Below are 144179 nucleotides of genomic sequence, written 5' to 3'. Positions count from 1 at the left end.
TTTGGATCCAGTTTCTTCCGCAACTCATCTGGCACATGAACATATGCAATACAACCAAACACTTTCAAGTGTGAGACATTAGGCTTCTTACCTATAAAACATTCTTCAGGGGTCATACCATGAACTGTAGTTGTGGGAGTTCTGTTCATAATAGAAACAGCAGTAGGAACAGCCTCAGACAAAAAATTCTTAGGTATATTCTTTTCAGCCACCATCAAGGCGCGTGCAACTTGTGCAATATGCATGTTTTTCCTTTCTGCAACCCCATTTTGCTGTGGGGTATACCTGCATGTGAACTCTCTTTATCCCATGAGACCTCAAAAAATCACCGAACTCATTCGAGAGGTACTCTCTCCCTCCATCTGACCTCAAGCACTTTACTTTCAAGCCTGTTTCTCTTTCAACTACAGCCTTGAAAGTTCTAAAGTGCTCAAACGCTTCACTCTTTTCCTTCATAAAATATACCCATAGCTTTCTAGAACAATCATCAATGAATGTGACAAAGTATGAACTGCCTCCAAGAGATACATTTTGTGTAGGCCCCCAGATATATGTATGCACAACATCAAGGATATTTCTGCTTACATCTCTGTCATGTGAAAAGGGTTCTCTTGCATGCTTACCAAACTGACATGCTTTGCATACCTTATGAAATTCTGTAATTCTAAATGTAGGAAAACCTGTAACCAACCCTTTGGACTGCATTAATTTCAACCTTTGTACATTTGCATGTCCAATGCGTTTGTGCCAAATTTCAATATCTGCAACAACGCCTTTTCCATTAGCATACATAGCAGCATTCATAGTAGGAATTCTAGCATCCAGAGTAAGCATATGTCCAACTCTAATTCCCTTTGCAACCAACCTGCACTTGTCATTGAGGTATTCTACAAAGCAACCCTTTGCATTAAATCTGACTTGCTACCCTTGCTCTACCATCTGACTGACTGACACCAAGTTCTTTGTAATAGATGGCACATGTAATACATCTAAAAGACTCTTTGTTTTACCATCATGCAAGGACAAGAAAACTTTTTCAATGTGTGAAATTGGGTGGCATGAATCATCACCCGTCTGCACATAACATGTATTTTGCAAATCATGCATCTCTCCAAACCATTCTACATGGCTGGTCATATGATTGGATGCATCTGAATCAACATACCAAACATCATCATGTGTTCCGTTTCCTGTAATAGCATTCAGCATATGTTGCATAATAAACAGACATTCATTTTTGTCTTCATTATGTCGTGAAGACGATGCATAGTTTCTGCAACTTACCACTACGAATATCATCTTTCTTAGCATAAGATTGGGTTGCAATATGACCTCTTTTGCCACAATAGTGACACACAATACCAGAGTTGTTAGAACCTCTGTTTTGCCATCCACCTCTTCCTCTAAAGCTCCCCCTGCTTCTAAAGTTACCACGACCTCCTGAAACCTGCATATCGCCAAATTGCTGATTCAATCTGTTTTGCTAGTTATCACTATCACGTCCTGTACCACGGCCTCTTGAAGAGGACCTGCCACGTCCCCTTCCTGAACTGGAGTAGAAAGCTTGAACCTGTTCACCACTTTTTTTAGATGTCTCACTTTGCATGTTGATCTCTTCAGTAATCATAAGGGAGACCAACTCATTGAAATCTAGAAATGGCTTTCTGACATATAGGGAAGTTACAAAAGACTTCTAAGCCTTTGCATTGTTAAGTCCACCCAAGGTAGACAACACCGAATCATCATCATTAGGCATTGCATCAATCCCTGCCAAGGCATCTGCAATGCTCCTTACCTTTAGTGCATACTCATTGATAGACATCTTCCCTTTCTTCAATGTATTAAACTCTTGCTTGAGTTGAATCTTTCGTGCCTTTATATTTACGGAAAACATACTTTCAAGTATGGTCCAAACTGCATATGAATTCTCTGCATTTCTAATATGTCCCATCATATTATTGTCAATTACTGCACACAGCCAATACATGACCTTTTTGTCTTTTGCATTCCATTCCTTCCATGCCTTTGTCTCTTCTGCAGTTGGAGGATCACTCACCTCCGGCTCCTTTTCTTTACTTGAAATAAACTTGTAGAGGCCTTTTCCAATAAGGAAGTTCATGACACAGAACTTCCATGAAGGGTAGTTGTTCTTATTGAGCTTCTCAATGATGGGGTTTCCACACTCTTCTCTAGCATTATCACAAAACTAATACCAAATAGCAAGCAAATCTTCTACAACCCTCAACTTGTAGTGCACAGCAATACACTAGACAACCTTTTTTACTGTCTGCTCAACAATATATGCAATCTGCAACCAGTTTGCAGATAAGCCTTGTGCTTATTCGTTGGTAAACACATTTGAACTTACAGATCTAAAATCTGTAACCTGTGCACCAGTATACGGCAGACACAGCTGAAATTGCAGGATACCTTGAACTGTTGTCCGCAACCTTGCAAGTCTAAAACGGGGCCTGAAATGACCTCTGATGGCCAAAATAGCTCTTCGCACTCTTCGTGCACACCAAATCTCACTGCAATCTGATGTTTTTGCTCTGCCTTGCTTCTAGTGCCTCCATAGGCACTGTCCAAGAGAAGAAGTAGAGAATGGAAGAGCTTCTTACCCATTGCTTGCTTGCTCGAATCCTTGGCTCCTCTCCTTCGCTTTAACCTTCAAAACCAGCCTCGATCAATGGTGCAACTCTAATACCATGTCACGAATCGCGTGGTGGGGGGACTTGCTCAAGATGCTGCGTCGAACACACGCAAAATGCACAAGGAGAAGCTCACTCAAGAGACAAGAAGAGAGATGGAGGCCAAAAAGTTTTCTTGCTAGTTTCTTCTTATTCTTCCACACACTTTACAATGTACATAAAGTATAGATAAGATACAACATAAAGGAAAGTGGCCTACTAAGTCAAGCAATGCATAATCGACTACACTAGTCGACTGGCGCTATAACTATGCCAGTTATAAATAGGTGTAACAATCTAAATATAATAAGTAATGAGTTAGTGGCTATGTGAGAGTCATAATGACCACCGACGTGCTAAGTGTTGACATGTGGACCCATCTAACTAGGCGGTCCATCATTAATGTCCCATGTGTTGAGCTTGTTATCTCAACAAGGGGGGTGCCGTGATTTGGCACCCCCCTTATGTTGTGAGCAGGTCTCTCTCCCCCCTCCCCACCCCCCCACCCCCTTGTGAGGGACGTGCACAACATGAGAGGGGCAGGAGCCCAAATCTCGAGGTTTCTCCCCTTGCATTGTGAAACCCCTCTCATTGTGTGGGTCCTTCTCCCCCTCTCCCTCTGCATTGTCTAGGTTCTTCACAAGGGGGAGATGAATAGCCCAAAAGATGACAAAAAAAAAAAAAACCAAAACAATAACAATAGTCCAAAAGAAAACACACTAAGGGTCTCACCTAAGGAGAGAAAGAGGACGGTCCTTCAATAGTAAGAGGGAGAGAAGAGGGCAGGTGATGCCAGGAGACATATTCCACGGTTATGATGCCAGTAGGCATATTCCATAGTGGATTCCATGATTTTTTTATTCCACCGTGGATTTGGTGAGGTTTTGTGATAGATTCCATAAAACTATATTTATTTGTTGAGGCTCGTACACAAGGTGGATTCCTTGTGCGAGAAGTTGATGGGGATGCCTGTCCTTTTTGGGTGTCATATTAATTTAATGTGCGCATGGGTGATTCCATAGCAGGTGATTCCACAAAATACATATTTAAACTAATGGATGTTTATGAGTTTAGAGTGCACTCATATTAAATTAAGGTTAGGACAGAGTTTGTACCTATTTATTTATTTTATAGCTAAAGATAGTTGAAGACTGCTAGGTATTCACTTTTTTCGGTTTAATTTTATAATTTTCTAACAATTGTGAATGTTTCAGTTGATGTGTAGAGCACGCAAAAGTGGTGTTGGGTGATAGCGTGTATTCAGATTACTTAGAAGAAATTATCATTTTTGATGGACGCACGCCTTATCATTAAAGGTGTGGCACTAATATTTATTTAGGCACACTTATTTATTGAAGTACTTATCAAATATTTATTATTTTGTATGTGCATGGGAGCATGGTTTAAATATTTGATTATTGGACATTGTATTTGGGCACAGTCCAACTTTTGGGCTGCCCAACCGCTTTATTCTTTATTTGGACAAAAGTAAACAAAAAAGCCAAAGCATGTTAATTGTAAAATTTTGACTATTTTTGAGCTTTGAGATGAATAAATTTATAAATATATGCCTTGTGAAGCGCTCACACAAGGCATGGGGGAATATTGTACCAAATTGGTCTCTTTTCTTCATGTTGTGAAAATCTTCCTTCTTGCTTTTTGAGCTTAAGTAGAGTTCTTTTGTTCTTGGGGACATTCCGACGCTCGCTATGTACGCATCTAGCATTTGATTTGCGCACTACTAGTATCAGAGCGAAGCTGAGATCAAGGGGGCTTCCAATCACTTACCATCTTGCGCAAAGGCAAAGCCCATGGAACGAATGAATCTACAGTCAATCTCATGACGAAGAGTCAATACTAGAGTATTCCTGGCGGTGAAGAACCCCTTGCTGTGCTATTGGATCAAGAAGGACCGACAGACCACATGACCACTTTCCAAGCTCTTGTATCAAGAAGTTTTTTTTTAAAGACACAAAGAAGAAAAACTTCATTAACATTATCTTTTAAGCTCAATAGAAGCTTAAGAAAGAGCTAAGCCCCAAAATTCAAACGTCCGTGGTGGTAGCATAAACTGACAGATACCAAATCCGCTGTTGACATCCTCTTGTCCTGGATGATTTCAAAAAATTTGTTAAGGTTTTTTAATAAAGCCTAAGGCTTTAAAGCTTACTTAAAGCTTACTAAAGCTTAAAGATTTCAATCTTTAAATTTCCTCCTTTGCGGGCATTCACAGTGAGTTCTTCTCTACCAAAATTAACCCTGAACCAATTTTGTAACTCTAGCAAGCCCATGTTTGTACCTGTACTCTAATAGAGACAATTTTCAGCAAGTAGATTATTATATGCAGTCTACACAGACAAAGTATTCATTGGAAGAAGGACTTCATCAATTACCGTACCCGCAAAAGAAGAAATATCACAAAAAGCCATATTTTTAAAAAAAGAAGCAAGCCTTGTAAACCCAAATTTGAGCTACACTCACCCCTCTAACAAGATTTCGAGTGTGTGAGGTTGATTGAGATTTTGCAGGATGTCCGATCAAACTATGGAAGGTTTTATGGCCGAACGTGATTTGCTGGAACCAACGATGGAGAAAAAATTGGACCTAATTATGATGCAGCTTCAAGAGGAACAAAGAGCATGCCAAACTTTGCAAGGTCAACTGGCTATTCTTCAATGATCCACTGTCAATCAAGATGGACTGCAACCCGAAGATGTTATATGACATATGATCGATATAACACTGGAAGCACAATCTACCATGAAAGAAACCAAGATAAGTAAAAGAAATTTCAAATTCTATACTTTTAATGGGCAACATGACGGAAAAACTGTTCTCTCTTTTACAAGTCAGTTTGATGATTATTTCCATGAAGAACAATATGTGAAAAAAGACAAACACAAGTGTGCCACTAACCATTTAGTGGACAGAGCATCGTTATGGTGGACTATTGTCCGCAAAAGTATTGATTGTCCTACTACTTGAGAGGCTTTTCAAAAGAAAATTTTGCAAAATTTTCTTCCACCTCAGTTCCATGAAAAAGCAATCAAACAGTGGGATCTTCTACAACAAAGAGATCATGAGCCTATTTCACAATACACTAAGCATTTCTGGAACGCCTTATTGCAACTTCAAATGCTTGAAGACATACGTGAGGCAATCCACAAGCGCAATTTTATGTCTGGTCTGCTTGGTTACTTCTATGCGGAGGTGAACATGTTCAAGCCAATGACTCTGGAGGATGCGATTTCTTTGGCCCATAATGTTGAAGACAAAATTCGTGGGGACGAGAGAAGTGACTGCAACAATTTCTAACTAATGATAACTTTAGCACAAAGCAATTCAATTCTAAATTTTGAAGATTCAATCAAAATTGCTTTGTTTCTTCTTCTTTCCATAAATCTTGGACACGACCCCTTGCTTTACCATCAAACACAAATTCAAATCCTAAGCCATCTTTCCAGCTAAATCCTAACATACCTAAACTTTCACCCATTACCAATAATGTTTCCAAAGCCAAGCCTATAATTTGCTACAAGTGCTATCAACTTGGACATCTAGCAGTGAATTATCAATCCAAAAAGCCAACTGTTCACATCAACTGCTTGGGAGTAACTGAAGATGAAGACCATGAAGAAATGCCAGATTTCACGGAAGAAGATGATGATATCGGTACTACTTCAAATATTTTACTAGGAATGCCAAATCCTCATTCATTATTAACGATGAAATGTCTTGTGCATGGTAAAGAAAAGATTGTTTTACATGATCATGGGAGCACACATGATTTTATTTCTGTAAAATTGGTCAAAGAATTGAATTTATGTACTGTTAGAACTCATTATCACATAAAAGATGCATTCTTAGGTACTAGATACAATGGCACACAAGAAGTTCATGATTTTGAAATTAAAATTGGTGATCATCTTGAGCATAGAAATTTATTGGTTATGCATTTGCAAGCTAGTGACATTATCTTAGGAATTCCTTGGCGTCATAAATACAATCTCGATATAGATTATTTCACACATTCAATAAAGATTCATTCTAATGGAAAACAAATCACATAACATGGTACACACATATTTGATAATTTTCCATTTCTCAGTCACACATAGGCTAAACATGCACTAAGAAAAGGTAGCAAATCATACTTAGTATGGGTGAATGAAATTGAAGCTAAGGAAAATTAGATGCATCCTAGGCACGCACAAATTTTTTTACAATTTAAAGATTGTTTTGCTACTGACTTACCACCTCATTTACCACCTACACGTCCTGAAGATCATAAAATAGACTTAATTCTAGATTCTCAACCACCATGTAAAGTACCTCATAGACACAATCAAATTGAATAGAAAGAAATCTAAGCACAAGTTGAAGAACTGTTAACACGAGGACTCATTAGGCCCAGTAGTTCTCCTTTTGGTGCACATGTCCTGTTAGTCAAGAAGAAAAATAATACATATAGGATGTGCATTGAATATCGTGCCCTAAACAAGATTAGTGTCAAGAATAGATATTCAATACCTAGGGTAGACGACCTCATGGATAAACTACAAGAAGCCACGATATTTAGCAAGATAGATCTCAAATTTGGATATCATCAAGTACGATTGGATACACCTGATATTTTCAAAACTCCATTTAGAACTCAATTTGGTCATTATGAATTTCTTGTTATGTCTTTTAGTTTAAGTAATGAACTAGCCACATTCAGTCGTATGATGAATCGCATATTTTTGAAGCATCAACATTGTGTAATTGTTTTCTTTGATGACATATTGGTTTTCAATCAGAATGAGAATGAGCATTATGAACATTTATCTTTGGTTTTCAAATTATTAAAAGAGAATCAATTATATGCTAACCTTGAAAGAGTGAATTTTTCCAAACCCAAATTGAATACTTATGACATTGTTTCATCTCATGGTATTAAAGTTGATCCTAAAAAGATAGAAGCAATTTCGAATTGGCCGATCCCTAAAAATGTGCATGAGTTACGTTCTTTCTTAGGTCTTGCTAGCTTTTATAGAAAATTTGTGAGAAATTTTTCATTGGTCTGATAATCAGCAAATTTTCTCATTGGTTTGATATATGATACCTATGAGAAGAAATTTTTCATTGGTCTGATATATAATACCTATGATAAGGAATTATTAGCTGTAGTACAGGCCTTATGTCAATGGAAACACTATTTAATGGGATTTGAATTCATGATCAAAACTTACTAACAAAGTATCAAACATCTCCTTAGTCAACCACAAATCTCTAATTGTCATATCAAATGGGGTGCTTTTATTCAAAGTTTTCATCCACTTATCCCAATATCAACCCGGAAAAGAGAATTTTGTTGCCGATGCCTTAAGTAGAAGACCAAGTATCCATAATATCTCCATTATATCTTTTGATTCCCTTATGCCTATGAAAGATACCTATGACCAAGACCTCATTTTTCAAGCTGATTGGAATAAATTAGTTGTTAATAACTGGATTTCAATAGATTCATTATCTTATTCTGAAGGATTTATGCTTTATGAGAAAAGGTTGTTTGTAACCGTTACATTTAGATAATTTGTGTTGCATAAAATTCATTGTCTCCCATATCAAGGCCATAGAGGTATTATTTCTACTGGTTGAAGATTTTTACTTGCCACATATGGAATATCATGTTTTTAACTTTTTATTTGAGTGTTCAATTTGTCAAAGAGTTAAGCGGCACCATGGTAAGCAATATGGTTTGTTAATGCCTTTACCAATTCTTGAACGACCATGGGAACATATTTCAATGGATTTTATAACTAGTTTGCCTAACACCCAAGCTAATCATGATATGATTTGGACTATTGTAGATTGATTTAGCAAACAAGCATATTTCATTCCATGCAAGAAAACATTAAATGCATGTCAAGCTGCACAATTGTTTTTGAAGACTATTTTCACTAACCATGGTTTGCCAAAAGTTATTATTTCTGATCGTGATTCTAGATTTTGCAATAATTTTTGGACTACTGTTTTTGCTAATTTAGGTACAAAGATTGATTTTTCATCTGCGTTTCAAAAGCCATGAGTTTCAAAGTTGATGATTATGTTTGGTTAGGCATTGAAAAGAGAAGATTACAAAGTGTTGAGAAACACCCTGTTGTTAAGTTAGCCCCCTTAGATTTTATGGACCTTTCAAGATCATTCACAAAATCAATAACAATGCATTTAAATTAGAACTACAACACTGGAAAATCCAAAATACTTTTTATATCACTTTGTTACGACATTTTAGAGGCCAATTAGCTATTCATCCTGTCTATGAAAACCCTCCTTTATTAGAATAAGAAACTGAAATCCTTAAACTTAAAACTATTCTAGACACTGATTTTATGACCACTAGAACTGGTTGTAGATACTTTAGATATTTGGTTAAGTTTAAAAATCATCCTATTGAAGAGACCTAATGGATGCACACATGTGACATAAGTGCTTACCCCTCACTGCTCACTCCACATTGAGCTAATAGCAATTGAGAACAATTGCTATCCCACCCTGAGCGCATGATGCCAATAGGCATATTCCACAGTTATGATGCCAGCATGCATATTTCACGGTGGATTCCATGAGTTTTTTATTCCACGGTGGATTCCGTGAGGTTTTACGATGGATTCCGCAAAACTATATTTATTTGCCGGGGCTCGTACACAAGGTGGATTCCTTGTGCGAGAAGTTGATGGGGAGGCTTGTCCTTTTCGGGCATCATATTAATTTAATGTGCACGTGGGTGATTCCATAGCGGGTGATTATGCAAAATACATATTTAAATTAATGGACCTTTCTGAGTTTAGAGTGTACTCGTATTAAATTAAGGTTAGGACAGAGTTCCAACCTATTTACTTACTTTGTAGCTGAAGATTGCTAGGTTTTCTCTTTTGTCACTTTAAGTTTATTATTTTCTAACAATTGTGAATGCTTCAGTTGATATGTAGAGCAGGCAGCAATGATGTTGGGAAGCACTGGGCAATATCGTGTATTCACATTACTTAGAAGAAATTATCATTTTTTATGGGCGCACACCTTATCATTAAATGCGTGGTGCTAATATTTATTTAGGTGCGCTTATTTATTGAAGTTCTTATCAAATATTTATTATTTTGTATGTGCATGGGCATGGTTTAAATATTTCATTATTGGACATTGTATTTGGGCACATCCCAACTTTTGGGCTGCCCAACCACTTTATTCTTTATTTAGACAAAAGCAAACACAAAAGCTAAAGTATGCTAATTGTAAAATTGAGCTATTTTTGAGCTTTGAGATGAATAAATTTATAAATACATGCCTTATAAATCACTCACACAAGGCATGGGGGAGATTGTACCCAATTCGTCTCTTTTCTTCATGTCGTGCAAATCTTCTTTCTTGCTATTTGAGCTTAAGTAGAGTTCTTTTGTTCTTGGGGACCTTCCGACACTTGCTATGTGTGCATCCAACATCCGATTTGTGCACCAGCAACAGGCCTTTGATAGTAAGAGGAAGAGAAGAGGACAGACATACAACATGAGAGAGAGAGAGAGAGAGAGAGAGAGAGAGAGAGAGAGAGAGAGAATTGGAGGATGGATGTGCCCCTCATTGAGGCCCTTATAGCCTTGGATATTGTACACGTGGTGGATACATACTCAATCATTTCCACAAGTACAAAGACACCTTGGTGGTGGACACATGGCACGCATGTGCATTATTAATCTTCACACATGTGGACAAATGCTTCTTATTCACATGGTATCAATTGACATTAGTACATGTAGTTGCCTTATAAGGCTGAATTTGAAGGTCAGTATCTCATTTCACAAGTTGCATGCCTCTCAGACCTCCATAGTAGCCTCATCCTAGACATTCTTGATGCTAGTCTACGATGAGTCTCTCTCACTAGTGAAGCCATGCACAATATGAGGGGCGCATTTCTATAGTGGTGGAAGCCACACAACACGAGGCTCGGGCCTTGAGATTTTGGGAACCTCCCTCCTTGCATTGTGTGGTCAACGAGAGGGGGAGGCTTCCTAATTTTTGAAACCCCCCATCATGTTGTGTGGCTCCCGTCGTCAAGGGAGGGGAATTAAACAATGTGAGAAGTTGATATCCAAAATTAGAAAGTCCCCCCCTTGCATGGTGCAATTCCTACTAGGAGGGGAGGGAATGAAAAACACAACGAGGGGGTATCGTAATTAGATTCAAAAGCCCCCTCCCTCACATTGTGTGGCTCATTTCCTGAGGGGAGAGGGGGGATCCGAACAATGGAAGGGGGGAGGCCTCTTAAATTTGGGACCCCCCTCACGTTTTCTGGCTTTTTCCAAGGGTGGGGGGAGAGGTGTACAATGCGACGGGCAACTTGGCGGAAGTCGCACAATGTGAAGGGGGTCCCTTTCCTTGCGTTGTAAAATTCCCCCCTCTTAACAGGAGCCACACAATGCGAAGGGGGCTTCCTAATTTTGGAAACCCCCCCCCCCCCCCCCCTCGTTATGTAGTCCCCGCCCTTCCCTTTGGCGGTGACCAGAGCCACATAACGTGGGGGTGCGACTCCTAATTCTGGAAACCCCCCTCGTGTTGTGCTACTTTGGCCTCTTCTATATTTCATTTTTCTAGTTTTTTTTCATTTTCTCCATTTGGACTTCTTATATTGTCCTTGTATATTTTTAGATATGACTAGAACAAAGTAGACTGTGAGGCATATATCTTCTAGAGACCTGCACATTGCACAATTGAGATCAATTGAGCATGCAACAAGAACCTAGTCCTAGGAAGAGCATACCTACATTGTAGGCCAAAACTCAACAAAAGTGATATCAACAGCATGCATCTCTCCTTGAGGAGCTAAGGATGATTATGAATGTCCATGAGCCTACCATTGCTAAGCTTCCATTCACACCAGGGTTGTAAAAGATTTATCACAAAGGAGGAATCCAAACTTATACAAGCATTCTTTGGCACTAGATTGCCTGCATGAAGCTATTGAAGAATTTTTGATTGAATTCCTCTAAGAAGCATACATGTTGGTAGCTCATGTGCACAAGGTCTCAATTATGGCAATGGAATTCACATCCCTTAGGCTTCTAAGGTTTAGATACAATAAAATTACTAAGTCGAGATAGCATCAATAAATTGATAGAAAAATGAGGGAAAATTTGGAGATCCCTCCCCTAAAAAAGAGCAAAAAGGTGAAAGTAACGAATGCCACAGGACCCTCACATCCCCACAATACAAGGCTAAATGCTCAGAGGGTAACCCAAGACCAAAGGGAGATGGGTGAGACAGAGGGCAGAGAGATAGAGTGAGGAAGATAGAGGCTTGAGAGATTAGAGAAAGGCATGCTAGTATGCATGAGGAGAATTGTGAGGACTGAGAGATGTTCGGCCCATGTTTTGATGTTGTGTTGCCTCTTAGACGGCCACACCGACAAAAAAACCACTCGTAAGAGCAACTTAATACCTTTCGCTTTAGCGAGGAGGGTATTGTTGTCCTTGTAAACCTTCACAAGGAGGTCAATGATTGTATGATGAACACTGTCTTAAGGTATATTGTGAAATCATAAACTTTAAAATTTTCACATGCTTTTCTTTTATAAGAAAATGGGCTTGAAACTTACTATTTATTTGCTTATTCAACTCAATTATCGTATATCTTCTTTGATAGGTTGCCGATCTGGATATATATCTACAAACATAAACAAACTTCAGCAATTTTCTAAAACATAAAACCAAGTTTGAAGGCTATTGAATTTTTTTGAACTTATAGTTTGGTCTAAGGCATAGCACGTTAATGGGTCAGTTTTGCAAGCATAGTTTTGAGTGCATATATGTATTTTGTATAAGCACCTCCTTGATTTTTTAATGTGATCCTTCAAGCTTGAAATCCTTGACTCACCCCTTGTAAGTTTTAATGAATTCATTTCAACATCTTCTCCTCTTCTTGGTTTGCAACATAACCCAAGTACCGACAAAGATGGTAGTAAGAATCCACCTATTGTTGTCAATATTGAAATTGTTATACATTGTTATTGCTCTGATAGAAGAGGAAGGACAGTGGGGACATGAAGATTCCATTGCTTAGATGGAAGAGGAAGGATATCGAGGTCCTGAAGCTTCCATTGACATAAAAGATGAATCAAAAGAAGACATTGAGTGAAAAGAGAGAATAGAAAATCATGTGCAAAAATAGAGGGATAATATGCACTTTGTGAAACTATTTGAGATTTTTGTGAAAAAGAGAGGGATAATACAATGTAGGGAAAATGTTTAGGTTTATTATTCAAGAACCTAGGGAGACTACACGACTAACAGTAAATGTCTCCATCTAGTGTCTTTAATTGTACCAACACCTCTTGTTCTTATGCCTTCATGAAATTGTTTTCCAAAAATACCCTTTTAAAAATTTTAAAAATATAAGAAAAAGAGATAAAAAAACTTTAAAATTGAAAACCCCCATTTTATCATAATGATATCACTCTCCTACTTCTTTTCTATTTTTGGCTCCAGTTCCAACGCCTTCTCCACCAAGTGAACCTGCACCTGTTTAGTGTTTTGCCCCCTTCCTATTGTGACGGTGACGCACTCATTGTCAGGGTCGTAAGACCTGAGAAACTCCACACACTTTGTATGGTCAAGTCCATGCGCAAATTTTTCCAGGTACTTGGTGAAGTTGCATGTTTCAACGACTCTCCTGGCCGCTTCCTCCTTGGCCACCAAACCTTCTACATTGTGAATGGTTTGGAACTTTAGCTGGTTGTAGCCGTAGCTCTCCAGAGTGATGCTGTACTGCACTCTTTTCTCTTCCGTGAATGGAAGTCGGTGGGCACGGTCTTGTTGCGACATCTTTTGTTCCTGTCATAAACCCCAGTTTCCATAAGTGCTTCCAAATTAACAATTCACAAAGACTCTAGGAGTTTATTGAATGAAAGCCTTAAAATCCTATCCAATGTGGAGCCTTTCCTTTCAGCTTTAACTTTTTGCATTTTATTTTAAAGTTTTCTTAACATTTTCCTACCTCTCTCATTGTCTACGTGCTTATGCGTTTTGCTTGATTTTCACTGGTTTTAATTGATCTCTAGATTCACCCCACTCCCCTTCCCTTCCCAGCTTGAGAAGAATCCTTACTGGGATTGAAGGTGTTGGAGGTTGAGGACCTTCGGTAATGGGTCTTAGGAGTCACTGGTGTAGGAACCAAGTGTAAAAATCGGGGATGTACTCTAACTGAGCTGCGCGATCGAGAACACAAGGGCGAGTGCCAACGTGTGTTATGTAAGTGAGAACATATGTTGAGAAGTCACATGAGGCACCACAGCTAGCAATGTGTAGCTCCTCCTCAGTCATCAGTAGGTGATCGAGGTAAGGGTGTCCCTTGATGTGCTCTTCCAGGGGGTGGTCGCGAAGAGTGGTTAACACTCTATACAAGGTTGGCACGATATAAGTGGAGTCGTACTCCGCTATTTTGATTGTGCAGCGCTACTCTGCATTCATGATGACTCGGCATCCCTCTACTTCCCATTGCAACCTAAGAGTGTACCAATGCCGCAAGAATGAGGATTCAGTCCCAGCAAGTTTGCGATAATTCTGCAATTTCTTGGTCGGTGATGGTAGAAGTGGTTCACTGATCGTATGACATTATGAGGCACTGTTTGAGGGCTTGCTCTTTAGAGACCTTGCTGTTGAGCAATGCAGCAGCGGAGTGTGCTACCTTTGCGAAGGCAAGTTCAAACGTTTCCCCAGAACAAGGCATCATGCAAATTTTGGTTGCAAAAGGCTCGGGCAACAAGCCTAAGTCCAAGCTGTCATAGCTCAGAGCTAGCTCTTTGAAGGTGGCATCAAGCCATCTAATGCAATCAACCACGTCATCCCCTGTATCTTTGGCTAGATCTGAGGCCAGTGTCAAAAATGACTTCTGCTCGTAGGAGGGTTTAAGAGGTGCTGGTGGTTGGGGTTTGATAGCAATAGAGCCTTTGACAGTGGATAGTTGTGGTTGCGGGTGTGCCTTAGGTTGCGGTTGGGCTTCCTAGCTTAGGGCTGGGGAAGCAGCAGCTACTTCTAATGGACTGCTGCCTTTAGAGTGGATCATTGTAGTTGGATGGGCTCTAGTGGGTGATGGGTCATGCAACGATGTCTGTCGTTTGGGCCGGTAGGCTTGTTCGAAGTTGCATTGCTTGACATACTTGTCAAACCATCTCTTGCGTCCTGCCTTCTCACATTTGAGTGCATGGGTGGCTAGAAGATGAGTCTTCAAGAGGCGTTCGAGCTCTACTAGGCATTGCGTCCATGCCTCCTTTCCTTCCCATCACTCCTGAAGTGCAATTCGTAGGCTAGGCACAAAGAATTCTACGAGGAGAATTGCTTCGGTTCCATAGGTCAACCTAAAGGGGGTCTGTCCAATGGCCATTTTGTAAGCTGTGCGGTAAGCCCACAAGGCCGCCATCAGCTTGTTATCCCAGTCGCTACGTGAGGCTGAGACTACCTTGGTTTGGACGTTGAAAAGAATCTTATTTGTGGATTCTGCCTGGTTGTTTGCTTGAGGGTAGTATGGAGAGGATTTCCGATGGATAATTAGGAAGGTGAATAGGAGATGAGTTATCACTTCATTGACGAAGTGTGTCCCCTGATCAGTGACTAGTTCGATGGGGCATCCGAATCGTGAGATCACCTGCTCCCACAAGAACTTGGCAGTCGTTTGAGCATCGTTCTTTCGGGTTGCTCTCGCCTCTTCCCACTTCATTAGGTAGTCCGTGGCCACAATGATATATTTGTCTTGAGAATACTGTGCAGTGGGGCTGATGGGTCCCATGAAGTCGATTCCCCATTTTTCGAAGGGTGGTCGTGCAATGATTGGGGTCAACTCCATTTGATCCTTGCGAATCGGGACCTTCATCCGCTGACATTCGTCACAATGCTTAACAAATCGTGTGGCATCACGAAACAACGTTGGCCACCATAGTTGAGACTGCAACACCTTGTGGGCCATTGTGTCTCCGCTAAAGTGTCCACCAGCAATCCCACTGTGTGCCTCCAAGAGCACGTCGTGCATCTCATGTTTGCACATGCACCTGCACAGCAATCCATCTTGCCCTAAGCGATATAGTTGACATGCTATCAAATTGATAGGGTTGGATTTTGAGAATAAGTTGCCTCAGACTTGCCTTCTCTATTGGTCATTCAAGCAGTTTGTGCTCAAGCACTTGGACTATGCCATCTGCCCAATATGGAGTTAGATCGGCCTTGAATAAATCCCTCTCGTTGGAGAGGTTAAAGAGGTGGGCGTCTGGCAGTTCATCATTGATGCCTTCTCTAGCGAATTCTCCTATGCGGATGCGTGACATATGATCAGCCATGTAGTGCTATTTTCCCTTCTGTACGACAACAGAGAAGTCAAACTCCAAAAGTAGAAGGAGCCACCAAGCTATGCGTCCTGTAGCTCAAGGTTTGTTCACTAGGTATAGCAAGGCTTGATGGTCTACAAAGAAGGTAAAGGGTGTAGTCAATAGATAATGCCAGAACTTCTTCACAACAAACACCATGTCCAAGGCCTCTCTTTTCGTTGTCAAGTAATTCATTTCCATCTCCGTGAGTTGTCTGCTAGCAAAGCTCACTGGATAATCTAGGTTGTGCTCGCTAGGTTGGCACAACAATATCCCCACAACAATTTTAGAAGCATCAATATGCACGTGGAAGGTTATGGTCCAATCCGGGGCTTGTAGAATTGGTGTTGTGGTTAGAGCCCTCTTTAACTCTTCATATGCTTGTTGGCATGCTTCAGTCCATTCAAAGACAATCAGTAGCTTGTATAAAGGTCTAGCTATCAATGTGTAATTCAACACAAACCGTCGATAGTATCCCGTATGGCCTAAGAAGCATTGAACTCCCTTGTAGTTGGTTGGGGGTGGAAAGTCGACAATAGTCCTGACCTTCGATAAGTCAATGGCAATGTCGTTCCTCGACACCACATGGCCGAGGATGCATCCATGCTTCACCCAAAACTGTCATTTCAAGGGGTTCAAGGAGAGATGATATAGACGACACCGGTCAAAGACTACTTGGAGTTTGTTCAAGTGTTCCATCCAGGTCGAGTGAAAGCAGAGGTCATCGACAAAGACTTCTAACTCCTTGCAAAGCATGTCTTTAAATATGGTGCAGATGAGATGTTGAAAGGTGGCAAGGGCATTAGTAAACCCGAAAGGCATGACTATGTACGCAAAGACGCCCCACTCGATGTCGAAGGCAATCTTATGCCTATCGACATGATGCACTTGCACCTGATTGTATCCTGAGAAGCCGTCCAGAAAATTGTAGGCTTCCTTGCCCACCACTCTTTCATGCATGTGTTCGGTGTATGGCAATGGATAATTATCCCTTTTAGTAGCACCGTTCACCTTCTTGTAATTGACGCACACTCTAATTTTTTCGTTTTTCTTCATCACAATGACTATGGGTGATATCCAATCCATGTGCTCAATTTTGTAAATGAATCCTACTTTCATCAGCTTATGAATTTCTTCCTTGACACCATGAGCGTGCTTAGGATTCATTGGGTATGGTCGCTACTTGACCGGCACTGCGTCTGGTGTCATGGGTATGCTATGAGTCATTACACTCAGATCTACCCCTTTAAGCTCTTCCAAGGACCATGCGAATACGTCTACGTACTCTCGCAAGAGAGCGACAAGACTCGCTTCCTCTTTCTTAGCCAAGTTATCGGCAATGAAGACTGGTCGGGGTGTCTCCCCTTCCTGAGCTAAGTTTACCTCTTTGACCCTGGCTGGTCCCTCGATCGGTTCGCTCATTTGCCCTTGCCATTTGGCACCCATCAAGATCACTACCCTATCTCCTTTCTTGAATTTTTTAAATCATTTTGGAAGGTCCCGTGGTTTTCGTTGTTCATCTGTTCGGGTGTCCCTGGGTTGGTTCGCCCTTCCTTGCTTCAATAGTCTATGCCTCAGGTGGATAGGTAAGTCCCCGCTTGTGCATTGGGTCTTGGGTGGCCTAGGTATTTCTGGGTCGCTATCCGAGCTCACCATCGACTCAGAGTCAAACTCACCGTCTTCGCTAGAAGAGGAGGTCTCCCCTAGTGGTCACAATTCAGATGGTGATTCTACCCTAAGTACTAGTGTCGCTCCTGGTTGGGCTACGCCTGCTTGCTCAAGGTCTATGGCTCCTACGTGCCATCATAATTTTTGTGCACGAGTCCTCGCTCTCTCTTGTAGTAGGCACTTCTTTTTTACGGCTTGGAATCCTCCCATATTTGTTCTATTTCATGTCCTCCATGTGGTATTCTATCGAATCCACCTCACCCTCACTTCCATCACTGAAGGGTTGGCATTCTTCGTACTCGTCGTCAGAGTTCTTTGCGCCAGACTGTTCATCATCCTGTAGGGCCTGCAATAGTAGACCCTACCCTTTCCTGGTTCGATTTCCTAATCCTATCCTATACTAAATGCAACGAGAATAGAAAGCAACAAACTGAAATGATTTCTCCCTATTTTTCAATCATCAAACAAACTAACTAACCCAAAATACTTACTTGTTTCGAAGATCAAAACACCCAACCTTCCTACCTACCTCAAGCTCCATTTCGGGGGAGAATCCCTTACTTCGATGCTTGATATGGGATGCACAAGCGCTCAAGCTTGAATCCGTTGGTCCCAGCAATGGAACCAAAATGCGGGAGCTTTCGCTCAACCACCAAGACCCACGGACCGCTTATTGTTTCAAGCGTTCCAAGCGAGCTCTAATGGCTACCTCTCACATAGCCGACACGCCATCGATCCTACGAGTGTAGTGAGCTTACCTTGATACCGATATGAGTTTCCTTCTCTCTTGCACACTCCGGTAGCTCCACGATCCTAGATGCTAGCTCAAGCATCCTCAAGCCTCCTCCATCTCCAAGCTCCATCCACCATAGCTGCACGCGCAAGAGAAGAAAAGAGAAGAGAAGAGAAGAGGAGATGGTGAAGAGCTTCACCCTCTTGATCCCTCACTCCAACTCACTCACTCCCTCACACTCACAATCACTCCCTCTCTCAATAGCACACACAAGTAAGGAGAGGAGAAGAAGAGAAGAGCTCTTGTTGGGCACACACCAAAGAATGAGCTTCCATTCACTTTTTGAACTTTATATATACAAACCCTAAACCCCCATGGGCACCCATCCCTTTTTACATAACCGGCCATTGTAGCAAGGTCCCTTTTTCTAATTCCCTCTTTTTGCTTCATGCCCTAGGCCTATATTCGACTATTCTTTTACAGGTGGCACAAGAGGGAGCCCGGCGCTCTTTTACAAGAGTTTTTGGAGTTTTTGAGGTGCCTTTTATTTAAAACTACGCTTTTGGCCTTGGCTTAGCTTTAGAGGCCGCCTGCGTAGATTTGCTCATTTTCCATCTTCTTTCCGCTTTTTCATTCATCCTTCCGCCTTCTCGGCTTGGGGTTAACAGAGGAGAAGCCATATGTGAGCCCGGACATTGATTTAGTCCTGATTTGTATGTCGGATGAGGTCCATGTGATCGGATGGAAAAAAAGGTGACCATTATGGGTCTAATCTTTGGGTTAGACACAGTAGTTAAATTGGTAGTAACTCGAGGCACATTGTATTGAGTTGCGAGGTAGAGAGTTATCAGCGGCCCTACCAATGGTAAGGGGAATATTCCCTAAAATATTCCATGGCCAACTAGTGGAGGTGGACATGGAAGGTCAACAGACATAGTTGCATATGGAAGGTCATCCATCATGACCCCCTTCACAAGCTATAAAAGCTAAACCCCTTCACAGCCATCCATTATCTATCTTTCACCCAATCAGAGTTGCTCTTCACCTATCTTCTGTCTAGATGATCATCTAAGCTTCACAATGGACTTCACAATGGAAGCGCACGGGTGGATAGAGCCATCTTTGTATTAGTTGTTTGGAGATAAAGAAATTTTGTTATTCTCCTCTTATCTATTGTGTACTCTCTATCTCTTTCTCAGATTCTGCACCGTGTAATTTTTTACAAGCTGCAAGTCCTTATCTTTCTCATAAAAGAATCCATAGTCTATCATTGTCTTGACATAATGCATAATTCTTCTCACTGCATCCAAATGGGTTTTCCTGTGCTTTTGTATAAACTAACTAATAAGCCCAAATGAGTAGCTAAGTTCAAGCCTAGTGATTGTCAACTAGATAAGGCTTCCCACCATTTTCATGTACATGGTAACATCTATCATTTCAGCTCCCGTGTCCACATCAACTTGGTATTCTGATCCAATAGAGTATCCAATGGTTTACAATCTGTCATACCATACTTCGTCAACATTTCCAATGCATACTATCTTTACATCAACCAAAGTCCATTGGCTAAATTGACCACTTCAATGCCTAAAAAGAAATTTAGCTCATCTAAATCTTTCATGTCAAACTCAATTTTTAGCATTGACATTGCAATCATGTATTCCAATGTCATCATCACCTATAATAATGAGGTTATCTGCATAGATGACTAGCACCATAAGGCCTGCCTCTATCGTTTTGGTAAAGAGACTGTGATCACTGACCTTGCCAACTATAAATCCAAGATAATGCAAGTAACTGCTAATACATGCATGCTAGGTTCTTGGAGCTTGTTTTAGCCTATAAAAATATTTTTTAGCTTGCAAACAAAATTTGGATACTGAGGATGTATATACCCCTTAGGATGATTCATAAATACTTCTTATTCCAAGTCACACATGCATTCTTCACATCCATTTTCTATAAATTTTAGCCCTTTTTTATAGCTAAATCAATCATAGTTCTGATAGTTTCTATATTAGCAATAGGGCTAAAATTCTCTTCATAGTCCAAGCCATATTGATGTGCATATCCTTTCACCACTAGGTTGTCCTTATACCTTTTAATGCTACCATCAGGCTTGCACTTTACTTTCTACACCCATTTACAACCAATCGACTTCTTGCCATCAAGCAATGCAACCAATTCCCAAGTCTTATTTTTAGCCAATGCATTCATTTTCTCATCCATTGCTTTGTACCCGATCTTATCCAAGACAGCTTCACCAAATGTAGTAGGCTCTTTGTGTTCCACGACCTTAGTCATATATACATAATGCTTGTATATTTTCCATTGTATTGAGTTTGTATTAAGTCTATACACTAGGTATCTCACTCTCAGTGAACCTCTCAACTATAGTGCATTACTAGATTCCCTTCTTTCATGAGGTAGTACATATCTTCTCTACATGACACTAGGAGTATACACAAATGGAGCTCCAAGCTCACTCTCCTAGCTACCCAAATCATAACCTACAAGATACAAGCCTCATACCAATGTTCAAAGCAACAAAAATTTTCACCAAAAAAATTACCCCCTTCATCGCTAAATATGTCAGTATTAGCAACGATATAGAATCATCGCTATCGGTATGGCTATTTGCATCATAAATAACGACACAAATAGCGATGCTTTGCGATGCAAACTGCAACGATAATAACGATGCGTGCAGTAAATTTGCGACACTAATAGCGACGGTTATAAATTAAAAAATTTTGTGGTATTTGAGCCACACAAAAGGGTTAGTATAAAGTGTACAATGGTTGTCAAAATGAAGGAAAAGTGTACTTGAATCCACAAGACTAATACATAAAATAAATACAAGATCGCTTAATGAAAGCACTCATGGAATCATGGCAAGATACAAAGGATGATAATAACATAGTGCATAGAAATTTCCTACATAAATCACAGGACCAAAAAAGAAGAGGATGTGTGCTCCACGGATCCAAGCGTAAGCTATAAATCCTCGCTATCCGAAAGCTTGTCCCGTCGCAAAGGAGCATCAAACAGACTCTGCAAAAAAAGAAACAACTACACATCAATCCACCATATAATAATACATTTTAATTAAAAGTAGTAACTACGGACAAGAAAGATGAGTGACTTACTGGGCCACTGCGCGTTGTCGAAGGGTTTTCGAAAGCAAAGTCGCAACCACAAAGGTTATTGAGCAATTCCAAGATAGAAGATCAAACAAGATCAGGCTATGCAGGATAATCTGTCCATTCTTTAAGCTCCAATATATCTACCAATATATCTACGAATATGATCGTACAGTTTGCTCTTCTCATCCAAGTTGCATATGAGCTGAAATAATTACAATCCACATGAAGACATTTTTCTGTTAAGTATATCAAAATATATATAGTGTTTTCAGCAAATTGTATGCAGGTTTTTCTTTTCTATACAACTCCGTATAGGACAAAATGCAATGCTAGAGAGACAATATGTCCTTGTGTTGGACCATGCAGTCCGTAGATTGCAATGCATAAGAGAGTTGTCCTTCTTGTCAGTGATTCCTGATAACATTTCCAAAGACTCCTTGTTTGAGAGGAGCACAAATATACCAACAGATACAGGCTTTTGGAGATCTTAATGGGATATTTTTAATGGTCAAGGGATGCCAGTTTGAAATAGCCTCCGAGTTTTGGAAGGCAATAGGGCTCTGCATCATCCTTGCATTCTGAGTAGTCAAAGTTCCTTTTTTTTAGAAGAATTAAAATTCTACACTTAATTTTCAAGGGTTGTGAACCGTGAATTTTTGTCTGCACTCTCCTCTTAATTCCAACAGGCTTCTCTGTTACTCGATTCTTTTTCTCTGATATTCGTCGCACTCTTTCACGGATGGCTGCACTAACAGAATTTGACATGCCCGCTGAATGGTCTTGTAGAGGGGCCACATTAATGTGGTCAAAGAATCTATGACTTTGATTAATGCGTGTTTGCATTGAACTTTGAGAAGTAAGTGGGATGCCATGAGCATTAGGACGATTCTGCAGAGAAAGGGATGGTCGATAAGCAGTTGACACCTGACTTGCTCCTCTTTCCTTCACCCTCCAATCCTCTGTTTCACACTTCCAAATTGCAGAGTTTCCCTTCTTCGCTCTTGTCTGCTTGTTGTCGATGATTATGAGTGTCTTCAGCACTTGGCTAGATTGATCGCTGGCATCGCACGTCTCCTTCTCTCGATCAGCTTTTGTGAAATTGAACTTTCTGGAATCAAATTGTTGAAGGACCTGATCTACACGGAACTCTGTAGGTCGTTTCTTAAGATGTCTCCCTTCATTCAGCTGTGAGTCCAGGAAAGCCACCCCCTTGTCATACTCCTCCGTCTTCCCCAGATTATCGAGCACTCCCCCAATTCTCTCTCGTCCATATCTGAAGTGTTAACAAAAGACTGTTTGGAGAAGTCCAGAGCAGCATGTGCTGCTGCCAAAGGTGAAAACCCCTGCAATTCATAGTCTTTCCAAAGACACAAATTAGCTTTGCAGTCCTCAAGAGAAGATGTCTGTAAACTCTTCACAAGCAGACTTTTTGACCTCCATCTCACCTGCGAGATGGAACTTCCACGATCCTTCAATCAGCACAATACCAGTTCCCTTTCCGTTCCGAACATTGACAATCGCTTTTCCTAGCAGCTAAAAGTCTGTACCAACAAACATGCTTTTCTCCCTCTCTATATGATCCCAGCACTCAGTCCCCGCTCAGCTTTTTCCCCAATTCTTCCATCTCCCAGATTAGCGTCCTCCTTTCCGAGATTCCCTGCGCGTCGACTCCCCTTTTTCTCCTCAAAATTCTACGCTGTATTATCCTCCTTCTCTCCCTCCAAAAACACTTTTCAAAAACAAAAGCTTCTCTTTTTCCCCCCCAAAAGCACGACTCCTTTTCCCTTTCAGCATCCGAGTATATATTAGACATACAGACATAAGCCACTGGATTCTTCTTATTCAATTGCAATGCATGTTCGAAGGCCTGCCTTCCGAGTTCCACCTTGCCCCACTTCTGACAAGCATCCAAAACAGTAAGCCACAACACAAGGTTAGCTGAATATGGCATCTTTTTTTTATAACTGCTACTGCCTCGCCTAATAGGCCTGCACGAACAAGGAGATCAACCATGCAAGTGAGGTGCTCCACCGTTGGAATGAGGCCATAGTCTTTACTCATGCTTTCAAAGTAGATTTGTGCCTAGATCTCGATAAGGAAGCATATCAAACACTGCTTGTACCTCTGCCAGCCAGCCACATTTAGCATACATATCAACTATCCTATCAATCTCAGCATGTATTTCTTGGCCCTTGTTTATAGCTCCAGCCATGCCACAAGCTTTTAAGGTGCAGACAAGTGTGATACTATCCAAAGAGATATCCTCCTCATGCATTTGTTTGAATAATTGTAATGTCTTGTCTCCTTGATCCTGTTCAACATAGACTGAAAGCAACCCTTCATACTCGCTACTATACTCATACGCAGAGAATAAATGTAATCACAACAACTAAGTATGTACAAAGTACCAAATCCCATGCACAACTTTTGGGTGGTTTACACACCTCGAATGCGCAGCAATACGACAGCGTGCATACAATCTATCGATCAATGTAGTGAGACCATGTGTCTTTGCATATGGAGTCTCTAGGCCGGCGCGATCGCACATTTGTAATGGAGCGGTGCAAAGAAAACAAAATACAACTGTTAAAAATACGATTGTCAGTACAAGCGATATTGCAAGAAAATAAGTGATAAGAACAAAATAAAAACTTACAAAGTTCTCCAGATTAGTCTTATGGCCGCCACTCCCAAGATGATGGACCACTCCTACCTCCAATCGTGCCCTCGCTGCCTCACATTACTGTCTCCAATATCCTGGAGAATCTGTAGCCTTCTCCCTGATTCGACGCCAGTCATCTACGTCTAGCCACTTGGGCTTTGAGGCCCCACTCTTAACTACTTTGCATGCGTCCGATCATCTGTGTGACATATACGCATGCATGCACTTCATCATCCAGCTTGTGGAAAACCTATCTGCTACAATGGGTCTGGAAACTCCTCATGCAAGGATGCTACTATGTAGTTCTTGCTCCCCTTTGGTTTGTTCTTCCAATGATCCAATACATTGTGTGGAAAAACTTGTTAGCATAGAACTCTCATACGAGCCATCACCCTCCTCCCCTCATCATTCATGATGATAGCTCCTGTCCTATAATCTACAAGGTATCCATACCCCTCTGGGGTATATCTAAGATGTATTCTCTCCCACCTGACCATGCTCCTAGGCATATCCAGGAGATCCTTGTATATCTAATATATCCACACGGGTTGTATGTCTCGGAGTAGCGCCCATAGGGGTGCCACCTACGGGCGGCTATGGAGTGAATGGAGTAGATGTCCCCACAGGTGTGACAAATCCCATAGGTGACACAACAACAAGAACAACGAGATGGAGACATTGTATCAGTACCTCCACAACAACCACCTGATCCACACTCTCTTGAACCTACATGAGAGCTAGGATTAGCACTTTTATCTCGAGCTTAGTATGGGCTCACCACATTCACATCTTTGTAGCATCCCCTAGAACTACTCCCTCCATCTGGCCCAAGTCTAGCCCAAGTCTGGAGCTTCGACCTTGTCTACTAGAAACCAAAGCATCAAAGTGTGCCGAATAGATCTAATGGAATGGCCTGATGGTGTCCGAGACAGCTCTTGGTCCATCATATCTCTGAATCAAGCCATATGATCTGGAGACATATGTGTGAAGTTCTCCTGTAGCTCCTCATCGCTCATCCCTTGATTCATCGTGCTGTCCAAATATCTACCAAGGTCACCTGCACATACAAAAATTGATGTTAGCGTAATCAATATAAAGATTCAAGTAAAGCATAGTAATATAACTCTTAAAAAATGATCTTACTCAAAATTCATATTCTAGAGTATCCTTTTAAGCGATTCATCAATGAATTGAGTAGGTGGATGCTGTAGGTATGGCGTAGCCTATGGTCCCATGTCAATCTCCTAACACAACTCCACATACACTAGAAGGTCGATAGAAAGGTCACCACAAAAGGATGAGTCCACCTCGTTCTTATTGGCCTCCTGTCTTTCCATCATTGTTACCCGATTCTGCCTCCTCAACATGCTCCAAGCTTTGGACGGCCTCCACCTCTTGCAATATCGACCCCTCTACCTTCATATTGTCCTTATCTACAATGGGAACATTGCTTTCATCATATACTCTCGCACTTTGGGGAGCTGAAGGTATAACATACTACCATCAAGGTTGTTCAGGGTTTGGATAGAAAATTACCTATTCAAAATCACATACAAGAGAGATTTAACATTTGTAACATACAACATGTTGTAATAAATTTATAAAAAAAAAAGAGTTCATGCACCTGTTCACAATGGGCCCACAATACAAACGTGTCGCGCAAATTTGTCCATCTTTTTCAGAATATATTTCGAGAAATTGAGATGGACCTCATTGAACAATTGTCCCGACTCCTTCCAGTACCACTTTGAACCACTACACATCGAATAGGATTATGGAGAAGCTATGGTAATCCACCGTGATAATACTTTGAAAGTTCCCAAAATACTCCATCTCTTTTATAATGGTGTTTGGATCCATGGCTCATTGTTGGCTCTCTTGCTCCAACTTTGCCATGATACCACAATCCATTGTGGAGCACATTTTGTCAATATGCTCCACGAGGAAATGTCATCCATGCGACCATGCCACATTGTATATTTTGTACTGTACATTGAGATGGTTAATTAGTTGTCACATATAAAATCATGATATGATAGCTTATAAAACATGTGGTCACATTTGGACTACACCCCCTTGAGAATTCCCACTCAATAGAGACCTCCACCCCTTCGTGAGAGACTGTGATCAAAGCTCCATGTAACCATCATATAGACATAAACCATGGTATCTTCTCCATGCCCTCGGGATATCGAATCGGTCGATGGTGTGTACTACGTCAAAATTCAAATCACGCTTCTTTTTTATCTTTACTGGCTTGCTCATACTTAGCGAGCCAAGTCTCTATGGAGGCATGGTGCAACACACAAAAGTGATTCACTTTCTCCTCCATTGCAGCATCCATCCTCTTTTCTACCCCATTTCCAACCACCACATCTCCGGTCAGTCTATCATCGTCCTTTACCAACCATAGCATATTGTTATCTGAATCCACTGTTGGTAGCCACTATGAGATATGCACTAACACCTTGGACACCAACCAACCTTCAACCATGCTACCTTCTGGCTAAGCTCATTGTCACACAAAGCCTTTTAGGGTTTTCATGAAGAACACGAAGCACCCCAAGAAGAACATCCATCATGTGTGGACAGGTCCTGCAATCTCCACTTCATCTACAAGATGCACCACGAGGTGGGTTTATATCGTGAGCATCCTGGTGGATAGGTACTTCTCAAAGAGACAGACTGTCCCTACTTCTCCCCGCCTTGCGGATTCAATAGAGGATATCTTGATCTCCTTCTCTGAGATCCATTGCATAAAATTTAACAACCTATAAATCGCCCTGCATATTTCTGGAGTGAGATATCATGTGATCGCGATCGATAGTACAAACTGCTAAAAATGAAGAAGCATTACGAACAATGAATACACTCCAAATAGCAAAACACGCAAGCCACTTACAATCCATTTGTAGTACACACCTGACATATCTTATGCCAATCATGGGATTTTAGCCCTGATAATTGGTCATATTTAGAAACCACGGATCTGAGATAACACATCGTACCCATCAGAGTGTGGATAGACCTAATTTGCTTCACAAAGCTCTCTTCTTTAGTGGACAAAACCCAAGGAACGCGAGGTAGTTGCAAGCAACCATCAGCACGCGACTGTGGCCAAAGCGCCTCCATCTTACCTACCTCCTTCAAATCCATTCATGCCCCTACAGTGGCACTCTTTTGTATGATATGGTTCCATAGTAAGCTACCCACATTCTTGAAAATATGCATGGGATCTAACAAGTGGTTGATCTGTAAGTGGGTCCAATATGTCAACTTGTAGAAAACTGAGAACTATTGCATTACGTTTGGATGCGACTCCATATGGACCGTTTTCAGCTCGTACTAGCTTTGGGCATTCATTCGTGCTGGATATTGTCCAAGAAAACGTTCCCTCAATTCATGACCCTCAAGAAAGTGGCATGACCTTGATATACCATCTTCTTCATGGTTCCTGACCTTCGAGAGTCTAATTGTGGCCCACACAATGGACATGCATGATAACCTAAGGTAACTAGACCTATCCCAACAACTCTATCATGTGAATACAAACTTGAATGAGCTATAATAGATATTACTAGCAAGAATAGAAGCCTACTTGCTTGAGCACTCCCCGAATCCCAAAAAGTCATGGATGGTCCACATGAAAATGGCTTGTATATTGGTGGATCTTGTCGACCATCACACTTACTCATATCTTCCATGGTGACCCCCTCCCACAAGATCTTAAGCTCATCGACTAATGGACATAGATAGACATCCATATTCTTGACTTGTAGTGGTCAAGAACGAGCAAGCTAAGGATCACATGTCCTTTCTTCATAGAAATCCATGGTGGGATGTTGAAGTTAACAAGGACTACGGGCTACACACTATAAGAAGTATAGTAGAGACCGAATGGGTTCACGCCATCCATAGCAAGACCAAGCCGAAGATTCCCTGGCTCTTGTGCAAAGCTTGGAAAGGTAGAGTCAATGTGGCTCCATGCGTGTGAATCCGCTGATATTCATTGGACTCCATTTGTGGATCTATTATGCACATGCCATGTTGTCAAGCTTGCCATGCTTAACATACAAAACGTGTGATATATACGAGGGATAAGTGGAAAGTGTCTAAGAATTTTTTGAGAGATGGTTTGCCCTTACAAGTTCTGTTGATACCTATGAGGACCACACTTTGGACATGTCTCCATAGTCTCATACTCTCCTCGAAATAGCACGCAATCGTTGACACATGCATGGATGTTGTTGTAGTCCATGCCAAGCTTTCGTAAAACATGTCGTGCATCATCACGAGACTCAAGCATGGTATTTGCAAGTGGTAATATATCATACTTTAGCAACCTGAAAAGAAATCATAAAACACCTTGAAAAAGCACAATTGTTTTTTATAATGGTGCCAAAAAGAAATCAACGAAGCATACGTAGAAGGTACTTGAACAACTCGGTCACACTCGCATCGCTCCACCTGTAGTTTGCTTGCACACTTAGGAGTGCAAGTAGCGGCTTTAGGCAAGATACTTGGCACCCATCATATAATGGTATGGATGCTTCCTCTCTCAGTTGATCAGATGTCTCGTCATCCATGGGCATCAATGCATTGATAATTGCCTCCATCTCAGGCTCCAAGATCGTGGGAAATTCTGAAAGGCTATATATCTCCTCTGGTATTGACGATATAGAATGGGTAGTGCATTCCAAGTGGTGGATTGGCTTAGGCACTCCATCCATCGAATGCCCATGAACTCTTCTAACTGGCTGTAATAGGTGCACTTTTCCTTACGATAAGACGTCACCTCCTAGTAATAAATTTTACGGCCACATACAATGATTTTGTAAATGATATTCAATTAGTTTTTGAATACAATGCATGATTGATATACACTTTTCTTACCGTTCACTCAAAGTCTCATATTGCTTGATCAATGATTGAAACTCACCGAAGTTATTACAACAAATAGGGTTCATAGACGTGCTTGTAGACGCAATACTTGAATTGTGAAAAAAAATGTCAGGTGCATTTATTAACGCGTCTATTTGCGCATCTACAAAATCGTGTCTAAAAGCGCGCTTATGATCAGAGTTACACGCACACTTAAACGTGCCTATAGACGCACTACGCAAATATATAATCATATTTATAAAAAAGTGGACATATCCATATTGTGCGTCTATACAGGCGTGTATCTACGCGTCTACAACTGCGTTTACTCTGAAAGTTTTTGACGACAGTACCCAATATACATCCCTTCAAACTACTCAACCACACTTTATGTCAACATGAGCTTCTGTTAACCCCAAATCGAGATGGCCCCAGGTCGAGATGGCAGAAAAAGGAAGAAAAAAGCAAAAAAAAACATGGAAAAAGAGCAAAGACACGCAGGCGACCTCCAAAACCAAGCCGAGGAAAAAAGCGCAATTTTAAATGAAGGGCACCTCAAAAAACTCAGAAAACTCTTGTAAGAGAGTGCCAGGCTCCCTCCTATGCCAATTGTAAAATACTAGATGGGTGTAGGCTAGAGGCATAAGGCTAGAAGAGGGAAATGGAAAAAAACAAAACCTTGCCACAAGGGCCGGTCATGTAAAAAAGGGATGGGTGCCCATGGGATTTTAGGGTTTGTATACATAAAGTTCAAAAAGTGAATGAGAGCTCATTCTTTTGGTGTGTGGCAACAAGAGTCTTCTTCTTCTTCTCTTCTCCTCATCTTCTTGCTTGTGTGTGCTCTTGAGAGAGGGAGTGTGAGAGCATGAGGGAGTGAGTGTGTGAGAGTGAGGGATCAAGAGGGTGAAGCTCTTCACCATCTCCTCTTCTCTTCTTCTCCTCTCTTCTCTTTTCTTGTGCGCGCGGCTATGGACGATGGAGCTTGGAGATGGAGGAGGCTTGAGGATGCTTGAGCTTGCATCTAGGATCCCACAGCTTCGTCACATGGAGAGACATAATTACATGGTTACCAATCATCATGAAATGACGTCAAAATTTGGTGAAGCAATTGAGAAAGTGGCCCTCTCTAACTCTAGGACTCACAAAAGCCTAGAGTAGCTCACAACTCTTATAGCTTAGCTAGCTACCACTTTGTCCCAAGAAAAGGAAAATGAATCCAAGCATGAGTCTTGATGGCCTCTACCACTAGAGCCACTACATGGTCCACAGGTCATTCTTGGATCCAAGGATATTCTCCCTTCTACCTATGAAGTCAATGAATCCTCTCACCCCATTACCCATGCACCCAACCCTCTAGTGAGGCCCTCTTCCACCATTGGTATGAGCTCCCCTACTCTCCCTCAAAGCCCCAATGGAGCTTGCATGACTCAACCCCATCATGGGAAGTATGGTATTAATGGCTAGCATGGCAATCACGGGCAACATGGAAATAATGGGTAGCAAGGCTATAATGGGTAGCATGGGATAAATGCACAACCTGGCATGTATGAATAGCAAGGTACGTGTGGCCATCATGGTGTGTATGGAGAACAAGGTTTCCATGGGTAGCAAGGCTCTCATGATCTCTGTGAGAATATCCTTCTCACTAAGTACAATGGGAAATCTCCCTCACCATCAAACTTGGAAGAATGGACATCCAAGTTAGAGCCCTACTTCAATGTCTACCCCCCCTACAGATGATCAAAAAATTATCTTTGCATCTCTCCACTTGGAAGGACTTGCCCACACATGGTGATTCTATATCAATTGAGAGAATCATCAATTCATTGATTGGAAAGACTTTAAAATGCATATAGCTCAAGTATTTGTATCCTCATGGAAAAAGAGCGGCTGGGAAGACAATGGTACACTCTTGACCAACATAATTTCATTGTACAAGAGTACACAAATCAATTTATAAACTTAACCATATATGTGGAGAGCATTAATGATGATGCCAATTTACATAAGTGCATCTATGGGTTGGAACCGATCCTATCGGTGGATGTCATGGCTCAAAAGCCTACCACACTATTTGATGCAATTGAATTGGTTGAAATATATGCAAGAAAGTATTGTAAGAATGAGAGTTTTTGACAAGGTTATGGACAACCTCGTACCTCATCAAAACCAGCCTCATATGGGGGTGGTGTTAGGGGCAATTCCATGCCTAATAGAAACCCTAAAAAACCCACTTACCCCCCCCCCCCTTCCATGCTAAAAGAAAATAGGGCACTCTTGGGATAGCACTTGGCTCTAAAGCTGAGAGTAAATATACTAAAAATAGGCACTCACTGCATCACCCTCCTATGGCTCAAGTGGCCAAAGGTTCATTTTCCCTGAATTTTGTGAAGGAAAGGAAGAAAAAAGGATTAAGTTTTAAATGTGGGGATAAGTATACTATCGACCATGCCTCCAAGTGCCCTTACAAGACATCAAAGGTCAAGGTTCATAGCATGTATGTAATGGAAGATTGGCACAATAATGAAGATGGCCCACCTGACAATGAGGAGCATGCTTAGGATTTACACCATGAGTAGTTTTATGACCCAGAGGATGGGTTTCCCTTTGACCTAGGTGATTGTCTATCCCATGCACTTGATTTGGCATCCCACCTAACTACCACCTCCCTTTTCTCCATCTCCTTGGCTGCTTGGATAGATTCTAATAGCCCTAGTACCCTACGCATCAAGGTAGTATTCATGGGAAGCATGTATTTATCCTTGTGGATATTGGTAGTAGTCACATTTTTATGAATAAATCAGCCCATTGACTGGTTGAAATGCACCCCTATAGTTGATATAAATAGATTGGTCATGTAAATGTGTAGTGGTTGAAGATTATGCAATCACATGAAATTGTGACATGCTGGCTTAAGTTCAACGTGACTAATATGAAAAAAATTGTGAAGTATGCCAATAGAAAAATAGACAAGAAATTTTCTCATGATAAATATGTAAGTAGAGATTTACTTGATATTTTACATTTGAATGTGTGAGATTCCCCTACAAATATTATATCAATGGTTGGATCTAAGCATTATGTAATCTTTGTTGATGATCATAGAAGAAAATAATGGGTGTATTTCATGAAGCAGAAAAGCGAGGTGTTCTCTCACTTTTACAATTTTAAAAATATGATTCAAAAAAAATTTATAGATGTGCAAATTAAGTACCAAAGGTAAAATAGAGGGAAAGAGTATCTCTCCAATGAATGCAATAATCTTCTAAAATAACATGGTAGCTCACTAGAGGTATACTTTGCAACAAAATGGTGTTGCAAAATGGAAAAATATGTATATTGCTGAAATTTAATGAGACTTGATGGTTGAAAAGGGCATGCCTCATTATTATTGAGCTGAAGTTGTCTCTACTATTGTGTATATTGTGAATAAATCTCCCATTGCAGTAATGCATGATATAGCACTATAGGAGAAGTGTACTAGTAACAAACAAAATTTTTCACATGCTAAAGTCTTGGAGCATTGCATATGTACATGTGCTTGATGAGCTAAGAAAGAAGCTGAGTCCCAAAGATGAAAAGTATGTATTTCTTAGCTATTGCCTTGAGCAAAAGGGTTAGAGATACTATCATCTAGTTACACATAAGATAGAGTGAGCATAGATGTGGTATTTGATGAGATGAGTAATTGGTATGCTACTAAAAAATAGATTATTGATTATGATGTAAAAGAAAAAGTGATTGCAAAAAGTGTGCATCCACTATCATAGACATTGATTGTGCCAAAACAGTCCTCTTCTAGTGAGAGACCATGGAGTCACATGTTGCATGCAAAAAGCACTACTAAACATGCAAAACATATATCAAAAAAATAAAGAGAGTGGTTGAGCCACTTGGTGTGTAGATGTTTTTGCAAGATATTCTCATGTAGAGGGTGAGTATGATGACTCAAGTCAAATTATGGAGGATAAGGAGTTTGGTATTCCATTTTTTGGTACACTTGTTTGTTAGGAAAACTAGGGCTGATGTAAAGGGATTACAAAGTGCTTCACAAGTGTGTAGATCAATGACAATAATGTATCGTGTACATAGATTAACATATAATGGCTATATTCTCTCAACATGATGTATATATGATGAATGGCATAAATTTAGTTGATCCCACTTTTTTTGAGAAAGCTATTGGTCATGTGCATTAGGAGAAAGCTAGGGATGAAGAAATGGCTATGTTGGATGTAAATTAGACTTGGGATGTGGTACCACTGCCTAAGGGAAAGAAAGCTATAGATTGCAATTGGATTTACAAAATAAAGCATAATGTAGATGGAAGTGTGACTAGATATAAAGCAATATTGATTGCCAAATTTTATGCATAGACTTATGAGGTTAATTGTGAGGAGATGTAGACAGTGGAAAAAATGGCAACTATTAGAGCTGTCATTATAGTGGATGTAGAAAAAGGTTGGGTCTTGCATCAAATGCATGTAAAGAACGTAGTCTTACATGGTGAGTTGTAAGAAGAAGTGTAGATGGAGTAGCCACACAAGTTATGAGAGCATGTTCACCCTAATTATGAGCCGATTATCTGTGTAGAGTATGAAAGCATTGTATGGGCTGAAATAGGCGCTAAGAGCATGGCATGATGAGATAGCACATTATCTTATCTCTATTGGTTTTCATTCTTAAAGTACAGATCAGTCACTTTACGAACATCAAAATGATAGAGGGATTGTGGTGATTACATTGTATGTGAATGATTTAATTGTTAGGGGTGATAATGTACAATAGGTGGAGCATGTGAAGAGTCTTCTCAAGTAAAAAGTTCATATGAAAAACGTGATAGATGTGAAGTACTTTCTTTCCATTGAGGTGATTAGGATATCTAATGGGATATAGCTCTTACAAAGGTAGTATATATTGGATATGTTGACAAGGCATTATATGGATGATTGTAAGCCAATCTCATTTCCATTATCTCAAAATGTAAAGCTAAGTATTGATTGGGTGAGACGTTGGAGGATCCTACTATTTGTAGGAAGATGATGGAAAGTTTAATCGTCACTACTATCACTAGATTGATTGTAACTACATACTTGTCTTGGGGAGTTTATTTATGCAAGTGTCTCACAAGCCTCATTTGGATAATCTGAGACGTATTCTATGGTACCTTAACGCCCATTAGATTATGGTATCTTTTATGAAGTTGATTCGATGGTGCAATTATTTGATTATGCTAATATAGATTAGGCAAACAAAATTATCTGAGAGGAAGTCTACCAATGGTTATTTGTTTTTTTTTCAGGAGTGGAATTGTTACTTAAAGCCATAAGAAATAGGCCATTTTTGCATTATCAAGTATAGAGCCAAAGTACAAGGGTGCTACTATGGTAGCATGTGAGATAGCTTGGATACGAAAGCTACATAGAGATATAAATAGATAGGAGAGTTTTCATCTACTATGAGGTAACTTGAATATGAGAGCTACTCAATGATTTGGGGATACACATAGATAGGAGAGTATTATGACAACATGAATAGCATATAGTTGGTGAGAAATCTAATGTTTTATGTATGTAATAAATGCATTAAGATTCATTACCATTTCATCAAAGAGTGGGTCTTGGTAGGTAACATTGATCTCATTAAATTAGCATAGAGAAGAAAGTTGCTAATATTTTTACCAAGGCCATACAAGTAGAAAAATTTCAATGTTTACAAAGTTTACTTGGAGTACAAGTCATGGAGTTGAGCTCAAAGGGTGGGAGTGTTAAGATGTCAAGCTCAACATTACCTCACACTCACATGCCTAGGAGACTATTCCCGGATGCATATCACTGATGTGGTTGATACCTACATTCGCATACACTTTCTATGATACTTCATAGCTAAGTCCACATATTGGAGTTATGAAATATCTATCTAGTCATCTTTCTAGTTAGTGTGTTCATAGTATAGAGAATGCCTTTGTATTATGTATGTTGTGCTCTCTCTTTCTTCTTGGTAGAGTGTTATAGTGGAGAAGAAAAAGAAAAAGAAAGATTAGGATTTTAAGCTTGCTATCTTATGTGCATCATCTTTGTATTGTATGTCTTGTAGGAATTCAAGCTCACCCTCTCTCGTACCATCTTTCAAAATCCTAATCTTGTGTATATTTCAAAATCCTAATCTTTCAAAAATTTTCAAATTACCCCTTTTTTCTCAAAAAACTCATTTTATCTTGTGTATAGACAAATGAAAGCTCTTTTGAAGTGTTTCTCTGAGAATTTCTTCTTCTTATAACATTCTTCCTCTCCATTCCACAAATCCGTTTATTAAATATTTCTACCACCTCCTTCCTTACACAACCATAGTCACACCCACAAAGGCATTCAATCCATTTATTAAATTATTTTATTAAATCTACTCCCACATAGGAACCCCCCCCAAAAAAATGAATAAGGACTGTTGATTTTTTTAACCCCCCCCCCCCCCCCGGCCGTCGCTGAACAGGTGGCGGGGGGGAAGGGAGAGGATGACATGGAAGGGGCAGAGGAGTCGTCGATGATGGCATGGAGGAAAGGTAGGACAATGATGATTACGAGGATGATGATGACATTGATGAGGGGGAGGCCAGGGGCCTACCACCCCTCCAAGCCACCTCAACCAGTCCGCTGCATAGTGGACTCCTTGAACTACCATAACCAATCCACTTTGCCCCCCCCACCCCCCCAATAATAACCTCCAACCCCCGCTCCCCCAAACACCTATATAAAATCCCCCCCCCCCCCCATCATAAGAAAAAGGAGGAGGGCCTCAACGTGCTACTGCATGGGTGGTGAGAAAGAGAGACACACAAAGAGAGAGAGAGAGAGAGAGAGAGAGAGAGAGAGAGAGAGAGAGAGAGAGAGAGAGAGAGAGAGAGAGAGAGAGAGAGAGAGAGAGAGGATAAGAGAGAGGGAAAGAGAGGGAGAGGTTGAGAGAGGAAGAGAGGGAGAGGGTGAGAGAGAGAGAGAGAGAGGGAGAGATGGTGAGAGAGAGAGAAGGAATATGCCAAAGGGTCTCCTCCCTTTCCCCTCCTAAGAGGGTGGCCCCATGCACCTATCTATTCCACGTACCTTTCCCGCAAGATTTTCATCCACCCCACAGCTTAATTCCTTCCCCAATTGGCCCCGCTAATCGAATATAAGGCGCATATTTCTAGTGCATTTTGCATCTAAGGGAGACTAAGATTGGGAATGGCCCCTAAGCAAAAAATGTCACACACAGATGGCAACCCCACAACGAGCAACGAAGCCTCGGGTGAGAGCATCACTGCCAATCCAATGGCGATACCGATCGTAAGTAATGAATTTTCAAATTAATAAAAAGCTTGGTTTGATTACTGCATAAGGTACGTTAGATGCTGCATAAGAATAAGTCATGGAAAGGGATAGGTTTCATCTCATACATTCGAAAGATGGAGTTTGCAAAGTACCTGTATCAAGAGAAGTAAAACCATGGCTAGATGTTATGCGATAAAATTCATGCATAACATAAACAACGTAAAAAATTCCAAGGTATTGTTGATTTTTCCTTCTTGAAATTTAGTACTAATGTTTTTCACCCCACTGGAGGTATGTTATATCTTGCATGCTTGACGGATTGCAAGGTAAGTAGTCTAGCCTAAAGGAAATCCATTCTCGAAAACTCTAAGTTATTTGCCCAAGCTCTTGCTCATATCACGAGCCAATAGCTCATGTTCAAAATATTGGGATCTTGACGATGCGCATAGTTAGTACAACATTGGTCATAAGAATTAAAACTAAGATGCCTTGAGATCTGTGGGTTAACTGCTGTGTTGTCAATTCAATTCGGGGTTAGGTTAGGAACAAACAAGAGTTTCCAACTTCAAGGGCAAGTGGAGAGTTCTAGGGATAAGAAACCCTATGTCGTCAAAGAGAAGACAGAAAATTTTATACTTGTTTGGAAAAAGGTCGGATTGTCGATCAATGCAAGTGCTCAATAGAATTTACATTCTTGCATAGTTGTATGAGACCTTGGCATGTGTCATAGTCGAAGTGTTAAGTAAACTTTGCATGGAATCGCTTAGATTCGAAGGGGGAGAGAAAATGTGTGATGGGGAACGTTATCACAACTATTCTTGCAATGTTTGGGAAAGAATACCATTGTTTTCGTTGGTTGATTGAACAACACTCTAAATGCTTTTACAATCAACTGATTGTCGGATTGTGGTTTGGATGATTATTCCAAGTGCTTGTGATTGTTGGAAAACTCATGGTAAGGGTCTTTGAAGACAAGTTGCCATGGGGAAATAAAGGAATGTTTTCTTAGAAGATGATATTAGGCAGATTGCCATGATTGTGCTTGATTCTTAATTGGATTAATTAAGGAAGGATATTTTGTGTAGGTGGATCATCTCCAAGGTCACATCGTGCTTTAGCCCGAGAGGACACTACTCGATTCACGGGCCGAAGGTCGAGTGGTGAAAAGGTCAACCATGGAAGTTATGTCTCACTCCTAGGACACATGGGATCAGGTGGAGCTCTAAACACCCCTTGCCAGTCCAGAATAGAGTTGAAGTCTACCGTGAGCCCAACATCTATGGCATTAGAATATCTTATTCTTGATAAAGGATGGAATTTATGGTGCCATGTGATTTGGACCGGGTACTTCTATTGGATAGAAGGTATACACAATTTCTCCTATATGGAAAGGAGATAAAGATTAACGTGAAGATAAGTTAAGGAATTCGTTTGAACTTGTTTGTCAAAAGATTGCTTGCTCTGTATTCATGCTTGTGCCACATAAATTACACAAATAAACCCTATTCCCCAGAAGGCCTAATTAAGGAAGCTGATTTTGAATGTCATATATAAATGTGATAGAACCTAATTAGAAAACTAAAGTTATCAAGGGAAGCAGGTGGGTAGAACCCCTGAAGGGTCTTTCCTATGGTAGGGTGGTCCCAGACAACTAGGAGGCCTCTCACAAGGTTTTACCATCGTTTGACTTTAGATATTGTTAAGTTAGAACCTGATTCATGCCATTTTAGGGGACTGGAATGGGACTATGCCCTATGGGCATAGAGGTTGAGTGGCGCATCCCTCTCATTTCCCATTCTCCTTGAACCAAGTGCAGCATGGGTCTACTTCGGCTCGGGTATCTTTGCGTAAAGTAGGATGTCCAGGACCCAACGCTAGAATGTTGTCAGGAGACCTTGACCACTAGGAACCCAGATTTCAGGTCGATCCTAGTGGGTTCAGCCACAAACATTTCATTGCGAGACGCCGGACTTAGAAAAACCTAGGTGAAAAACCCCATAGCATTCCATGGGAGTGCCGGTGGGCAGCATCACTTAGATTCATCTCTCGATGGACCGTTGAAACCGTGCTTGGACAACCAATAGGCGGGCACATTACACATCATTTTCAATTCATGCTCCATAGTCATCATTTCATTCTTTCTGGCAATCAACTCCCTACCTTCTTCTTCCCAATAAGAACTACAATTCTCTTCTTACTAAATCATTTTGATGGCATCTATAAGTCATCAATGGCATTCTCAAGTTTCCATTGAGGCTGTCTATGTTTATTATACATAAAATGAGCATGGACTATGGATGGGAGAAATCTTAAAGAAAGACTCATGATTATACATACAACTAAGAGCAAGAAGTTCTCATCAAGTAAGATGTTGTGATTTATTGAGGAATCATTGAAAATGTAGCTTCCTTGGGTTTAAGGTATTGGAGATAGAGGTCTAGTTGCAATAGTACAACATGTTTACATTGCAAGGGTTTTAAAGCTTGACCCCTCCCCCCTGATATATGTTATGTATTCCCATCTAATTATAAGTCTCCATAATGGTAATAAGCCATTTTCTTGATTGAGTTACTTTGTAAACATGAACTTCATCTACTTGCATGGACAATCTCTCATTGTAGATTCTAAATTTTAATGTTTAATGATATTTTTTTAAAAATGTTCTTCTCTTGGACCTTATTTATACAAGTCCACATGTCTCTCATTCTCATTTTTCATGGCTTGCTTTCTATCTCCCTCTCACCTTTGGAACACTACATTAAGTTCGTCTACATTCATAGTATGCAAGCATGGACTCCCAACTAAGTAGCTTCATGGCTTTTTTGGAAATGACAAAATTAAGAGGTCAAGAATGTCTCTTCCAAATTATTAACCCTCCCATATTTTTTAATGATAGAGTACTTTGACATGGAGCTATCTCAAAGGCACATCAAATAAATGAACATCCACTTGCAAGAGTATATGGTGTTGCTTGAGGGATCCTAGGAGGATTGGGTCTCCATTAGCTTCTTATTATATATCAATGGAGATGAAGCATTTCAAAAAGTGATTTGCTAGGTTTGTGAAGGATCTAACCCCTATTTTTTACAAAAAAATTATGACTTGAGATGCCCATATACTTGGGATTAAAACATTAGATTAGTAATTCTTCTCTTGGACTATTGCATTTATCATCCTACTCAATGAGCAAGATGAGCATCACATGTACTGAACCAATCAAGAAGGAGGGTCTTGCCATTCACTTATTAAAATATTTCCTACAATCCCAAGGTTGAGCCACTAAACATAACATAGGAAGTGGAGGCCATAGCAAAGGAGATTTCCATAGTGGTTGCCATCAAGGAGACCTCATCTATGTCAAGAATTGCGTGATGGGGGGGATATGCTTGAGCTGTTGCGCCAAACACACACTGTGTACACAAGAGGAAGCTCACTCAAGAACACAAGAAGAGAGATGGAGGACAAAACGTTTTCTCGCTAGTTTTTTCTTCTTCTTCCACACACTATACAATGTACACAAAGCATAGATAAGATACAACATAAAGGAAAGTGGCCTTCTAAGTCAAAGAGTGCATAACTGACTACAATAATCGACTGGCGTTATATCTTTGCCAGCTGTAGGTAGGTGTAAAAAACTAAATATAATAAGTGATAAGTCAATGGCCATGTGAGTATCATAATGACCACCAACGTGCTAAGTGTATATGTGTGGACTCATCTAGCCAGACGGTCCATCATCAATGTCCGCACGTGTTGAGCTTTCCATCTCAACACTCCCCCTCAAGCTCAATTCTATCTCTACAACTCCAAGTAATCTTCGGAATTTTTGAAGCTTCTCTACACCCAATGCCTTTGTGAAAATGTCAACTATCTGATCCTGTGTGCTGACATATAGCAAGTCAATCTCTCCAGCAAGTGCCTTCTCTCTCACAAAGTGGTAGTGCATCTCAATGTGTTTTGTCCTAGCATGGAACACTGGATTCCTAGCTAACTGTATGTTGCTCATGTTGTCAGAATGAATGACAACTGGACCATCTCCCTGCACATCCAAATCACCTAATAACTTTTGCAGCCATACCACCTCACATGCTGCCATAGCAGCACCTCTATACTTAGCCTCTGTACTCGATAAAGCAACTGTAGGTTATTTTTTTGTGCTCCATGTAAGTGCTGCACTACCAAGGGAAAACATGAATCCACTAGTAGATCTTCTGTCTAACATGCTACCAGCCCAATCTGCATCTGTGTATCCAAAGACCTATACATCCTTACCTGCCTCATAAAAAAGTCCATAATGTAAAGTGGACTTCGCATACCTCTAACTGCATCCAAATGAGGCTTTCTAGGCTTTCTAGGCTGCAATATTTCATGTTTTGCCATAATAATGGTAAACAATAGCAAAATTTCCAAAGCCTCTATTCTGCCATCCCCCTCTTTCTCTAGAGCTCCCCCTACCTCTAAAGTTTACTCTATCTCCAGAAACTGCATTTCACCAAATTGTTGATTGAACCTGTTTTGCTGGTTATCGCTAGCATGTCCCATACCACGGCCTCTCGAAGAGGATCTACCACGTCCCCTTCCTAAAATCAAGTAAAATTCTTGGACATGTTCACCATTTCTTTCAGACGAATCACCCTGCTTATTGATCTCTTCATTAATCATGAGAGAGATCAACTCATCAAAATCTGGAAATGGCTTCCGTACATATACTGAAGTAACAAATGATTTCCATGCCTTCTCCTTGTTAAGGCCACTCAGAGTGGATGAAACCAAATCATCATCATCCTTCATTGCATCAATTGTTGTTAAAGCATCTGCAATGCTCCTCACCTTTAACGCATACTCATTGACAACATTTTTTCTTTTTTCAAGGCATTCAACTCTTGCTTGAGTTGAATCTTTCGTGCCTTTTTATTTACTGAAAACATGCTCTCAAAATTTGTCCAAGCTACATGTGAAGTTTCTGCATTCCTGATATGTCCCAGTATAGTATTATCAATGACTATAGATAGCCAGTACATCACCTTTTTGTCTTTCACATTCCACTCTTTCCATGCTTTTAACTCATCTGTAGTCAAAGGGATACCTAGCTCTGGCTCCTTTTCTTCACCTGAAACAAACTCATAAAGGCCCTTTCCAATGAGGAAGTTCATCACATGAAACTTCCATGAAGGGTAGTTGTTCTTATCGAGATTCTCAATAATGGGATTTCCATTATTCTCTGCCATTATCACAAACAAGGATACAACATAGCAAGCTAGTCTTCTGCAATCTTTCACAACACGTGCACAACAATACACCAAGCAATCTTTTTCACTGATTGCTTAATAGTACATGTAATCTGCAACCTGTTTGCAGATAAACCTTATGTTTGCTTCCTAAAAAAACCTCAAAAATTACAGATTCGCAATCTGTAACCTATGCACCCACTTTGGATCAATACAGCTGAAATCACAGTGTACCTTGAAACTGTTGTCTGCAACCTTGCGGCTCTAAAACGGGGCTTGAAACGGCCTCAAACACCCAAGATAATTGCGGGATAGCCCTAAAGGGTTAATCTACAGAATATACAATGATCTGCTCGTACACCAAATCTCACAGCAATTTGAGATTTTTGCTCGATCCTGCTTCCGGTGCCTCCACAGGCACTATCCAAGAGAGAGAGTGAAAGAATGGGAGAGCTTCTTACCCGTTACTTGCTTGCTCAAACCTTACTTCTTCTCCTTCACTTCAGCCTTCAAAATCAGCCTCTTTTAGTGGCACTGCTCTAATACAATGTCAAGAATCTCATGATGGAAGGATGTGCTTGAGCTGTTGCGCCAAACACACACTGTATACACAAGAGGAAGCTCACTCAAGAACACAAGAAGAGAGATGGAGGCAAAAACGTTTTCTTGCTAGTTTCTTCTTCTTCTTCCACACACTATACAATATATACACAAAGTATAGATAAGATACAACATAAAGGAAAGTAGCCTTCTAAGTCAAACAGTGCATAATCGACTATACTAATCGACTGGCATTATATCTTTGCCAACTGTAGGTAGGTGTAACAAACTAAATATAATAAGTGATAAGTCAGTGGCCATGTGAGTATCATAATGGCCACCAACGTGCTAATTGTAGATATGTGGACTCATCTAGCCAGGCAGTCCATCATCAATATCGGCACGTGTTGAGCTTGCCATCTTAACAATCTATGGAGGCTACTAGTAGTGGAAATGATAGGGAGGGAGCCTTTCTCCCTACTAATAGTGTCCCAAATGTGCTCCAAAACTTATGGGGAGATGGATGAGACTGGAGGATGCAAATGCAAAATTATCCATCTTGGCTGACATCTTTGTTGCCCTAACAAGATTTATGTTCCTCCATGATGTGGAGAAGATATTGGATATGTGGGAGGATAGCTCTCCATGCTAGTGATAGCATGTGACTTCCCTTTGGACACTATGCTAACATATCTACTCTCACCTTGTCCCCAAATCTTAAAGAGATCAAGGGTGCAGTTGATGCCTTGGTGGCTGCAATTGACAACTCCAAGAAAGCCACTACTATGAATGCCATGAGATGTCCCACCCTGCCATCTGAGGTATGAGTTTCCCCCTTCCCCACATTACCATGAAACAAAATCTAGCCTTCACCTAACCAAACAAGATAAGGTCAAAGCGAATGAAGCCCAGGAGGTTAATTTAATTGCTCATGTATGTATTTATTCAACTTAGTAGAACTGCTTGTGTATGTCTTTATTTAATTTAGTGAACTTTTACTAATAATTTTTTTAATGACTTTAAGAAGTGCAAGATATTTATGAGTTCACAAAAAATAAGGGGAGCAAAGGGGATTTTTTGAAACAGATCATACCACGGCTCAATATATAAGGTGCACCCCCCTTGTTTACAATGTTGTGGTGTACATTGACTTCACCTCTGATACTTCTACCTAGTTCATAATCCTCAAAGCACTCTTGAACGTGCTATATGTCTCAACAATCACCTCAAATGAAAACCACGTGATTTTTACAGGAGGAGTTCATCAAACATGTTTTTGGTATGCACTTATGTGGAACTATCATTAGTTGGGTGGCTTTGGTAAGTGCATTTGAGCATCCAAAAGTAGATAAGTAGTTGTAGTAATGCAAGGGCAATTTTCTATGGTAAAAAGATGCTATAGACAAGAAATTAGAGCCATTAGGAAGTTGCATCTTTGGAGAAGTTTTTGTACTTTAAAATTATTTCCTTGTATTTACTATAGCTCTACATTTGTGCCCGACTTAGAATCCATTCAAGATAAAGCAACAATATAAACTACATGGATACTTAACTCAATATGAAATAACTTGATTTAATTTACATAGAATTTTCAACATATTTTTATATTGTGCAATTGTAAATTTTCATTGAAAACTATAATAACTTGTTTATATATGTGTGTTTATCAAATGTGAATCGCATTTGTAAGTTTTCACATATACAATCCTATGTTCAAGTGAAGTTGATATGTAGTTTATAGATTTGGGGCTTACCACTATGCCGAAACACTTGCTTTCCTCTATTGTAGAAAATTATAAGAATTTTATTCATATATATGTGCTTTTCAATAATGAATCATGTTTGTGATTTTTCATTCATAAATACTATATGCTATATGCAAGTGAGATTCATATATAGTTCCAATACATTCAGGGTCAGCTATTATGCTTACACACCTACTCTCCTTCATTGTAGAGACCTGAGAATTTGCAAGTTATGAAGATGGTGCTCAATGTTGCAAAAGCATGGTGCACCTTCTTGGTGCAAACTATATTGGCTAGCATAGAAATCACATCTTTGTTGCACATGCTATTGGGAAATATGCCTAAGTTGTTAGACTCGGATCTTAAGGAGCTAGCACTAGTGTTAGCTTTAAGGAAAAAGCTAGCATTGTGGAATGTAAAGTGGAAAGAAGAGGTGGTATGCAAAAAATGCACAAAAGACCTATCAAGTGTTGTTGTGTCACTGCATGGGCACATTGTGAAAAAACCCAGAGTGCATCATCATCTGGCTTTCTTATGAGTCTAGAGAGTCAATATCATCTTGTCATTAGTGCTAGTGTCCATGTCATGGTTAGTTCCAAAATACAGGATTTTTAGATAAGTTTAGCCTATTTTTTATATTTTGAATATTATTTCTTATAAATATCCTAAAAAGGTATAGAAAACTTCTAGAATAGAGTGACATGCAAAAAGAAAGTGGCTTTTCAGTCAATTTTGGGAGATCTCATGCAAAAACAAGGGGCTTTCGAATTCGTGTGGTGTGATATGGAGTTTATAGAGGCAACAAATAGCACTCCAAATAGGCAGAAGAAGAAGGAGCAATCTACGAGATTTTTGAACACTTGTCCTACGGTTTTACCTCGAGGAAGTTACTATATGCATATCCTCTACAACACTTGCATTCAAGGCCTATTTATAAATATCCTTATCTGTGAATTTTTCATAAATAAAACATAATCCTTTTCTATTCAATGTATAAATAACTCCTTTATATTACACCCTTCTATATGTAAAAAATGTATAAAAATGGTATTTTAAAAATACCTTATTTTAAACCCACGTGATGCACACATATATTCATAAGTAACTTACCCGAGGGTGTTACCCTCCTTTTGGAGCCAATGGAACCATCAAATTTGCAGTCTGAGAAAGCGAGAAGAAGCTAGTATTTGGTGCGTGTTTTTGGTCTACAAGGGAGCTACAAGAGATCTAATGCTTGGAGATTGCTTCCGCGTAGTCCTAGACAAGGATTTTGTTTATCTTCTCAGATTCTATCAATATATAGTGCTTTGATTCATTAAGCTTTGTCTTTTTCTTGTGTACCTCATGTCTACTCTTTTTTTTTATCTTCTATCTCCTATTCTCTACTTCCTTCTCTCTATGATTCCCAATGAATACAACCTTTCAACCAAAAACCCCTCGGACAGTGCAACCCTTCTTCTCCCCAAACAACTTAAGACCACCACAGGTGGAAGTGCTAGCTCAAGCTCCATAATGAAATAAATTGATTTGTCAAGGGTGTAAATAGATAAGAGAAGAGAGAGAGGTAAATTAGCCAAGAGCACACTTACATAATGGAGACTTGAGCACATAGAGAAGTAGGATTGAAATATTGAGCACATAGACACAAGGGAGACTTGAGTACCTAGAGATGTAGAGCTGCAATCTTCTTCTTCTTCTTCTTTCTTCTTTTTCCACACCAAAAAACTTATTGTATGACATGATAAAAGACTAATATGAGAAGTACTACAATATATGTACATGTAGTCATTAAGTGTGAACCTACAAAAATGATAGTTGAGATAGCACAATGAATGTTCCATAACCAACAGTGGACTACATGGGTTTACTCTAACTATAAAATCACTATGATAACTTGCATGTTGGTCATCTAATGTGTTCTACCACATCATGGTGTGTAGTGGATGCTAGCTCATGTGAAGCTTGATATCTCAACACTCACCCTTGAGCTCAACATGAGCTCATGTACTCCAATCATAGTCTTGAAGTAATGGATCTTCTTAGCTCCCAAGGCCTTGTTAAAAATGTCTACATTTTGATCTTGAGTACTAACATAAACCAAATCAATATCACTTGCTAGAATGTGCACTCTAACAAAATTGTAATTGATCTTTATGTGTTTGGTCCGCACATGATACACTAGCTTCTTGGCCAACTAAGTGCTACTAAGTTAATCACAATAAATGATAATCTTATTGTCCACTTGTAGTCTCAAATCACCAAAAAAGTATCTTTTGTAGCCAAGCTACCTCACATGTTGCAATTATAGCATCCATGTACTTTAACTCAATACTAGGTAGTGCAATTGTAGCCTATTTCTTATTATTCCAAGTAACAACACTACTCCAAAAGAAAAATATAAATCTACTAGTAGAACTTGTATCTAAAATACTGCCAGTCCAATCTACATCTATGTAACCATACAAGTCCAAGAGTACACTTAACTGCATAGAACAAGGCATAGTCAAGTGTAGACCTAACATAGCACAATGTGTATTGTACTACATCCAAATATGGCTTCTATGGAAGATACATAAACTAACTCTCCAAACCAATTGTGCAGTTTTGGTTTGGCTTAATGACTATCAAATAAATAAGTTTGTCCACAATATTTCTATACATAGTGATATCCTTAATCATATCACCCTCATGTGTAGTAAGCTTAGCATTGACATCTAGAGGTATTGAGATTAGCTTACAATTAGTTGTACCATACTTTTTCAATATATCCAAAGCACATTATCTTTATGACAACCATATACCCTCTAAACTCCTATTTATTTCTATACGAAGAAAATAGCATAACTCTCCTCAATCTCTCATTTCAAACTCAATCTTGAGAAATCTCCTCACATGGTTAATCTTTATCTCACTATCACCCATGATTTACACATAAAATAAGTGATCAGCATGTGCTCTCCAAAAGGTTATGCTAACAAGATATTCTGCAATCCTATCATGTCATGCCTTGGGTGTTTACTTCAGTTCATATACAGTCTTATGAAGCTAATATATATATAATCATTATAACTGACAACCATATAATTAGGTGGTTGTTTAACATTAAATTCTTCTTGCAACTCCCCATACAAGAAAGTGTTTTTAACATCAATTTGATACATAGTCTAACCCTTTGATGCAAGCACTATTGAGTCAGTCCTCACAATTGCCATTTTGGCTACTAGAGAAAAAGTCTCCTTATAATCAATAGCATTAGTCTGTGCATATCATCTGGCAACCATCTTTGACTTATAATGCTCAACTGGTCCATAGACTTATTCTTTATCTTGTGAATCCATTTGCATCCAATATATGTCTTGACTTCTAGTAAAAGCACAGAATCCCATGTATCATTTGTCTTAAGTATAGCCATTTCTTCATCCATATCATTATTCGAATGTTCTTTACCCACTACTATTCACCCCTTAGCTATGGTGTAGCAAGTACTCACCCCTTAGCTATGATGGGAGGTCCACATAAGGAAGCCTTATGAACAAGGTTTGATTAATTTGAAATAGATAATGAACATATTTTCACTCAACTTTATATAAACCCCCCTCTCTACAACTACGTCCTATGTTTTATTACAAGCCTACTTGGCCTAAAGAAGCTTTGTCGTCGCAACTTTGAAATGAGATGAGATTTACAAAAGAATATACAAAATAATCCATGAAAAGAAATAGGGTGATAATCCAAAGAAGATCCCTAGTGAAGCATAATACATAAAGAAGTGAAGGAGATATAAGTTGTTGTAAATGTCTAATCAAGATAATCAGTAGGAAGAATGCCATAACCTGATGTATCCATGGCCAAATCTATCAAATGAGATGTCATTAGAAAGTAGAAACCAAGTATAAGCTATGCATTCATAAAAAGATATTTTGAAAAAGTTAGACCAATTAAATTTATTATAGAATTTTAATACAGCAAGTTGCCCTATTTTGGAATTCATTGTTCTTCATGTAAAAGCTAAGGAAAGGAATCAAGATATGAGAATGGGAGTGAAGATGACTCTTCAAGAGGTAAATCCCATCATTTAATAAGATATTCCAACAATTTTTTACTCATCAAAGCTTTATCTTGCTTTCCAATGACTTTTTAAGCTCATACATAATAAGAACATCCTCGTCAATTGGAGACAATTCTTCCAAAACTTTAATGGCTGGACCCATATACTTCTTTAATTGAGAGACATCAAAGACATCATGAATGTGTGTTGAAGAAGGAAACTCAAGCTTAGAAGAAAGCTCTTCCACTATCTTAAGTATTTGATTAGGACCATAAGACCAATGTCCTAGCTTATTTTGAGTGACAGCCTTTAACATATGCATATCTAGACTTAGGCTCTTTGAGAAAGACCCAATCATCCTTGTAAAATTACAATGGTCTCATTTTCTCATAGTATAAGCCTTCATACTATCTAACGCTTTGCAATTATTTTTCATGAATTGACTCATCAAAGCTTCCATCTTCTCAAGTTCAACCTTAGCTTATGGATCCACATCATCATTGAGAAGAGTCTAAGGTATTTGCACCTTCTACTCATAGAGATCTTCAAAAGGAAACATGCCAATACTCATATGATGGGTTTTTTAATTGTAAAATTTAGCCAAATGTAATCCTCTCTCTCAAAAAGCTTGAGTATCATGGTAAAAGTGACAAAGATAGACTTCTAACTACTCATTGTTGCACTCTATTTGTCCATCTATTTGGGGATGATAGCCGTTGTTAGGAGTCAAATTAGTGCCCACATAACAGAATAGACTCTACAAAAAATTTCCCAAGAATTTAGTATCACAATCAAATTATATCTTTAATGGCATCCCATGAAGCTTGAACGCACTCTTTGTAAACTAGTCCTTGTCTTAGAATTAGACTTTAGTTGAGATGATCAAATAGTAAATTTTGTCAAGTGATCAACAAATACATAAATGTTATTCCATTCATGCTTTGTTGTTGGTAATCCTATGATAAAATCCATGTAGAATAGGTAATAGATGAAGTAATCCATTGGGTAGAAATGTAGAATCTTTATTTTGTTGACACAAAAGACATTGCATGACATAATATTTAGCATCTCTTCAAATGCCACTCTGATAAAAACTTTTATGGATAGTGTCAAATGTATTAAATAGTCTACGGTGACCCGACAAAGGTAAAGGATGTATTTCTTACAAGATGTGATGCTTGAAGGATGTTTGGGACATCAAATAAACCCTCTTCTTTTTACCATAACAATCCCTTATTCCATGTAAAATTGGGATACTCTTCATCTCTTCCTTGTTGAAATATTCTCATCATAGTGGCTACATTTTCATCAAGCAAATACTCTTCTTTTATATCATGGATCCAATCTTTGTATAGGATAGAGATTGAAGAAAGTGAGCATGCTCACGTTCTTAACAAAGCATTTGTCACAATATTGTCCTTAACCACCATGTAGGAAATGTTGAGATCATAGCCTCAAAGTATAGAAAAACACCATAGTTGCTTAGGAGATAAATTGGGTTGAGAAGGGAAGTATTTCAGCACATGATGATCCATCTTGACTTAAAATGGTAACCATAGATACAATGATGCCATTTTTCAATTGCATGAAGAATGGCTAGCATTTTCTACTCTTGGACACGAAGTTGATATTCCTTATCATCCAATTTTGTGCTCTCATAGGTAATCACTCCATGTTTAATTTTGATATAAAATAGCCACATACCTCTTCCACTAACATCCATACACATAGCAAATTCCTTAGAAAAATTTGGATATACTAAAATTGGTGCTAAAATTAACAAAAAATTTAGCTTATTAAACCCTGGTCTGTTATGGAATCCAAAAGAAAGCCTTTTTCTTCAATCTGTCAATCAATGGAGCCATAAAATGTGCATACTTTTTAATAAACCATTGATAGAAAGAGGATAGTCCTAGGAAACCTCTCAAATATATGGAAATAGTAGAGCAATTTTTGACACATTACACCTTCTTTAGGCCCACTATAATCCCACTCTCACTGACTATGTAGCCCAAATATTCTACTCTATCCTACATACAAGAACACTTGGATTCTTTTACAAAGATTCTGTGATTTATTAATGTGTCAAACACCCAACCATACATGCTTTAAATGTTTTTCCTTGCAGTTACCATAAATGAGGATATCATCGAAGAAAATAAGGATTGTCTTGAGTAAGAGTAGTTGAAAAATCTTATTCATTAGGGCTTGAAAAGTGGTTGGAGCATTTGATAGTCCAAAAGGTATCACCAAGAATTGATACAATTCTCTTTCAACTTTTAAAATGTAGTCTTATACTCATCTCCCTCTTTCATGCAAATTTGATGGTATCCTCAACCACTTTGATAAAAAGGAAACTCATCCATAGAATCATAAAACTCCTCATTTCTAGCTTCTTCATCATCATGTGGCTCCTCTAATGTAGGTATGGTAATGTAGGTATGGATGACATTTCAAAGATTTATGTCTCATTTACTTCCTCATCCAATCCCTCTTCTATGATCATACTCATTTTAGCTCCCTTTGATTTGCAATTTATATTATGGTTAGGGGTCTATTTCTCTCCCCACTTGAAACATAAACCTTTGGTGTATATCTCTTTCAATTGCTCATTAAATACATGGTTTCCTTGTCAAAAATTAGCTAAAGATTTCCCTCCAAATTCTATCCTTTTAAAATTCAATCTGAATTTAGTATGACATTGGATTTGTTCCCTATTTAGTGCCATAAAGTGTCGGGAAAGCTGAAACCTTGATATAAGTATTTTGGAACCTGCCCTCTTATCTAAATCACTTTATTTCCTAGCTGAATTGTTGTCCCAACCTTGAAGATTGATTTGAAAGTGTATTTCCCATAGTCTTGGGTTGAAATAAAGGCATATCTCTATGGTACTTTGGGTTGTACCTTTCCGCAAATTGAATTGCTTCATATATGTTCTTGGGATTCATTGCACCAACCCCCAAAGAAAGATGTAAATCAAAACCAAAAATGTACTTATTCATCTTGGCTACATGACTTATATTCACCTATCATGATCAAAGTACATAAAAATCTACTTGGACTAATCCTACTACAACATAGAAAATTTTTATTCAATTTGCAGCCATAAATAATATTCAATTTTCAAGAATAATACGTAGACATGAAGTGGTTCATGGAGAAATTTATTTTGTTGATAAATACCAATATCATAGCAAGAGAAACTCATGGGATCATATGGTATGTTGGCCATGTGACAACCCGCCTGATTGGGTATATGACAAAAAATACGATAGAGATAAGGGTGTTAAAATCAAGAAAGGAATCAAGAAAAGTCTATTTTTTGTTGCTCTTTATGAATATGCAAGGTCCTTATATGTAGAGCTGACACCTAAGTTTCTCTTGAAAGTTAATTATAGTGGTATGCAATGCCATTGATGTGGATGCCAATTTGGATGGCCGAGAGCTGGGGTAGCATGCTAAAGCAATAAATATCATATTTGATGGTGATCAAGCCAAAAGCTCCATCTACAAGGATCTTCTATAGGTTGGTTATGATATGATATATGCCAAGAAGATTTCTTTTGAGTTTGGTTAGATGTATCTATGGATATTATGATGGAATGCAACTTGCATTAGAGTAAAGAGGTTGAGGAGCTTTGTGCTAGAAAGAGGGTCAAATTTGGCAAGTTCAAATTAGAAAACATGAATGGAAAGGATAAATTCTAGTAGGGTGGTTCTCAAGCCACTAATCTTCATGCTAAGTGTCATGTCACTATGTGTGCGCATATGAATAATGTGGCTTCTACTTCTATGTCTTCCATGGTTTATGATTTGATGTTTAGTAGTATGTCTAATGTGTTGAGATTATGCATAAGGTCTCTTAGGTTATTTGCAATAGTTGGATAAGGAAGGTCTAATGAGAATGATAGTCATAAAGAATCTATAAGATCAGTGGTTTTAGGAGCAGTAGAAGTATGAGACTTTGACACAACTCAAGCAAGGTGAATGTAATGCCCTAAAGTCAAAGCATATAAAGTAGGTTGCAAAATTATAGCAGGTCATAGAAAAGGATAAAATGTCTATATCCCTTTTTGGAAAATGGACTAATGAGCTCAAAATGAAGTGTATGGCTAAAATGCATGCCTTCATGGATACGTATATTCACCTACAAGTTTATTATAAGATGTTGCTTGACAGATTTCAACCTTTATAGGTTGTGGAGAAACAAATTTTGCAAAATATTGAAGTTGATGGTGATGTATTGGTGGTTTTGAAGTATGAACTTAATGGCATGAGGGATGTTTTGCAAATTTTGCAAAAGATTGAAGTTGATATTGATGCATCAATGGTTCTAAAATCTGAACTTAATGACATGATGAATTTTTTGCTTGCTGGTGTGAAAATTGCTTGGGACAGGGGGGCATAAAGATTTATTAGAGTAATCTCATGGCCGTATGATATGCTTAAAGATTCATATGTTTCAGCAATTGATGATTCTTTGGTGCAAGAGAAGGAAAATTTGACGCATAGAGTTCATGAACTAGAGACTACATGCTTGCCAAATTGGAGAGTGCTTTGGATGCTAAGAGGACAATGACAATTATATTGTTTGCTTGTTACAACAAAAAGAGTTCAAGAATGTTGATAAATATGATGTGCTAAAGGAGGTGCATAAAGAGCTTAAGGAAATGGAGGATGATTCTTCCTTGGTGGTCAAAGATGATCAACTCGTTTTACTAGTGTATCTTCATGTTTGATTGTTATTCCCTATGCACCTAGACATGGTATTTAGTTCCTTTTTAGTTGTAATTTTAGACATGGTATTTAGTTCCTTTTTAGTTGTAATTTTTGTTCTTACTTCATCACAATCATTAGTTTCATCTCACTAACATGTATTAGGACCAGTTATGTAACTGTAGAAGAGGGCTTTGATTATCATAGAGAGGCTATACTCATTGCTAACTAATGTGGCTTGTTAAGGGGTGTAAGGGCTCTTCCAAGGTACAACCATGCTCTCTAGATTATTTTTAGTGTGTCATATTACTTAAATGCATATGTGGGTTCAAGTCATGATTTTCCTAATCAACCATCGGGTTGTGCCAAGTGTTAGGACTTGGATTACACTTTACCTTAGTACTTTTGCATTCATATAGGTGCATAGATCAGCATATGTAAAGTGATGATTGTATGTCATGGGATTTTATCTAAAAGGTGGAAAATGTATTGATGTACTTTTGTTATATATTTTCGTATCTAGTATCACCTAAAATGCAATATCGTTAGGAGAATGCCCAAAGAGGGTCATCGATGTTTGATTTTATCACTACTTTCTTGTCTTCTGAAATTTTAATGTTGTTTGCTATGAGTTAATTGTTTAGGAATAATTTGGCTAGTAATTTTTAGGAAATTATAAGTGTAATATAATTCTTGGAATAAGGAGTTTGATAGGCACACCAAAAATTCAAACTTTCAAGCCATTCTAGATATCCCTTTATCAAACATCCATACATGTACATTGTATACTTTGTGTAGAATAATAGAGAAAATTTTGCAACTCCATATTGGATTTCCATGTAAACTACAACCCCAAAAGACCAAGAATGATGCTATTAGGGTTATTGAGAATATTTTGTCAGACACATTGGTCTCCATGAGGACAATGCTATGATCAAAGTAGATCTTCAAAGATCCAAAAACATGAACAATGATAATAGGAAACCCTCAATAGGTGGAATTAAGGCAAGAAGGTTTTTGGGCTTCCATGGCAAGTCCAAGAGAAAAGGAACTCCATGATAGGCCCTTCTCACATTCAATGCAACCAATAGAAGGTGATGCATAATGTATTCAAAGACCATGAGGATAATGGAAGAGCAAGATCAGGAAGACTAAAGTCTAGGAGGCACTAGACATAGTATTCATGTATTGTGATAAAGCATCTTGGTCCCCAAGGAGGATCTCTTGGGATTCAAGAAGACCCTCAACAAATTCAAAACCTCCATGAAGGCAACTTGGGGAGCATATAATATCACACACAATATAGTAAGGAATATCATATTTGGTTTCTATGCCTTGACCTTATTGCTTAGCTCTTAAGTAACCTTTCTTTCATTTCTTATTAGGAACATATTATTTGTAGTCATGGTCTATGGTTTGTGCATCACTATGGGAGTTTGTTAATTTGGTCCATCCAAGTAATGGAGAAGTCCCATTACTAAGTAAGGACAAGGGACCTCAAACCTACAAGACACGGTAGTGATGCACAAAAAGTAAATAGCCTATTGGAAGTGTCCTAGTGGCTTTATAGAGTAATTTAGCAAAAAATGAGAGAAAATGAAGCAAAAAGGATGTGCTAAAACTTGAACATAGACCTTGAATTACTAATTGCAAAATAAAGAGGACAAGGAGATTACAATAATTCATGTGCGAATGAGAAATTTTTAGAATGGCTAGCCTCTAGGGAGAGGCAAGGCTAGAAATGAAGCTCAAAGAGTAGATAATATCAGTTTTTATTCCTCTCTATGTGGTCAAAGAGGATGGTTTCATATTCTTTGTTGGCATTTTCTTCATCGTTCTCATACTTTGAGGTTGGTAGCTATATACTTGGTGCTAGCACTATTGGAGGTAGTGACTCCATAAGAACCTTGCATTTCATGCACTACCAAATTTCTATTTTTGAGTAAGAGTGTAAGCTGCGCATGTTCTTAGCACCCGCTACAATATCATGAGTAGCATATGATATGTGGTAAGGAGCCCTCAAAGATTAGTATCAATACACGATGCCAAACATCCGTAATGCAAATCCCTTTTCAACCAAAATTATTTTCTTAGCGTTTCCTAGAAGAGGACAGCCTCCACAAAACCAAGTTAGCACCTTCACCAATGCAAAAAGGGGGAATCTTGCATTGTCAAAGGAATACTCATTGTGAAAATTTATAATCTATAACAGTGAACATAATGCTCATAATTTACTCAAATTAATGTAATCTTTCTCTACAATAAATCACAGGACATAGTAGTTGCATGTATGCATGTCACTTACCTTTATATGATCTAATTTTCCCATGCATTATGAAAGAGCTATGCTTTTTTAGTATCCTTTTCACTTGGAGTTTCTAGTGACCAATATCCTTGAGCCCCCTCTACGAGTAAGGAAGTCATTGCTATATACCAAGACCTTGTTGCAAGGATGTATTCTTAGGAAAGAAAACCAAGAACTATCATCGATCAAGAACAAGGAGAGCATCAACTAAATACTTGTTAATTTTCATCGTTTTCAAGAAAATATAGTGTTGTTAACTAGATTGGCAAAATGGACCGAGTAAAGAAAGTGAGAAAAAATGACCAAGAAGCAAGAAAAAATGGAAAAATAAGAAGAGCAGATAAAATATCAAAAAAAGAGTTAAAGAGAGTGCATGTAATAAGAAAAGGATAAGGATCTTATGACATAAGATGTTCCAAAATGAAATGTTATGCCACCTAAGGGAAAAAATTGTAAAATTTCTTGAGTACTGGGCTCATTCCCTACAAATTATAAAAGGGTGTCTCTGTTAGTTTCTTTTTTAAAAATAGATAGTCTAATGGGTTGCATGACCCTAAGGGCAGATCTCAAGAGGATGATGACATACGTTGATAGAGATTTAGGCCCTACCCAAGTTCCAATAAATTAAATATTCATATATAAGATGAAAGACCTTATTGTACAAGGGCTCCATAAGTAATGCAACTTGAGCTTATCTTTTTCTCTAACAATGTGCTAGTTTTCCATCTCTGAAGCAATCTGTGCATGCAAGATTTTTGTGAAGCAAGAAGAGAGGGTTATCAAAAGGACTTGGGAGCTAGTTCTCAGCTTCTTGTTGTCTACTCCATCTTTGCTCCTCGCCTTCTTGGGATTATTTCAAGTTTAACAGATAGAGGGAGAGAGTTGTTGCAATAGAAGGAGATAACTTGAGAGGTCTTGATATATATATATATATATCAAATAAGCACTCGTTTTGACTTAGACCAACAAGCTAAGGGGAGTGGCTTCTTGCATGTGAGAGATACCAGATCGAGATGTGTACAACTCATGGGTGCTAGCATTACTGAAGTCATCGAAGCTTCAAAGTTCACAAAAAACATCTAGATTACAATGGAGCAATTTACTTTGACTCAAGTACTCTCTTGTATTGTTCTTCTTGCTTGGTGGGTATCAATTTTTAGTTGGTTGAGTAAGCAAGACTAGATGGTTGAAGAGCTTACAAGGTGAAGACAGTGAGAAAACTTAGCTTGAGAGGATACATAACTAATATGCATTTCATCTTCTAGATTCAACATGTAGAAAATTGAGTCTATAGTTTTGTTATGTTGCCAAGACTTGATGGAATCTCTCTAGTCAAGCCTTTGATCATAGGTAGTAGGAGAAATATGCCAAGCTCGAGAGAGATGAGTTATCTCCTCATGATGAGCTTGATATGGAAACTTTGCATATCTTAGTCTCATAAGAACAGATTGGAAGGGAGTCATCCATGGTTGTGTCTTTTTTTATATTTTTTTCTTTCTTAATTAGCTTGAAATCTTGAAAAGATTGATTAGAGTTAGAAATTTTTCTCTTTCCATTTACAAAAATATTGAAAATAAAAAACAACACATCACTACTTGATGCATATAGATCGATCTTGCGAGTTTAGGCACAATCAAGTGGTTGTAAAATTTTGAGTGGTCTAGGGATAAAAATTCATTAATTTTTTATTTTTTAAATTTTCATTATTTTTAATCACGATTTTTGGGTGGATTCTTGGTCATAACATGGGCAAAGCATCAAGTGACAACTAGCTAGTTCTGGTCCTCCCGAGTAGCCCAAAAAGGTAAGCATATGAATACATGATTGGAACAAATAGTGATGATGATATTTCTTTATAAATTCAGCATAAAACTCAGTTTTTAGGGCTGAACATTCATGGGGTATTGTGATTTCATGGCAACTTTTTAGACTCGCATAAGACAGTTACCGATTATTGAGTGCAATGAACATAGTCATGAGGGGGTATGATTGGGACTATTTGTTTGAATCAATTGTGAGACATGGTTTGCTGATATTTTTTTCCTAAATAACTAAGAAAAATATAAATTTTAAATATTTCATTGATGTGTATAAAGAGATTACATAGAGACTAGTTGATTGATGACTACCTAAGTCAGCAATGGTCTTTCAGCAGATTGTTTGTGAGTGTTTTTCTAATGAACGATTAGCAAATATATTTGATATAAGTTATTTTGTATTTAATATGGAGATATTTGAACTTTTTCTAAAAATCAATTTGATGGACATAAGATTCAATTGGGATAGACAAGAGGACAACTAGCTACAATGGCACCACTACTACCTATTTTGATTGACATATAATAAACTAAAGCTTGCTTAAGTGCCTAAATTCTTGGTATGCTCAGCCAAAGATTGCAATAAACTTGCAAATTATCTAAGAATGGATGGTTAGTAACCACATGAGATCCAAAGTTGCATGGCATGTGAGAGAGTCCTTTGTAGTTTCAACTAGCTTTTTCCTATGGGGTGAGAAACAAAGCATAGTTTGAGGAGGTAAGGGATGATTTATAAAAATACTTAATCCCACTTTTGTAACTGAAAATTTATTATTATGCTAAGCAAATAATGAGTATTGGACCACTTGGGGTGGGGTGTAGGTTGCATGTATTTGACAGGCCTTCCACAATGCTCAAAAATCTAGTTTGAGTATCACGGCAGGACATAGTTTCACTTGATTCAATGTCCTTTCATTCATATGACCTTTGATAGTGCGAATTGCAACTTTTATGGCTAATATTGTAGGTTTTTCACGCTCTATGACCTTCTCACATCGATCGACTTGTTGGGAGTGGTCAGCTTTAAGGAAGCAAGTGACTAGACATAGTCTAGTGTCAAGCTTGCATTTTTAGGTTTGGAGGGGATGACATGCATTTGATTTGGTGATCTCCCCTTAATGCTAAAGATAATTTAGTCAAGCATAGGCATTCCTAGTCATGCATGGGAATTCAACTCTAATTTAGGAGGCTACAATCTTGAGCCATACGACATCACAAACCAATGGAAGTAGTTGGAAGATCCTCATTGACATTCCTTGATCAGATGAACTCCATCTCGGACAAGTGAGTGCCCTAGGACTTCAAGGAGGTAGGGCTTGCCCCATTTTCTTAAAGCCTAGGACATCCACTTGTATTACTTATTCAAACTCATGCTTGGACATTGATGCCATAATCAAGACTATATCACACCATGGTGATGTTGAGACATCGAGCTCCACTCGTGATACGCCAGGGTGACCGTTGTGTATTTATGTCATCGACTTGTCAGTTGCAGATGCGCTTGGTACACCGCCCATGAATAATAGCTAGATGATAGCTATCCTTATCTACTCTAGTTCGTGGCTCAGTTAGTATGCCACCTTAGTTAGTTGAGTTTGGTTTGAGACCCATATATAGGGTTCTTCTATTTCTATGTATGAGAGTTCTTTTTGGCTTACACAACTAAGAAGAGGAAAATTGTTTTCAGCCTCCATCCTTGTGTGTATTCCCCCATTGTGCAAGCAAGAAAGCTACGAGTGAGACTCCTTCCTTCTCTCCCACAATCTTGACATGGTATCAGAGCCTTTTTCGTGGTAAGGAGCTCAAGAAAGCAAGCCAAGCTCGCGGTGTTCTAGTAAGAGAAGCAGTGTTTCTTTCATTTTCTGTTTTGGGAGCAGATCTCTGCAGGTAGCACAGCCAGAAATTGCAAGAGTACATTGTCTCAGGTTGAGACGCCCTTCGCGGTGAAGCAAGAGGGCAGTATATGCTGCAGGTAAGGGCTTTAGCCCTTGGCGACCCTGTTTTTTTTATTTAAGGCCATTTCGGGGCCTGTTTTGGAGGCGGAAGTTTTCTGCACGCACTCAGGAAAAGGCCCAGTTTTATGCTGTGCGACCACTATTCTACAAGTCGGTGAAAAGTTACTGTAGAAATTGCATCGTATGCCTGTGCGCAGAGACATTGGGAGTTACGGAATCATCCTTGTTGCCTGTTGATGCAAAATCGTCACTAGGAAGTGACTGTGTGGTCAAATACCACTTTCCTCAGTTTTGCAGATTAGCCCTTGTGAGGCTGAAGCTGTGTTCTTTGCAGTGACAGAATTTTTTTGCAATGTTCTGTAATGGCATCTGATTCTCTCTCACTGATTGTCACTGAAAAGCTTGACAAGAACAACTTCCAAGCATGGAAGTTTAGAATGATGAATTTCCTTAAGGAAAAAGGATATTGGGAATTTGTTGCAGGAAATGAAGAAGAACTAGTTCTTCCTAATGTTCCCAATCAACAGCAAATGCAGGCATTTAAAGCATGGCATGAGAGAGCCAGAAAAGTTATGTACTGGCTGTCTATCAGCATTTCAAACTCTATGATTGTGCATATTCAAGATGCAAGTACGCCAAAGGAGGCATGGGATACTTTGTCAAAATGTTATAGCACAAATACGCAAGTCAGGAAAATGCAACTCAAGCAAGAGTTGCATAATGTGCAAAGAGAAAATATGAGCATCAATGACTACCACATGAAGGTGAAGAAGATTGCAGATGCACTTGCTTCCATTGGGTCTCTAGTGGAAGATGATGATTTAGTTTCTGTGACCTTGAATGGTCTAGGAAAGGATTATGCACAGTTCCGAACATCCATTTCCATCCATGAAAGATTTCCTGATTTTGAGAAGTTGATTGCTCTTCTAATTTTTGAGGAGCAGAGAAATGGTGGTGCATCTTTTTCAGGAGGAACTTCAAAAGAAGTTGTCTTCTACTTAAATGCTAGAAGAGGTAGAGGCAGAGGTAGAGAAGGCCGATCTGGAGGCCGTGGTAGAAATCAGAATATGTAGCAAACTCAAGAAAACCAGTCCTATGGAGGAGGACGTGGTAACTCTAGAGGCCGGGGGAGCCAAAGAGGTCGTGGTGGATGGCAAAGAGGCCAAAATGCAAACAGTAATGTTGAATGCTGCTACTGTGGTAAAATGGGTCATATGGCTAAAGACTGCTATAAAAAGCAGAATGACATCATGAATGGAAAACTGCAACAAGGGAATTATGCATCTTCTAGTAGACAGGGTGATGACAGAAATGAGCATTTGTTTATGGTGCAGCACATGAACAATTCTGTGACAAGTGCAAAAGAAAGCAATGATGTATGGTATGTTGACTCAGGTGCATCAAACCACATGACAGGTCATGCAGAATGGATGGAGGATGCAAGGAAAATGGAAAAACCAGGATTTGTGGAGACTGGTGATGATACTGCACATCCTATTGTGCAGATCGGAAAAATTCCTTTGTCTATGCAGGATGGGAAAAAGAAATACATGTCCGATGTATTTCATGTCCCGAATATCACCAAGAATCTGGTTTTTGTTGGTCAAATGGTTGAGCAGGGCTTGCAGGTAAGATTTAATCCTCATGGATGCTTTGTTGAGGATATGAAAAATAAAGGTCGCTTGATAGCAAAAGGAAAGAAGAAGGGAAGAATGTTTATGTTGGATGCAGACATGTCTGAATTGAGTGCAGCAATGTTTGCACATGGGACCGGCGTAGTTGCAGATATTGATATCTGGCATAAACGCATTGGTCATGTTAATATACAGCGACTTAAATCAATGCAGGCCCAAAATATTGTTGCAGGATTGCCTAAATTCAAGGTTGCAGAAATGCATAAGGTATGTGAAGCCTGTCAGTTTGAAAAACAGGCAAGGAAACCATTTCCTAGACATGTTCAAGAGAGTGAGAAGCCATTGGAATTAATCCACTCTGATGTGTGGACTACTAAAGCTGTATCTCTTGGAGGTTGTCATTATTTTGTCACTTTTATTGATGACTATAGCAGAAAAGTTTGGGTGTATTTTATGAAAAAGAAAAGTGAAGTTTTTGGGCATTTCAAAACTCTTAAAGCTATGGTTGAAAAAGAAACAGGCCTGCAAATAAAATGCCTAAGGTCAGATGGAGGGGGAGAGTACCTCTCAAATGAGTTTGCAAGGTTCCTGAAGGAGCATGGCATAAAGCAGCAATATTCATGAAGTCATACCCCACAACAAAATGGAATTGCAGAAAGGAAAAACGGGCATATTGGAGAGGTATCTCGTGCCATGCTCAACGAAAAAGACTTGCCAGATTTTTACTGGGTTGAAGCAGTTGCTACAGCAGCCTATATAATGAACAGGACTCCCACTGCAGCAATACATGGGATGACTCCAGAGGAGAGGTATACTGGTAGGAAACCAGATATTTCTCATTTGAAAATTTTTTGTTGCATTGCCTATGTACATGTGCCAGATGAGTTGAGATCCAAGTTGGATCCAAAAGCTGAGAAGTGCATCTTTATTGGTTACTCTCTGCAGCAAAAAGGGTATAGATGCTATAACCCTTCTACTCGTAAGTTTAAGTGAGCAGAGATGTTGTTTTTGATGAGATGAGTAGCTGGTATAAACCAGTAAATGCGATTGATGATGTAGATGCACAAAATGGTAATGCTGCACAGAATTCACAGCAGCAGTCACAAAATATTAGTGGACCTGGAGCGTCCTCTAGCAGTGGTTCACATTCTTCGCCATGGACAGGCAGATTGAGATCAGGAGAATCTTCTCAAAGCAATGCAGATAGTGGTATGCAAGTATCACGAAAAGGAAAAGAGAAGGTTGATCAGCCCATGTTTGATGTGAATGCAGGTCACTCTTATGTGGATGGTGAATCCAGTGGTTTAGAACAGAGCATTGATGATGAGTTGGGTATTCATTCTATTGTTACACCTGGAGTAAGGAAGACCAGGGATGTTTTGAGAGCACCTGGGAGTGAACCTATTTTGCGCAGGTCTACGAGAGCTAGGTATACTGTGGATAGGCTGAAATATGATGGATTTATAGCCATTCACTATGCATATATGGTCAAAGTGATACAGGAACCAGAACCCACTTCTTTTGAGCAAGCCATGGGAAAAGAAAAATGGGAGAAAGTCATGGATGAAGAAATGGATGCCTTGGAAGCAAATGCTACATGGGAATTGGTATCTTTGCCTAAAGGTAAGAATGCAATTGGCTGTAAGTGGGTTTATAAGGTGAAGCACAATGCAGATGGTTTTGTAAACAGATACAAGGCAAGATTAGTAGTCAAGGGGTATGCACAAACATATGGCATTGACTATGAAGAAACATTCAGTCCGGTTGCAAGGATGGCAACCGTAAGAGCAGTCATTGCTATGGCTGCATCAAAGGGATGGTCTTTACATCAGATGGATGTAAAGAATGCCTTCTTGCATGGTGATTTGCAAGAAGAGATCTATATGGAGCAGCCACCAAGTTATGTGCATGCTGTTCATCCTGAGTTTGTTTGCAGGTTGAAGAAAGCCTTGTATGGCTTGAAGCAAGCACCTAGAGCATGGTCTAACAAGATAGGACAGTATCTTGTCACTATTGGCTTTCAGATTTCCAAGGCAGATTTCTCACTTTATGTGAGAAAAACAGAGAAAGATATTATACTATTTCTCATTTATGTTGATGATTTGATTATGATAGGTGACAGTGATGAAGATATCCTTCATGTGAAAATGCTATTGAAGCAGAAGTTTGAGATGAAGGATTTGGGAGAGCTGCGTTATTTCTTGGGCATTGAGGTGATTAGATCACCAAGTGGGATACAGCTCTTGCAGAGGCAGTATGGATTGGACATGCTGTCCAAATATGGGATGACAGGCTGTAAGCCTATTTCAGTTCCTTTGGAGCAGAATGTGAAGCTGAGCGCAGATGCAGGTGAGCTTCTAGAAGACCCTACTATGTACAGACGCATAGTAAGAAGCTTGATTTATATGACTATTACCAGGCCAGATTTGAGCTATGCTATTGGATTGGTAAGTCAGTTTATGCAGGCTCCAAGAAAACCGCATTTGGATGCGGCTAGATGCATACTCAGGTATGTGAAGTCCACATTGCAGTGTGGACTATTTTATGAGACTGGGGTTCAGATACTGTTGCATGGATACACTAATGCTGATTGGGTTGGTAGCATTTCTGATAGACGATCTACCAGTGGATATGTGTTCTCTTTTGGGAGTGCTGCAGTCACTTGGAGCAGCAAGAAACAGCCTATAGTTGCCTTTTCGAGCACAGAGGCTGAGTACAGGGGTGCAGCAATGGCTGCATGTGAGATAGCTTGGTTGCATAAGCTACTTTATGATATGCATCAGTCTACAGATGGGCCAGTTGTCATTTATTGTGACAACATGAGTAGTATACACTTGGCAAATAACCTAGTCTATCATGCTAGAACAAAGCACATTGAGGTGCATTATCACTATGTGCGGGAGAGGGTTTTACTAGGTCTTATTGATCTAGTTTATGTCAGCACAGAGGATCAGGTAGCTGACATATTCACGAAGGCATTGGGCGCAGAGAAGCTGCGCAAGTTCAAAGACCTGCTTGGTGTGCAAGAATTGGGATTGAGCTCGAGGGGGAGTGTTGAGATATCGAGCTCCACTCGTGATACGCCAGGGCGACCGTTGTGTATTTATGTCACCGACTTGTCAGTTGCAGATGCGGTTGGTACACCGCCCATAAATAATAGCTAGATGACAGCTATCCTTATCTACTCTAGTTCGTGGCTCAGTTAGTATGCCACCTTAGTTAGTTGAGTTTGGTTTGAGACCCATATATAGGGTTCTTCTATTTCTATGTACGAGAGTTCTTTTTGGCTTACACAACTAAGAAGAGGAAAACTATTTTTAGCCTCCATCCTTGTGTGTATTCCCCCATTGTGCAAGCAAGAAAGCTACGAGTGAGACTCCTTCCTTCTCTCCCACAATCTTGACAGGTGATCCATCACCATGAATTTTTTTTGACAAACATAGTACTTGCCATGCTTACCCTTCACGAATCAATCTCTTGAGGAGATTGCTTTGGACCCAAACTCAATTACATCTTGGTTGAAAACCCTCATGATCTTATGAGGCATTTCATACTATGGCAATCTAAGCTTGACATGGACACAAAGTACTATCTCATGTGCCTCTATTAGAGACAGCCTTTTGGCTCTAGTCAATGGCTCTAGTCAAGAATACCCTCTTGCTCTAATGGAGACACTACCCTTTTATCTTGATAAGAGACAACCCCATGTTCACCATTACCGTCATAAGCTCTAGTGTTCCAAAAAATGAGATACATACAATCTCTTGTTAGTATCAATTCAATCATGTCAAAATCGTGGGTTGTATCCCACCACCTTGGATGTATGGCCTAGTCATGACTCATAAAACATGATTGCTAAACCAAATCGACCATATATCAAGGTCTTAGATCCAATCAAGGATGTGCAGTACATGGACCCATAGCATCTTGAGTACACTACACATTGTGTGCCCTATCAAGTGTATGTGGGTAATTCTTTGAGTATCATGAGTGACATTATCATGATGATTGCCCAAAATGCCATACATTGAGGTCCCAGATCCAACCAAGGGTGTCTGATACATGGACCCATAGCATCTAGAGTACACTACACATTGAGTGCACAGCCAATAATGTATATGGATGATGCCTTGAGTATCATCAATGATATCATCATGATGATTGCACAAAAAGCCATCACCATCATCCAATAGCCCTAAGGGCTAGCTATCATTATGTGCAACATCGAAAGCCCTAGGATCCTAGTCACGAGAATACCTCCAATTGCCTAGAGTAGGCAAAAACATCATCAACAAAGACATTATCTCATATTGTATTCTACCTAGTTCCAAGAAAAAATAATTCTAAGTGTTTTGACCACCACTTGAGACAATGACCACTATGGTGTCCTCAAAGCAACAAAAAGAATGTAAGGAACCACTCTTAACATAGCTTGAAGCATCACATTAACCCTAGTAATGGGTTGTACATGGGTTTGAAGCATCACATTAACCCTAGTAATGGCTTTACCTCTTGTGTCAGTCTGAGTGTCCTACCACATGCAATGAGTGAGAGCCATGGTCTGGAGCTTGAGCGCCATGTTGCTTTGAAAGACAAACAACCACTATTAATTTGAGTTGGTATGCTAATTGGTCAGAGTTGGCACACTAAAATTTCTAAGCTTGATTATCATTTGGTTGATTTGAGTGACATGCTCACAACTTTAGTTGAGTAGGTATGTGGTGATTGATCCAAGTATGTGATCATTCATGACTTTGAGTTCGTGCATGTCACGTAACCCGAGTGTTGATTGGTTCAAGTTGGCACATAGTCTCAGTAGCATGTGTAATAGTCCAACTTGATTTGAGTAGCACACATAGTAGTTCAAGCATGAGATGGTGGCATTGATCTAAGCAATCCAAGGTGGCATTATACTGAGACAGAGTGTGCAATGGTTTGAGTGTTGACACAATGGTCAAAGTGGTGAAAATTGCAGTGTTGCACATTGATGTAATGGTCCAAGTGGTGCATGTGATTGGTCTGAGTGAAAAAAAAGGAAAAATATTCGAGGAGCAAGAAGCAATGTATTCAATGTGAGTTGCATAGTGCATGTCGAAACAAAAATTGAGCCTTCCACTGGCTTTAGGGCTCTAGCTAGGGCCTCCTATACTCACAAAACAACCCTCGTGCCCTCGCAACTAGGAGCATATGGAGGCTGTACACTACTCTAAATAAATCATGATTTTGAATCGATTTTCAGTTCAATGGTTTTTCCTTTCCAACTGCAACAGAGGGAGTATCCAAACATGCATGCGATCAACACCTCTATTCACATATACAAAGAGCTCCCCCTAGTAGAATGTTGTGGCTCCTATGACTCTCCTCCACCAAAGGATTTGCCCTAGGATGCACCATCTTAACACATAGAATACAAATGTAATATATTATTCTCATAATATAAATGTAACAATTTAGTGGGTTGTCTATATTCCTCACTTAATCAGTTTCTCCTAAGACATTGCACTACCCTACAGTAAGGGGGATCTAACACTCTCAACCTTGGTTGTCTCCTAGCCATACAATTACAATGCATCCATAACTTTATCTTCTAATACCATATTTATATTGCATATGCAAAGTGTATGGTGTTCTCTCCTCAAATAAACCAGCCAACATGAAGTGCACAAATAGTCTTTTCATGATTTCTTTCTATTAGCATTGTGCTACATTTGCTAAGAAACAACATTTGGGCCAACCCATGCTATTGAACCTCTTAAAACTTATACAATCCATGGCCCATATACTTAGATATACAAAGAATCAACAACTTAATCAAATTCAATTGCACATCCCCTACCATTTATATGTATATTTGCTTTGCACAAATGTAGGGAGATTTCGTGATAATTTCTCATAGAAACAAGCCCTAAATAAATACTTTAACATATAAATAAAGAGAAATTAAAGTAAATCCTCATGCTTTGACTTTATTACATATTCACAAACATTCTTCTAGTTTTTTGTGATTTTTAATGCACTTAAACTAGAATTTTCTTAATTTTTCCTCTTTAGTTGACTTTTTTTCCAAATTCTCCCATTTATTTCAATATATATTATTGAATTTTTTGAGTTTCTTGATTTATGACTTATGTGAAGTGTGATCTATCTAGCGTACTCCTTTTCATGCTATATGAACATCATTCCATCCCCAAAATCTAAGAATTATCCCATTTTTCACTAAATCCTTTGTTTCGGGTTTTGCAATTTTATTACTTCTATCATGCATAAAATGAATGAATTTTTGAAGTTGCAAATATTAGCAAACATATTTAAATTATTTTCAATCATCTTTCCATCATGTGCACTAAAGATTCATCATAAAATTTAAATAAGAGTCGCTTACTCTAGAACCCGCATACATATGTCTCATGTTTTAAGAAAGTGAAGCAGTTGATGCTACTTTCTAGCTACTACTAATGCATCCAAATCACTCCATCTATGTATCATTAAATTTTTGAACCATCATCTATCCCCAATTCATCGAATCAGCCCTTTCTTCCTCTCTCATACACAGCCATATGAACAAGAAACAAGGAGAAGAGAGAAACAAAAGAGAGAGACTAAAAATAGATATCTTCGCTCACTACGTCATTTTGCACAATTTTGAGAGCAATGGCTAGTGAAGAATTGATGGAACTCCAGCTCAGAGGATGGAAAATATTTCTACAGTTTTAAAAAACCAAAATTTTAATAGGAGGTAGGGGTGTCAAAAAAGGTGCCCCCATCTCCATCTCATGAGTTTTTTGTGGGTTTTTCCTCCTAATCATGGTTAGCTTTAACATGTAACTTGTATAGTTTAACTTTGGCCTTTTCACACTTGACCTAATGTGGTTTTTTCCTAGACAAAGGGGAAAATGGCCTCTGAATTGCAATTTGACTAGATGGGCAACTTTTTGGCAACGAAATTGATCACCTTGGCCTTTGTCACATGCTTTTTGACTTTTGGATCGAGTACCTAGTTTATAATGCCAAACCTTGTAGCCATTGAATGGGGGATCAAATTGAATCTAATTGAAAAATGAACATTCCCGGCGTCGAAATACATCTAGAAAAACTCTAGTTTTTGGGTCCATGATTATCCTAGTTTTTGGGTCCATGATTATCCTAGCTTTTGCTAAAGCCACCTCTTTTGTGGGTCTTTGACCACTTTTTGCACTTGAATTCTGACTTAAAAATAGGCTCTCATTGGAGATCATGGGATAGGGTAGCTTACCTTGCATTGAATCGGCAAAATGATTTGCACATATATAAATCATAAAGAGCATTAAGATGCTACAAAGAAGAATACACAATAGAGCACAAACACATCTCTCACCCTACCCTCTGACTAAAGCAAGGCATGAAGTCCATGAGGGATAGACCAAGCATAGTCTGGTAGAGATCCAGAGCTAGTCACTAATAAACTACTCCAACACAGAATGGCTAAAAAGAATTATCAAATGAGTCATCCTAAGTAGTGGTTTGACCTGCCTACCTAAGCTAGGGCAACTAGACCTGGAACTCCTACTAGGCGATGACTCCTGTAGCCTTGTCTATAAAAAGTCACATATTTCTCATTTGCTACATTTTTTCTCTTCAGTATTTTTTCCTTAGGCATGTAAAAAGGAGGGAGCTAAGTATATTGTGACCCAAGGAGAATAGGGCATCAGCCTTAGGTCCTACCTCACTACCCAAGAACCTACGAAGCTCTCACAACGACACTAAATCCTTTTTTTTTCCATTCACTTTTATTTTCGCTACAATCATCCTTACTTATTTTTTGGCTAACAATTGCCTAACAAGCTATCAGAACTGGGTCACTAGGACTCCCCTAAAAAATAGCTCTTAGAGTGCCTAACAATATCTTTACAGGAGGCAAACAATTGCTCAAACCTCCCCAAACACAACTAACTTAATCTTGGAACTTCATGCCTTGAATGTTGGTCCCCAACAAAAGAAAAATATCTCATATATGTATACATACACACACACACACACATAAATAACATTAAAAAAAAGAATACATAAAGAAAGGACATCACCTCGACTTGGCCAGAAGAACCTTTTGCACAACAAGAGGCTCTCTCTAGGTCTCCAATGAATCTGTTGAATGTAGCACTAAAACAAGAACCCATTAACCACAGTTGCACCAAACAAATAAATGGCCCTCTTGGCCTAATGAGATAAACTTTTCTACTGTAAAATAAATGATCGTCTTTACCTAAGAAAATCAAATAACTCTCTACAAGAACAAAGGGCCCTCTTGGCCTAACATAATTAACCAATAAAGCACACCACTCAGCATCCTACTATTGAAAGCAAACCCTTGATTTCCATTGAAACCATATTGAAGGACAAAACTAGACCAAGAGGATGGGCTACTCAGAACCTATACTAAGTGCATCAAATTATTAGCTAGCCCCCTGCATAAATGACCGGGGGGTGTCCTATGAGTATACCATTGAATGATCCGATACGTCCATGATAGAATAGGAAGATGGTTAATGGGTACTTGGCTCATAACCCATACTAACTATTAATGACCAAAACATAACACCTTAGCAAAGTAGTCCCCATAGTAACTTCGGGGTAACAGTAGGGGGAAATTGTAAAACCCCTAAGGACCATAGTTAAGAAATATATCTTTAACCAATGCATAATTAGTGAGAGAGTCTACAAAGCGATTCCACTATCAATCAGGGAATTAGCTTGCAAGTCACTACCTCAAAAATCTCAAGGGCGTCCAAGGTGGAATGATGGTACATCCTTAGAATGGGATCCCTCATACTATTGATCACTAATTTTAGGTCGCCTTTCACTAATAACTAGTGAATACCACCACGTCTAGCTAGATCCAGTCCCATAGGCAAGGCCTTGTATTCTTCCATGTTATTATAAAATCAATGCCTTTATACACTCCCATTTTTAGAATCACTCAATGGTGAGGATCTTTATTAACAACCCTTACATTCACATGCTTAGCAAGTCCTGCAAAAGTTGCATCAAAGTATAATGTATGAATCCATGCTTCCTTGATGTAGCTTCCATGTAAATCAACCTACCCATACTTATGTTAATCAAAATCTAATAGAGAGAGGGGGTGTAAGATAGGTACAATCCCTCCTTCCTCATTGAACTCAATAGGGACACTAGTAAGAACTCTATGACATTAGTGGCAATAGACTCGAGTATCTCACGTGAAAGATCTGTCTTGCCACTTAGTAATGTAACAATCCTTACTCTATTGTCACTTTGCCTTGGTGGTAACATTGCTCTAAATATGGATTTTCAAGATAATAAGTGGTTTTTTCCATCCAATATTCTAAATTGTACCCTTTTCAAGTTTAAGCTCAATCCTGATGGACCTACAAAGGGACTAAGTTTGACACCCCCTATACATAATAGGACTTCAATTTATTGAAATTTACTTTAGTTTTGAACTCTATCCCTTGTAAATCTACTAAAAGGGTTGTAGAGCCATTCTTTTTTAAATGAACAATTTTATAAGGACCATTCTATTTGGGTTCCAACTTACCTAGGAAGAGCTCATGATGGGCACCATAATATAAAACCAATTGATCCTTAGTAAATTTATTCTTCTTAGCTCGAAGGTCATGAAGCATTTTCATCTATTTCTTCCCTACTTCCTGATGTAGAAAGGCTTGTAATCTAATCTCATCAAGGTGTACAAGGGAAATGAACCTTTCTTGCAACATGTCCTCTTCACCTAGAATAATGATTTAGAGAAAACCTTATAATAGGAACCTCAATCTTCAAAGTTAAAATACACTCTTTCCCATATACTAATTTAAAAGGCGTATGGCATGTAACTCTTTCATATGTTATATTATAAGCCCAAACAAACACATACAACTTCTTATCCCAATCACACTTCCTTCAAACATAGTCTTGGATAAAATCCGTGCGAGCTACTTATTAGTACTCTCTACTTGCCCATTAGTTTGGAGTTATAAGGCATTGTCTTATTATGCTTAATCTTCAAAGATCACATTAAAGTCTCAATCACTTGTTTCCCATGGTTGAAACAAGCTCCTTAGGTGGACCAAAATGGCAAACTGCAATCTATTCCAAAATGAAATTTACCATTTTCTTGGCATTCTCCTTCATTGTAGTGTGAGCTTTAAACCACTTTGTGAAATAGTCTGTTACCACAATAATATAACATTTTTGTGAAGTCGAAAAAGGACATATAGGTTCAACGAAATCAATACTCCACTTCTCAAATGGTAGCATAGCCATGATAGGAGTTAGTGGACGCTTCCTATTCTCCCTATTATTATGTCTTTGATATATATCATATCTCTTGACATACAGAAATATATCCTGGAAAATGGACAACCACCAATATTTTGCTCCCAAAGCTTTCTATGTAGTTAGCTGTCTAACAAAGTGCCCTCCACAAGCGGAGTCATGACACTCTTTTAAGATAAATGGAACCTCATCATGCACAACACATTGGCAATATACATCATCAACCCCTTGTTGATATAATACATTCAAGGCAATTTTCAAGACTTGCCACCTAAATTTTCTTTTTTCAACCTTCAATAAAGTGGCTCTAGCCTCTCTTATGGATAGATAGTGTGTTATATCAATATATCAAGATGGAATGGATGTCGTACTGATTTTGAGTAGACTCTTAAGGTCACTTTCTTGAGCCAATATTTCCTTTGACTCCCCAAAATCCACAAGACACTCAATGATGCCCTGCAACTTTGGCATCTTACTCTTGATTTCATAATCAGATGACTCGTGCTGCAAAGTGATCAATCAGCCCCTCTGTCTTTGTATAAAATACTATCTTTTCATACAAGATTAGTGCCTAAATTTCTCTGTTGCAAAGATCATCTCCCAAGGCACAACTTATCCATCTAGGTATAATTAATATCGAATACCCCGAATTTGCAACTCACAAACATTATCGGATAGTACAACTTCTGCTCCCAAATCTAGGCTAAATAGCAGTTGATACTATACATCATAGCTAGTGAAAATATATAAAGTATCTCACCCCTTTTAGGTTCTTTTAGGATTGGCACTTTTGCTAATACTTGCTTCACATCCTTGAAGGATACTTGACATGGATCACTCTAAATAAACAAGCAATTTAAGGACAATAGATTCTTCACTGGCAATGTCCTCTCAATAAATGCATTAACAAATCCTTGACAATAATTGAATGATGACAAAAAGCTATGCACTTCTAGGAAGACTCATAGCGAGAATAAACTTTATCATTTTGAGATCGGTCACACTACCAACCGAGCTAACCACACGGCTCAACAACAATCCATAGGGTGCTCTAAAGACGCATTTCCTTGGATTAAGAGTGATGCAGAATTACTTGCATAACTCGAAACATTTTCTTAGAACGATCAACTTCATTTTCCTTGTGGTGGATGCCCCCAGATCATCACTAAAGACTTTTAGCTCCTTTGGGAAAATATCACCAAAACTTTTATCATCCCTACATTGCCAAGACTCCAATGCATCACATAGGCCAAAAAACATAACATGATACACACATGTACCAAATATAGTGATAAATGTTGTTTTCAACTTACCTTTCCCTAGGATAGCAATTTGATTATAATTGGCAAAGAAATCCATATTAAATGAATAGATATCCCTACCTATTAACTAAATCTGATCCATGGCAATAAATAGTAATATGTAATTGTTTGTTTATTGAGCTTCCTAAGATCTACATAAAGCTGGATTTGAAATTTTTTCTTTTTGTTGATAACTATTTGCAAATACCACCCCTATTATTGTACAAAAAATATCATGGTAGTCTTAGCAATTTTTGTAGCTTCTCAAATAGTCCATCCCTTAGCTTAAAAGGCATATGGCTCACTTTTTGTCAAATAGGATGGCTACCTTCCCTCAGGGGAATAGTATGCACATCTAAACTAGGAGGAATACCCCTTAGCTCATCAGAGCTCTAGGCAAAAATATCGTGAAATTCTTGAATCAAGGACATGTAGTCCTTCCTCTATTCTAGACTAAGCATAGATCCTAATTTGATTGGTTATGGCTCATCCAATGTATAAAGATCTAGCTCAATCACATCGATGTCTTTTAGTTTGACTTGAGCTTCTATTGGCTCATTCAAAGTCACCTAGTAGATATCTTTTGTAGTGGATCCCTCTCTTGATTCATCGCTTGATGAAGTCCCACTACCAAAAGGATCCTCCAATAAATATAATTCTATTGAAGGTAAATGTACTCTCTCACTTTGAGAAGATTCAAGATATGCATCCACTATTATGTGTCTAGTACCTTTACCAAATATTAGGCAATTAGCAAGGTATATCAACTCGACAGTAGGATTACAAGATCCATAGCCTTCCTAATAATGCTTGATAGCTTGGCCACCTTGCAAAACTAATAACCTTAAAGTCCAAAATGCATTCCACATTTGCAACAGCCACATGGAATTTGGTAATGTAACCTTTCGATTGTCTTAAACTGTCATCCGCCCACATAAGAAGAATCATGGTGGCATTCATTTGGATTTTCAATCCTAGACTTTCCATCAATTCTGAACTCATAATGTTGATGGAGGATCCTATATCCACAATGGCATGATCCATTAATATGCCATCAACATATGCTAATACCCTTGGGCAATGCTTTTCAACATGTTCAAACTAGCCACCTTTCACATGGGCTGTTTCCAAGGATTTTGATGATATACCCAATACGAAGGATCTTCTAGTGCACAAATCGAATGCTGTATGCATACGTAGTGAGTGCTGAAAGGTCCCCAAGAACAAAGAACTCTACTTTTTGGTCAAAAACCAAGAGAGAAAATTTGCACGACATGAAGCGAGAAGACCAATTGTGTACAATCTCCCCCCATGCCTTGTGTGAGAGCTCCACAAAGTATGTATTTAATATATTATTTATCTCCAAGCTCAAAAATAGCCCAAATTTACAATTAGCACGCTTTAGCTTTTGTGTTTGCTTTTCTCCAAATAAAGAATAAAGCGGTTGGGCGCACTAAGAGTCGGGCTGTGCCCAAATACAATGTCCAATAATAAATATTTAAGTTGTGCGACCATGCACATACAAAATAATAAATATATGTCAAGCACTTTAATAAATAAGCAGAATTTATTTATCCTTGTAGGAATGGCCAGATACTACGATGCACTTGCAGTGAGTAGGAAAACCTCCAAAATTTCCCCCAACATCTTTAAGTATATTTCTCATAGTTAATTGCATGCATCTTAGCCTCCCTTAACGACTTAGAATCTTGCATCCTCACTTGGATTTGTATATCAAGCACTAGACCACTCATAAAAAGAGCTCACACAGCACATCCTCTGGCAACATAGTGGCTCTTCTTGGCCAAAGCCTAAGAATGACATCAAAGGCTCTAGCATATTCTTTAGTCGATGTAGATGACTCTTATCTAATCTCCATAAGATGTCCTAAGACGTGAGTCACGGGTAACTTCTTTTCATATTCATCTAAGATTTTATCATACAGCTCCTTGAAGGATTTAATCAACCCTCTTGGGAGGTTCCAATACAATCTCCTAGCATCTCCCTTTAGGGTGCTTGAGAATACGAGTATCTGATGTATATCACTAAACCCACTTGCAAGGCACATTAGGCCATATTCTTATAAGTACACCATTGGATCCTCCTTTATCAGCCCATGAAACACTGGGAGATCCCTATGAGGAGGAGGGCATTTAGTCCTCTCCTTTGGGATCAACATTGGGTCATTAAAATCTTCATATTCTCCATGTCCTAGTTCCAACCTTTTAGGGTATTTGGCCTTTTCCGTTTCCACCTTTTCTGGTGTAGGAAGGTTAATGTTATCCTTGCCGTCCCTTTCTACCAACTCATAAAGTGGTTTAGGGAGGCCTATGTGATGCCAGGAGGCATATTCCATGGTGGATTCTATGAGACCACAGTGGATTCTGTGAGTTTTTTATTCCACGATGGATTCCATAAAACTATATTTATTTGTTGGGGCTCGTACACAAGGTGGATTCCTTATGCAAGAAGTTGATGGGGATGCTTGTCCTTTTCGGGTGTTATGTTAATTTAATGTGCACGTGGATGACTCCATAGCAGGTGATTTTGTAAAATACATATTTAAATTAATAGACATTTATGAGTTTAGAGTGCACTCGTATTAAATTAAGGTTAGGATAGAGTTCCAACCTATTTATTTATTTTGTAGCTAAAGACTGCTAGGTATTCACTATTGTTTTTTAATTTTATTTATAAACAATTGTGAATGCTTCAGTTGATGTGTAGAGCAGGCAGCAGTGGTTTTGGGTAGCACTAGGCATTAGCGTAAGTCCAAGCATAAATTTTATTATTAAAATTGTTACTCTATTTGTAAGTTATAAGTTTAAACTTCTTTAGTAATAATTAGATCATTGTCCTTAGTACTATTAATTTATTTATTTTTTTAATATATATTATTTTAGAATAAGAGATTTAAGATGTGCTTTTATTGAAATAAGTTTTCTTTATGGAATACTTGTTATTTTCTTAATGTGGTTAAGTTTAGAAGGCTTTTCTAGCTTTTTTTATAGGCCTATCTTACAACTGTGAAAGAAGAAGAAGATCATGGACATGAAGAAGTAGTAGAAGAAGAAGAAGACCATCAGGAGCAAAAGGACAAGCCTCACCAGTCCTTCTATTCACACTACTCTGATAGACTTTTTTGAAGCCTTGTATAACATTTTCCTAATGTTTCTTTTTATAAGCTTGTAAACTCCTTATGTAACTTGTTACTACAACCTCGATATACTATGTGAAGCCCTTGTTATAGCCTCTCGATGTCCACCATGTTTTTGGTACCCATAGTTAGCTTTTTTTGTAACAGCCTCTAGATGATTACCATGTTTCTGGTGTGCTTACACTTTGCAGGTGGTTGCTCACTAAAGCCTCTACACACTTTGTGCTTTTTTGGTTGTGATTGAGGAGGGGTGTTAAGAATTAGGCAATCACACCCAATGTAGCCCCTTTGTATGGAGTAGTTGGACTAATAATATGTAGGCTTGCTCAACCCCATAAGCACACTAGTGGAAAGTGCTATCTATCAGGAAGCTATAAAGCATTGTACTTGCCTATCATTTTAATGCAATGTCATAGTACCTTTGTCCTTTCACTCAAGTTTCTTTGTCATTGTCTACATACACAAGATTGTCTTTATGAGCTCCAAGTTTCAATCTTGGAACCTAATTTACTTGTGTAACAAGTCATTTGTAATGTCCATGTCTTCATGAGTCTTGTCTACATATTTGATCTACCATAGCCATGCTCTAGATCCATGCATCTCAACAAGAGTCTCTACTCCAAATGAAAGTGGCCAATCGATATGAATCATGGGTGGAGAATTGGGGCTATGAACAAATCATCATCAAGGGATTTGTATGGTGCTTTTCCTAATGTGAAAGTGGCTATGGATATGTTTGAAAAGAGCAAAATTTCTTTGTATAGGATATGTCTTCTTACCCTTTGATTATTGGCCAACCATATATTATTAGAGTCTGAATGGAGGCTAAGGTGATGGATGATGGTTCTATTTATGCTAGAATAAGAAGTCATGATGGGTAGCATGTTGTTCAATTCTTGACCATATGTGTGGATCATGAGATGAATTGAGAAAGTCTTTTTGAACATTCTTTACCAAATATTAGCAATGAGTTCAAAGAGCATTGAGACATGATGGGTTTTCTACATGTATAATTGTAAAGTGGGATTATGATGGTACACAAAGAAAAAGGTTCTCACCTAATTTAGAAGGTAAGAAAGCTTTTTCTAAAGGATTCATAAGGCTAACAGTAGAAGGTTCCATATATTTTAGAAAGTTTCAAGACTTGCAAAGGAAGGAACGACAACATGTTGGTAATGTTCAAAAGATCTTGAAGGAAAGTGGTGTGATTGAAGATGATGAAGGGATTTTAGGAGTTTCTGAAGAAGTTTCTTTTGTTGATACCATTGGAGATCTTGAAGCCATAGTTGTTTCAAATCTAGAGGAAGGTAATGAAGTTGTCAAAGTATGTTCACTGGATATGTACAAAATGATTGAAGGCTTCAAGGAAGACATGTGTTCCAAAGAAAGTGAAGGACCAGAAGTGCATGTGGAGACCACATACAAAACTATCACTAAAAATGTAAAAACTATTGCTCAACCTCTACCTTCTAATAGTAAAGAGAAAAAGAATCAAGCCTCTCATCAACCAAACCTACGAGATCCACAAAGAATTGGGCATACATTTATACCAAAGACTTTGAAGGAATTGAAGATTGGATGCGAGGGATTTCTTATACCAAAGGAGAAAAAGTGCTTCCACGAGATGCTATCAAAACATGGTAAGGCCTTTTCTTTTCAACCGCATGAAATTGGATGTACGGATCCTAGTGTTGTTGCTCCAATGGTTATTTTCACTATGCCTCATATGCCTTGGAGCTTGAGACCTATTTTTGTTCCTAAGGCTCACTTACAAAAGTTGATTGAGTTGTTGAATGAAAAGAGTAGGATGGGTATTTTTGAAAATGGTAAAGGCAACCCAAAAGGCATCACAAGAATTTGGTAAAGTCCAAAAATCATTCCTGAAGGCCGTTTTGACCTCATCTCCTGCCCGCATACAAATCTAATGGTAGACAGAGCGCAAGTCAATCTTAGTGAAAAAGCATGCCCCTTTTAACTCATCCAACAAATCATCAATCCATGGTATGGGGTAGTGGTTCTTCACTGTAATTCTGTTCAAATCCCTGTAGTCAATGCACATGTTAAAGGAGCCATCTTTCTTTTTTACTAAGAGGACAAGGGATGCATAGGGGGAAGAACTCAGTTCAATGAAATCCATCTTCAACAACTCCTTGATTTGCTTTGCAACCTGTTCACGCTCACACTTTGAGAGTCTATACGGGGGTTTGTTCACTGGCTTGGAATGGGGCTCTAGGTCAAGTGGGTGGTCCACTTGTCTCTTGGGAGGGAGGGATGTAGGCATTTGAAATAAGTCATTGTATTCCTCAAGTAAGGCCTGCAAGGTAGAGTCATGTGATACTGCGGAGGGCTGATCAGAAGTGTCCTTATTGAATTGCAAAACAAAGATTTGTGAGCATTTCTTAAACTCCTGTTTGAGTTGCTTTGCTGTAATGAGCTAAAAATCAGCATGATCTCAAACTCCCTCTAGGTGGATAGACTGTCCATGCATCATAAACTTCATGTAAAGCTGATAGAAGTGCATAGCAATTTTCCCCAATTGTTTCAGCCAACCACAGCCCAAGACAACATCAATGGGGTCCATATCGAGGGCAATCAAATCAACCAAGGCCACATAATTTTTAGCCAAGCATAAGGGAACTGCGGGACATACATGTGTGCTGATTCCTTCTTCTCTGTTTGCTACTTGGACCTTCAAGGGGTGGTGTACTGCCATAGGGGTACGTTTCAACCAATCAATGGTTGATTTATTGACAAAACTATGAGTGCTTCCACTATCCACAAGGATAAAAATATGCTTCCCATTGATATTGCCTTGAATGCGAAGGGTACTAGGGCTGCGGGAACCCGTCCAAGGATCCAAGGAGATCGAGAAAAGGGAAGTGGGAGGTGGGTGGGATGTTAAATCAAGTATCTGTGAGGGAGCACCGCCTGGGTCAAAGGGAAACCCATCCTCCAAGTCATAGAACTACTCATGATCAACATCCTCCGTGTGCTCAGTCTGGTCAATGGCCAGGTCATCCTCTCCATTGTGCCAGTTTTCCATGACATACATGCTATGAACTTTGACCTTAGCTGTCTTGTACGGGCATTTGGAGGCATGGTCAGCAATGTACTTATCTCCACATTTAAAGCATAGGCCTTTTTCTTTCTATTCCTTCACAACATGTGGGGAGATGAACCGTTGACTATTGGATCCATGGGAAGGTGATGCAATGGACTGTTTATTTTTAGCATATCTATTTTCAGTAGTAGAGCCCGATGCTATCCCAAAAGTGCCCACTTTTCTTTCAGCATGGAAGGCGGGGTAAGTGGGTACTTTGGGGTTGTTATTAGGCATAGAAGTGCCTCGAAAACCACCTCCGTATGGGGCTGATCATGAAGGGATGCGGGGAGGTCCAACACCTTGTTTAAAATGCTCATTCTTACGGTACTTTCTTGCATATCTCTCAGCCAGTTCGATTGCATCAAACAGTATAGTGGGTTTTTGGGCCATGGTATCAACCGATAGACTCAGTTCCAACCCATAGATGTACTTGTGCAGTTTAGCATTATCACAAATGCTTTCCACATACATGGTCAAGTTCATCAACTGATTGGTGTAGTCACGTACAGTGAGGTTACATTGGTCAATAGTGTACCATCGTCTTGCCAACCGTTCTTTTTCCATAGGGGACACAAAAACTTGGACCATATGCATTTTGAAATCTTCCCAATCAATGAACTATTGATTCTGTTGATTAATATAGCACCATCAAGTGTGGGAAAAACCTTCCAAATGGAGAGAAGCAAAAAGTATTTTTTGATCATCAGTTGGGGGTAGATGTTGAAGTAGGACTCCAACTTGGACATCCATTCTTCTAGGTCAGATGGTGAGGGGGATTGCCCATTGTACTTTGTGAGAGTGACCTTCTCACGCAGATCATAGGGGCCATGCTACCCATGAAATCTTTGCTGTCCATGCATCCCGTGGTGGCCATACATGCCCTGTTGTCCATACATCCCTTGTGGTGCATTAAGCCCATGTTATCCATTATAACCATGATGTCCATGATTTTCGGGCTGGCCATTTGTACCATATTGTCCTTGATGGGGCTGATTCATATGGGGTGCATGAGGGCTCCTAGGTAGAGTGGGTGAAATTCGACCCAAGGTGGAAGAAGGCCTCAAGTGAATGTTGCCGGCATGGTGGACGGGGGAATTCAATAGGGGCTCATCATGCGTATAAGAGGGTTCCCCGATCTCATAGGTAGAAAGGGAAATTCCCTTAGCGCCAAGTATACCATGTGGGCCATGCAACAGTTCCTGATGTGGAGGGCATCTAGACTCATGTCTAGAGCCATTGGTCTTCTCTTGGGATGAAGCGGTTGCTAACTAAGCAATAAGAGCAGTGAGGTGTTCCAAGGTCTGTTGGGTCTTTGATTTTGAGATAGCCATGTGCTCGATCGCTTCATCAAACTTGGACATCATCTGGCGGTGGTTGGTGACCATATCATTGTGGCGTTCCATATGACGGAGCTCATGTTGGCAGAGGGTGTGATTAAGAAGGGCATACGGGTTCATTTCATGTATTTTCTCCTATATGTCACCATGGTAATCTTGCGCTGAGCTTGGTTCCTCATTCATGGAGGTTTGCGAGTCTCTAATCTCCCTCTGGAGTTCCTCTTGGGCCTTGCTTTTGCCTTTCTGGCCCAGCCATCTGGGTGCAGTCTACAAGACCTGCTGTCAATAAAAGGGGCATAACTCTTTGTAGGAAACTCCGATTGGTGAGGAGTTGGGCTCCAATCGGAGGGGATGATGACCTCTTCAAGATGAGCTATTAAACTTTATGACAAAGAATGATCAGAATTTTCTGTAGGGGGTTTACAATGCCTATTCTGGAGCGGTCTGCATCCTGTCCATAGTGACCCTAGTACACAAAAATGGGCATAACTTTCACACCGTAGCTCCGATTGGGGAGATTTTTTATTCAAACCGGAGGGGACAAAGGCCTCTTTGAGATGAGCTATAGGGTTTACCCCTAGATTTAGGATAGAATTTTTTGCAATGGGATCTTTGTGACACTCCTACAGGAGTGTGACCAAAAACACTGCCTATCTCTTAGTACCAATGTCTTACATGGATAGAGCATAGATCAAGGGGCCTGATCTACCACATCAATAGCATCTTGAGCATACTGAACATAATCCTAAGAATCATTGCATACCCATAAACTCTGCCATTCATGCATAAGTACATTCACTGCCATACATCTCCTTGACTGCATGTACTTCAAGTGGCATACATGTGTCCCACTAGCATTGTGGGGTAGCCAAGAGAGATCATTGGGGCAGGGAAGTGGAGCTCATGAAAGTACCTACACCTACAAACAAGTATTGGGCTCCGGATCATCGGGAGGTGGGAAAAGTTTCCCTCGGGCTGGGTTGTGCACCCCTTCAGGGTCTTAAGTGGTAAGGGAGGGTCACCTCTCTTTTGTCTTACCACCTCGCCTGGCATCGGCCTTTTTCCTCAATCGAAGCATACATGGCAAACATTTTTAATTAGCAATCAGCATGAGATGCATTGGAAAGAAGACATTGGGCCTTTTCATGAGATGCAAGGAATGATGAAGGTTGGGGTAGGGGTTACCTTGGTAGTCCAGTGACTCACTGGCTGCTACTTACCCAATGTACAATAGCTAATATTCATCCAAGATCATAAGACAAGGTAGGGGGTTAATGTCAGCCATTACAATGAAATTCAAGAAGAGGTATGATGCTTGTATGCAATCTTGAATCTCTCCAACAATGGATTAAGCTCAGCAAGTGGCTAAATTGAGATATTAAGATCAAAATGGCATACCTCTTTAATGCTTGGGATGACCGTTGAAGCCCGAATCATCATGATGCCGCTTGCTCCATTGATCAAGTCCAGTTGTTGGTTTTGCTAAGAGCAGAGTTTTGAGCTCGGGATGTGCCTAAAATTTGCCAAAAATTTTGAAAATTAGGGGAAAAATATTCAACATCGAAGGCGGCGGCTCCAGCTAGGACGATTTTAAGCACAAAGTGAAATACGACTCTTAAAAGGCGCCCAAGTGACACTTTTTGATTTTTGATAATTTTTTAGACTGCCATGCGGGTTGTCAAGAGTTACCAACCAATGCGAGATATAAAGCGAGACACGCAGAAATTTACAACACTCGATTTGGAGTCCGGACGGGGAAATGGCCAAGAAATCGGTCAAGATGCGAAGGGGTGGACAAAACTTGGGCAAAATGGGCTACTGGCCTTTGGGAGCCCAATTTTTAATGTCATATGAAACTTTCATGCAAAAAGAAGATGCAAGCATGGAGAGAGAAGGTGCCAAGATGCGCCGATTTTTTCGCCCCCAAATGTTGATGATCAATCTCTTGCCTGCAAACAACCTACCTAATGGACCCTTGATTCCCCTCTGTTTGCTGATCATTTCGCCACCCTTCGCTCGAGCAATGATGGCCTGGATGAAGAATTCTGATTTTATTATTTCTCTCTCCTCCCTCTCTCTCCCCTAAGGGGCTGTTCTTGTGTGCAAGAGGAAAATGAAGAATGATGGAGGAAAGCTTGTCCGGATGAGACCGGATTGTTTCCAGATCAATGAGACATGAAGATTGTTGATTTTGAAGATGCTGGAAATTGAATGAGGACTGACATGCAGTCCCGTACCAAAACCGAGATCCCGAGACACAAAGCCTAAGCGGTAATTCAATTTTTATGAAGGAAAAATGAGTTTTTATGCTATTTGGTTGATGAAATATTGTTCCCATGGGCTGATTATGCATCATGATGTTTTTTTCTATGATTTTAATCAGTTTATGATCAGAAAATCAGAAATTCATAAGTGATATGGCTGAAATTAATGGTATAAAACCCGTAAAACACGCATTTAAGGGGTAAAATGGGGGTTTTTTCCAAAATAAAGGGGAAGTATGAGATTTAACATCAATAGAACCTGAAATTTTGCTATCAAAAAACCTAAGGGCCATAGCCCACAATCAATTTTAATTTCTTGTCATTTTTTTATTGAGGAAAATAGAGGTAAAATACCAAAAAATGGTAAAAATTGGGTTTTAAATGGGAGAAATTTAGAAAACGATAAAAGAAAAATTCCAAAAAATTACATAAGTGTTTGTGCAATGTATAATGAAGGTAGAGCACGAGGTTGGCCTTGGTTTATCCTCGTTTCTATGTTTCTGTCTGTGTTTAACGCTTTTTTATAAAGAAATACACATAAAATGACTCTTTCACCTATCAACGAATGCAAAACATTAAACGGTAGGGTGAGAGGGGGGCTTGAGCGTCAAAGTATAATGTTAAATCTGATTTATGTGTTGCATCATGCCTATAGGCCGTTGTTTTAAAATAAAGGAAAAGGCAGTATGAGCGTAAGGCTCGGTGTCTCTCCTCGTGTCAATACATAAACGTTAGTATGAGAATCATGAAAAGATTGGTTTCGCACGATGCACAATGCTGATTTTCTCTTGTTTGTGAGCTAAACCATTCACACTATGCACTATGCATGGTTCATGGTATCAAAGGAAAATCTCCTGGACTGCATAGAAATTGTTTTCTTAGGACTTTGACCCACGATTGAGAGTGTGAGGTTATCCCTTGCCGTAGGATAGAGGGTCGGTTTCCTAAGGGACTGTGAAGTGAGGAAACATGGTATATCTCCTGGAAATACGAGAAATATAAAAGAGGAGTTTGTGTTCATTTGTGTTATATATTGAGCAGCGCATCAAGGGGCCAATCCCTACGATATAGGAGAGCTGCAGTGGGGCCGCGGTGTTTCTACAGTGAGGTTACCTCCATATGTGTGTGATCGTGGCATTGCCAATGTGTAAGGGTTCTCCCTTTGAGGAGTTTAAGGGAAACGTTGAACTATAAACTATACACACATAGATAAGGCTTTAGGGCAGTTTGTCCTTTAGCATTAGATTAATGCTCCTGGTCCACGAGGCCGTGAGGGTGTTTGTGTGTCATGAGCATGAGGTCCGGCTAGTGCCATAGCCAGTGCCAGCCCATTTCAGGTCCCATCAGTTGGGCATCCGTGGAAGAGTGCTTCAGCATTTGAGTGCTCTTATTGATGAAAAAGACTCCCAAGCTTATCCCCAAGCTTGAGCTTCAAGTGAAGCTTTCATGGCTGCCCACAAAGCTCCCATGAATGCTCAACTCGATGGCTTCATCCAAGCAAGAGAAATCCTTCATGAGCTAAGGGAGTTGTGGGGTTGAGCTCTCCGGGTTAGAGAAAGTTTCAGTTAGAAGAATCCATGGTTGCCCCAAACTGTTTCAAACAGTCCCAGCTGTTGTCCACCATGGGAGTTGATTCCCGGGAGCAAAAGTGCCAAAGGAGGAAGGCCAATGTGCTGAATCAGTGCCCTCGAGTGGCAGGGAGGGGAGGGCAATAAGAGGAGGAGTGGTAGGAGGGCTGGGGAGGGGTAGGACAGCTAGTGCAAAATGCGTCGAAAATTACGGGGCTGTCCTGCAGGCCTCCTGGGCAACAAGTCCCCCCAAACCACCACTTAATCAAAAGCTTGGGGGGTCAGGGAAGAAGTCCCAGGGCTGGTTGATGTTGGGGAGCACCCTCAGGTCAGGTTTTTTTGGGTTTCTTTGGGTTGGCAGCCATGGTAGCTTACAAAAGAAGAGAGAGAAAGAGGATTGGGGCAAAAAGTGACTTAGGTTTGCCCTCTTCCAACTCCTGGGACTCTAAACTTGGCCTGGAACCCTTAAAATTTGCATGAAAAGAAGTGACGACCTGCTATTTTAACCATTTTACCTCAAAATATGTCTAAGTCTCTAGCCATAGCTCTTGCTTGCTCCAAAAAGCTGAAGTTAACTGTAGTCCTTCTTGTTGTACCTATACCTATAAGCTGAGTAACTAGGGTTTTTGGGATTTGAAAAGAGAGAAAGGGGAAAGAGGAAAAAATACCAAACCTGAAGCTCTGATACCACTTGTAATGAAAGAAGCTGAGAGGAGAGAGAATTAAAGCTGAGGAGAGAGAAAGAGAAAAAGAAGAAGGAAGAAGACTAGAAGAGGAGAGAGAAAGAGAGAAAAGAGGAGAGAAGGGAGAAGGAAGCCATGGAAGCTAGAGATGAAGGTGAAGAGTGTGATCTTGATAATAACTCGTTGCCCTAATCGGGGGCTCTTACACCTTAAATACCCCGGTCGGTGTGAGACGGGGTGTCTCAACCCTAGTCCATGTGTATCCCACTTGTTACAAGGAGACTCAACAACAAATTATCAAAGAGTTTCATGAGATTCTATGGGTTGGTCATTGATGTGTTTGGATCACTTTTACGAAGATTAAAGAAAGATATTAGTGAAAAGGTATGTATAAAGGTGTGTTACATGTTGTAGAGATCTATGCTACTTGGCAAAAGCGTTCCAATGTGTGACATCATGATGATCTACATCCTACCTATCCATTAGATATACATTACAAATGGGTGGTTGACTTGGTGACTATGCCTATGGAACTTTGGTAAATGCAATACATCATACTTGCTAGAGAAGATCAGGTGCTAAGAATAAAGGCTACCAGTGCAATTTGTAAATTTCTTTCAGAAGATGTTATTTGTCGCTATGATTGTGTTAGAAAGTAACTAAAATTTGAAGAGAGTTGGATGCAGAAGAAGCTAGTGACTTACTTCAGCATATAAGCAATGGCAAAAGTGAATGCAGACACCCACCTATCATCAAAGATTTAGCCAAGGCATAAAGAGGTAATATTTGAGAGTGGTACAAGCTAATTTTGTATGCTTTATGGGTTGATTGTGCTACACACAATACAATGACTAGATATATGCTTGTTGAGTTGATGTATGACCAAAAGCTTGTTATGCTCATTAAGGATGTTATTACTACTTGGAGTGTGCTACCTTGGGAGAATGATATGAATAAGGAGGACCTTTTGGCTTTGTGGATTCAATAGCTAGAAAGGAGGCCTGAAGATATCAAGATTGCAACCATGCATTTAAAAGATGCCAAGTTGAAGAATAAAGATAGGTTTGACAAGAAACATAGGCTCTGTCCACAAGCCATTGAGAAAGGAGATTGGGTGTTAGTCTATGACAGTAGTCTTAACAAGAAACACATGCTCCATACAAAACCCATTGAGAAAGGAGATTCGGTGTTAGTCTATGATAGTAGTATTGACACTCAACATAGTACACTTAGAAAGGTTTCTGAGAGATGATTTGGTTCTTATATTATGAAGCATGTACATGACAATGCAACATATTCTCTATGTGAGCTAGATCGTACAAATTTGAAGATTGCTATTTTCCAAAAAAGATAATCAAGAGTTTTAAGCAACAGAATGTAAGTGAACCAATTGAAAAAAATGTGCAGGATGAAAAACAGATTTATCTTTAGATAGATGATCAAGAGGTCAATGAAGATGCAAGGATGGAAGATGAATATATTGATCTAGATGGAGATTCACTATGTGGCACATACCGAAGGATGTGTAGGTTCAAAGAGGGAGTGGATATCATGTCGCTACGTGGACATAGTGTGAAAAACCCTTGAGTGCATTATCATTGGGATTTCTTCTTAATTTAGAGAGTCAATTTCGTATTAGTCATTAATGTTAGTGTCCATAGTAGGGATGGTTTGAACTTATAGGATATTCAAATAATTTTAGCCTATTTTTTATATTATTTTTTATAAATATCCTAAAAAGGTGTAGAAAACTTCTAGATTAGTCTGTCATGCAAAAAAGAAAGTTGATTTTTAGCCAATATTCGAGATCTGATGCAAAAAGAAGGGCTCCCGAATTTGCCGACGTGCGATCGCAGTTTTCAGGTAGCAAACAACACTCCCAACTGGGAAGAGGGAGAAAGAGTGATCCGGGAGAATTTCAAGCAAGTGTCCCAAAGTTTTACCCTCCTTTTGGAGCCAATAGAACCATCAAATTTGTCGATTGAGTAGGAGAGTAGAAGCTAGTTTTTGGTGCAAGTTTTTGGATATAACAAGGTCAAAACAAGACATGGTGAAGGGGAGACTCATTGTAAATAGGTTGTCTTAATTAAAGAATGGTTTTGGATACTTTGAGCCTTTAATCTCTTGCATGTGTATTGTTTCATCTCTCATTGGCCTCTACTCTATATAACCTCTATCATCATCTCTGCTCTCATATAAGAATCTACCTAATCTCTTACTGTTGTTAATCCTTGCTTAAGAATCTCTCTAACATCATATATATCTATCCATCCATTACTACTCTTATTTAATCCCACAACCACAGACCTAGTGTCTTTTTGGCATATGTGCAAAGTATCTTGACACCATTGTTAACCGTCAGACAAGCAAGGTGGAACCGTCAGACAAACAAGGTGGAAATTTTGAAAAATCTAAAGTAGAAGACAAAGGCTAAGGCAAAAGTAAACGGAAAACGAAGACGCACCATGAAAAATATGGAAACACAAGAAGTGCAAAAAAGCCCTAAATAAAGGAAAAATACGCACAAGAAAAAGCGCAAGTCAATACTCTTGTAAAAGAGCACAAGCTCATCATGATTTAATTTAAAGAGCGTCGAGCTCTCACCCATGCAATTTATAAAGGTAGATGGGCGGTAGGAAGGAAGCTAGGAAGATACGAGGACAATGGGAAAAAGAGCCTAGCCATAGCTGGCCATGTAAAAAAGGGGATAAGGGGATGACCACTCAAAATAGATTTCGGGTTTTGTATATAAAGTTGAAAAGTGAATGAGAAGCTCATTCTTGTGTGTGTCCAAAAGTAGCTCTCCTCCTCTTCTTATTCTCCTTCTTGCTTGCTCGAGCTTGTGCTTGAGAGAGGGAGTGTGAGAGTGTGAGGGAGTGAGTGTGTGAGGGTGAGGGATCGGGGAGGAGAAGCTCTCCATCTTCTCCTCTCTTCTTCTCTTCTCTTCTCTTCTCTTCTGTTCTCTTCTCTTCTCTTCTCTTCTCTTCTCTTCTCTTCTCTTCTCTTCTCTTGCTCGTGGCAATGGAGCTTGGAGCGTGGAGCTTGAGGATGGAGCTTGCTTGAAACTTGCACTTGGATCGTGGAGCTATCGGAGTGCGCGGGAGAGGAGGTAACTCGATCAGCATGGAGGTAAGCTCACTACACTCATGGATAGATAGCACGTTGGCTATGTGAGAGGTAGCCATTAGTGCTTGGCTTGGAACGATTGAAGCAATAAGCGGTCTGTTGGTCTTGGCGGTTGAGCAAAAGCTCCCGCATTTTGGTTCCGTTGCCAGGACCAACGAATTTGAGCCTTGAGCACTTGCGCGCTTCAACTCGAGCATCGAAGTAGAGTTTTCTCCAAACCCATGCTTGAGATAGATAGGTAGAAAGCAAGGGAGTTTGAAGAGGTATTCGATCTCCTTAACAAGTAGGTTTTTGGTTTTTGGATTTGGAAAAGCATGATGGAGTAGTGTAGTTTTTTCCCTTATGATTTTTTCTTGCATTTAGGAAGGATAGGAGCAAAACATTAGAGAAACAGTAGGGTTTTATGTTGATGTATAACAGGCTAAAACGAAAAAAAGAAGGGCAAAAAAATGAAAATTTGGGTTAAATGTTAGTAAGGGTAGCAAGCCTAAGGTGAGTACAAGCCTGGCCAGGGTGATAAGGGGTCAGGAGTGGCAAGAAAAGCCACATTGTGCATTGCAGGGTTTTAGGAGAGCAGGAGAGAGGGAGAGAGCTTCGTTGCATGAAATCGCTTTGATCTAGCCGTTTAGGAGTTATTTACATAGCCCAAGTAATTCCACACCTTTCCCTACATGAGTAGCCTGGATGTGGAGATGCTCAGCAGGTAGGAAGCCCTCGATTGCTCGTCACAAAGAATTCTTTGAAGTTTGGGAAAAATCGCGTCGTGCTCGGCCTGTCCGAGTGACGGAGATTCTGGACTAAGTCCTAGAATTGGCCCTCGGACCATTCGGCCATTCGGCCCACTACACTTGGATGCCTTTCACTTGGCCCGTTCGAGTGAAGCATTCAAACTAACTTTGAAAGTCGGCCCTCGGCCCTATCAACTCAGCCCAACCCCACTCAGACAAGTTGACATTCGGCCCGCGGCCAAATTCACCATTCGACCCTAGGCCCACTTGACTCAGCCCACCTAACTTGGCCCTCAGCCCTCGGACAACTAGACTTAAACTGGTTGAATTTGACATTTGGACCAGTTATATTCGGCCCTTTCTACTCGGCCCTCGGACAACCAGACTCGAATTGGCCGAATTTGACATTTGGACCAGTTACATTCGGTCCTTTCTACTCGGCCCTCGGATCAGCCGAATTGGGCATTCGGCCCCTACAATTTGGACCTATTGGGCCGAATTTGGATTTGTTCAAATCTTAACTTGTAGACCTTAAAGCTGACCAAGAGACCATATAGAGCCGAAAGCATATCATAGACCTATCAATAGACTAAAATCTAGAGCAAGTAGTTCAAAATTTGGCTATGAATGGTCCTTCAAATTGTGCAAGGCATTTACCGTAATGGCCCTACGGGCCAGGGTGGACTGCCCCCCCGGACCCCCGCAGAGGGGGATCTGGCCCCTCTGCACCTCCCCCAAGTAGGTTGGAGAGAAAACATGCGTCGTGATAGGTCCTCCAAATTAGACTCTAGTGTAGTAATGGCTCTACACAAGCATGGATTCTCACTTGCAAAAGAGCAACCAAAAGCCCATACCCGAACAAAGACAAACAGAGACCCTAGAACCTCAATGGGCCAACCTAGCCAACAAGGGTAAAAAGGCCACACTGTAAAAATATGTATGTGTTGCATTTGGACTGCATCTAGTCAAAGCAAAAATCAACAACATCAAGCTACAACTGCGAGGATGACTAGATATGAGAGTCTTGACGATTGATGCACCTTGAATAGCACTACACATACGATCCAAGACATTAGTGGAGAATCAACATCTAGTCATGCAGTTGGGGACTCAAGGGCATTTGTCAAAAGGCTTAAATTTACAAGCCAAGACCTGGAAGATGAAGACATAGTACGACTTGCTTATCTTAGGGTCAAAATCGCAGCGAAAAGAGAGCAAACTATCGATGCTCTCATTGATGAAGGGGTAGATTGTAATATCTTGACCTACGAAGCATGGACCCTACTAGGCCAACCAGAGATCACACTGACTAATGCGACTCTTAGTCCTTATGGGGGACACCCACAAGCACTTATTGGGAAGTACAAAATCCTCACGACAATTGAAACTGAGAGCTTGCCTATCCTATTTCATGTTTCTCCAAATGGTGCTAATTGTGGAAGGGAAACCCTCCTTGGAAGACCCTTCAAAAGGGCGACCAAGTGTGAGGCCGACTACGTAGCACAGAGAATACACTTGTCACTACCGGGTGTGAGGATAGTCACAACCTTTAGCAAGGGTAACCTTATCAAACCTCGAGGGAAAGACAAGGAAGGGGCTGACATAATAGTCAAGCCTGCTAACGAGAGCAAGGACTTGTTGAAAGAGTTTATACAAGCACAGGTTGAACAACGAGAACCAGTGAGTGAGGCCATGCTTGAAACAAGAAGGTCAGGAAACGATGCCAAGGACGGGATTTGGACTTACAAATATCGTAGAAGACCCCAAAGAAAACCCAATCCTTATAGATGAAGGCATCAATGGAGAGTCAGCACAACGCCGCAATGGATATCCAATGCATTGCTACATGCTCAAGGGTATTATTCAGGTAACCGATGGATTTGGGTGCCAAAACCCCTTGCTAAACCTCCTCTATGACTGAAGGCCAGATCGTATCAGGAGCAAAGAAGTGTAGGAGGAGATCTAAACGAAAAACCAAGTCTCGAATCAAAGACATGGGAACGACCAAGCCCCTCAAGGTCAGAATCAAGAAACCAACCGAGACTATTCGAAGGGTAGAACCTCAGCCTAGCATGCTTGACAAGTATATACCAGATGTAATCATTGAGGATATGCAAAAGCCACTAGTGCCCAATGAGCATTTGATTCCCCAAGAGGATAACATGCATCATAGGCACAGCATTGCTCATGGAAAGGTTAAATACTCAACAAAGCAAATGGTAAAATCATCTAACAACCACAAGCAAATCTTCCAGCCAGTGTCGGAGCCACTTATGAGTCCCAAGTCTCCTACACCCTCTTTCCCTAAACGGACACATGAAGCACAACAACAGTCATCAAGTGCAGTTGCTCAATCCTAATCTTTATCTCCATCTAAGCTTCCAAATCTCCAAGAGGTGGGACATGACACCATCCATAGCTCTTAGCCCAAGGATAGCTCTTGGCCCAAGGATATGCATGTGCAACCTAATGTGACTAGATCAACTCATGCTCAATCTACACAAGAGGTGGGACATGACACCATCCATAGCTCTTGGCCCAAGGATATGCATGTGCAACCTAATGTGACTAGATCAACTCATGCTCGATCTACACAAGTGAATGCACAAAGGGAAACAAGAGACACAAACACTTCCAATCACCCTAGGGACTTGACACTGCAATCCACCAAGAGTAGCCAACCCACTAGACTAGCCGCTACTACTTCCAATTAGGGATCACAGCAGTCATAGCCCTTGGCCGTGACAACGACCCTTGTAGAGGTGTCCTTAGCAGTTCACTGTGGAGGAGATGCCGTAACGAGCATCCTTGAAAACTCCAGCACTTCCAAAGCACCTAAAGCCTAGGCTTGAGGAGAACCCTCTCAAAGATGTGGCCAAGGAGATGGCACATCTGATCAATCAACCTACCAAGGCTGTCCAGCAGGTCGCAGCTACATCCCATGAGGACACACCAAATTAGGCAAAAGTTTAGGCCCAACCAAGCACATAAACGGCTGACTTGGTTCAGGTCCTGAGTCATTAAGTTATGCACTTTCAAACTGACCAAGAAAAAGAGGAGAAACAACAAAAATGATAGCAGTTACAGGTGGTTCTGCACCCCAATAACATTGAGACCAAGAGCATTGGAGAGCTGAGGAATAAAGCATTGAGTCCATCCCACCAAGGAACCCATTGATGTCTCTCCTAATAGTGGTGAAACCTTAGACACATTCATGTGTCCTGAAAAATCAGAGAAACCATTACCATCAACGGTTTCTTGCAACACTCAATCCACTGACAACATAACTCACATTGATCAATCAAGAGTGGATACAGCACTGTCACAACAAGGTGACAAGACTATATTGGTCACATCCAAGGAGAGCCAGGACACAATAACAGCAAGGCCTCAGGGAAAACATGGAAACCCGAAGAGCATAAGCAACCCTAGCGTTGACCAATCTTGCTCATCTAGGCCTGAACCCCCAGCTATGCTAAAGTCTAGGGAAACTCCTAGAACCTTGCATGAGATAGCAACCGAGCAAGCCCTCGTTGAACATAGAAGTGTCATAGAATGCTTAACTGAATTGGATGCTAAACTCAAAGTATTCGCATGCGTCTACATCCTTGCAGATATGGGTGCATTCCCTAAGGAGCAGCTTGAAGAATACTTGCCATTTCCCCTATCCTGGGAAGAGCAAGAGCATCTTGACGAGCACTATGACACGCTTCAACATGAACATATGTGACTCACCTGTGTGACAAGGAAGCCGACGAACTACGCTTAACTGTAACATTCAATTATGTGCTCTGCCAACCAAATCTCTTAGAGATAGAGCAACTAAAGCGGCCATCAGAGGGTCAAAGTCAATTTGAAAAATGTTGGTTTGAAAAACGTGTTGCAATGGCTGAACTAGGAGGCCAAATTATGACAGTCTCAAAGGAGAGATTGGCCAAATGGCGGTCTCAAAGAGACCCAACCTATGTGGCACCAACTTCCTTTCAAGTACTGACTACCATTCGGGGTACAGACTTAGCTAGAACTAGCCAAGAGAACTCTCTGGCCGATAATGTTCTCACTGAGGAGGAGTTACATGTTGCCAGTAGACTTAGACAAGGTAGCATGCTACTCGATGTTGCAAAATATCTATCGTTATTGAGTAAGCTGCCACGAGTACTGGATGCATGTGCCACACTCCCGGAGTTCTACAGTTGGTTTTTATCCTCATGAAGTGACATGGATTCGTAAATATGTACATAAATAAATAATGAATTTTGTGATCCTGTATAGATAATATCAACACACACGAGCAACGATAGTCAAACGCAAGGAGAAGAGTTGGGTTTAACTGACAGGCTAAGCTCCTTAGGTCCTCCTCTCACCACACATTTAGAAGTCAGGTGACCATTCCCACCTCTAGGAGGAAAGGATGCAACCCTCATTACCGCCATAGGAAGCCCTAACCAACATCTCTGATGGTGTAGATGGGGCACCATCAACCCCATATTGGGGAATATGGAAATTTCCCATAAGTTTAGAACATGTGGTCAAATCTTTGGATTTGTTATTACTTGAACACTATAACTCCAAATTGAGAACTGTTAACCCCAACACGACGAGAGCAAAAGAAAGCAGAGAAGACGCAGGGCAAAGGCGAAAAGAAGGTAGCCCGACGGAAGGAAAAGAAGGAGAAAAGCCCAAAAGCGCAAGGACAACCGTTAAAGACCAAGGCAACCACAAAAAGGGAAAGGCGCATAAAAAGCACACCCTAAAATCTTGTAAAAGAGTGCTGGGCTCTCACCCGTGCTATTTGTAAATATAGAAGGGTAGTGAAAAGAAAGCAAGGAAGAGAAAAGAACAATGGAAAACAGGGCCTGGGCTATGACCAGCCATGTAAAAAAGGGAAAAAGGGAATGACCGCCCAAAAGGGAAGTAGGGTTTTGTATATAAAGTTGAAAAGTGAATGAAGAGCTCATTCTTTGGTATGGCAAAACTAGTCTTCTTCTTCCTCTCTTCTTCTCTCCTTCTTGCTTGTGTGTGCTCTTGAGAGAGGGAGTGTGAGAGTGTGAGGGAGTGAGTGTGTGAGAGAGTGAGGAATCAAGAGGGTGAAGCTCTCCACCATCTCCTCTCCCCTTCTCCTCTTCTCCTTTCTTCTCTTCTCTTGCGCGCGCGGCTATGGAGGATGAGGCTTGGAGATGGAGGAGGCTTGAGGATGCTTGAGCTAGCATCAAGAATCGTGGAGCTATCGAAGTGTGAGAGAGAGGAGGGCACTCGATCAAGCATCAAGGTAAGTTCACTGCATTCGTAGGATCGACGGCGCGTCGGCTAGGTGAGAGATAGCCATGAGAGCTCGCTTGGAACGCTTGAAACAATAAGCGGTCCGTGGGTCTTGGCGGTTGAGCGAAAGCTCCCACATTTTGGTTCCGTTGCCGGGACCGACGGATTCAAGCTCGAGCACTTGCGCGCCCCATATCGAGCATCGAAGTAGGGCATTCACCCTGAAACGGAGCTTGAGATAGGTAGGAAGTCTGGTGTTTTTTATCTTCAAAACAGGTAAGTGTTTTGGAACAATCTGGTTATTAATGACTGGAAAACATGGAGAAATTGGTTCAGGTTCAGTGTTTTGTTTTCGATTCAGGATGTGTTTAGGATAGATTAGCAGTAGGAAATCACACACGAAAAGGCAGAGGGCTGCTGCTGTGAAACAAGGGAGAAATCACAGGAACAAAGGGAAAAAATGGAGTAGATGCAAGGTAACAGCATAAGAAACACCAGGGAAGGAACCTGTAGGGTGTAGGGAAAAACTAGCAGAGTATAAAACTCTGGGAGGGCAGGAGGACCCCATTTCCAACCAACGGAGAGCGAAAGAGACAGAGAGTGAGAGAGTGAGCGAGCTAGGCAGCTGTCCCATCGACTGGAGCTAGGAGGACATCGCATTCGGCGACTTCAGGTAATCGATCTCGTCTGCCCCACTCCAACTCTGTCGCGGGGTAATCGCACAACCAATAGGATAATACACCTAGTGAAAATCGAGAAAATCGGTGTGCGCAACCCATCGGACCGGCGGAATCGGACGGCCGACCCAGTGTCCGATTCCTAGAATCGGACAATCGTCCGATCGGAACAACCCGTTCAATCACTAGACTCGGACTAACTGGTCCGATCGGACGTGCCACGTGGCACTCGGACCGACCGGTCCCTTTTGTTAAAATCGGACGCTCGGACCAACTCATCCGACTCAACTACTCGGACCACTCGGACGCCCTGACTCGGACCCACCCGGTTCGATCGGACGGAGTAATACACGTCACCAGTCGGACCATGTCCGATCGGACCTCCTAGAATCGGACCGATTCCTCGCACACTCGCCCGTCCGATTCTTGAGAATCGAACACGCGGACTCTAAGACCCCCACTTCGCCCTAACATACTTGGTCCGATCCCCACAACTGGACCACTGGTAAATCGGACCACTGGTAAACCGGACGGCCGACTCCCAGAGTCAAACCAAACCAAACCTGACCCATCCAGGGACACACTGGGGCACTCCCCTAGTGACCCATAAGGCGGCCAGGACTAGAGTGGCAAGCCTGTCAGGCCCAAAACGAGCAAGAGTAAGTAAGATGCAGGGAAAGCACTCACAACACTCTGATTGAATTTTCGCACTTGAAGAACACTTAGGAAAGTCGAAAGCCTGTTTGAGAACGAGTGCACGAGGATAACACACTTACGAGTGACCCTAAGTTAAGCACTGCATTCAAAAAATTAAAAAGAACTCACTCAAATAAATTGCCAAAAAAACCCACCACTAGGAGAAAACCCAAGCGTGACAGACGCACAGAGCGCAGGGCAGGATCAAGCAAGGAGCAACAACGACAAGGATTTGACTGACAACCAGGCGCGAGGATTTCACCATGACAGAGGGAGTTTCAGATCATCGGTTTGCAGGGGAGCTAGATGTTAGCACATTTCCGGAAGCCATACAGCAAATGGTGAGCAGTTACGATGCGCACGCCCGGTACGAATACCATGGCAGGACAGCGGAGGCAATTATTACAGACCTAGAGGAGGAGAGGAGGCTAGCCCGCAAGGCATTGCAGGGCATAGCAGACTATAATAGGGACCAACAAGCCAGGAGCCTAAGGCAAAGCATGGAGCTGCATGAGGTGCAGCGAGTGTTGAACTTGGCTGGCCGAAACCGAACAGACCAAGAAAGAGCACTCGAGGGAGACCTGACGTTGGGCGAGCTCCTCATGAAACGGCTGCTCGATAACACCGTGGCGGAACAAAATGCCGCTGCACTAGCAACCTCGCTACTTGCAGGACTAGGGGCAACCCAGGGTTCAAAGAGCCAAGCCAAAATACCTCTTGTCGCTAAGCAACTCGACAAGTACCAACCACCGGACGACCCGTACAGCTTTGTCCAGCAGTTCGAGCAGGTCTGCGAAGCCAATGGCCTCAACGCAAGCATTCAGATTTTGCTTAAGCGATAAGGGTAGGACGTGGTATACAAGTCTAGATGATATAGAACGAGCCAACTTCAATAACCTCAAGGACCTCTTCGTCAAGAGGTTTGCCGAACCCGGATACTCTGACAACCTGCTAGTGCGTCTGATGAACGTCAAGCAGAAGGAGAAGGAGGGCATCCGTGACTACGTGAACCACGTTAGAAGTCTCCTTAAGAGAATCCCCTTGGGCGAAAGACCGACTGACAGGGCAGTGTCAACCGTGTTCATCAGCAGGATTCGGGATGAAGAATTGTACAAAGCACTAGCGGGCAATTCGAGCTTGCAAAGGGACGTGGTGGCTAGGGTTTTTGAGGAGGCCATTAGGGTCTATGATCAGCTAAGGGAGCTGAGCTCCAGGAGCTCAAACCCGGAAGAAATCAACCCACGGAGTTTAGAACGAACACCAACCTCTAGCGAGCGATCCAACACGTCATCCCACGATAAGGGGAAGGCCGCCGAGGCAGACCATGGCTTGGCCGAGGTCAAGACAGAACTGGCCAAAATACAGGACATGTTAAGGCGACCTACGCGTCCGCACGCCTAGTGCGTGTACTACGGAGGAAACCACCTACCAGCAGAATGTCAGGACCCTAGGTCAAGACCCTGCACTAACTGTGAAAGGTTTAGCCATGATGCCGCACACTGCAGACTACCACGAAGACTACCGTACACGCAGCCCTATGGCCAGCTCTATCCGGCTAACAGGCCACAGCCATTCTACGGAAGGGGAGCTCCTCTTGCCCTACCAGCACCTAACGACACGAAGCCAGCGGTCCCTAGGCTGGACATAAACCCTACCGGTATCCCTAGGCCGCCTAGTCCCTATGTGACCCACCCACCGAGCGATGCTCCTGTGCATTACTTAAAGGAGCCCAGTGACGAAGAAACCTACATATACCCGTACGTCTCGCATGACGACGAGGGCAATGAAATCCTCATGGATTATCGACCAGTACCGGTGATGGCACTAGGACGAGGATGGGGTAGAGGCCTGGGAGGGCAGCCACCGGATCCAGTCACTTGTTGGACATGTGGACATCCCGGTCACGTCTCATCACGGTGCCCAGAAAGAGAGCAGCAAAATAGGGACAAAGCCGACCAAAGGTGTGCAGAGTGCGGAATCACTCATCTTTTCATAGATTGCCCAAAGCGGAAGCCGCCTTCTGGTATGGCTAATTTATCGTCTGTCCCGCTGGGACTGTTTGGTGTTAAAAACCCCGATGAGGAGGCCACACCTATCCCCCTACGAGTGATGACCCGAGCACAAATGAAGCAGGCCGGCGTCTCTCTGCCAGGACCTAGCAATCTCGACGCTACCTCTATAGGAAAGAAAAGCCATAGGCGGAAAAAGAAGAGGTCAGAGGCTAAGGTCGCACTAAAAATCGACAGCATCACGACCTTGCCCCACGGCAAGAAAGTCTCAGACGCAGAGGCAGAAACTTCAGCCCCTAGAACTGTGCAACCAGAGAGCGCTAAGGTGGGGGAATACCCACACCCCAGGCGGCAATTGGAAGCCATAGAAAAGGTAAAGGAATGGGTGAGGGAGGTTCAACAGCACCTCAAGGACGTCGAGCCCATCACGGAGGATGGGATTGAGGACCTCTCCAGCATGAGTGCGCCGTCATCGCTACCCCACCCTAAGTCTACCGAGGCGGCTACGCCACAAGCAGTACCGACAAGGACAAGGCCAGGCCTAGACGTAACAGAACCACAGGACAGCCGTGGCCATTGGGCCGAATAGTCTGAACATAGGGCAGGACAGGTGTTTAGCAATCTCCTAACCACACTAGTGACCACCCCTGTAACGGTTGCGCTGGGAGAGCTGCTCAGGCAACACTCTACCCTGTGGCAGGACCTCAAACGGTGGATCGAAAGACCACATGAGCAAGCCCCAGGAAATGCTCAAGACCAGGATGCGGAAACGCACTTGCCAAGTTTGACGCTACACTCAAGCCCTAAGTCCTTGCACATCAATGCCTTCTGGGAGGGCTCACAAATGCACACAGTCCTAGCCTTGGGGGACACAACGAGAAGGGGGATCGTGGACACAGGAGCGGGGGTCAGTGTGCTCAACTATGCAGTGCTACAGAAGTGGGGAAACCCGCCCGTCGAAACCGCCCAGTTTAACGTCACACTAGCAAATGGCATGCGAGTAAGAAGAATTGGCGAGTGAAGATTGCAGGAATCCAGTTCTCTATCGACTTCATCGTCATGAAGGGAGTGGACTATGACATCTTATTGGGTCGACCGTGGATGCGCAATGCCAGAGTTATCGAAGACTGGGGTAACAACCTGATCTTCTTGGGCAACCGAACTGACGCTGTGAGAATAGAGATGGACACTTGGAAGACCTCACCAGTCAACCTGGATACCATCTCCACTCTACTCAAAGGAACCAACCAGAACAAGGAACCCCACGGGTCCTTGACGAAGTATATCCCTTGCCTAGAGGACGAGCGGGATTGGATGCACATTCTCGCTACACTTGATTTGCCGTTCTCAGATCATGAAGCGTACGAGCAGGCTGTCAAAACAGTTGGCAAGCCAAGAGAAACACAACCCACACCTGTCTACATGATGGTAGCAAGCCTCCATGACGGACCTAAACCTGTCGCCTTCCAAGTGCCAACCAATAGGAGAGAACTTCAGGGAATACTGGGGCATCTAACGGACCGACTGGAGCGCAACGCAGCCGCCAACCTCAAGCTGCTCCAATACCTCTTGGAACAACCCGAATGGAAGTGGACCAAAGTGCACGAACTAAATCTCAGATACAACTGGGCATTGGTCCCCGACCAACAAAATAAGGTAGAACAGGCCTTGGCGAACGATGAGCAGTCTAGCGAGGCGGATTCCGGCGACGAATACGAAGATTGCCAACCCTTCGATGAAGAAAGTGAGGGTGAGATGGACACGGTAGAATATGATACCGAAGGGCGAGAGATTGAGCAAATCCGAGCGGATGCAAAACCACAGCCGAGGCCGGCCCTTTGGATGGACCAAGGGGTCATGTGTGCGAAATGTGATCGTGCTTGGTTGGAACAAATGGGGGCTGTGGATTTTAAGCAGGCTGGCCTGACCCAACCAAAAGCGACAGCCTTGCTTAGAACCGAGTCGCCCTCCGAACTGCGGCCGCCAGGGGAGACCACCTCCCCTAGTGAAAATGAGGAATTCGACTCTGAATACGAAGTTACTTCGGAGGATGACCCAGAAATCCCTAGGCCACCCACGGCCAGACGCACCAGGGGAGATCTACCCATCCACCTGAGGCACCGACGACTACGACAGAATAAAGCAGAGCACCCCAACCACGTGTGATCGAAAGAACAACGAAAGCCGCGAGACCTCCCTAAACGCTTTTCGAAATTCAAAAGAGGGGACAGGGTGGTGGTTCTGCTAAGTGCCAAACGCCAAGGGCAAATCCCGAACCCATCGAAGGGCCAGCCAAGGTCAAGGAGATAAACCTAGCCCTGGAATGAGAAACACCCCGATCGGTGTTCATTGCCGAGGACATGACCACGGAGGAAGAATCCAGCCTCATCACTCTTTTGCGGGAGTATCGGAATGTGTTTGCTTGAGCTACGAGGGGTAGATCCGAGTGTTGTGACTCACAACATACCCATGACGACGGATGCAATGCCGGTCAAGCAGCGACCATACCCCATGAATCCCAAGCACGCCCATGCTGTCAAGGAGGAAATTGACAAGTTGATGCGAGCCGGGTTCATTTACGAAATTGAGCACACGGACTGGGTATCACCCATAGTCATTGTGATGAAGAAAAATGGCAAGATTCGAGTGTGCGTCAATTACAAGAAAGTAAACACAGCAACAAAGAGAGACAACTACCCCTTACCATACACCGAGCACATGCTTGAGAGGATGGTAGGTAAGGAAGCCTACAGTTTTCTGGATGGCTTCTCGGGATACAATCAGGTGCAAGTGCACCCTGCAGATAGGCACAAGACCGCCTTCGCCACTGAGTGGGGCGTCTTTGCCTATGTAGTCATGCCATTCAGGCTAACCAATGCCCCCGCCACCTTTCAACGCCTCATGTGCACCATATTCAAGGACATGCTTCGCAAGGAGTTGGAGGTCTTCGTCGATGACCTATGTGTCCATTCGGCCTGGAACCAACATCTCGAAAAACTCCGCACGATCTTTGAACGATGTCGTTTATATCGTCTCTCTCTCAACCCCCTGAAATGTCAGTTTTGGGTAAAGCACGGTTGCATCCTGGGACACGTGGTATCCAAGAACGGCATTGCCACGGACTTCTCAAAGGTCAAGGTTATCGTGGACCTCCCACCCCCAAGTAATTATAGGGGGGTTCAATGCTTCTTAGGTCACACAGGATACTACCGGCGGTTTGTACTAAACTACGTGCTGATCGCTAGGCCATTGTACAAGCTGCTAATTGCCTTCGAGTGGACCGAAGCCTGCCAACGAGCCTACGAGGAACTGAAAAAAGCCCTAACAACAGCACCTATCCTACGACCCCCAGATTGGACTATGTCGTTCCACGTACACATCGACGCCTCTAAGTTCGCCATGGGGGCGGTGCTGTGCCAACCTGGTGAGCATAACTTAGATTACCCAGTGAGTTTTGCAAGTAGGCAGCTCACTGAAACAGAGATGAACTATTCAACAATTGAAAGGGAGGGATTAGCCATGGTGTTCGCCGTGAAGAAGTTCAAGCATTACCTGCTTGCCACCCCCTTCACCTTCTTTGTCGACCATCAAGCTCTGCTCTATGTAGTCAACAAACCTTGCACTACAGGATGTATAGCACGATGGCTTCTCCTACTCCTGGAATTCGACTTCTCAGTGGTAGTACGGAAGGGAAAACAACACTACATGGCTGACCATCTGTCCCGAGTACCCACAGGAGAAGCTGCTGGACAAGGCATAGTGGACGAATTACCAGACAGCCACTTATTCCGCATATCCAGTGAAAAAGACCTATTCAGGGCCAACCTGATTCCATATTGGGCAGACGACATAGTCCAAGTACTCGAGCATGTGCTGCCCGAACGAGCAATGGAACGCGCATGGCTTAGGCGATTAATCCTAAAAATCCAGCCCTATTAGTTGATTGCAGGCCAGCTCTATAGGCTGGGGCAAGACGGTCTGCTACGTAGATGCGTATGTGAGCATGAGATGCACGATGTGCTCTCAAAGGCGCACAGCGGCATTGCAGGAGGACACTTTAGCGGGGATACAACAACCCGGAAGGTGTTGCAGTCCCAGCTATGGTGGCCCACGCTCTTCCGGGACGCCTCACAATTTGTCAAACACTGCGATGAGTGCCAACGGACAAGGGTCCCGGTCCGTAAAGATCGGATGGAGTTAACCCCGGTCATCGCTCGCCAACCTTTCGAAAAGTGGGGTATTGACTTCATAGGACCCATCAGCCCTGCGGCACAATATTCACAGGCTAGATACATAGTGGTAGCCACGGACTACCTCACCAAATGGGTGGAGGCGAGGGCCACACCGAAAAACGACGCTAGGACAACTGCCAAGTTTTTATGGGAACAAGTGATCTCGCGTTTTGGGTGCCCCATCGAATTGGTCAGCGACCAGGGAACACATTTCATCAACAAAGTGATAGCCCATCTCCTATCCACATTCCTCATCATCCATCGCAAATCCTCACCATACTACCCTCAGGCTAACGGCCAGGCTGAGTCAACCAACAAAATTCTCATCACTGTCCTGACCAAAGTTGTCTCAGCCTCACGAAGTGACTGGGATAACAAGTTGATGGCAGCCCTATGGGCCTACCGAACAGCTTATAAGACGGCCGTCGGACAAATGCCTTTCACGCTAACCTATGGGACCGAAGCTATTCTTCCATTAGAATTCTTTGTCCCTAGCCTGCGGATAGCACTACAAGAACGATGGGAGGGGAGGGAGGCATGGACGTAACACTTAGTCGAGCTAGAACGCCTATCAGAGGTACGTCTGCTAGCCACACTTACGGAAATCGGAGAAAATGAGGACGAGCTTGTAGAACCCGCCTACCTCTGCATCATGGTCACGGCCAAGCAAACGTGCTCCTTCAACACCCTGATCGACGAGGGGGCGGATTTTAACATCTTGACGCATGAGCATTGGACCCAACTTAGCGCACCAACACTTCATCCCACAACAACCAGATTGAACCTATATGGGGCCCAATCCTACTCGCTCCTCGGCACATGCAGGGTTGTCGTTCCTATCGAGACTGAAACTATTCCCATGCTGTTCTATGTCCTACCCGATGCCAGGGAGGTAGGCACAGAGTCACTGCTCGGGCGAACTTTTAAAAAGCAGACCCGTTGCAATGTTGATTATGAGTCACAACGCATCCACCTAACAATCGGGAATGTGGCTATTGTCACGACTTTCAACCAGCGCCTCGTAACCCCAGCATTGCTCAACGGACCACCATTAGAAATAGTTGCACGCAGGACTAAGAAGGAGGGCCGTGCATATTTACTACACCCAGATCCCCATGCACCGCAACCCGCCAAACCTAAGGCAAAACCCCAACAGACTCGCTTGCACTAGGTGCCGAAGAAGCCTCGGGATTAGCCTAGAACTAGATGCGCGGGTCCACGAAACACATACAAACCTAAACCTAGAAGACCAAAACGCCATCATCACAAGCGCCGCGTGGTTAAGAAAATATGGGTCCCCAAAATCCTGCTGCGTGCACAAGGCTACTATGAAGGGAATGCCTTGCTGTGGGTCCGCAAGGTCCCAACTGACACGGGCCCTGCTCCTACGTCAATCGCAAGGCCTTGTCCTCTGACACTTCAAGACCACGAACCGTAGAATCCACCCCAGTCATCCGACTCCTTTGCGAGTCATCCCACAGGCGTCATACACGCCCAACGGCCCAAGCACCGGCCACTACTGCCGGCAGTATCACCCAATCACCCTGGCCCGCAACCCAGCAGCCCTGCCGACTGCCCTAGCATGGTCCCTAAGATCAACCCCGACCCATCCATCTGACCGTTGGCCGAGCTGTTGACTCAAACAGGCCCCCAGCAGCAGCTCTGTGCCGACAGAACCTCTAGCCCCAGCAAACCTCAACTACCCGCCGGCCTTAAGCCTTCCTATGAACGGAAGTCATTCCTAACGCTGGCCGCGGACCTCGCCGAGGACACGGGGGATGATGTTGTGGACTGCATCAAACAACTCGATGCCACCTTTGTGGCACTGGCCCTTAGCTATGACCGCCTAGACTTGGGACTGTTAGCGGAACCCCTTCCAACGGACGTGCGCACCATGCCTTGCTCTTGGGAGACTTTCGAATTCGCCTTCGCACAAGCTTCACGCTCTGCCGCGCTGAGCTACTCGCTCGCTCGGTCTCCAAAGAGCAAGCCATTAAGCAACGCCTCATCCCATCGTTTGACCCGCGCACGACGTCCGGCCTCACTGGCCAAGAAACAGCAAGGTTGTCCCACCTCGTGGACACCGAATCTCCCTTCTTGAAGCGATGGTACACTCTTCGATTAAAATGGGCAATGGAAGGATGCCGCATAATGACCAACGCCGAACAACGCCGAGCCATCAAGACGGCCGAGTATGATCCCACATACGTCGCACCCACCTCGTATCGAGTGTTAACCACTCTTCGAGGTCAATATCTTAGGACACCCCTATCTCGATCGCATCCTGACAGAAGAAGAGCTCCACATCGCAAGTCGGATCAACTCCGGAGATTTCCTCACCGACGTCCTCACATACATCACCCACGTAGGCATCCGACCCTGTGACTTGGACCACTCTACACACCTCGAATATAACCCCAACTTCTACGATTGGCTCCTCCACAAAACAACTTGAACGCCTTGGACCCACACCCCAATCCTGGGACGGATTTTTCTTTTCCACAAGGGGGATGGGGCAGTAAATCAGTAAATCTAAAAAGCAAACCAAGCATGAAAGTTAAAACTAAAAAGTGAACCACGCATGAAAAAGCTCCAAATTAAAATGCCATGCAAGAACAAGTGATAGAAGTTTAAAAGGAAAAAATCATGATTATAAATGATAAAATCTGCTATGGTTGTCCAACAAATTGGTTGCCAAAAATACTAAGGAGCGAATTGACTGGATGTACAGGTAGTGACCATGGCAAGCCAAGACAAAGCTGGCAAACTCCCTTTCTCGGAGGAGGAACAGGTGCGGTACGGCCTCACGGTGGAAACCAGAGCATTCAATCAGCTGAAGTTCCGCCACATATTCAACTTGGAAGAGGTGGTTATTGAGGAACCAGCGGTGCGACGGATCATGGAGCAATGCCACTTACAACAGTACCTAGAAGGAGTGGGCCGGAGAATAGACTATGCCCTGTGCGCAGAGTTCCTACGCACCTTCAACAAAAACAGAGGCACCATCACAGTACGAGACGTGGGAGCCACCAAACAGGTGCAGGTTGAACTGACCCTTGAACTGGTAGAAAAAGCTCTGGAACTTCCGAACAAGGTGGAGAAGAAGCCGAAAAGGGATGTCTACGCCATGTTGGGAATGGACAAAGTGAAAGTCCACACCAAGGACGGAGTCAACTTAGCAGACATCCCTGATCCAGAGATCCAGCTGCAGGCAAAAATGATGCATACCCTATTTTCGAGTCAACGGTACAATAGCATCATGTCCAGAATAAATGTGCCTTTACTCGAAAGCATCGCGGCTCAGGCAATGGATGAGGTGAACCTCAACGGCTTCGTGAGAAGGACAATTGAGGCCTCAGCAAAGGCCCTGGCAACAAGAGGAAGGGCCGTAGCAGGAGAGTCCCCCTCGCCTCGATCGACCCGCAAGGCCTCATCCTCCAAGGCCTCCACCATAGGTTTTGGAGGTGTCCTCACTGCGATTCTCCACGAGGCAATAGGACAGGGATGTGCTGAAGAGAACAAACAGGGAGGTGGCGGAAAAGGAGGCGAATCGCTGTCGCAGTCCCAGCCCCGGTCGGAGGAACAGTCGGATGAAACAGAGACGGACACCGACAAGGAGGAAGAACGCCAGGCTGCACCAAAAAGGGAAGCGGAGCAACGGACCAAAGCCCTGCATGGAAAGAGATGTCAAGAATCGCGTGGTGGAGGGGGTTGCTCAAGATGTTGCGCCGAACACACACAGAATGCACAAGGAGAAGCTCACTCAAGAGACAAGAAGAGAGATGGAGGCCAAAACGTTTTCTTGCTGATTTCTTCTTCTTCTTCCACACTCTTTACAATGTACACAAAGTATAGATAAGATACAACATAAAAGGAAAGTGGCCTACTAAGTCAAACAATGCATAACCGACTACACTAGTCGACTGGCGCTATAACTATGCCAGCTGTAAGTAGGTGTAACAACCTGAATATAATAAGTAATGAGTCAGTGGCCATGTGAGAGTCATAATGACCACCGACGTGCTAAGTGTAGACGTGTGGACCCATCTAACCAGGCGGTCCATCATCCATGTCCACATGTGTTGAGCTTGCCATCTCAACACTCCCCCTCAAGCTCAACTGTATCTCTGCAACTCCAAGTAAGCTTCGAAACTTTTGAAGCTTCTCTGTACCCAATGCCTTCGTGAAGATATCAGCTATCTGATCCTGTGTGCTGACATACACCAAGTCAATCTCACCTGCTAGTACCTTCTCTCTCACAAAATGGTAGTGTACCTCAATATGTTTTGTCCTGGCATGGAACACAGGGTTCCTAGCCAACTGTATACTGCTCATGTTGTCACAATAAATGACAACTGGACCTTCCACCTGCACATCCAAATCAGCCAGTAACTTTTGCAGCCATACTACCTCACATGCTGCAACAGCAGCACCTCTATACTCAGCCTCTGTACTCGACAAAGCAACTGTAGATTGCTTTTTGCTGCTCCAAGCAACTGCTGCACTACCAAGAGAGAACATGTATCCGCTGGTAGATCGTCTATCAGACATACTACCAGCCCAATCTGCATCTGTGTATCCAAACACCTGTACGTCTATACCTGCCTCATAGAAAAGCCCATAATGTAATGTGGACTTCACATATCTCAATATGCGTCTCACTGCATCCAAATGTGGCTTTCTAGGTACTTGCATAAACTGACTCACAAGACCAACAGCATAGCTCAAGTCTGGCCTTGTAATGGTCATGTAGATCAAACTCCCCACTATCCTCCTGAACATAGTAGGGTCTTCTATCTCATCCCCAACATCAGCACTCAGCTTTACATTCTGCTCCAACGGGACTGAAAGTGGTTTGCATGCAGTCATACCATACTTGGACAACATATCCAAGCCATACTGTCTTTGGAACAGCCATATACCATCATCACATCTGATCACCTCAATGCCAAGGAAGTACCTTAGCTCACCTAAATCCTTCATCTCAAACTTCATCTTCAAATAGCCCTTGACTTCAGCAATCCCACTATCACTATCACCTGTAATAATCAAGTCATCCACATAGATGACTATGATGACCAAACCTGCATCTCCCTTTCTCACATAAAGTGAGTGATCAGCATCAGAAACATAAAAGCCAATATTGACAAGATACTCTCTGATCTTGTCAGACCATGCTCTTGGTGCTTGCTTGAGCCCATAGAGTGCCTTCTTCAACCTGCACACATACGTGGGATGCTCTAAATCTTCATAACCTGCTGGCTGATCCATATACACTTCTTCCTGCAAATCACCATGCAAGAAGGCATTCTTTACATCCATTTGCTGCAACCTCCAACCTTTGGCTGCTGCCAAAGCAATCACACATCTGACAGTTGCCATCCTAGCAACTGGACTGAAGGTTTCATCATAATCTATGCCATATGTTTGGGCATAGCCTTTTGCAACCAGCCTAGCTTTGTACCTGCTAATAGAACCATCTGCATTGTGCTTAATCTTATAAACCCACTTACATCCAATAGCTTTCTTTCCCTTCGGCAATGATACTAGATCCCAAGTCTTATTGGCCTCTAATGCAGCCATCTCCTCATCCATTGCTGCATCCCAATGAGCATGACCAACAGCCTCCTCAAAACATGTGGGCTCAACATCCTCAACTAGTTTCACCATATAAGCATAATGGTGAGCTGCATAACCCTCAAAACCAAATCTTTTAACAGGGTATCTCACCCTGCTAGACCTGCGTACCACTGGATCACTCAATGGAGTCTTTGCATTAACACGTGCTCTCTGCACACCTGGAGTCCTCACTGAAGGAATGCCAAGCTCATCATCCAAGCTCTCTGAGCCACTGGAGTCTCCATCAAGAACTGCATCAATGCCTTCTGACACTTTACTCTTTCCTTTGTCTTTACCTGTAGTGCTACTAGATGCACCTGAAGATGTAGAGCTACTCCTTAGTCTCCCAGACCAAGGACTACCAGATGATGTCTCTGGTCCACTAAGAGTCCGTGATTCTTGCCTTTCAGCCTGCACATGAGTGTCATGATCATCATCAACATCCAATGCATCACCACTAGATGCATACCAACTGCTCATTTCATCAAAGATGACATCCCTGCTCACTCTGAACTTACATGTGACAGGGTTGTAACATCGATACCCTTTTTGCTCTAAAGAGTATCCAATAAAGACACACTTTTCAGCCTTTGGATCCAGTTTCTTCCGCAACTCATCTGGCACATGAACATATGCAATGCAGCCAAATACTTTCAAGTGTGAAACATCAGGCTTCTTACCTGTAAAACATTCTTCGGGGGTCATACCATGAACTGCAGCTGTGGGAGTTCTGTTCATAATATAAACAGCAGTATGAACAGCCTCAGACCAAAAATGCTTAGGCATATTCTTTTCAGCCATCAAGGCGCGTGCAACTTCTGCAATATGCCTGTTTTTCCTTTCTGCAACCCCATTTTGCTGTGGGGTATACCTGCATGTGAACTGTCTCTTTATCCCATGAGACCTCAGAAAATCACTGAACTCATTTGAGAGGTACTCTCCCCCTCCATCTGACCTCAGGCACTTTACTTTCAAGCCTGTTTCTCTTTCAACTGCAGCCTTGAAAGTTCTAAAGTGCTCAAAAGCTTCACTCTTTTCCTTCATAAAATATACCCACAGCTTTCTAGAACAATCATCAATGAATGTGACAAAGTATGAACTACCTCCAAGAGATACATTTTGTGTAGGCCCCCAAATGTCTGTATGCACAACATCAAGGATATTTCTGCTTACATCTCTGTCATGTGAAAAGGGTTGTCTTGCCTGCTTACCAAACTGACATGCTTCACATACCTTCTGAAATTCTGCAACTTTAAATGTAGGCAAACCTGTAACCAACCCTTTGGACTGCATTAATTTCAGCCTTTGTACATTTGCATGTCCAATGCGTTTGTGCCAAATTTCAATGTCTGCAACAACACCTTTTCCTTTGGCATACATAGCCGCATTCATAGTAGAAATTCCAGCATCTAGAGTGAACATACGTCCAACTCTACTTCCCTTTGCTACCAACCTGCACTTGTCATTGAAGTCTTCTACAAAGCAGCCCTTTGCATTAAATCTGACTTGCAGCCCTTGCTCTACCATTTGACCGACTGACACCAAGTTCTTTGTAATAGATGGTACATGTAATACATCTGAAAGACTCTTTGTCTTACCATCATGCAAGGACAAGGGAACTTTTCCAATGTGTGAAATTGGGTGGCATGAGTCATCACCCGTCTGCACATAACCTACATTCTGCAAATCCTGCATCTCTCCAAACCATTCTGCATGGCTGGTCATATGATTGGATGCACCTGAATCAACATACCAAACATCTTCATGTGTTCCCTTTCCTGTAACAGCATTCAGCATATGCTGCATAACGAACAAACGTTCATTTTTGTCTTCATTCTGTCGTGAAGACGATGCATAGTTTCCTTGCTGCAACTTACCACTGCGGATATCATCTCTCTTAGCATAACATTGGGCTGCAATATGACCTGTTTTGCCACAGTAGTGGCACACAATACCAGAGTTGTTAGAACCTCTGTTCTGCCATCCACCTCTTCCTCTAAAGCTCCCCCTGCCTCTAAAGTTACCACGACCTCCTGAAACCTGCATATCGCCAAATTGCTGATTCAATCTGTTTTGCTGGTTGTCACTACCACGTCCTGTACCACGGCCTCTTGAAGAGAACCTGCCACGTCCCCTTCCTGAACTGGAGTAGAAAGCTTGGACCTGTTCACCACTTCTTTCAGGTGTCTCACTCTGCATGTTGATCTCTTCAGTGATCATAAGGGAGACCAACTCATCGAAATCTGGAAATGGCTTTCTGACATATACAGAAGTTACAAAAGACTTCCAAGCCTTTTCATTGTTAAGTCCACCCAAGGTAGACGACACCAAATCATCATCATCGGGCATTGCATCAATCGCTGCCAATGCATCTGCAATGCTTCTTACTTTCAGTGCATACTCATTGATAGACATCTTCCCTTTCTTCAATGTATTCAACTCTTGCTTGAGTTGAATCTTTCGTGCCTTTGTATTTACAGAAAACATACTTTCAAGTATGGTCCAAGCTGCATATGCATTCTCTGCATTTCTAATGTGTCCCAGCATGTTATTGTCAATTACTGCAGACAACCAATACATGACCTTCTTGTCTTTTGCATTCCATTCCTTTCGTGCCTTTGTCTCTTCTACAGTTGGAGGATCACTCACCTCCGGCTCCTTTTCTTCACCTGAAACGAACTCGTAGAGGCCTTTTCCAATAAGGAAGTTCGTGACACGAAACTTCCATGATGGGTAGTTGTTCTTGTCGAGCTTCTCAATGATGGGGCTTCCACTGTTCTCTGCCATTATCACAAAACTAATACCAAACAGCAAGCAAATCTTCTGCAACCCTTGACCTGTAGTGCACAGCAATACACCAGACAGCCTTTTTTACTGTCTGCTCAACAATACATGCAATCTGCAACCAGTTTACAGATAAACCTTGTGTTTACTCACTGATAAACACCTTTGAACTTACAGATCTGAAATCTGTAACCTGCGCACCCACGTTCGGTCAATACAGTCGAAGTCACAGTGTACCCCAAAACTGCTGTCCGCAACCTTGCGGCTCTAAAATGGGCCCTGAAACGGCCTCAAATGCCCAAAATCTCTGCGGGATAGCCCTAAAGGGCTGATCTGCAGAATATACAGCGCTCTTCGCGCACACCAAATCTCACTGCAATCTGAGATTTTTGCTCTGCCCTGCTTCCGGTGCCTCCACAGGCACTATCCAAGAGAAGGAGTGGAAGAATGGGAGAGATTCTTACCCGTAGCTTGCTTGCTCGAACCTTGCTTCTTCTCCTTTGCTTCAACCTTCGAAATCAGCCTCTCTCAATGGCGCGGCTCTGATACCATGTCAAGAATCGCGTGGTGGAGGGGGTTGCTCAAGATGTTGCGCCGAACACACACAGAATGCACAAGGAGAAGCTCACTCAAGAGACAAGAAGAGAGATGGAGGCCAAAACGTTTTCTTGCTGATTTCTTCTTCTTCTTCCACACTCTTTACAATGTACACAAAGTATAGATAAGATACAACATAAAAGGAAAGTGGCCTACTAAGTCAAACAATGCATAACCGACTACACTAGTCGACTGGCGCTATAACTATGCCAGCTGTAAGTAGGTGTAACAACCTGAATATAATAAGTAATGAGTCAGTGGCCATGTGAGAGTCATAATGACCACCGACGTGCTAAGTGTAGACGTGTGGACCCATCTAACCAGGCGGTCCATCATCCATGTCCACATGTGTTGAGCTTGCCATCTCAACAAGAGAGAGGAGGAGCGAAGGAGAAAAGAGCAGGAGGAGCTCGAATGGGCCCGAAGAGAATCTGTAAGAGAAGAAGAGGAAAGAAGAAAAAGAGCTGAGGAAGAGCTGAGGAGGAGAGAAGAAGAAGAATTGGAGCTGGCAACGCGTCGCTCCATCGAGGAACAGCGTAGGAAAGACATAGAGGGAGCGGGCAGGGCATACCAATCCGAATCTAAAGCACCGCCCCAGCACTGGTGCACCGGAACCTGTGTTGCCGCCTCCTAGAGAAGGGAAGGGAAAAGACCCGGTCAGACCCATCTCCCCTCTCCTCGCACCAACCACGCAAGCCACTCCCCTCAAGGTGATGCCCCCTGACACAGCCGCCCTGATGCACACCGCAAAGGTAGATGAAAGCAATGTAGTTACCTGGCTACAATTCTTAGTGGAACGAGAGTTGGCAAGGGAAGCAGCCGGGGCCACCCCAGTCTGTACCCCAATAACATTGAGACCAAGAGCATTGGAGAGCTGAGGAATAAAGCATTGAGTCCATCCCACCAAGGAACCCATTGATGTCTCTCCTAATAGTGGTGAAACCTTAGACACGTTTATGTGTCCTGAAAAATCAGAGAAACCATTACCATCAACGGTTTCTTGCAACACTCAATCCACTGACAACATAACTCACATTGATCAATCAAGAGTGGATACAGCACTGTCACAACAAGGTGACAAGACTATATTGGTCACATCCAAGGAGAGCCAGGACACAATAACAGCAAGGCCTCAGGGAAAACATGGAAACCCCAAGAGTATAAGCAACCCTAGCGTTGACCAATCTTGCTCATCTAGGCCTGAACCCCCAGCTATGCTAAAGTCTAGGGAAACTCCTAGAACCTTACATGAGATAGCAACCGAGCAAGCCCTCGTTGAACATAGAAGTGTCATAGAATGCTTAACTGAATTGGATGCTAAACTCAAAGTATTCGCATGTGTCTACATCCTTGCAGATATGGGTGCATTCCCTAAGGAGCAGCTTGAAGAATACTTGCCATTTCCCCTATCCTGGGAAGAGCAAGAGCATCTTGACGAGCACTATGACACGCTTCAACATGAACATATGCGACTCACCTGTGTGACGAGGAAGCCGACGAACTACGCTTAACTGTAACATTCAATTATGTGCTCTGCCAACCAAATCTCTTAGAGATAGAGCAACTAAAGCGGCCATCAGAGGGTCAAAGTCAATTTGAAAAATGTTGGTTTGAAAAACGTGTTGCAATGGCCGAACTAGGAGGCCAAATTATGACAGTCTCAAAGGAGAGATTGGCCAAATGGCGGTCTCAAAGAGACCCAACCTATGTGGCACCAACTTCCTTTCAAGTACTGACTACCATTCGGGGTACGGACTTAGCTAGAACTAGCCAAGAGAACTCTCTGGCCGATAATGTTCTCACTGAGGAGGAGTTACATGTTGCCAGTAGACTTAGACAAGGTAGCATGCTACTCGATGTTGCAAAATATCTATTGTTATTGAGTAAGCTGCCACAAGTACTGGATGCATGTGCCACACTCCCGGAGTTCTACAGTTGGTTTTTATCCTCATGAAGTGACATGGATTCATAAATATGTACATAAATAAATAATGAATTTTGTGATTCTGTATAGATAATATCAACACACACGAGCAATGATAGTCAAACGCAAGGAGAAGAGTTGGGTTTGACTGACAGGCTAAGCTCCTCAGGTCCTCCTCTCACCACACATTTAGAAGTCAGGTGACCATTCCCGCCTCTAGGAGGAAAGGATGCAACCCTCATTACAGCCATAGGAAGCCCTAACCAACATCTCTGATGGTGTAGATGGGGCACCATCAACCCCATATTGGGGAATATGGAAATTTCCCATAAGTTTAGAACATGTGGTCAAATCTTTGGATTTGTTATTACTTGAACACTATAACTCCAAATTGAGAACTGTTAACCCCAACACGACGAGAGCGAAAGAAAGCAGAGAAGACGTAGGGCAAAGGCGAAAAGAAGGTAGCCCGACGGAAGGAAAAGAAGGAGAAAAGCCCAAAAGCGCAAGGACAACCGTTAAAGACCAAGGCAACCACAAAAAGGGAAAGGCGCATAAAAAGCACACCCTAAAATCTTGTAAAAGAGTGACGGGCTCTCACCCATGCTATTTGTAAATATAGAAGGGTAGTGAAAAGAAAGCAAGGAAGAGAAAAGAACAATGGAAAACAGGGCCTGGGCTATGACCAGCCATGTAAAAAAGGGAAAAAGGGAATGACCGCCCAAAAGGGAAGTAGGGTTTTGTATATAAAGTTGAAAAGTGAATGAAGAGCTCATTCTTTGGTGTGGCAAAACTACTCTTCTTCTTCCTCTCTTCTTCTCTCCTTCTTGCTTGTGTGTGCTCTTGAGAGAGGGAGTGTGAGAGTGTGAGGGAGTGAGTGTGTGAGAGAGTGAGGAATCAAGAGGGTGAAGCTCTCCACCATCTCCTCTCCCCTTCTCCTCTTCTCCTTTCTTCTCTTCTCTTGCGCGCGCGGCTATGGAGGATGAGGCTTGGAGATGGAGGAGGCTTGAGGATGCTTGAGCTAGCATCAAGAATCATGGAGCTACCGAAGTGTGAGAGAGAGGAGGGCACTCGATCAAGCATCAAGGTAAGTTCACTGCATTCGTAGGATCAACGGCGCATCGGCTAGGTGAGAGATAGCCATGAGAGCTCGCTTGGAACGCTTGAAACAATAAGCGGTCCGTGGGTCTTGGCGGTTGAGCGAAAGCTCCCACAAGAACTCTATAGCTCAATAGATTCCATTTTTCAAGCTCTTTCCAATGATAGGTCACATCATATGGTTTTGAGAAACTTATGGGCATGTTATCCGGGTGCCATCTTTTTAGTATTCAAAAAATGGGAATTGGGAGATTCCCAAACTCATTAATATTGTATTCATCCCTTTCTATACACCTTTTCCCTTTTCGATCTATCCTTCCAGGGATGATTCTTGCTCCACTCCATGACAACCAGTCTATGCAACTTAGCATAAGCCAATATTCGCTAATGGTTGGAGGCAAAACGAACATCAACGAGGGAAAGTCCCTCTACAACAAACACTGGATGCCTCACCTCTCCCCTTGTCACATGCACTGGATAACCCACTGTATAATTCCTTCTATGCAAATAGTTTTATCCTACCTCAGGGCCTAATCCTTGGTTCACATTTTGCAAGTCCCCTTACGGTAGCCGACATGGAGCACCCAGTGCAGTTGGCTTGCAAGGATGCTATCCGCCCTTCGGAGGGAGCATGCAGCACAAGCTCCTCTGTTGGAGCACTACGTACCTACCCTTAAAAGGTATGCAAAGAAATGAGGCCCCAAGTGACACCGCCTCGGACATAGGTCCAAAACTCCTAGGCCAAGAAAACAGAAGCTGAAGGGAATACGGGGGAAGTGGCAACCCCAGCCGTGCGGGTCCTCCCTAGAAGCTCAAGCCCTAGGTGCTCCTAAGAGGAGAGGGCACCTTGAGACAAGCAGGAATTTGATGCATTATTCAAAAGCATTTTGGAAACAGTTGCGGCCAAGGACTACACCATTCAGGTCTCGGCCACCATCTTCCCCGCCCAGCCTCACAGGAGCCCCTCACCACAATAGAGCCTCAGTCGCCTGACCACTCGGACTCATCCTGCCTCTACAAATAGCCCGACCACCCGGACTCACCCTGCCTCCTACAAATAGAGTAGCCCCATGAATTTTTGTCTCTAAATGGTTAAGTGCTAACAGGTTTCCCAATTGTACAAACTTTTCATATCTGCGTTTAATATATTTCAAGGCTTTAGCAAAAGAAAAAGATAATCAAGCATAGGTGATAAGTATCTAAGTCAACACCATGGAACTCAGATAAGTGATGTCTCCTTGCATTGCACTGGTTTATTATAGTTGTGGCATGTCCCATGCATGTAATCTCATGAAGTGACAAGTGGATGCACGATGACGCAGGTCTTTGTGAGAAAGTATTCAATATCCAAGACACCACAAGACCGCCAACCCCACAAAGAGCTATGACAAAACGCTGTCGAAAGCGAAAATCACCCTTGCTGATCATAACCACTTTCTCTTTCTGGGTTACACTCTACACCGGGCACTCACTGCAGCTCTTACCTCAATTGTACCAACATCGCACATTCCAAAGAGGGTTGCAAAATCTTAAGTGTATCTCCCCATCTCAACAACTGCTTCTCCAATAACAAGGCTAAGACACAATCATCGCTGTAATATCCATTTCCTGAGCCTTCAAAGCTTGACATTTCCCAACCCATTGAAAGGCTGATAGCCTCAACATATTGCAATGGTTATACTCAAGCAAGTTCAAAAAAGAAAGAAATAAAGAAAAAAGAACAAGAAAAAGAAAAAAAAGAAAAAAAGAAAAAAGAAAAGAAAAGAAAAGAAAAGAAAGAAAAGATAAGACACACCCACCATCACAGCACATCACCTAGGGGTCCTCAAATTAGGTACGTCCAGTGACCTTGGTCGGCTGGCTCCGTCCCTAGTCCCCTAGCCCTTTAGCATCACCCACAATTGTTCAGGGCACGTCAAGGCACGTCAAGGATATGACATACCTAGGGAGCTTGTCTCACCTATAGTTAGACCTATCACCCTGACCCATTCTCACGATTCCCTCTTGCACTTTGCCTTAATACCATTGCAATCAATCGTGATAAGCACCACACGAATGGCCATGAAAAGTACACCATCCTCATCACACAGGTCCAATAGTTACCAACTTCTGAAAGTGGCCCTTGTGTTCAATTATGCTACGTTGTGCAGTCACAATGCAAAGAATGTCTCATACACCTTCACGTGTACTTCTTCTCAACATGGACAACTTTGCTTCACCAAAATGTTGCTACGAGAAACCAGCCCGCAGTCTTCTAACTATGTAATATCTAAGTATGCACGAGCACTCACATAATATTTGCACTGAAATATATACATAGTTTGGGTCCTCAAGTGCAGGACAATACTCTCAGCTTGCATAGAGTTCGACCTGTCTCCCAAGCTAATTGAACTCCATCTTGTGCACGATAAAGAAGACTAGCACTACCCCTAGGGAGAGACCACATATAAGAGGTTTTCAATTGCAAGTATTGAAGACTCCAATGAAAGTGTCGTTCACTCTTCATCGATACTCACCTCTGAATCCTTATCCTTTATCATACTGCAAGCCCACCAAGAATCATCGTGTGTAGAATCCCCAACAAACCAACACTTGTGCTGGCCATCAGTGAGATCCCCAACAAAGAACAGCCCTACCACCAACTCAAACAACCTACCACCAGCCACCTAGGCCACCAACGTGCCCCCAACGACCTTCCTCCACACCACCACCAACACTTCTCCACGGCACCTACAGATGTCCCTTCCACCCATGTCTTCAATGCATGCCAAAGCTTGCTACCTATGACGGTGAGTGCCATGGGACTGGCACTGGTCTAGGAGGGGGGTAATGTTAACCATCAGACAAACAAGGTGGAACCGTCAGACCAACAAGGTGAAAAATCTGGAAAATCTAAAGCAGAAGACAAAGGCCAAGGCAAAAGTAAATGGAATATGAAGGCACACCATGAAAAATATGGAAACACAAGAAGTGCAGAAAAGTCCTAAATAAAGGAAAAATGCACACAAGAAAAAGCAAAAGTCAATACTTTTGTAAAAGAGTGCAAGCGCATCATGATTTAATTTAAAGAGCACTGCGCTCTCACCACTGCAATTTGTAAAGGTAGATGTGCGGTAGGAAGGAAGCTACGAAGATAGGAGAACAATGGGAAAAATGGCCTAGACCACGGCCGACCATATAAAAAAGGGGATAAGTGGATGACCACCCAAAAGAGATTTAGGGTTTTGTATATAAAGTTGACAAGTGAATGAGAAGCTCATTCTTGTGTGGCCCCAAAAGTGGCTCTCCTCTTCTTCTTATTCTTCTTTTTGCTTACTTGAGCTTGTGCTTGAGAGAGGGAGTGTGAGAGTGTGAGGGAGTGAGTGTGTGAGGGTGAGGGACTAGGGAGGAGAAGCTCTCCATCTTCTCCTCTCTTCTTCTCTTCTCTTCTCTTCTCTTGTCTTGCTCACGGTAATGGAACTTGGAGCGTGGAGCTTGAGGATGGAGCTTGCACTTGGATCGTGGAGCTACCAAAGTGCGTGGGAGAGGAGGTAACTCGACCGGCATGGAGGTAAGCTCACTACACTCATGGATAGGTAGTGCGTTGGCTATGTGAGAAGTAGCCATTAGTGCTTGACTTGGAACGCTTGAAGCAATAAGCGGTCCGTGGGTCTTGGCGGTTGAGCAAAAGCTCCCACAACCATCTTTTTGAGATTTCCTAGCCATCTTTGTATAAATGTCTAGGTTAAATTGCCCAATAATACAAAAATTGCAACACCAATAATAAAAGTACTAAGAACAACATCATTGCTCAATTATACAATATAGAAAAGTGTCTAATTACACTCCTAATTGGACCATTGATTCCCTACAATAAGAGATAACTGAAGGTAAGCAAGGTATATATGTTTCTCCTCATGCTTTACTAAAGATACAATGCATTGATCAAGTTTCCAATATAGTTATCTTACATGGCAATGGTAGCTCACAATATTTTATTTGTAAGAAATTAGTTAGAAGACCATAGTTGGAAACCACCCCATCATTGTATAAGGTAGAATCTACTCTCCAAGGAATAAGATATAATGAAACTCGTGAAGTTAAAGATCTCAAAATAACTATAGATTCTTATAAAGAAAAGGGCAATTTTCTTTTGGCTCCTTTAGAGTCTTGTGATATCATTTTAGGTATGACTTTTTGCCATCAATATAAACCCAATATTGACTACCACATTCATTCAATAATCTTTGAATTTTAGGGAGTGTATCACTTTTCATGGCAACATTGACTTACTGTCATTTTTCTTAACTTCACATACCTAGACCCATTGTTCCCTTAGAAAAGAAAAGCAAATTTTACATTATATATATCATCAAGGTTGAAACTCTTGAGATTGCACTTCTTATACCATCACAAAAGCATTTTCTGGCTACCTATAAGGAATATTTTGCTTATGACTATCCATCTCAATTGCTACCCTCTCAAGGAGAGTTAGACCATAATATAGAATTATTTCATGGAGTTTCTCCACCATATAAGGTATGTTATATGCATATTCCACTTTACCAAAAAGAAATTCAATGGTAAGCCACTAAACTACTCGATGAAGGCCTCATTTATCATCCTAGCTCATCACCTTTTGGATAACATATATTTCTTGTAGAAAAGAAAAATTAAACATACCATATGTGTGTTAACCATAGGATAGTTAACAAAGTCATTGTTAAAATTTGATATGATTTACCCCATATTGATTATTTACTAGATAAAGGGAGCTTTAATCTTTAGTAAAATTTATTTAAAGCCTTGATGCCATCAAATTAGAAGGAAAAATATTGATATTATTAAAACTACTTTCTGTACATAATTTAGACTTTATGAATTTTTGATTATGCATTTTCGTTTAACGAATGCATGCATAACTTTTGCTAAGCTTAGAATGAAATTTGTATTGAATATTAGTGTTTTTAAATTGTGCTTTTTTATGATATTTTATTTGTAATTAAATTAGAAAGAGAATATAAAGAACATTTAAAATTAATTTTTGATTTATTAAAAGTTAATCTTTTTTTTACTAACCTTGCAAAAAGTGTATTATTTCAAGATCAATTTGAATATCTATGTCATAGTGTTTTTGCCTAAGGCATTAGTGTTGATCCAAAGAAAGTGCATACTATTAATGAATGGTTTGTCCCTCATAATGTGCATGATGTTTGTTCTTTTCTTGGCTTAGCTAGTTTTTATAAGTTTTTCTGTAGTTTTTATTTGATCACTTTGTGTCTAACACTCTTACTTCATAAAAGTATTTCTTGACTCATGCTCGTGTCTTGCAATTACCAAATTTTAATTAACGTTTCTTTTTCATACTGATACCGCTGGATTAGAAATAGGTGTTATGCTCATGCAAAATGACCATCTCGTTGCCTATGAGAATTGCAAATTGAAACCATCTGAGAAAAACTAAAGCACCTATAATTAAAAAAGATCCATGCTTTAGATATTTTGAAACATTACCTTATGGGTTCATAAGTTTCAATAAAAATTGATTAGTGAGCAATAAAGCATATTCTATCTCAATCAATAATGAGACCCCGGACATGTCGCTGACCCATCAAAAAAAGGAGCAATCAAGCGATCAGACAGAAACAGAGAAGGAGGAATGGGAGTCTCAATCCGAACAAAGAAAAACAAAGGAGTTCACTGGGAAGGCAACTCAAAAGAAGAAACAAAAGGCAGGTAGGAAAAAGGAAGAAGAAGATCTGGAAATAGCAAAAAAGAAATCCTTGAGAGGCGTGATGGAGTGAAAAAAGAAGGAGAAGGAAGAAGCTGAAAGGTTGGCCGAGGAGGCAAGGAAAATAGAAGATGAGAGAGAAAGAAGAGCTAGGGAAGAGGAGGCAGAGTTGAGAAGACAAGAGGAAGAAGACATGGCCGAAGCAATTCACCAATCGATAGAACAACAAGGCTGACTGGATGGGGACCTTAAGTCTGCCTAAGGAAGATAGACTCGGCTCAAGTGCACAAGTACCTGAATCCATGCCATCCACAGTCATCGAGGGCAAGGGTAAGGCCCCCCTCCATCCCATCCCGACCCCCTTGGTACCCGACAACAAAGCCACCACTTCCATCCCCAGCATCCCAGTCAGCACCGACATGGACAACTTTGTAGCGTGGATGAAATACTTTATCAATAAGAAACTAGCACAAGGAAGGAGGTGGGGGAGGCCACATCCACCGGGCAAAAAGGCCAACTACAAATGCCAAATCTAGGAAAGAGCCAAAACGCCAAAAAATGGAAGCCTTAACCACCCCAATCCCCACCACCATGACGCTGCACACAAATCATGATGAATACGTCAATGAACTACTCTTGCAATTAGAAAGGGCAAGGGAGGAAACGAGGATCGCGGTGGCCAAGTTGGAGGCAAAAAGGGAAGCAGTAGCGGCCTTCCAGCTCGAAAAAACAAAGCAAATGGCTGCACAACAAAAGGAAATTCTCAACCTGAAGAGGGAACTGAAAACCAAAGAAGAAAAGGAGCAAAGCTAGCGGCAACAGCTCATAGATGAAAATCAAGAGCTCAAGAAGATGGAAAAAGAATATGACCTGTTGATCATGCAATACGAGGATCTAGCAGCGAAGATAGGGCGGGTCAAGTAGGCCAAGAAGGAGTTTACCGCAAGGGAGGAAGGGAGGAAACAAGAAGAGGAGCACCACCACCAAGAAATGGAAACAATGACTAAAAGGTTGACCCTCGAAAGAGAAGAACAGGAGCGAATGGGCAGAGAGTTGGAAGATAAGCAGCGAAGGCTCACAGCCTTGGTGCAAAGATAGGGAGAAGGCATGGAAGAGATGAAAAAAAGGGTTGAAGTGTGTGAAAGGTGAGAAGGATCGAAGCTTGCATGCGAGCTATGGCGGGAGAGCAAGAGCAAGAAAGAGAGAGACAAGAAATGGAAACTCCAACAGTCACAATGTGTGACCGGGCCTTCCTTTATTCAAACTGTCACTAAAAGAATAAAGAATAAAGTGATGTGACGGGTGCCCGCCACCTGCAGTGTGCAGTGGCAGGTACTGTCAGTGTAGTAATACACGGGGCGGCACGGCGGAGGCGCCTTTACCCCCAACAACCTCCCACTTAAAGGCGAATCTGCCCTAGTGAGAGAGAAAGAAAAAAGAAAAGACAGTACAAATGTACATAGGTACAAGGGATGAGGAAAGGTGACATCTCATCCAACGCCCATCAACCTCCTAAGGAAGGCAAAGCGCTCAGTAGTGAGGCTCTTCGTGAGCAAATCTGCAGGATTCTCGTCAGTGGAGATCTTGAAAAGGTCAACAGACCTGTCCTCCACGACACCACATATGAAGTGATACCTCACCTCAATGTGTTTTTTCTTCGCATGGAAGACCGGATTCTTAGCCAACTGAATGGCACTCATAGAATCCGAATGCAGTGTAGGTGTAGCATCAATCCCAAGGTCAGCAACTAGACGGCCTAACCATATGGCCTCCTTGCAAGCCTCAGTGGCTGCAACATACTCGGCCTCAGTGGTAGACAAAGCCGTACACTTCTGAACCCTGGACATCCAAGAGACAGCCCCTCCAGCATAGGTGAATACATAGCCAGAAGTGGACTTCCTACTATCTGCATGTCCTACATAATCGAAGTCAGTGTACTCCACGACCCCTGTATCCTGGCTGCCATAGCAAATACACATATCTATTGTGCCCTTCAGGTACCTCATGATACCCTTCACGGCATCCCAATGTCTGCTGCTAGGTGTAGCCATATAGCGTGCCACAACACCAACTGCATGCGCAATATCTGGACAAGTGGCTATCATGGCGTACATCAAACTGCCCACGACTGAAGCATAAGGGATCTTGGCCATCTCGACCCTCTACTCATCTGCCTGCGGACAATCGGCCTGTGATACCTTCACATAAGAAGGTAATGGACAGCCAATAGGCTTTACGTCCTGCATGCGGAAGCGCTCAAGGACTTTATGAATGTACTCCCGCTGTGAGAGATACAAAAGCCCCTGATGCCTATCGTGCTTAATGCGCATCCCAAGTACATGTGAGGCCTGTCCCAACTCAAAGCTCTTCTTCAGCTGAGATTGAAGAGCATCTAGCTCATCATGAGCTTTCCCTGCTATCAGCATATCATCAACATAGAGTACCAAGATAAGCAAACTGCCATCACGGGCTTTCTTCGTGTAAAGACACGGATCCATAGCACTCCTGCTGTAGCCCTGTGACTGCATAAAGGCATCAAACTTATGTTACCATTCCCTAGGTGCCTACTTCAAGCCATAAAAGCTCTTCTTCAATTTGCACACTAGGTGCTCCCTGCCAGGTTCTACAAAGCCCTTAGGCTGATCCATATAGATCTCATCATGCAAGACCCCATGTAGAAAAGCCGTCTTGACATCCGTCTGATATAGATCTAAGTCAAGCTGTGCAACCAAAGCCAAGACTAAGCGCAGGGTGGTCATCTTAACCACAGGAGAGAAGACCTCATCAAAGTCTGCACCATGTTCCTGCTTAAAACCCTTTGCTACCAATCTAGCCTTGTATGCCGGCTTGGGGTGTCCAGGGGTACTTTTCAGCTTGTACACCCACTTGCATGGCAAAGCCTTCTTGCCCTTAGGCAAGGCAACCAAATCCCAAGTCTCATTCTTATGCAGGGAGTCTATCTCAGACTGCATAGCCCTCTCCCAGGAGTGCATGTCACCCCTACGCATAGCCTCATCATAAGTGAAAGGCTCTCCTGCATCTGTAACCAAAACATAATGCATAGAGGGCTGAAATCTGTTAGGTGGGCGTCTGTCTCTAGCAGACCGTCTCACCGCAGGCTCTACTGCCTGTCTAACTGCCTGTCCAACACCCTGGCCCTGTGGAGGAACTGCTGCAAGCTGTACTACTGGCTGTGCTAGAGCTCTAGGATCCTCCTGAAAGATCACTCTACGGATCTCAACCACCTTCTCAGGCTGCCTGTGCATCTTGTCTTCATGGAAGACGACATCATGGCTGCGTACTATTTTCCGCGCCTGCGGATCCCATAGGCGATAGCCCATCTCTCTTGACTCACCATAGCCAAGGAATATGCATTTAATGCTCTTTGGATCCAATTTACTCCTCTTGTCCTTGGGCACATGGCAGAATGCCTCACATCCAAAGACACAGAGATGCGCATAAGAGGGTGGCTTACCAGCCCAAACTTCCTCTACAACCTGGAAATCCAATCCACTGGAAGGCGATCGGTTTATGACATGCACTGCCGTACTAACTGCCTCAGCCCAAAAGCTCTATGGTAGGCCTGCATGGCTAAGCATAGAGCGGACACGCTCCTGAATAGTCCTGTTCATGCGCTCGGCCAAACCATTCTGGGCGGGGGTGTAAGGGGCGGTCAACTGACGCTTAATACCCCTGTCATCACAAAACTACTCAAAAGCACGTGAGACATATTCTCCCCCATTGTCAGTCCTAAGGCATTTCAGCCTATACCCAGTCTGGTTCTCAACAAGAGCAAGCCAATGCTGAAAGACTGCCAAGACACAGGACTTTTGCTTTATGGGATAAGCCCACACTTTCCTAGAAAAATCATCAATGAAGGTAACAAAGTATTTCGCGCCACCCATAGACATACACGGCATGGACCCACAAACATCTGAATGCACCAAAGCCAAGGGCTCACTCATGCATGGCCTACCCGATTTCTTATGTGTAGACCTATTCTGCTTACCATAAAGACAATGATCACACGAGTCAAAACGTGCATAGTCCAAAGGCGGAAGATACTGCAAACCAGATAACATTTTCATTCCCTTCAAAGACATATGCCCCAAATGGGCATGCCAAAGTGATACATGTGGAATAGAGCCCACTGCCAAAACATGGTGTACAGAGACCCAGATACAATAAGAGGATAGAGGCTGCCAGACTTGGTGCCTCTAGCAAGCACAAGTTTGCCACGAGTAATCTTCCAGGTAGAATCCCCAAAACATACATGAAATCCTGCATCATCCAACTGTCCTGCAGACATAAGACTGTGCGTAAGTGCAGGTACATGATGTACATCCCTAAGCAAAAATGAACTGCCAGTGGAAAACTGCAACTGAATATCACCCATACCCACAATGTCAAGAGACCTGTCGTCTCCAAGTCTGACTGAACCAAATATAGTGCGGTAAGAGTGGAACCACTCACGGTAAGGCGTCACATGGAAGGACGCACCTGAATCCAATAACCAGCACTGTGCATACATACTAGGTGTCTCAGTCAAGTGTGAAGCATCAGAAGAACTAGCTGCAAGTATAAACTCATCACAACCATCGGACTCCTCAGTCTGCGTGACATTAATTTCCTCAATCTTGACGCTGGACTTCGCAGGTACTATGCTGCAATCAGAGGACTTCTCTTGCACTTTATCTTTCCCCTTATCCTTGCGCTTCTCATTGCGCAACTCATGACACTGTGGTCTAATATGGCCCTTTTTCCCACAATGATGACAAGGGACATTTGCATTGCGCCCACGTGACTTACTACGCGACTTGCCACGAGATTTAGACCGACCCTTCTGCGAGTCACGACCACGGTTATTACCACGATCATTCCTGTCATTCCTGCCTCTAATTGTCAAAGCATGACTACCACGAGAGGCATCCAAGTTTTTGCGATTCACCTCTTCCTGAAGAAGAGCACTCTCAACATCTGCCAATTTTAGAGTAGCACTAGAGGCACAAAGAGCAGTACGGAAAACATCCCATGACTCATTCAGAGTCCCAAGCAAGAAAAGAGGAGTTACTTCCTCTCCAAAGGTGATATCCTGCGAAGTCAGGTTCTTCAGTATAGCATGGAACTAGCTCAAGTGAGCAGACATAGTCGCATTATCCTTCATGCGCAGATCCATAAGCTGCTTCAACTAGTACATCTGACTCGCCGGACTTTTCTTATGATTCTTGATCTTATTCCATAGATCCCATGCACTCTGTGCTTCCTCAAATACATTATAATGTACCTGTTCAGTGAGAGACAATACAATCGTGGACTTGCATAGCTCATCAAGTTCAAGCCAGTCGTCATTGTCCATAGTTTCAGGCTACTCCCCACTCAACCGAAGTGGCTTAATCTGAGATTTCTGCACCAAAACCTGCCATATTTGACTCTTCCAGTAAGAGTAGTTGGTACCATCCAACTTTGTAATGTTAAAGATGGCACTATCATGCGAAGATGACACCATTATGCAGGCTGGAAATGCCCAAATAGTCCAAAACTGCTTGCTGTTTTACTGCAGAAACTGTCCAAAAATGACCAAAACGGGGTCCAAAGGGCGAGCAAAGTGTGCCAAAAGTGGCTGCCCACTTAGTACTAGGTGCGGTACACCAAATCAGGATATTTCAACATGAAAAGTACACCTCAGTCCACCAATAACTGCTTGTTGTAATAAATTGCAGGTATGCAGTCTAGAGAGCAAACTGTCCCAAAATAGGATCCAATGTCAAGCAAACAATGCTAGGTCCAAAGCCGGCATGAAACGGACATAAGCAAGGCCAATGACAGTGAAAAGAACATGAGCTCAACACCGAAGCATGTCAAAATAACATCTGTCAGTGAAAGGCACACCCCCAGACACTCTAGGCAAAGTGTTCCTGTAACTGCCAAAACCTGACACAAATAGATGTCTGCTCAAAGAGAAAGATCCAAATATGAGACTCAGCTCATAAGCATCCTGTGAACCAAGAGTACATCAATGGATATCCATAAAGATCGGAGTATGATCCCAAAGTCCCAATGCGTATGTAGCTGCTCAAGACATAAACTGCTCCAAATACATGTAAGTGCTACAATAGCATGCAACTGTCAAAGGTCAAGCAAGCATGTAAAATGCTCCCACTGGCACAAAAGGCGTACAAAGTGAGCTCAGAAGCTCAAACAACCCAAGAGAAAGCACCAGTGATAAGTGACCCCGTCAATGCATCAAGCGCATCCAAGAGAGCATGACATACATGAAGCACCGGTCGTATTAACCATGAAGCAATACATAAGCCCAAATAAGCTCTCGGTCAACTCAATGACATCCAAATAGCAACCAAGATCAGTGATCAAGTAAGCCGGAAATGCTCAAATACATCCAAATCCAAGCTCCAAATGTCGGTATGGCATACACGAACCAAATAGCATATGTCACAAACCAAAGCATGTAATGCAAAAGCCTAACTGTCAAGCAGAGACATGAGGCATAGGCGGTCCACGAGCATGCCAAGTCGGTCCAAATGCCAGTGAAGACGGAGCTAATGCGAAGCTCAAAAGCATCCCATAATCTCATACATATGCTCCAAGCCGTCCCCAAATGTCAGAGACATCATGCCAAAGCTCAAAGCATACATCCGGTATTGGTAGGTAAGTGCCAAAGCATGTAAAGTACATTCAGCCCACTGTTATTCCAGCATGTATTTACTATTCTAAACAGTAGATTTCAGCCCCGAATTCAAGCCAAAATCATGGTCAAACCAAATGCATACATCCCCAATACATCCGGGTAGGAAGTAGACCGCATACGGGCATCAAATAAGGTAACCGGAGTAGAGTATAAGCATCAAATGCCAATGCCAAGTGTGGCTGCCCTGTTTCCAGCACTGTATAACAGTAAATAACAGTCCCAAATCAACCAATATTTCAAGCCAAAATCATGGCATAATCATGTGCATACATTCCCAAGGCACTAGGCATCATGTAGACCGCATACGGGCATCAAATAGCACAACCGGAATGGAGTATAAGCAACAAATGCTAATGCCAATGGTGCTACCCTATTTTCAGCCTATTATGACAGTTTATGACAGTCCCAAATCTGAAGAAATCAGTCCCGAATGATCAAGACCAATGCCCAAAGCTTGAATGACATCAAACATGAAGTCTATAGCCCTCTTGATCAAGGTAGAGAGCAAGAAGCAATGGCCAAGTGTGGAGCTGAAGTAGATGAGTGCTCACAGCCTGGAAAAAAATGATGCAATCTGCCCTGTTGGTGCTTAACTTGCTGCTGCTCCACATGGGCTGAAAAGGGGGTAATGGGAGGCTCAAGAAGGGCCTATCAAAGGCCTATGACAAGCCTCTTTGAGCCTTGATAGGTGTAAGGCACAATATGAGGGGAATAAGCTTCAAGGGTTTGAAGCCATGGCTGCCCTTACTGTTTGCAACCTATAGACTGAAATAGAACCTTGAAAGAATGATCAAATACCTCAGTATCAATACCTTGAAGGTGCCTCAATAGGCTGGGAAGGTGCTCGGGAAGCCGGGGAGTGACGGGAGCTCGGGGAGATCGGATATGGCTGCCGGGATGGAGATCCAATGCGTGAAGCGAGTCGATGCGAAGGTCGGGAAGCACCGAGTCGAGCTCGAGCAAGAGAATGCCAAGCTCTGATACCAGTTGAAAGGTGAGAAGGATCGAAGCTTTCACGCGAGCTATGGCGGGAGAGCAAGAGCAAGAAAGAGAGAGACAAGAAATGGGAACTCCAACAGTCACAATGTGTGACCGGGCCTTCCTTTATTCAAACTGTCACTAAAAGAATAAAGAATAAAGTGACGTGATGGGCGCCCACCACCTGCAATGTGCAGTGGCGGGTACTGTCAGTGTAGTAATACACGGGGCGGGACGGCGGAGGCGCCTTTACCCCCAACAGTGTGGGCAGGCCAGAATGATCAAAGAGTGAAGACCTTGGCGCATTTCTGATGGAGAAAGAGAAAATCCTAGCAGAAGGCAGAGCAGAGGCAGCCCAAGTGGCCTTCCACACTTAGCAACAAATCTTCCTGAACACCTTGATGGATGCCATGCATGAGGAAGAAGGGGAATCCATGGAGGCAGTGAAAAAGAAACTAAGCACAGCGCGCAAGCCCTCCAAGCAGGGCTACACATGCCCTCCCAACCCATTCAAGTGGGGCTAAGCCAGGGGAACACCGTAGGTATCTGCTATCGGCCGGCCTAAACCCCCAAGAAATTGATACCTTAGGGTTCGTAGAAGGGATGCAACAACAAGAGCGCCTAGGGAGTGAGACAGAACTGCACATTGACCTAGGCGGATTCAAAGAATAAGTGGTTCCACAACCCCCTTCACCTCAACCCGAAGGGCAAGGGTAACCAACAAACGCATCTACGGATAGGAAAACCACCCTGAGGAAGAAGAGGAGGAAACTGGTGGAAGAAGCCAGACAAAGATTAAGACATAACCCTATGGCGCAGCCCTCCATTTTGCCATGCCTAAATGACATGCCCCCCAGTTTTCATGCGGAGCTCATACTTTGGGAGAGACAGGAACAAGCGAAGCAACCCTTCACCTTCAACTTCCTCACCCCCAATTCCCTGTGTTGAGTTCTTTTCACCAAAATAGTGGACAAGGTGATCAACACCGGAAGCCGCCTAAGCCAATTGTGGATGCATGAAAGAGAGAAGAATCCCACCCTCTAGGGCACGAAGGATGTAGAATACTGGCAGAATAAAGTTTTTGAAGTGCCTTGGTCCATGCCCGGATATGGGTGCCGACTACTGTGGCAAAAGGCACATCTGCGACAACAACGTCTTTGCATAGATGGCCTTCTGTAACACTCTCCCTTCAGAGAGGAACGACCCTGCCTACATGGTATACCCTCGACAAATAGGAGTAGACTTTGATATAAACACCCACGGCTGTTACGACTTTCCTGTAATATACAACCCATGTATCACCACTTTAGCCTAGGCTCTCACCTTCACCTCCAACAGCTTGGATGCTACCATGACACACTTTATCGCCGATTTCTCCTCATGTGCGGATCCCGCCTTCATCACCACTTGTAACTATCTTAAGCTCCTAAAAATCCTACTTAGGCAAGACCCCACCCCAATCGAACGCAGCCTTCCCCCGCTCTTTTTTTATCCTAGCACAATTGACAGCTACGCGATGACCCGCCTTATGATGCGGGCCAGCCTCCTCCCTTCTTTCTGCATCGCTGTTCTTGAAGACATGAGCCACAGTCAGTTCACTCATTGCAACCATCCTTTCCTCTCCACCACTCCCCTCCAGGTTCATTTGAACCTTAAGAATTTCCTACAGAGTCGGAGATTTTTGAGCCACTCCATTAAATCTCCTTCACCACCCCTCCTTAGGTTGAGGACTAACAAGTCCCTACTACTAAACCCAATCCAAAAAAAAAAAGCATCCTCACGCCGAACCTTGCACATTGCTCACAATCCCTCCACCTAGGGGTCCTTAAGTTAGGCATGTCCGGTGACCGCAGTTGGCCGGCCTATGCTCCTAACCCCTAGCCCTTTTTTGCCCCCACTTCATGCCTAGGGCATGCCAAGGGCAGGACACACCTAGGGAGGTAATACTCGCCTATGGTTAGACCTGTCACTCTACGCTATACTCATGTCACCTCCCTACTGCACGAACGGTGTCCTCAAGTGTGGGACATCATCCAAGCCTAGACCCAACTTCTCATTCCACACCAACACACGCATAGGGCACCCCACAATAAAGAAGACACTCCCCTTAGGTAAGAGCACTGCACTTTCTCCTTGCAGACACTACAAGATGTGCTAAACCATCAACTTCAGAGGCCCCATCACCCACTTGACAATATTGCCCATACTCCCACGGTAGCCCAACCCACCTATGGCCCTACCATCGCCTAACCAACAACTTGCAAACCGCCTGCCCTTCCCCAACAAACAACTCAACATGCCATGGGATTGACACCTATCTCAGCGGGGGGTAATGTTAACCTCAAATCGGAATGGTGAAAAAATAAAGGAAAAAGTGCAAAAAGAACAGAAAACAAGCAAAGGCGTAGAGGCGGCCTCTGTTGAGATGACAAGATCAACACATGCGGACATTAATGATGGACCGCCTAGTTAGATGTGTCCACACGTCTACACTTAGCATGTCAGTGGTCATTATGACTCTCACATGGCCACTGACTCATTACTTATTATATTCAGGTTGTTACACCTATTTACACCTGGCATAGTTATAGCGCCAATCAACTAGTGTAGTCTGTTATACATTGTTTAACTAAGTAGGCCACTTTCCTTTATGTTGTATCTTATCTATACTTTGTGTACATTGTAAAGTGTGTGGAAGAAGAAAAAGAAACCTGCAAGAAAACGTTTTGGCCTCCATCTTGTTAGATATGATCAATGCCCCACCCTCATTAGGTGCCACCAATGATCCATGGTGCTCAAAGTTGTAAGGCCCCCATTATAAGGAGAAGCCAAATGTGAGCCCGGACATTGGTTGAGTCCTGACTTGTATATCAGATGAGGTCAATGTGATCGGATGGCAAAAAGGTGACTATTGTGGGTCTACTCTTTGGGTTAGATGGAGTGGTTAAGGTGGTAGCAACTCGAGGCGCATTGCATCGAGTCGCGAGGTAAGGGAGTTAAAAGGGGCCCCTATTGTGGGGTCTGGGGGCCGCGAAAGCGGCCCTTGGTTGGGGGGTCCCAGGGGGGCCAGCGGCCCCCCTGGTGGGGGTCTAGGGGCGGGGGTCCGAGGGCAGCGCCCCCGGCCCGATGGTAAAGGGAATATTCCCTGGAATATTCCCTGGCCGACTAGTGGAGGCTCATATGGTAGGTCAGTGAGGCCGACCTGACAGCCTTCGCAGGCTATAAAAGCTAAACCCCTTCACAGCCATCAATCATTCATCTTTCACCCAGTCAGAGTTGTTGTTCCAGCTAGCCTTAAGCTCTTCACCTATCTTCTATCTAGATCACCATCTAAGCTTCACACAGTGGAAGTGCACGGGTGGACAGAGCCATCTTTGTATCAGTTGTTTGGAGCTAAAGAATTTACTGATTCTCCTCTTATCTGTTGTGTACTCTCTATCTCTTTCTCAGATTCTGTTCGCTACACCGTGCAATATTTTACACATCTCTCTTCTTGTCTCTTGAGTGAGCTTCTCCTTGTGCATTCTGTGTGTGTTCGACGCAGCATCTTGAGCAAGTCCCCCCACCACGTGATTCTTGACATGGTATCAGAGCCACACCACTGAGAGAGGCTGAAGTAAAGGAGAAGAAGCAAGGTTCGAGCAAGCAAGCCACGGGTAAGAAGCTCTCCCATTCTTCCACTCTTTCTCTTGGACAGTGCTTGTGGAGGCACTAGAAGTAGGGCAGAGCAAAAATCTCAGATTGCAGTGAGATTTGGTGTGCGCGAAGAGCGCTGCTATTTTAGCCATCCAAGGTCATTTCAGGCCCCGTTTTAGAGTCGCAAGGTTGCGGATAGCAGTTTGAGATACCCTGCAATTTTAGCTGTGTCTGCCGTATACATGTGCAGAGGTTACAAATTTCAGATATGTAAGTTCAAAGGTGTTTACCAGCGAATAAAAACAAGGTTTATCTGCAAACAAGTTTTGTAGATTGCACATATTGTTGAGCAGACAATGAAAAAGGCTCTCTGGTGTATTGCTGTGCACTACAGGTCGAGGATTGCAAAAGATTTGCTTGCTGTTTGGCATTAGTTTTGTGATAATGGTAGAGAACAGTGGAAACCCCATCATTGAGAAGCTCTACAAGAACAACTATCCTTCATGGAAGTTCCGTGTCACGAACTTCCTTATTGGAAAAGACCTCTACGAGTTTGTGTCAGGTGAAGAAAAGGAGACGAAGGTGAGTGACCCTCCAAGTGCAGAAGAGACAAAGGCACGGAAGGAATGGAATGCAAATGACAAAAAGGTCATGTATTGGCTATCTGCAGTAATTGACAATAATATGCTAGGACATATCAGAAATGCAGAGAATTCATATGCAGCTTGGACCATACTTGAAAGTATGTTTTCCGTAAATATAAAGGCACGAAAGATTCAACTCAAGCAAGAGTTGAATACATTGAAGAAAGGGAAGATGTCTATCAATGAGTATGCACTGAAGGTAAGGAGCATTGATGCAATGCCAGATGCTGATGATTTGCTGTCGTCTACCTTGGGTGGACTTAACAATGAAAAGGCTTGGAAGTCTTTTGTAACTTTCGTATATATCAGAAAGCCATTTCCAAATTTCGATGAGTTGGTCTCCCTTATGATCACTGAAGAGATCAACATGTAGAGTGAGACATCTGAAAGAAGTGGTGAATAGGTCCAAGCTTTCTACTCCACTTCAAGAAGGGGACGTGGAAAGTTCTCTTCAAGAGGCCATGGTACAGGACGTGGTAGTAACAACCAGCAAAACAGATTGAATCAGCAATTTGGCAATATGCAGGTTTCAGGAGGTCGTGGTAACTTTAGAGGTAGAGGGAGCTTTAGAGAAAGAGGTGGATGGCAGAATAAAGGTTCTAACAACTCTGGTATTGTGTGTCACTACTGTGGCAAAACATGTCAAATTGCAGCCCAATGTTATGCTAAGAAAGATGATATTCACTGTGGTAAGTTGCAGCAAGGAAACTATGCATCGTCTTCACAATAGAACGAAGACAAAAATGAACGTCTGTTTGTTATGCAGCATATTTTGAATGCTGTTACAAGAAAGGGAACACATGATGATGTTTGGTATGTTGATTCAGGTGCATCCAATCATATGACCAGCCATGCAGAATGGTTTGGAGAGATGCAGGATTTGCAAAATGTAGGTTATGTGCAAACGGGTGATGATTTATGCCACCCAATTTCACACATTGGAAAAGTTCCCTTGTCCTTGCATGATGGTAAGACAAAGAGTCTTTCAGATATATTACATGTGCCATCTATTACAAAGAACTTGGTGTCTGTCGCGGCGGTCAGATGGTAGAGCAAGGGCTGCAAGTCAGATTTATTGCAAAGGGCTGCTTTGTAGAAGACTTCAATGACAATTGCAGGTTAGTTGCAAAGGGAAGTAGAGTTGGACATATGTGCAACACAGCCAAATACCTTCAAGTGTGATACATCAGGCTTTTTTCCAGTAAAGCATTCTTCAGAAGTTATCCCATGAACTACAGTTGTGGGAGTTCTGTTCATAATATAAACAGTAGTATGAACAGTCTCAGACCAAAAATGCTTAGGCATATTCTTTTCAACCATCAAGGCGAGTGCAACTTCTGTAATATGCATGTTTTTCCTTTTTGCAACCCCATTTTGCTCTGGGATATACCTGCATGTGAGCTGTCTCTTTATCCCATGAGACCTTAGAAAATCACTGAACTCATTCGAGAGGTACTCTCCCCCTCCATCTGACCTCAAGCACTTTACTTTCAAGCCTGTTTCTCTTTCAACTGCAGCCTTGAAAGTTCTAAAGTGCTCAAACACTTCACTCTTTTTCTTCATAAAATATACCCACAGCTTTCTAGAATAATCATCAATGAATGTGACAAAGTATGGACTGCCTCCAAGAGATACATTTTGTATAGGGCCCCAAATGTCTATATGCACAACATCAAGGATATTTCTGCTTACATCTCTGTCATGTGAAAAGGGTTGTCTTACCTACTTACCAAACTAACATGCTTTGCATACCTTATGAAATTCTGCAACTCTAAATGTAGGCAAACCTGTAACCAACCCTTTGGACTTTATTAATTTCAGCCTTTGTACATTTCGATGTCCAATGCGTTTGTGTACAATTTCAATATCTGCAACAACACCTTTTCCTTTAGCATACATAGCAGCATTCATAGTAGGAATTCCAACATCCAGAGTAATGTGTCAGACGAGCTACGGAAGAAGCTTGATCCAAAGGCAGAAAAATGTGTCTTTATTGGATACTCTTTAGAGTAGAAAGGGTATCATTGTTATAATCCTATCACATGTAAGTTCAGAGTGAGTAGGGATGTCATATTTGATGAAATGAGTAGTTGGTATGCATCTAGTGGTGATGCATTGGATGATGATGATCATCATGACACTCATGTGCAAGCTAAAAAGCAAGAATCATAGACTCTTAGTGGACCAGAGACATCATCTGGTAGTCCTTGGTCTGGGAGACTAAGGAGTAGCTCTACATCTTCATGTGCATTTAGTAGCACTATAGGTAAAGACAAAGGAAAGAATAAAGTATCAGATGGCACTGATGCAGTTCTTGATAGAGACTCCAGTGGCTCAGACAGCTTGGATGATGAGCTTGGCATTCCTTCTATCAGGACACCAGGTGTACAGAGAGCTCATAGTAATGTAAAGGCTCCATTGAGTGATCCGGTGGTATGCAGATCTAGCAGGGTCAGATACCCTGTTAAAAAATTTGGTTTTGAAGGTTATGCAGCTCACCATTATACTTATATGGTGAAACTAGTTGAGGATGTTGAGCCCACTTGTTTTGAGGATGTTGTTGGTCATACTCATTGGGATGCAGCAATTGATGAGGAGATGGCTGCACTAGAGGCCAATAAGACTTAGGATCTAGTATCATTTTCGAAGGGCAAGAAAGCTATTGGATGTAAGTGGGTTTATAAGATTAAGCACAATGCAGATGGTTCTATTAGTAGGTACAAAGCTAGGCTGGTTGCAAAAGGCTATGCCCAGACATATGGCATAGATTATGATAAAACCTTCAGTCCAGTTGCTAGGATGGCAACTGTCAGATGTGTGATTACTTTGGCAGCAGCCAAAGGTTGGAGGTTGCAGCAAATGGATGTGAAGAATGCCTTCTTGCATGGTGATTTGCAGGAAGAAGTGTATATGGATCAGCCAGGAGGTTATGAAGATTTAGAGCATCCCACGTATGTGTGCAGGTTGAAGAAGGCGCTCTATGGGCTCAAGCAAGCACCTAGAGCATGGTCTGACAAGATTAGAGAGTATCTTGTTAATATTGGCTTTTATGTTTCTGATTGCTGATCACTCACTTTATGTGAGAAAGGGAGATGCATGTTTGGTTATCATAGTCATCTATGTGGATGACTTGATTATTACAGGTGATAGTGATAGTGGGATTGCTGAAGTCAAGGACTTTTTGAAGAAGAAGTTTGAGATGAAGGATTTAGGTGAGCTAAGGTACTTCCTTGGCATTGAGGTGATCAAATGTGATGATGGTATATGGCTGTCCCAAAGACAGTATGGCTTGGATATGTTGTCCAAGTATGGTATGACAACATACAAACCACTTTCAGTCCCGTTGGAGCAGAATGTAAAGTTGAGTGATGATGTTGGGGATGAGATAGAAGACCCTACTATGTTCAAGAGGATAGTGGGGAGTTTGATCTACATGACCCAAGGCCAGACTTGAGCTACGCTGTTGGTCTTGTGAGTCAGTTTATGCAAGTACCTAGAAAGCCACATTTGGATGCAATCAGACGCATATTGAGATATGTGAAGTCCACATTACATTATGGACTTTTCTATGAGGCAGGTACAGATGTACAGGTGCTTGGATACACAAATGCAAATTGGGCTGGTAGTATGTCTGATAGAAGATCTACCAGCGGATAGATGTTCTCTCTTGGTAGTGCAGCAGTTGCTTGGAGTAGAAAAAAGCAATCTACAGTTGCTTTATCGAGTATAGAGGCTGAGTATAGAGGTGTTGCTGTTGCAACATGTGAGGTAGTATGGCTACAAAAGTTATTGGTTGATTTAGATGTGCAGGTGAAAGGTCTAGTTGTCATTTATTGTGACAACATGAGTAGTATACAGTTGGCTAGGAGCCCTATGTTCCATGCCAGGACAAAACATATTGAGGTACACTACCACTTTGTGAGAGAGAATGTACTAGCAGGTGAGATTGACTTGGTGTATGCCAACACACAGGATCAGATAGCTGACATCTTCTCACAAAGGCATTGGGTACAGAGAAGCTTCAAAAGTTTCGAAGCTTACTTGGAGTTACAGAGATGCAGTTGAGCTTAAGGGGGAGTGTTGAGATGACAAGCTCAACACATGCGGACATTAATGATGGACCACTTGGTTAGATGTGTCCACACGTCTACACTTAGCACGTCGGTGGTAATTATGACTCTCACATGGCCACCACTGACTCACTACTTATTATATTCAAGGTTGTTACACCTATTTATAGCTGGCATAGTTATAGTGCCAGTCGACTACTGTAGTCGGTTATGCATTGTTTAACTTAGTAGGTCGCTTTCCTTTATGTTGTATCTTATCTATACTTTGTGTACATTGTAAAGTGTGTGAAAGAAGAAGAAGAAACAAGCAAGAAAACGTTTTGGCCTCCATCTCTCTTCTTGTCTCTTGAGTGAGCTTCTCCTTGTGCATTCTGTGTATGTTCAACGGAGCATCTTAAGCAAGTCCCCCCACCACGTGATTCTTGACAGCCTTGAAAACTAAATTGAGTCTAACATAGCAATTTTAAAGGAAAGGCACCTCAAAAACTCTAAAAACTCTTGTAAAAGAGCGATAGGCTCCCTGTTGGGCCACTTGTAAAGGAATAGACAAATATAGGCTTAGGGCATGAGGCAAGAAGAGGGAATTAGAAAAAGGGACCTTGCCACAATGGCTGGTCATGTAACAAGGGATGGGTGCCCATGGGGATTCTAGGGTTTGTATATATAAAGTTCAAAGAGTAAATGAAAGCTCATTCATTGGTGTGTGGCTAGCAAGAGTCCTCCCTTCTCTTCTTCTTGCTAGTGTGTGCTCTTGAGGGAGGGAGTGTGAGAGTGGGAGGGAGTAAGTGAGTGTGTGGAAGTGAGGGATCAAGAGGGTGAAGCTCTTCACCATCTCCTCTTCACTTTTCTTCTCTTACCTTGCATGTGGCTATGGAGAATGGAGCTTGGAGATGGAGAAGGCTTGAGAATGCTTGAGCTAGCATCTAGGATCGTGGAGCTACTGACTTATGTGAGGGAGGAGGCAACTCATTTTGGCATCAAGGTAAGCTCACTACACCCCGAGAGGATCGATGGCGCGTTAGTTAGGTGAGAGATAGCCATGAGAGTTCACTTGAAACACTTGAAGCAAAAAGCGGTCCGTGGGCCTTGGTAGTTAAGCAAAAGCTCCCACATTTTACTTTATATATACAAACCCTAAAACCCCCATGGGCCCCCATCCCTTGTTACATGACTGGCCATTGTGGCAAGATCCCTTTTCCTAATTCCCTCTTCTTGCTTCATTCCCTAAGCCTATACCTACCTATTCCTTTACAAGTGGTACAGGAGGGAGCCTGGCGCTCTTTTACAAGTGGTACAAGAGGAAGCCTCTACGCCTTTGCTCTCTTTCTGTTTATTTTGCACTTTTCCTTTATTTTTCTGCCATTCCGATTTGAGGTTAACACCTTCACTCATTGTCTAAAGGTCATTTATGCTTGCGAATATATCTATTTAATGTAGGGTCATTTGGGGATGCTATGCCAATGTATTGGAATGCTATGGGATTGTTTTGAGCACTCTTTTACTTAAGAGAGGTTTTTTTACTACTATAATAAGCAGAAATTAATGCTATTTTATCAGAGAAACTACATGGATATTGCATGTTGATGCTTTCGGAGCACTTTGGATGCTACACTGGCGTATGTCATTGAATTTTGGATACTACACTAGGGTATACCATTGAGCTCACATACTTGGTTATGCTTTCGCATTGCTTTTGAGCTGAGATTAGAGCTTTGAGTATTGATATTGGTTGTCATTCACTGTTATGTACGGCTAATTGATGCTAGTTGGAGCTATTTCTTGGTAGTTGCAATTTGTCTTATGGTAGTGATTGCCCCTCTTTTGCATTGATTTCTTATTGATATACTTCATCTTCAGCATGCTCTAATTGCAATTTATTGCACTTGTTTATGTGAGAAGTCACCTTCATTTGACGGTTCTTTGTATTGTCTTTTTGGATAGTTCATTACTTGGTCACTATCTCTTGTTTTTAGCCTATTTTAGCAATGGTTTTAGGAATGTTTGCAATAATTACAACAACTTTCTTTGATAGTTTGTGCACTTGTTTGCCTTTATTATGGATGGTGGCTCAACTGATAGTGCTATCTTTAATATTGATAAGATGAATGGTAGCTGCTAGAAAGCCCAAATCTTGCAAGTTTTAGTGGAGAAAATGTGGATTAGATCTTTGAAACATAAGGGTATCAAGCCCAAACCTATTGATGCAAGGGTTGGGATGAAATAGATGAGTTATATAAATCCACCATCAATCATAATGTCCCTCTCTAATTAGGTGTTCTATAATGTTGTCTTTGATGGGTAGTGCACGTGGGACTTATGGGAAAAGATTCACAATGTCTATGAATAGTAGAGTCCCACTTCTTATATGTATTAGCTAAAGCGACTCATGGACCTTCATATAAAGAAGGACACTTCTATGTTAGCTCACTTAAATAAGTTTCATTTCATTATCAATCATTTGTCTTCGTAGGGGATTGGATTCAAGGGGGCTCTACTCCCCTGGTTCCTCTTAGTTACACTACATGAATCACGGGATACATTTCATACTACTATATGTGCCAACATGCCTATTAATGGGTACAGTTGCAAGATGTAGAGGATACACTCTTGAGTGAAGAGGTTAACAAAAATAATATCAATTCTTCATGCACCTCTTATGCTTTGATAGTTAGAGGCAATAATAGTAAATTCAATAATGATTGCCATGGTAGAGACCCTCAACAATCTTGCTCTCGGTCACATGAACAATCTTGCAATAAGTCCCATGGCCATCAGTCCTCATTGACTTGTCATTACTGTGGGAAATTAGGATATATTTGATCATAGTGCCATTCAATGCTCAAAGATAACCACAAGGAAAAGGACAAGGATAAAGTACAAGACAAAAATAATAATTATAGCATTTTCTCTAGCAAGTTAAGTGTTAAGATTGAAGTGATTAAAGTTGTGTAGATTGATTCTGATAATGATTCCATACTTCCAACTTCTTCTCTTAATACTTCACATTTGATTGATGCTTTGTCAAGGTATACTCAATGTTGGTTGATAGATTTAGGGACTTCCTTTCATGTAACCCCCATATAGAGTGATTTCACTCCTATCTCAATATGATTGGATCTGTTTGTTTGGATAATGATATGGCATTGCAGATAGTTTGTATTGGTGATGTCCAATTGGAGTTTACTTTAGGTTTCATGTTTCCTCTTCATGATGTATGTCATGCATCAGCTTTCACAAAGAGTCTTATCTTAGCTAGAACTTTGGATGATGCATGTTTTGTAGTTTTATTTCATGATTCCTCATGGAAGATTATCTGTGGAAGTCCAATCATTACACGTCGTGCTAAGTCCAATATTCTCCACCCCTTGCTTATATCTAGGTTAGTTGACCATATTTTGGCAATAGATACAATTCCACATGTAGTTCTATGGCATTGATCCTCTGAGTACATGTCCTTGAAAGGAAAGAAAATGCTTATCTATTTGTAGTATCTTCTGCCCCTTGACTATGAGTGATTTGAGTCTTATGATCATTGTGTATATAGCAAACAGACATGTAATACACAAAAAAAGTCTAGTTTGATACATATGGGTGAGTCTTTGGCTCTTTTTCATTTGGATGTATGCGATCCCATGCCCTACAAGTCATTAGGTGGCACGAAATAATTCATCACCTTCATTAATGACTATATGCATAAGGTCTAGGCATATATTATTAAGCAAAAATTGAAAGTCTTTGCTAAATTTCAGTGTTGGCTTGCTCTAGTTGAGAACTAGTTTGGATACAGGTTGAAATGTCTAATGTCAAATAATGGGAGTGATTATGTCTCTAAACCCATTGAGCAATTACGTGATGAGAGGGGTATTAAGGGTCACTTGACCGACCCATATACCCGAGCCTAGAATGGTATGGCTGAGCACATGATTAAGAAAATTCAGGAGCGAGTTCACATTATGCTTAGCCAGAGAGACTAACCACAGGATTTTTGGACTGAGGTAGTTATTACTATCATACACTTGACAAATCAATCCCCATGTACTATTGCTCTTGACTATCTAGTTGCAAAGAAGGTATGAACTGAAAAACCTCCATCATATGCTCATTTGTGTATCTTTGCTTGTGAGGCTTTTTGCCATCTATCCAATGACAAGCACAATAAGCTAGATCCTAAGTCTAGGAAATGCATCTTTCTTGGTTACGAAGATGAAAATGAGATGGGCTATTGCTATGGGATCCACACGCTCAAAAGTTTATATGTAGCCTTGATGTTATTTTCCATAAGGAGAAAATGAATAAGCAACTTGAGCATGCCATTGAGATATGCATGGTGATATTTTAGGAGGAGCCTCTCGCTATTGCACAATGGCTAGGCAGCTTGTCATAGCAACTAATGCCCTAGTGGCCTAGTCTCCAATGCTACACAAGATGTATAGACCCTACAACCAACTTTGAGGCAGTCTATTTGAGATAGATGACATCCTGCGCAGTTTGAGCCCTCTATGGATTTGATTATGGTGACATATATTGGTGAATCTCTTACTTATGATTAGGCCTATGTGTAGAGGTGATAGTCACTCTTGAGAGGGGACTATGCAGCTAGTATATGACTAACTATAGAAAAATCAGACGTGGAATTTGGTTCCTTTTCCTAGTTGCAAGTGTGCTTTACCATGCAAGTGGGTGTACAAGTTGAAAAGTATCCCTAGCTACCCCAAGCCAACATACAAGTCCGGATTGGTTTCTAAGGGCTTCAAGTAGGAACATGGTGTGGACTTTGATAAAGCCTTTTCTCCTATTGTGAAGATGACTACCCTATGCTTGGTACTAGCTTTGGTTGCTTAGCTTGACTTGGATCTGCATTGGATGGATGTCAATAGAGCTTTTCTTCATGGGGACTTGCATGAGGAGATTTACATGGAGCATCCTAAGGGCTTTGCAAGACTTGGCAAGGACCACCTAGTGTGTAGATTGAGGAAGAGCCTTTATGGCCTTAAGCATGCCTCTAGGGAATGGTACCACAAGTTTGATGCCTTTCTGCATTCACATGGATATTCCTATGGCGTTATGGATCCGTGTTTATATAGAAGAAGACTCATGATGATAGCCTTATGATTTCGAACCTTCGTGTGGATGATATGCTGATTGCTAGGAGTGCTCATGATGAGTTGGATGCCTTGAAAGGTCAACTCAAAGAGAGCTTTGAGATGAAGAACATGGAATAGGCCTCACATATTCTTGGGATCCTCTACTTGTCACAAAAAGAGTACATCCAAAAAGTCCTTGAGCGATTTTATTTATAGGATGTTAAGCCTATTCGTTGTCCTTTACCTTATCACATGAAGGTTACTCAGGCCAATTATCTACAGTCTAATGAGTACTATTATTTAGCAAGCTCTTCATTTGGAGCTTTTTAGGTGCTTCTTGAAGCTTTTTGGTCATCACTTGGATTTTTTTGGTTATTTTATGGAGCTTTTTGTTTGATAATGTTATCACTTTGAGTTTAATTATTTTGCGATTGCAAACTAATTAGATCAATTATAATAGGAGGTTGAATTGCAAACTAATCGCAAACTCTTAAATGCTTTGATCTCCAATCCAAAATCCATAGAGTCATACATCATTCTCAAGCATCATCAAGCCCCATGGCATGCATTACCAATACAATGCATCATATAAAAAATAATGCAACTACAAATCATGTGAAATCATCATCATCACTAGGGTGAATAGATGGCGGTCTGGATGCCACATCAACCAAGCACTGGTTGTAGAGGCTAAAATCACCCTCAAGGCACCTGCAAAAACAATGCATCTTTGTGCATGCTCTACTAAGGCCGCCACAACTTGATAAAATATCCAACACATAGTTGAGATCCTTTGTTAACATAGCAAGGAGCCACCTACAAAAGAAACCGTTTAGTAATATTCATATAACAAAAGCATGACGTATCTCAATGCAAAGGTATAAACCATTTTAAGAGTGTGAACATGTTTAAGAGTATATAACACTATTATAAAAAGCTAGTGATCTTTCTACACTCTCTCAAACCTCTACACCATCCACATAAGTGTGCTCAAATGATGTGCCCTCGAGGTCTATCTCGAAGAGGAAGCTATGAGAGGTAGGAAACCTGTATGGACTAACCCTTTCGCCAACCTCTTTATTATATGAAGGGTATGCATCCCTTGATAAAAAAAGCCAACAGTAAGGTCCATGACCTAGCAATACACAATCATCTTGTTAGCTACTTAAACTTTTATTTTAAAAATTTACATGTTTGTCTTCAATACACTTACCTCCTCTCAAGTATCAAGGTGTCTGTATCCACCCTCACACACGAGAGTCCATGTGTGATGGAGCTTCAATCCAATGGCATGAGCTCCTCTAAGCACTTTTCCAAAGTGTTGTGCAAGTCCCAAAGTCACCAAGAACCCCTCATCTACCAAGAATCTATGGTCTAGGTCCATGACACCTTTAACAAGTGTGCTAGAAAATGTATTCCATTCGGAAACCCCTTTCAAATGTAAAGATGTATAAGACCATGCAATATCACATGAGTTTATAAACTAAAGTAATGTAAGCACATATACCTTTTGCCTCAAAGCCAACAACAAGCAAAGATGTAGGAAAATCCATAAACACCAACTTAGCAACCTCATATGATGGGACACCATCATGCTTGTAAGAGTTGATGGTATTTCCCTCCATGAAGCGTTGAATGCTAAAATTGAAAATATAATAACAAAGCATAAGCAACCATTACAATAGATGTATATATAGAGGATGGTGAAAAATATACCCATCCAATGCAAAATCATCGATCGATGTCATGTCTACCAACAAAGCATCTATGATAGTTTGGTATTGAAATCCTATAATCAAAATAAAGTCTACTTACAAATGTTGATGTTGGCTAAATGTTAAGCATAGAATGTAAAGCTAGAAATCTACATATGTGTCTTGCATATAGTGGGACACCTACAACACTCTTGTATAGACTCTAATGACTAAGTCATGAGTGACATAACCCAAGAAGGTGTAGTATGTCGCAAAGATCCCTCAAAGTGACCCTTACTTTTTGCCTTTTCTTTCCAAATGCTATGCATGTCAAAACCATCTTTTTTGCCTAAACTTGTAAAGAAAAATAGGAAAGAAAGCAAATTATTTAGTGTTTAATGTTTAAATTTTATATTATCTTCAAAAAATAGAAAAAATACTTTTAGCATGACTGCAATAATCCAAAAAATGATACTTGATTCACATTCTATTCTTCATCCAATGAAACAACTTTCTCGTTGTGTTTAGACCTTTGCTTCGCTGTACCGACCTCATTCGATTCACTTATATTACCTAGGCAATGTAAAACCAGCAAAATAATACTTTAATAATTTGACTTGTCAAATGAAAACCCTAAACTCTATCATTCATGCAAATTGGCTTACCCTTGCCATGCTCCAACACAATATCTATCATAGGGATATCCTTTCGTTTTCTTATGGACTTTTTCTTCATTGTAATATCAACAATTGCATCACTAATGGTACCTAAGTAGTGTGAAGTCAACAAAATACAATATTATATTCATGAAAAGTAGAAACGCGGCTACTTGGATCAAACTAAAACTTTGCATTCCATCCAATATACCCTTTGCCATGCTACCACCACAAGTCACCTTTATCCCCACAACATGAGGGACCATGTCTATTGTATTGGACATTTCTAATTTGCAAAAAAAACAAAGTTAAGAAAACGCACAAGTCTAAAAAGTTATGATAACTTTCATGTTAAACAAATACATTTTTAGAAAGTACCATTTCCTTCATTATCTTCTTTATGCATAGAAATTACTCTGTTTTGTTCTAGGAACCTATCACATAAGGCAAGTATTACTAAAACAAATAGCTAAGAGCTAGAGTTACCACCTATTTGCTATGTTTGGCTCTCAAAGTACTTGCTTTATCTTAATTCAATCTCTTGCCGTGGAATGTCATCCAATGGATAGTCTATCCACCACATGGACAAACACAGATTTCCCATCTCGGCAGACCCCTCTCAAGCAGTGCTTTTGAGAACATACAATTTTCACACCCCGAGTCCATCCACTCCTCCACTAGAGGAGGGAGGCTTTCCAACACCCCACTTTCATGTAGACTACACAACCATCTTTTCCAAAAACATAAGAACTAACAACCAAAGTACTCTTAAGTTAGAATAGATTTGTACATATGCTATTTAGAAAATATGATTTCTTTATACTAGAAACACCTATACACCACCCTCTTGTTTGATTGTGTGAGCTTTGGAACCATCTCTGAGTTTCAACATTCTTTATCTCACCAAAAATATTTGCAAATGCCTTTAAAATATGTAAACGTCTTTGGACTTTTAAAAAAATATCAAAGTCTCCTTGAATCTCACTCCCATCAACTTGTAAGCTCCTGATCAATAAGGAACATTCTCCAATCATATGAAACCAATAAACCTCTTGCTTCATGTAGCTATGAAATCTCCTTACATTTGCAATGTGTGACATAGTGGAGTCCTTTGCCTTTGTGATAGTCATGAGAAGTAAAATCTCCCTTTTCCTAATATATTGGTTATTGAACAAAAAATAACTTCAATATTGTTGAACCAAATTAAGTTCAATTCCAAAAACTAAGAGAACATTAGTCCATGAGGAAAACATACCTCTTTGTAGCAATATTTTCACTATAAATGGCATACAATTTGTCCTTGGTAATAGCCATCATGTTCTTTTCATCCCAATTCAATGCAAACAAAACAGAAAAGAAATCCTTTCCATGTGTAGGATTAGTTATTCCAAGGTACTTGTATTCTTTGTCCCTTAATTTATCTCACTCTTTGTTTATTAATTTTTTTCTATTTGCCTCTGGCAACACAAGCTCCTTGAGGCAGCCCTCCTCTTTGAGTATGACAAAGTTATAGTCATCCTAAATAAAAAACCAATACACTATTCTTAGTTATGGTTAAATTCAAGATATCACAATTTGTTATGCTAAAAACTAAAATACTATATCAAATTTTTTACCTTGCACACCAAAAGTGATATTAGAAAACATGGATTCGTGTACTAGGGATCATTGCCATGGTTACTTTTGCCTTCAATTTCATACTCTATTTCAGCCCACTGTCTTTGAGAATGGCTTATCCTTTCCAAAATGCTTTGTTTATCGATGATGCCAAACTTTTGGAACATGAAAATTTCATGGCCTAGGTTAGGTTTGACATGTGCTCTTACTACACTACAACATTGAAAATTGGCTTTAAATTTTAAGATTCACACATAAATAAAACCTATTCACACTCACATAACTAATAAATGAAACCTATTGGCATTCACACATAAATAAAATCTATTGGTATAAACAAAATCTCTTGAAATTCACACATAAATTATCTTTATATTTTGAGATTCACTCATAAATGAAAATTATTGACATTCACACATAATCAATAATCTATTAACCCATTTGAAAAAGTTAATAGTGATAAGTATACTTATGCATTT

Source organism: Lygodium microphyllum, chromosome 17, assembly GCF_053477565.2.
Source record: "Lygodium microphyllum isolate KBCC chromosome 17, Lygodium_microphyllum_v1.1.10, whole genome shotgun sequence".
Taxonomy (NCBI): domain Eukaryota; kingdom Viridiplantae; phylum Streptophyta; class Polypodiopsida; order Schizaeales; family Lygodiaceae; genus Lygodium; species Lygodium microphyllum.
Note: the sequence above shows the minus strand (reverse complement) of the source record.